A 142,306-nucleotide genomic window follows, 5' to 3' on the forward strand; every position below is an offset into this window, starting at 1 on the left:
TTTTTGAGAACATTTTGACACAATAATTATGTCATTTGTCTCATTAAATTTAGAGTATGTCAACACAATAATAAATAAATAATGAATCAGTGAAAAAAATATGACAAGTATATTATGCTAAAATATTATATAAAATATGTATCAAAATATCTTTTCCTTAAGAAAAAACCCTAAAATAAATTAACATTTTTTCATATTTTTCTTAGATTCAATCAAATCCAACTTCTCCATGATTAGTTTGGATCAATTATGTTATAGTATTTCCACTTTGTTTTACTAAATTTTGTAATTTCAAAGGATATTTTACGTTTTATAATATTTTTTTCAAATTAATTATGTTATTTAACATTAGAAGAATTAAATAATAATTAATCACAATCTTTTTAATTATATTGCAAAACATTCATTTACTAAATATTAATAGGGGAACCCAACGGCTTTCCTTTATAATAGTCTCTATTTTTCCTCCCAATCATTTTTTATCCACAAATTTAAATATAGGATTTGCTATTGGTTCTATCTTATTAGTCGTTATGAAAAATCGTTTTCAAAAATCTACTTGACTTTGAAAGGTACAATTACATGGAATATATTATAATATTATATTATTATAATATAAAGTAGATGAGAAAAATAGTTGGAGATGAGACGTTTGTGTGTGTCGTGTGCAAGGCCATGTGCAACAATGCGGCGGTTATTTAAAAATGTCGAGTTGTTTAGGTACACACATTAATGTCAAACTTCAAACAAGCCTTTGTCTCGGATTCTCTTCCATCATCTTCTTTATGGCTCTTCATTTTCCCATTTCTATTTCTATCACACCCTTATCAACTTTGCTTTTTCTACTTTTTTTTTTCTTATACCCATTTAATCAATGATAAAAAAAACATTAAATTAATATTTTATTCACTGATATTTTGTTTAACTTATATTAAAGATGTCATTTTATGCATAAAAATAGTTCAATAAGTGTTTGTTATTATCTTTAAGATCCACTTCTATTGAAATTATTATTTTTAAAATTTGTTAATATTATACGTAATATTTAATGAAAATGTTAATCGAATTATTTTACTAATTTTGAATAATATTGCTTTTTTAAATATATCTACAAATTATGTTAACATGTTAATTTAAGAGTCATGAAGTTAATTTTAACATTCAATAAACATATTTATTAGATATTGGGATGTAAAAAACTTGATCACCCTTAAATACATTACTCCACTCGTGCAATCAATGTTTATTAATTAACTTTTGCGGATAGTGAAAATAAAACTTTGGCTTAATTACCCTTAAATATATTTATTGATCAGTTTTGCAGGTAATATTATCGAAAGATTATTAATTATATTGATTAAATATTAATTAAACAAAAATCATTTTAATAATAATAATAAATATAATCTTGTTAATATATACAAGTTCCATCATACTGAAATTGAAGGAAGTTGATGCATGCATAGACAGAGGGGCCATATATCCTTCCGCTCTGTAAGTATCTTAAAGCCGCGTTAATGTGGGTCCCATTGATTGTTCAAAACAGCACAGCACACCCAGGACAACAACCATTCTTCTCAACCATCAATTGTGTTTTCTGTTATTTCTATTCATGAATACAACATGTAATCCTACGTATCTATTATAAATTCTTTTAGCTCTCGTTACAAGGTTTCATTTATTAGTATAAAGTATATTAGTGTCAATTAACTAAAAAATATAATTGATATTACTTTTAAAATAACTATGACTATTTTAATATATTTATTAGTCTCAGATTTGAAAGTTAAGAGATTAATGAAAATTTAAATGTAATTTTTTTAAAAAATAAAATAAAATATTTTTTAAGGATAAATCGTGAAAAAATATTCAAAGTCCAAAGCAAATAATATTTTACATTATATAATTGACAATAAGATGTTATTTGTCAGACCCATTAAAAATCCACCCAAAACCCCAGCTGAGTGGAAGACAAGTGTCGAGGAAGGGGAATTGGAAAACAGAAAGTGGAAGACAGGTGTGAGCAGTGGAGTGACCGTTTAGTTTTGACGGTAGGAGTAAAACTCTAAGTTTTCAAAAATTCACGTCACTCACTGCATTCAACCATCTTCTTCAACCTTCTGAAACTTCATTCTTCTCCTCCTTCTCTCTAAGATTTCTTCATCTTCTCTCTACGAAATCTTACTCTTTTCTTCCTCCGATCATCAAACAGACCACACCTGAGCGTTCCCGGCGTCGAGGGCGTTCGTTTGAACCGATTAGTTTTCGATTCCGAGCTGGTAAGTTCATCTCTCCCTCAACCGTGTGGTTTCTTGGACATGCAACCCAAGTTCTGGTTTCATGTGTTGATCACTCTTCTAAAAAGAGTGATTCTGATAGTTTTTTGATCTTTACTTGATTTAGTTTCGGAAGTTGTCGAGCATTGAGGGTAGAAGGATTGGTTGTGAACCAGTAACCATATCTGTGAGCGTTCGGTCACGTTAAGAGGTAAGGGAAGCTATTAAATTTAACTATGCATGTGATCATTTTGTGTATGTATGGAATGAATTGATTGATGATTTGTATATGAGTGTATGAAATGCATGTTTCTGGGTTTTTGGTGGTTCTGTATAAGTCTATAAGGATTCTACAAAAAATATGTAAAATAGTTGGGTGTTCGGTCTCAACCGTTCGGTTATGGTCAGGTAATAAGTTATCAATAGAGTTAGCAGTCTAGCCTTACCAGGGTATAATAGTTCGGTTTATAGGGAGTGATAAATATATTAAGTTTTGATGGTTATATATATATATATATATATATATATATATATATATATATATATATATATATATATATAATCAGTCTTATTGGATTATATATTTTAGTTTGTGATAGCTCATATATTATTATTAGTAGACTTTGTAATGGGACTAGGCTTAAAATATGTTCATTTATGATCGGATACAAGTTTAGGTGTATTTCAGCTAAAAGGTATTAACGTTCGGTTTCCTTAAAAGTATTAGGTTTGATGAATAGTTTGTAAGAGTAATTATAAGTGTTCAGTATAAGCTTTAAGCGTTCGGTTTTGTCAGATAGTGAAATATCGTTCGTTCTTGTTTTGAGAATAGTAGAATATCGTTCGTTATTACTTTGAGGATAGTGAAATAGCGTTCGTTCTTGTTTTGAGAATAGTAGAATATTGTTCGTTATTACTTTGAGGATAGTGAAATACCGTTCATTCTAGTATTGAGGATAGTTAAATATGGTTCGGTCTTATATTAAGTATTTGGTTTAATTAGAGTATTCTATTCTTAAGCTGTGTTCGGCTCATGTCAAAGTCATATCTATTAAATAAACGTTTGGTTATATTCGTCTATTGTGTAGATCCTTTCCGTTCGTTGGTAACTAAGGGTGGTGTTATTTGAGCGTTCGATCTTCTTATGTGAAATGTTGTTTGATCTTTCAATGCTGATGTTATGGCTTGGTGCTGGTTGTTTATTACAACAATGATCTATTATGTATGGGAAGTATTATTGGTATTCAAGTAAAAGTTTATGTTTCAAGTAATGTGGAAGAGAATTCCGGGGAGGAATGTCTCAGTGTAAGGATAATGTTGTGGTAAAGTATGAATACGGATAGTGAAATTCACGGAGTTCATCTTGATATTCTGATGATTACCAGTTCTCAAGTAGAGATGGGTAAGTCATTGTGTGAGAATGACGGGAGGTCCTAGCCCATAGGTTCTTGGGTGAGTTATAACGGACTAACCTCGGGTGGCAGCTGATGGTTTTCCAATTACTCCACCACCCGAGTGCACGAACGACCTCAAGCTATATATTCATACAATCCGGATGGTCAAGTCAAGTGTCAGTCGTACGAAAATTATGATATTCAAGTTATGTGTGATATCTACGTTGGTTCTTGTATGCTATAACGTTCGGTCTGTAATGATTTGTAGTTTTATTTCATGTACGAATGCATGCTTAATTGAATTATAGTAGTTTACCCTTATTTTATTTTTTTATCTATGTTGTCGTTCGGTTTTCTATTGCAATGATCATCCTTGTTGGATGTGAGCAGAAGGGGAACGACTTACGTTGAAACAGGAGCTGGACGGTGAGACTCCTGCTGAATAGGAGATGACCGTTCGGTCATATAATATAGATAGTTTTGGTGAAACGACCGTTCACTGTTTTATTCTGTAAATATAATCGTTCGGTTTTATAATGAATGTTTGATAATAGTATAGGAAGCTCTTATAAAGTTCGAAAAATGTTATGGTTATTTTTGTAATAAATGTAAGTTTGACTTTAATATTGTAGGATGTTACATAATTTGAATAAACTTTAAATGGAAACGTTAATACCATAGAGACAAAATATTTTTGAAAGATTTATTTTAATATACTCAATAGTCGTTTAGGAGTTGAGATTATGAATAATTTAATATAATTTTCTTCTTAAACTTTATAAGAAGATAAAACTTCGATGTTAATTTTAATAAAATTAAACTTAAAACAATTTTAAAATTCATCTAATTATTATACATAATAATAAGTTTTTATAATTAATATATATATATATATATATATATATATATATATATATATATATATATATATATATATACACACACATGCATTCAGAAACTATTAATCTTATAACTACCAAATATGAGTGGAAAAAAATTAAACTCACTCCCTCTTTCATGTTATATTTCGATTTTATTACTAAGGCATCTTATAATTCCTATTGTCACACATAAGTATAATCAATAGGTTGAATTTTAAAACAATTATCTTAAAAAATTATATTACTACTAATTTTTAATTAAATGACATTGTAAAATTAATTAATTTTGTTAAAGTATAACCTTTTTTTTTCTAAATATTAAATTTTTGGTTAAACTTATGATTTACTTAGTGTATGCATAACTAATACTTAATTTGATCCTTACATGTAAATAAATATTAAGTTAGTTCACATATGTGTTAAATGTTACTATTTTTGTCTTTATTAGTTTCTAATGTATTTTTTATTCATTCCTTATGTATGAAATAAATTTTTAATTTAATTATTTAAAATGTATAATATTATTAAATTGATCTACATAAAAAAAATCCATTTAACAATTTTTATTCATATATATCAATAAATATATTTAGTTTTTCAATGTAAGTGGCTAATTTACGACACATACAAAACCGAATTGTGTGTTTGAAATAATATTTATATTTTTTTATGTGAGAACAAATGGCTAATTGGTAAAGATCTAGAAAATTTTATTTTAGGAATGACAGTGGTTTAAAAATAATGAGACTCGATTATTTTAATATTAAAAGGTTTTAATATAAATAGATTTTTAAAAAACGAGTTTCATTATTTTAAAACACATCATCTCTCTAGAAATCACTTTTTCAGGATTCTTTAACATCTCTCTAAGGATTCTCATCTCTTGCTCATTTATTTGAAGATCAGAGATAGCTTGAGTGATCCTCGCAGCAAGATCCTCAAGTTTAATCAATCAGTTTTTAAGATAGAGATAACTTGATTTTATGCTCTTTTCTTTGGTCAGTTTTGTTTTCCTTGCATTATAGCTCTCTTTGTTTTGCATGTGAAGTTTGAGTCTTCTATGAGACTTTCTATTGATCAGTGATCCTAACGATGTACCTTAATCTTGCTTTTATGGTTTGTAGGAGCAAATATGAATTCCTATACGTTGGAGTTTTTTCAGGCTTTCTAGAGCGATTTGGTCTTTTATTTAGGGAAGGAAAGCTAACATTAGCTTTAATTTTTGTATGAGAAGTATGAATTTGTGTTGATACATAGTGAAATTTATGTCTGGTTGAATATGATATTAATTGAAATGCTTATTGAGTGATGTTGTATATTAATGAGTGAATAATTGTCTATTAATGAATATTTCAATGTATGCTTGTTATTTGATAATGGTGTGAACTTTGGATGATGTTGTTTTGAAGTTTTATAGGTACAAATCTGATGTAGAGTTGAAAGTAAGAAATGAAGAGTGTTGTTAGACTGGTTTTTAGTCTAAATTACGGTTTTGATAAGCGAATTTCTAGAGGAGGGACTTTGGTGTGATAATTGATGTTCGAGATCTGTTTTAGGGTCATTTTAAACTTGAATAAAACCTTAATTAATCAAAAAAGATGATGTTGAATGGAAGAGTAGTGATTTGGTAAGAGTTATATGTTAGTTTGGTGTTAAATAGGGGTTTTTATATGCGAGATTTTGAGATAAGGGTTGGATGGAGAGATTTAAAGTTTGTTTTTAGGCTACTTAAGACTTGTTTAGAGGTTGAGTTTACCAAATTTGGATGAGGGAATGAGTAGGATTAAACTATGATCTTTAGAATGGTGTTTTAGTTTAAGTGAGTTAGAAATTCATGGAAAACAAGACTAATAGAGTTTAAGTTGAGTTATAAACAATTGGATGAGTTCATTTAAGGTCTAGAATAACAAATGGGAGTTGTAAGTACATGTGGAGGTGTGGGAGTTAGAAAAGTTAAGGTTCAGGAGTACAAATTCTACATAATTGATGTTCTACAAAATTATGCAGACTAGCTAGGCGAGCTTAGGGTCACTAGGCGAGTAAATAGTGAAGAATGACAATGTATTTCAGAGGCTGGGCGAGAATTCTCGCTGGGCTAGGAAAGCTCTCTTTTTGCGCTCTCGTTGGGTGCCATAAGGTAGCTCGTTAGGCGAGCAATTTTGTCCTGAACGTCAAAAGTTTAGCGTTGGGCGTCCTGTGTACATGTTTGATCTCTTTTGTTTTCTTTTCTTTGTTACTTATGGATGAAAATGTTTTGATGCTTTAAAATTTGTTTAGTAATATAAATTCAATTATATGATGGTTTATGCATGAGGCTATTCATGTATTGTAGTATGGTTTTAAAAGAGTTTCTAAGGTGAAATTCTTGATGGTTGTTCCAATTAAAGTAATGTATTGATGTGTGGACTCAGTCTTGTAAGTTATCCTAACGCTCCAATAATCACTCCATCTTTGGTAGAGAAAAAGATTGTGTGGTGAGGAGTAGGAGGAGGTCCTAGTCTATAATATGATGTTCTTTGTCCGTAGCCGTTCATGGACTAATCTTGTGTTGTAGGTTGGGGGACAACTATTGTTCTACTACAAATGTATAACTTGTCATAGTCTAACATCAATACATATATATAGATTTGGTCAAGTCTAGAATTTATTTGTATGTTTAAGTTTGATTTGGTTTGGAAATGAATTGTGTTATATGATCTTTTATATTTGTATGATTTGATTCTTTTATAACATTAGCTTACATTTCTTGTGTTGTTTTTTGCTTGTTCTTGTTTTCACTTTCGCAAGGATCACTTTAAATGATGTAAGCTTAGGGATAACGTCCTTCCAGTTGATTAAACACGGGTGGGGTAAAACAACAATGTAGTTAGATTTTTGTTAATCAAATGGAAACCTTCTCCTAAAGTAGTCTCTAAGTTTTCTTGCTAAATCTCATCCTTATGACATTTTATTTAGTAATTTTACATTATTAAAAATAGATGTTACATAATTTACTACATATACAAAATCAAATTGTATATTTGAAATAATATTTATAATTAGATTACACTTGAAAAGCTTATATAATACATGTATTTAAGTTAAATTACAAATTTACAACATCTATGAAATGTCAATAATTCCCATATATTACAATTTACAATTAAATAACTATAAATTATGTACACTATGATTACATAAAACAATTTAATATAAATATCCTATATTTTTTTACACTTGTTTTTAGTATAAATTACCGACTACTAATACACATGAATTTAGGAAAATTAATAAAGCTAAAACCGCCATTATTAATTTATGGCTTAATAGCACTGATGGTCCCTATTTTCGTCTGGTTTATTCAAAATGGTCATAGTTTTTTTCCTGTTCAATGTTGTCCTAAAGAATATAATTTATGTTCAATTTAGTCCTTTTTGCAGACGGCGTTTAAATCGTTAATGACTCAATGTCAAAGTTAGCAATAAGTAAATGATGTAAGCTATTTTATCTAACGTGGCTGCCTCTCATCATCTTCATCCTGGCCACTTCATCATCTTCCATGTTTTAGAATTTGGAAACCCAGCCTCTTTCACCTTCGCCTTCTTCAAAATTGCCCTCCTTTTCCTTCACGCTCTCTAGACCTACACCCACCCTGGTTCCCAACCCCAATCCAATGGCCTCAAAGTCGCCATCCGTCGCCTCAACATCGATGACTACCAGCCTCTCTTCTCCAAAATCGTCGTTGAACTCAAGAAGAGGAACAAAGTCCAATCACCCCCGAATAATGAGTTCTTCGCCAACGGAGTTTTCGTTCTCATTCTTTTATTCATTTTGAGTCTTTACATGTGGGGGACGTTGCTTATTAAGGTCACGTTTGAGAGATCCACATCTAGGAGGTCCGACAAGCAATTGAGCATTTTTTTTGGGTTTTTGGGGCTTTACTCATGCGATCCTTTAAGCAAATCAAGTGTTAGTTCTATTTGTATTTTTGTTGTGGATAATCCCCTTGGCTGAGATTTTTGTGAATAGTGGAGATTTAGGGTTTAGGGTGCGGCAAAGAGTGGATTTTGTAATGCGGAGAAATTGATGGGGAAAATGAGGTTCTTGCCTTCTGATTTTGGAAGCTTTAGGAAGTGGTGCTTGTTGGGGTCTAGTTTATTGCAGATTCTGGCTTTGAGGCCTAACTTGCAGATTATTGCAAAAGGGGATTATCCCTACCCCCGTTGAACCACCACCATATGAGGAATGACAACTTCAGTGGCCCAATCTATTGCAACAAGAAGAAGAAGAAAATTGGGAAGAATACATGGTTCATCAACCACCAAGATTGGGAAGAAGATTGTTTAACCTCGAACCTCACTATGGCTTTCACATAAGAAAAGTAAAAAGTCCTAATTTCAGAATCCACCCTCATAAAAAATTGAGTTTCATTAAATAAATGACATTTCTTTCAGAATCCATCTTATTGTGCCTGAAGGGAATCCACGTGGGCAGTTAAATGACATCTCAATTGGGTTTTGCGCAGTTGGACAGTGAGTCGTTAACGATTTAAACGCCGTCTGTAAAAAGGACTAAATTAAACATAAATTACATTCTTTAGGACAACATTAAAAAATAAAAAACTACGACCATTTCAAACTGACAAAAATAGGGAATGCTATTAAGCCTTAATTTATCCCTCCTATTACCAGTAAAATATATAATAAACGCAACGCATTGATGTTTCCATTAGTTCTTACTGTACAAAGGTTTACACAGTGAGAACGAATTAAACAAAGCCTAACTTTCCTATCTAAGGAAATAATGGCTAACTTGTGTGCTGTTTATATAGTTTTTTTTTGGGGCTTAAATTATTCATTTCTTCTCAAAGATTCTGATTTCAAAAATCACAAAACCACAAAATCTTGAAGGAACAGCTGGTTTTATGGGGAGGTGTAGGAGTAGTAGTAACAGTTTGAAGTTTCGTACCCCTTTTCTTCTTCACTGTGGGGTCCTCTTTTTTCCTCAGTAAGTGACAGCCTAATCACCAGCCTGGAAAAGGGTGTTAGCAACCACACTAAAAAGCTCAACTTGATGAGTTTACGGTGATGGGGTGCTTTGTTACTTCATTTCATTTCATTTTCATGTATGTAATGTAATCTGAAAAGGGGTCTCTCTCTAATGTTTCAAACCTTGTTCCTTTTTGCACCAGCTTATTCACATTAAGGTAAGTCTTGTTACCATTATTTGTTTTTAACCTTTGCTCAATCTACTTACGTCAGAATACTAGATTATTTCTCCTGTGGGTTGTGGTAGTGGAGCTAAGGTTTCTGTCTTTCTATTCTGTTTTGTGACGTTGGAAACTTCTTACTTTGTCCCTTGCTGTAGTGGAAATGTCTTGTTCTGTGCATTACTCCTGATAGATCCGTGCTTGTTGCAGGTTTCGTTGTGGGATTTGAGATTTGCATTCTTGGGGCCCCTTCGGATCTGGGTTTTGAAAGAACGCGTCTTGGTGATTTCATCTGGCGGTTTATGGACTATTGAAGAAGCTAAAATGGTGAAGATGGAACTCATGAGATGGGTTCCCTTGGTCTTGGTTGTTGTTTTTCTAGTTTTGGTTAATGGGTCGTTTTCCTTATACACTCCTCCTGATAGCTATCTAATTGCATGTGGTTCTTCTCAAAACATCACCTTTCAAGGACGCACTTTTGTTCCTGACTCACAGCATTCTTCACTTGTAATGAAAACTGGGAATTCTTTTGTTGCTAGCACCAATTCTAGTGCCCCTTTTCCCATTTACCAATCGGCTCGGGTTTTCACCGAGAAAGCTTCTTATAGGTTTGAGATTCAGCAAGAAGGTAGGCACTGGGTTAGGCTATACTTTTCCCCTCTTCCAAACTCCAGCCACAACTTGACTTCAGCTTCTTTGACAGTGGTTACTGATGATTTTGTACTCTTGAGCAACTTCACCTTTAGGAAATACAATGGTTCTTATATGTTCAAGGAGTATGTTGTGAATGTAACCTCTGATGCATTGGTTGTGACCTTCATTCCTTCCAATGGTTCGGTGGCCTTTGTGAATGGAATTGAAGTTGTGTCAATGCCAAATGAGCTGTTTGTTGATCAGGCACTCTCTGTTAACCCGCCAGCACCATTCAATGGACTTTCTGACCTTGCCTTTGAAACTGTTTATCGGTTGAATATGGGGGGTCCTTTGATTACTTCTGAAAATGACACCCTGGGTAGGACTTGGCTGAATGATAGAAAATACCTTCATGTGAACAGCTCAGTCCTTAATGTATCGGTGAATCCTTCAAGCATTAAGTATCCCGTGGCTGTTACACCTGAGACTGCCCCAAATTGGGTCTATGCCACTGCTGAAGCAATGGGGGATGCTAATGTAAATGATCCAAATTTCAACATCACTTGGGTCTTCAATGTGGATCCAAATTTCTCCTATTTCATTCGGGCGCACTTCTGTGATATTATGAGCAAGTCACTCAACAATTTAGTCTTCAACATGTTCATAAATTCTGACATAGCTCTTCAAAGCCTTGATCTCTCAACCATGACTAATGACTTGGCTGTGCCTTATTTCAAGGACTTTGTTGCCAATGCCTCTGCAGACTCAAACACTTTGACTGTGAGTGTTGGTCCAGATCCTGTGGCTGACTTTCCAAATGCCACTATGAATGGGTTGGAGATAATGAAGATCAGCAACTCGTTAAAGAGCTTGGATGGGCTTTATTCAGTTCACAGTCTTCTTCCAGGTTCACATTCAAAGAAAAGCATGGTAGGAGTAATTGTTGGTTCTGCTGTTGGTGCTGTAGCTGCTTTAGCAATAGCTGGTTTGTGTTATTGCTGCTTGGTGGGACGCAAATCAAAGTCATCCACTCAACAGGGCCATTCATGGCTGCCTCTGCCCCTTTATGGAAACTCTCTCACCATGACAAAAAATTCAACACTTTCACAGAAGAGTGGAACCGCAAGCTGCATTTCTTTAGCTTCATCAAATCTCGGACGGTTCTTCAACTTCCAGGAAATCCTAGATGCTACCAACAAATTTGATGAGAAGCTACTTCTGGGTGTTGGTGGTTTTGGAAGGGTTTACAAAGGAACGCTTGAAGATGGGACCAATGTAGCTGTGAAAAGGGGTAACCCAAGATCCGAGCAAGGGCTTGCAGAATTCCGGACAGAAATTGAAATGTTATCCAAGCTTCGCCATCGCCATCTTGTGTCCCTCATTGGTTATTGTGATGAGAGGTCAGAAATGATTCTTGTGTATGAATACATGGCTAACGGACCCCTCAGGAGTCATCTGTATGGAACAGAGCTGCCACCTCTCTCATGGAAGCAGCGGCTGGAGATTTGCATTGGAGCAGCAAGAGGCCTTCATTATCTCCACACCGGAGCAGCTCAAAGCATAATTCACCGAGATGTGAAGACGACAAATATCCTCTTAGACGAGAACTTTGTTGCAAAAGTTGCCGATTTTGGCCTCTCCAAGACTGGTCCTTCTCTTGATCAGACCCATGTGAGCACTGCTGTGAAGGGTAGTTTTGGTTATCTTGATCCCGAATACTTCAGAAGGCAACAGCTTACTGAAAAATCAGATGTGTATTCATTTGGGGTAGTGTTGATGGAAGTGTTATGCACAAGGCCAGCCTTGAACCCTGTACTTCCAAGGGAGCAGGTAAACATAGCTGAATGGGCAATGACCTGGCAGAAAAAGGGTATGCTTGATCAAATCATGGATCAGAATCTTGTTGGCAAGGTGAATCCTGCATCCCTGAAGAAGTTCGGGGAGACAGCAGAGAAGTGCTTGGCCGAGCACGGCGTGGACCGGCCGTCCATGGGAGATGTTTTGTGGAATCTTGAGTATGCATTGCAGCTTCAAGAGACATCATCAGCACTCATGGAGCCAGAAGACAACAGCACAAACCACATCACTGGAATTCAGTTGACACCCCCAGACCATTTTGATAACAGTGTGAGTATGATTGATGGGGGAAACTCTTGCACTGATGACGATGCAGAAGATGCTGCTACAAGTGCAGTGTTCTCACAGTTGGTAAATCCTCGTGGAAGATGAGCTCTTGTGTTTCCACAATTCTGGCCAAAGGCCATCAAAGTAAGTGGCCATTCTGGCTTCATTCTGAAGGTTGTTTCTTATTTAGTTAATGCTTTTTGTAATCCATTTTTTCTCCACGAAATCAATTTACTTTGTAATATACTTGAATCATAGTGATGGGTGCCTTTAAGCTGGTCACTAATTGCATGCAAGGTACACCATAAAACTCTGTTGTACTAAGTATAAACCATTTACGAGTTCTGCTCCTCAAGTTCTTCTCACACCTTACAATATATGAAGCTTATATAAGTTCTTTCTGCCATATGGTCAGTTAAATTCCTTTCTTTTTCACTTTTCAAGGAAAACGTTTAGATGCTCTTCACTATTTCTCATACCTCCCAAAGTGAGTTTTAAAAAGTTTATTTAATTTAACTCAAGATCTGATCGATTACCTACTTATACTATAAATTGGTCTTGGTCTTATTTTTAGTTGATTGTGAAATTTCCAACGATTATTTTCACACTCTAATGCATTGAAAATAACTTACCAAATATTTTGTAGCATAAGTTTTAAATATTGTTTATTTTACCGGTGGACGCTTAATTTTACTCAAACATGGTTTTGATTTTAAACCATACATCTACATCCAGTGTGGAAAAAAGTAGGATTTGACCAAGTGGATTACGAAACACAAGTGACAATTAAAAAAATAAATAAATGTGTTTTTAGATTTTAAATTTTAAAGCGAAAATAAAATTTGATATTGTTATAAACTTTTAATTGAGTTAAAGATTTTTGACACGTCGATTTAAGTTATTTATATTATTTAATATGCTTAAATTCAAATAAAAATTTAAATACATTTTAATATATAATTTTTTTAACACAAATAAATTAAAGTAACTATATTATTCTTTTTTAAATTTAGGTAAAGTTTGGAAAATGAATTTTACTTTAGAATTTAAAGATTACGAATATATTTAATATAAAAATATCCTACACTTATTTTCACATAAATGACATATTTCAGATTGCTTTTTAACTCATTAGTATTTGATATCTAATACTTTCGTGTCACTTAAAAGTCAGACTAATAACAATCTAAATATTACTTTTTTTTTTTCAATATTCTCTAAGATATCTAATATCTATTAAAGAAAAAACTGTAAACTATTCAAAATAAATAATATTTTCAATACAGTAATTAATTTTAATAATATTATCTTAATAAATTTATGTCAGAGCACTTATTTTCACATAAATTACGTCGTTAGTTTTGATTTGATTTCAAGCTTAGAATTTGTTACTGATTTTATTTTTAGTGAAAAATATGATCGATCAACGTAGAAAGCAGAGAGCGCGTGAAAGATACGAAACTATGGAGTGACGACATGAGATTTTCTGCCATATTCCAGTTGGTTACCATAAGTTACGTGACCTCAATTTTTTTCTTGTACTTTTCTCTTTCCACATGGTGTGTTTCTTTCTTCTTTTCTTTTTCCTTTTTTATTTGTTTTTATGAACTCGTGTGTCCATATTTAATTTGACCGGAGCAAAAATAATTTTCCTTTTGACGTTTTAGGAGAAAACTCGTAAGAAGTAAGGTTATGTTTGGTTCATGTTGCAGACTCTTTATGAGAATTGAATGTGTTTAATGGAGTGCCTTGATTATTAGGTTTATGGAAGATGTGTTAGAAGTTTCACGTTGATAGATAATGTCAACTTACAATATATAAGTGTGTTCAAATCTCATCTTATAAACTGATTTTGTGGAGTTGAGTTAGATTTAAAGTTCACTTAAACATACGATATTTGTTGTTTGTTGAATATGTTGTTCCACCCGCTATCAGGCCGTTACCACTTATTAATATCCTAGTTTCACGTTCGAGATGATGTCTACATCTCAGTGTAAAGGGGTGTGTTGGAAGTCTCAAGTCCCACATAAACTAAAGATAAGACCAATTTACAATATATAAATGAGTACAAAGAGAATAAAATAATACATGAAGGTTCTTATAGATGGTGGAAAGAGGTGGAAAGAGAAAAACAAACAATATATGTACAACCTAAAATTCTAACATGCAACATATTATAATATGCGTTAACATTAATTTAATATAGGAGACCACATTAACTTCTATTTAAAAAAAAAGATAAAAACTTAATTGATAGAGAAATATAAAAACATAACTGAATTCATAGGCCATAAATATATAAACCAAATTAATAATTAAATCTTTTCTATACTTTTTTTAGCGTAGTGAGTATAATCCATGATTGAGGAAGATACAATACAAGTTGTTTCATATTGTTTATTCACGTCCAAGGTAAATGTAATATAAAAAAAAACTCGTTTATGTCATCTTGCAAGCAATAAAAAGTAAAATCTAATAATTTTGCATAAATATTATATATTTAAATTACATTTAATTAGTTTAATTATATCATTTTGATTTCACAAAATTGTTTGTCTAAGATTTATATATTTGAAGGTTATAATTTGTATGCGTCATCTAAATTTTACATATGCTCAGTGCATTCGGGCAATAATTTTAAGCCATTTTATGTTACAAGGAATCAATAATTAACAATCAACTTTTCAATTTACCTTCGGTATTTGAAATTAGAATATGAAAAATATCAATTTAACGACTTTGATTTTGATTTCACATAAATGCTTGGAATAATTGCACGGAGAATTGAATACATGATAGAGCATAATCGATGTCTTGGGCATAATTAATGTCATGCATGAGATATAATATAGTTATGCCACCATCATGCACTACGCTATTCTTCCATTCAATTCTCCATATCATCCATCCTCCGTGCATTCCATTTTGTCAATACACATTAATAATCTTAAAATGTACTTAAACGATAGACTCTTTACAATTATACAATGAGGTAGACACAAATTTAAATACAATTATATGCATGTAATTTAATTAAAATTATCTAAATTTTGTCATTTCATAACCTTGGTCACCCTTGATATTTTTTCCTACTTTAAGAAAATACTAAGTAAATTATATGAAAAATAATTTTTTTATGTAATAAATAAAAAGTATCATAACGTGATAACGATAGAGTGCCATTATAATTCTTACAATTTACTATTCGCTTCTCATTTTTCATTTGGAAATTTTTTTTATTGTAATTTCATTTTTTTAATTAGTATAGATAATATTTTACATGGCTTGAACTTAATTATTTAAATATATTAAATTTTAAATTATTTTTAATTTTATAAAACAATAAGTGTTTCTAGGCTTTAGGTAGTGATTCTTAATTCAATCGAAGCCATAGACCCCTTATTGTTTCGGTTAATAAAATAACCAAGGTAATAACAAGTGTTTCTAGGATTAAATTTCTAAAAGTAATAGAGCCTCTTCCACATTTTTTCTTCGTTTCTCTACTCTACTGCACCGCTCTCCTCTCTTTGTCATCACTCTCCTCTTTTCATCTTCCATTTTTGCAACCATCCTCTACATTTCTTTCATTTTTATTTTTCGTTTTGACATTGATTTTGCGTACAAGTACTCTTTGGATATGCGCTTTGTGTGATGTTTGTTTTGTTTCGTTTCACCACCAAACTCACCATCAAGGTTAGTTTCATTTTAGGTTTTTCAAACATAGTTATAGGTAAAATTGAGAGTGCTCAAGAGGACTCCAAAAGCCCTAAAAATTTGTTGGAAGGACAAAAAATCATGAAATCCCATCACAAAAAAATTTAGCTCAAAATTCAAAGTCTAATTATTTTAAATATTTTTGCAAAGTATGAAAAAAAAAACAAAATAAATTTCCAAATAATAGAAAATACCGTTTTCTAGAAAGTGTAGATGGATTAACTGGCTATGCAAGCTACCACGATATCATACATTTTTTTACCCCAAATCTATATATAATAATGTGAAAACTGTTAACCAGAGTGAAAGTTAGAATGATTTAAAGATCTAGAATCCAAATAATTTTAAAACTTTAGATTCACACAAAATAAGGGCTCCTAGAATTTTTCTCTTGAAATAGAAGTTTGAAAGAGTGGTAAAAAAAAAATCATTCAAAAATAATAACCATAGGTATCAAAACCTAAACTCACAAATAAATAATTATTTGGAGCACTTTATTTCTCGGTTATGGATACTTGTTTTTATATGCAGATATATTTTTGTGTTTATGGCTTTATGTGATATAGAATGTTTATAAAAATAGAACGATCATTTTTTTTAAAACATACTTTAGACTATGGTTGTGATAAAAATCGAGATAAAAAAAATGGTCTATAGCCTCGATTCTGGATTTCAACCGAGGCCATTGAATAATTTTAAGGGTCTACGGCCTCAGTTGGAACCAAAACCGAGAAAATACACCCAATTTTATTTTTTTTGGTTTACTACTTCGAGTTTTCTAAACCGAGGGAAAATCGTAATATTTTTTGCATCGGTTTTTGAATCGAGGCCAAAAGTTTCACTTTTTTACCTAGCTTGAATATATCTCGATTTTGTAAATGATATCATAACCCAAAAAAACCCGATGTTGTATCCCTTGGTTGCACTAGTGGTTGCTTTCTCTCTAAAAGACTTTGGACATATACATTATTTTCTTGGCATTGAAGTACACAGAAATGACAATGGAATGCACCTAAGGCAAACTAAGTACATAAAAGATACTCTGAAGAAGTTCAACATATAAAGACAATTTTAGCCTGTCCAACACCAATGATGACTGGTAGACAACTCATTATAGAAGGGGAACCAATGACCAATGCTACTTTGTACAGACTCAGTCAATATATAAGATATCTTTAAGGTACAATGAACTTATGTCTACACATAAAATCCTTAAATGATATTGACATAATAGGGTATTCTGATACATATTGGGCAACTATTGAAGACAAATGATCAATGATAGGACAATGTGTTTTTTGGAGAAACTTGTTGCTTGGTTCAAGAAAACAAAAGGTAGTGTCATGATCGAGTAGTGAATCAGAATATAGAGTCCTGGTTGACCATGTAGTTGAAGTGGCTTGGATTAGATCTCTGCTAATAGAACTAAAACTTCTAATGCTCAAAAAATCAATTATGTGGTGTGATAACTTAAGTGCCAAATTCTAATCCAGTCATGCACACACTGTCCAAACGCATTATGATAAATGTGCACGTGATCAAGTCCTACAAAAGGAACGTGGTCTATGTTCCTACTACTAATCAAATTACAAACTGTTTGACTAAACCTCTCACTCATACAAGATTCAACTTGTTAAGAGAGAAACTTGGCATAATTATGTCACCACTAGTTTGAGAGGGGCAGTTAGACAAAATCAAATATTATGTTCAATATTCTATCATTTATACTTATATTTAAACATGATATATGTAAATTAGACAATTCAATACCTTTTTCTATTTCAAGTGATATTTAAAAGGTGTTGATTCTTCCTCTCAACAATACCATTATGCTTATGGGTTTCAACACAATTGTGAATGATTACTTTTTGGGAAAATAAATTTTTCATAGCAAACTATGTGCCGTTATTAGTATGAATGGTTTTGACAGTAGAATTGAACTGGTTTTCAACAAGATTAATAAAACTAATGTTATATTTCTAGGATTAGATTTGTCAAATAAAGGGACCAACTAAGTAAAATCCGAGAACTCATCAACCATACCATAGTAAGAAAATATTTAAAATCATTCATAAAGACAACAGGGTCCTAGATATCTGTATTTAGAAACACTTGTAGTAAAAGGAAGTTTGTGTTGTTTACCCTGATGGCAAATGTCACACATATAAGAGTTGTCAAACAGAAATATAAAAGAGTTGTCAAACAGAAATATAAGGGTAACTATTTTTCATAATCTTTAGTCTCTTATTTGAGGGATGTCCCATACTAGAGTGCCAAAGGTTGATATCCCTATGTCTCGCGTAATATATAATAGATTAGACGATGCACCCAGTTTCACTCTATTAGACTTGTTTGATGGGTCAAGGTACTAATAGATGACTCTATTGTTTTCGTTTATTAGACGACCTGTTAGATGTGATAACAAGGGTATGTGCAACTGGTTTCCAAGATGTTACAAACTCTCAAAAAAAATAAGAGTGATAACTTAAGCTTCAGCATGCCAATGACATAAAATAAGAGAACCTCTCTCATAATTTCACCATAATTTAATGATAAACAAATGAAAAGACTGCACTTTTTATTCAATAGGACCACAATTCAAATAAAAAACAATCATTACATCACAAATGCAAACTCTGAATCATACAAGGACGATATCAGTGACTTGAAATTTCATCTTCTGCAAACTATGCCATTCCCACTGTTGGCCACACCAGTGCAATCCAGCAAACCATATTCAGTGTCTGAGTTAATTTTTTCTGAAGCTTCTTTTGCACTATCAAACAAACAGACCCCACAATCTGCAGAAACAAGTGATGCGGTTCTGTACTTGTCTTCCCCTCCAACCACTGCCATTGGCACCCCCAGCTTTGCTGGATTCTGAAAATCTGGCCGATAAGTCCTTCCAAGAACCCCTTCAACGTTTGAAGACAAACCATGGAATTTGAACTGCACTTCTAAGTGAGCAAAGCAATCATCCTCAGGAATTTGGTAATTGTGGATTCTACTATCTTCCTTAGTGACAGGCACAACATTGACTAATATCTCAGCAACTTCTGGGAGAGTAATGGTAACACTGTTCTTGCTTGATGTTCTCTCTATTCTAACTTGACATTGTGGGCACTGCCATGCGGAGAGGTAACCATCAGGGATGGCAAGTTCTTTGCCATTGTGAGAAAACTTCAAGTGGTCAACTTCATCGTTCCATGATGCTGCTGGGGTGGCCTCAACGGTGAACTTCTGCGAATCAAAGAGAACTCCCAATGCTTGGATCCAAGTGTAGTCCCTTGTTCTACTTGCTGGCCTTAGGCCAATGAAACGTGCATTGATTTGAAGGTCCACATCGGATACTAAGGCGAAATGCTCGTTTCTCCTTCCATGGAAGTAGAAAACAATTCCATCTGCTCCAACGAAACGAGGGTCCAGACATGCAGATCCACGACCATTGCAATTTGGTTTGCGAGCTATTGTCATCAAACATAGAACGAAATAGTAAGTGTTTGAAATTAATCATCTCACATAATGAATTTTTACAGAGGTGAAAAATTGTAATTGTACAACTTTTTATTATCACGAAATCTCCAATACAAGTGACTAATAAGTCCAACTATATTATAAGTTAAATTAAGTTATAGTTTAATAACTCTAACAGCATTAGTTTAATTATGGTATTAATATAGTTTTAACCTTAAAATTTAATTAATTAAATGAAAATATGAAACCAAATTAGTAATTAATTCTTATATTCTTTTATTATATTCGAAGTCTAAGTGAATGATCTTACTTTTGCATTGAGTTTCGCAAGTGGGGGAATCACAGTCAAGATAGCAGACTTTGGCCTTTGAATCGGATGGAAATCGAAAAGGGCATTGATTCGGGCATGGCACTTTCTTCCCAAAGCATGGACTCTTGCGGGAGAAGCAGGTCTGGTTGTCTTTTCCTACAATAATTTGCATTTCACAGAATGCAAACAACAGAAAGAGATAGATCAAACTATTTGTACTTGAGATACTCATGGCTTCTTCTTATACACAAGGAAATACCAATTTCTTGTGAAGAATGCTCCGTTTGGTCTATCAGTCACTATTTATAGAAAAACTCATCAGCAAGTGGTCATTTTTCTATAATATTGCTGGCAGTTGGCATATGTTCTTGCTTTCTTAAAGTTTCATCAAATGAAAATGATTCACAGAATGTGTACAGCAAGAACTTCCTGAACTTTGGCTAATTTCTTTAATTTTTTTATCTTGTTAATGCATTTATATTCACATGATTATGAATATGGCAAGTGATATATGGTTGACCAATGTGGCTTTCACCGAAGGCAAAGCCTCACCAGTTGCGTGTATTAAGAGAGGGGTGGTTGATCCCCCGTTAAGTCTGGTCTAGCCATGAGAAATGGAGGGAATATGATCACATTGGAAAATTATTTCACTAATTTAATGCTTGAAAACATAATAAGTTCTATATGGGTGTGTTTGTTTTGCTTTTGAAGTTTTGGGATCTACCTATGTAAAAAGAAAAAAAAAATACTTTAACACATTTTTACATTTATTTCTAGGAATCAAATCTCCAATTGCTTGTTTAAATACTAACTATCATCATCCTCTATGAATAATATTAACAAATATTTTATTAGAACTAAAAAAAAATATTACGTTTTTTTTGGATAAAATTTTGGAAAGAATAATAGTACCTTCACATGTAAACGTATCAAATACACTCATTTGACATTAGGTGTTATTAAATTTTAAAATTATACATTATAATAGTTTGGAAATTTAATAAAGATAAATTTTAACTGTGTCTTTAAAAATCAAAACTATGTTCAAGTATTATTATTATTTTGAAAAGGTGCAAAACCCTCCAAAATTTGGTATGACTTCCTCTCAGCTTTGAATTTCTGCACGTAACTATTTTACGTTAACCCTTATAAAAAACAACTTTTATATTTTGAACGTCGGTTGTTCATATATAACATTGATTGATAAAGGTATTACTCAACCATTATCAGTTAAAAATTAGGAATGTTTTTGCTGCATCAACTTAGCTGTTATTTTAAATTTTTTATAAGGATGATTTTATGAGTTTAAAAGTAAATACTAATAATATTTGAATAAAACTAAATTAATCTGGCTTATTAACACGTTATATTAATAGTAACATTATAACTAAAATGTAGAAGATTTAAAAAGTCTATAAACATTTTAATATATTTTTTGATAAATGTTTTAATTAAAATGTGTGTAGAAAAAGATGGTGTTGAGTAGAATTTTAAAAGCTCTTTGAAAATATTTGGTGGCAAATCTCTATTAGATATTTTATAAGGGCGTCTGAATAGATTAGAAAATACTAAAAATGTTTGTAAATGTTCATAAAACTTTCATATATGCATATATATTAACAATAGTCATGAACATATATTTTACTTTACATTTTTATCTTAATTTAAGTTACATCTAATTCTTTTTATCAATCATAACAAGTTTTACTAATTAATCGATGAATATAAGTATTTTTCTTCTTTTATTATTACTAACTTATTAGTATATGAAGTTTACTCTTAGGAAATGGGTATATAAGGTCACTCTTGTCTGACACCACTCTTCACATTACAACAAAAGTTGTTTGAAATGTTTATAATGAAATTCTCACAAGAAAATACAGAACATTCACACTCATTGTTCTAGGTACTACCTTTTGTTCCCATTTTAAATATTTATCTACTTTTAAGATGTATTTTTATAAGAAGTGATAAAAAATATATTTTAAAGGTTTAGGCACATGTATGATCGTACACATCGTCCTTGTGTTAGTTTTAAAGGTTTAGGCACATGTATGATCGTACGCATTGTCCTTGTGTTATAACCTTTTCTTCTTCTCTTCTAAAAAAAATAATAAAAATGTTTTAAAGGTTTAGGCACATGTGTGATCGCACGCATCGTCCTTGTGTTAGAACCTTTTCTTCTTCTCTTCTAAAAATTTAATAATAAATGTTTTAAAGGTTTAGGCACATGTGTGATCGTACGCATTGTCCTTGTGTTAGAACCTTTTCTTCTTCTCTTCTAAAAAATTAATAAAAATGTTTTAAAGGTTTAGGCACATGTGTGATCGCACGCGTCGTCCTTGTGTTAGAACCTTTTCTTCTTCTCTTCTAAAAAATTTAATAATAAATGTTTTAAAGGTTTAGGCACATATGTGATCGTACGCATCGTCCTTGTGTTAGAACCTTTTCTTCTTCTCTTCTAAAAAAATAATAAAAATGTTTTAAAGGTTTAGGCACATGTGTGATCGCACGCATCGTCCTTGTGCTAAAAACCTCTTCTCGTTCACTTCCCAAAATCCAAAATCATTTCCAAACAAATTTTCAAATAATTTCCAAACAAATTTTCAAACAAAATTTTCAAGCAGTTTCTAAAAGAACTACGTAACCCTGATTTCTCATTTTAATGAGAATACGTAGGAGCAAGGACAATCCTTGTCGGGCACAAAAAACTAAAAAATATATTTTTTTTCTTTAGAGTTTTATTTTAGGGGATAGTTAAACATTTTGAAAACCACATCGTATTCGCGTATTTAGTTAAAGGTACTGCCTTAGGGCAGACGTTGTAGGATGTTAATACCTTCCCTACACGTAACCGACTCCCGAACTTAGAATCTTATTCTTGTAGACCATGCCTTATCATTTTATGGTTTTTCCGTAGTTTTCCATAATAAACTATGGTGGCGACTCCAAAATCTCTTTTCAAAACCCGCTCTTTTTTGGATCGCCGTCCCGTCGCGATTCCGGTTGCGACAGCTAGTGCAAATTAAATTAGGAGTTGCTAGTTGCTTCTAGTTTGGTAAGGTGCTATATGTCCAAAAGTTTTCTTCAGTATAAAACTCATTGGTTCATGCGTTTTACTCCCTAAGAACAGTTAAAGGGCTGATGTAGTAGGAGTTAAAGTGTATAACCTTATCATGCATTGGCTTGCATATGTCCATGGTGATGTTGGTTAATCACACTTACACATCATTACTTTTAGGTTTAGGTTTTGCGAAAAATGGTGATTTACTATAATGTGATAAAGTCATATTGGAATTTTTTTGGAAAGAACTCCTCACATTTAATACCATTATCAAAGAGGAATCATTTTGAAAGTCAATAAATATGTGTGTCAGATACAATAGTGCCTAAAAAATCTGCATAAGTTTTTATGCTCAAATTGCACAATTTAATTCCCATCAAGGCTATCATCAAAATAGACAATTCATACATGCTCAAATTGAAACTTTTACAAAACAAATTCAATTATAATTTGATCCCAATTCATGACGCAATTAATAGCCAAAATAAAGAAAGGCAAAGACAAGAGGACGAACTTTACCTACTTGGAAATGATGAAATCTTGGACACTTTTATAACCAACTTTAACCTAGTGTGGTGGAACCTTCCACACATTTTGTGCCACAGCCCCTGATCAAAACCCCAAAACCTTGTACAGTAATGGATAAATTACATTAGCAAACCCTAACAACAACAAATATTAATCATCAAGCATATATGTGTCAGCCTTCTAGACATTCTTTCCATCCATTCACATAGTATAGCACACCAAACATAAATCTACATTACATCACCAAGACACATTGAAATATGCACATAGCTAACATTTCCACCAACCATAATAATTTCACGTAGTGTACATTATCAATTTGAATGGACAATCATCATTTACCCATTGTACCAGAACTTGCATACATATAAACAACAACGAACATTAAAATATAAAGCAATATATTAAAGTAAGATCATACATCATACATTTGAAACCCAAATCGCTAATTAAGTAATGAGACATGATGCTTACTGGCATATTTATTCATCGAAAAAACCACTTCAATGAGCCAACGGTAAATCCAACAATATTTACCTATTGTTGTAGTAAAAGTACATTCTCAATTAAATATTATTATGCCTATTCATGTCTATTCTTTTACCTCTTATATGAAGTAAAAATCTAATTAACCAAAGTACATTCTTGATTAATTCTTGTTAAAGTTTTCACCTTTAATCAAAGTACATTCTCAATTATTAGCGAAAACTTACTCAATCACATTAAAGTTTCTACCTTTAATCAAAGTAAATTCTTAGTTAAAAGTAAAAACCCTTGGACTCATATGATTGATATGTTATGTAGATTAACATCATGTTAAATCACTATAATGTAAAAATCATTATTTTTACTTTATTAAGAAGAAACAAGACATAGATAAAAATAAATCACAACAAGAATCAAAAGAACAAACAAATTTATTCATCTAACTTCAGAATCCAGTTAAGAAATTACAGTAGAATCAACCCTAGAGGATTGACACTCCATGGAATATAGAAATAACATGAAAATAGAAAAAGAAAGGGTGGAGAACATGAGAGAAGAGAGGGAGGACGAAATTTGAATCCTCCAAAGGGTTCTTAAGCTTCCCTAACGTGTTTCCGTAAGTCTCTTTATATAGAAATTTGATTGGGGTTTGTTTTAGGTTTTTTTGTTGTTGTAACATTCTTTATGATAATGTAATCTCCTACAATTATCTTCTAAATAATCCAATATCTTCCCGATATATTTGATTATTGTGGAGATCTAAAAATATTTGAGAAGATATTTGCTAGATTAAAAAAGATTTGGCAAATATTATCTTTATTATATTTATTGATATAGTTAAATAAGGTAATTATATAACAGTATCAAATAAAATATCTTAAGATATATTTACCCCAAATTATTTTTAATCATAAACATTTATGAATTATAAAAGCCCTTGTAGTAGAGAAAATAGAGAAAGTCACAAGATCCAATATTGGTTGCATGTTCCTCTTCTTGGCTTAGCCAAATTACTTCACTTTTTCATGTTATACTTGGATTGACTTTGCTATTCTTGGATTTCTACACCTCCATGTTGTAGTTGCACTAACATAACTTAAAATGTCCAAAGAACATTTATGTAACTAAAAAAATATTTTTAACATGCTTTTGTATCTCATGCTAAATAAATCAGATTATAACAAATCTTAATTAAAATATTCTATTAAAGTAAAAAAATCAATTAATAATCCAATATTAAAGGGCAAATCAGGGCATAAATATGCACTCATCAGTCATCATGATATTCTTACTATTGCAATTGGACAACTTGAGCACCTTGAACGAGTGTGTGCTACTAGATCAAACATAGGCATTAGGAATTATTTTAGGGGCTTCTCGCGTCACACTTCATACACACAGTCAAGAGTATGAAGAAAGGTTGGCGCAGTAGATCACAAAGAAGATCAAGGTGTAATTGTATGATGAAGTCACTTTAGAAGTGACTAAAAGGGGATATGTGCTAGTTTCAGCAACAATTTGAGAGTTATGGAATGCGCCCACATCCATCTCCTATAAGAGAACATGTTTGGCTTCCCACAAGTAAAATTAATAATAATTTTTTTCAATAATTTACTTTTTGTATAAGCTAACATTGACTCTGACAAGTAGAAGCGATAAAGGTAGTTGTTTACCTCCAAACGTTCCAGGAGACGACATGGACGATATTAATCTATGTCAACTATATGTTTTATATTGTATTGTGACGATGATAATGGCTCGTGGAATAGTGTTTGAGGTAAGCACTATAGTTCATGGTATAAAGTTATTATTAGATGATGAGGTAAAGGTCTCGGTGGACGAGATTGTCATACTAGACGCGATAGTTCATGTGCCAACAGATGAGATTTTCACTATGGCAAATGGCATTTCAATCTTTTCTCGCCTAGCCTAAACAGTTGGTTGGTTCTATTTCTGACCCCCTGGTATGGACTCCTACTATACACTTCTCAATTTTAAACTTTACATGTTATTGATGTCCAAACTTAAATATTTTTTCATGTAACAGCAGGCACGTGGACGACCCTCTTGGTGTATTACATCAACTTTCTGATAATATTGCAGATAAGCCTCTAATATCCTATTGGGAAAGACTCTACTACATTTGGCAAAGACTTTGAGATCCCATCGTACTTTCATAAGAAAGATTTCTTGAAACTTGCTTTGGGGAAAGAAAAGTTTAATATTATCCTAATTCATTTATGTATGAGCAATTATTTATATAAAATTGGTTTATCTAGTTACTTATATAAAATTAATTTTTTATTTCAGGTATATCACTAGTACAAAAACAGCGTATAATGTTACGCGTTCAACGTCCAACCATTGAAAAACCAACGTTAAAAATGACCGGTGGCATTTTTGTAAATAAATACAATTATTAGACGTCGTTTAGAACTGTAATTCGACATCAATTTGTTATAAGACATCGAATATTGAGATGTTTGACGTCCTATTGGATAAATTTTGCAAAAATGTTTGGTCTGAAGGTGAAAATATACTTACGTATGGCGTCGGGTGCCCTAGCGTTAGGCGTCAAAATGTTATAAAATGTTGAATGCCCTAGGGTTAGACGTCAAAATGTTAGTGAATTCAACAAAAATTTGAGAGGAAGATTGAATATTCATTCACTATATCTTAGCGCGCGCGAGACCCTTTTTTCTGCTCAAACATTTCTCGAATAAAGTTTGACGGTCATCACATGTAATTTTTCCTTAATTTGATACAAACGCAGGTTAATTAACTACTTTATGTATGATTTTCGTTTATTTTGACTGATTATTTTCATGTTATTGTCTTTTATAGGCGCATTCTGTTTTCTCTCTCACGGGTGACAACACTTTATTTCAACGAACCCACCTTCTGAAGGTTAGTTTTCATTTTCGTTTTCGTTTTGAAGAACTTATTTGTTAAACTTGTTTCTTGTTGTTGTTTGATTGAACTTGTTTGTTGTGGTTGTTTGGTTGAACTTGTTTGTTGTTATTTGGTTGAACTTGTTTATTGTTGATACTACACTGCACGTTCATAGTACTTTATAAAATACCAAAAATTGAAATTTGTTGTTTTTCTGTTTTTTAGGTCTTCGTAGAGTTGTAAAAAAGTATCACAAAGGATCACAATTAATTAAAAAAATAAAAAAAAATGATTAACGTCGTATATTAACAAAATTCAACGTTAATTAAGGTAACGTCAAATTTTTTAAATTCAACGTCAATTTAACATCTCCTGATAGATGTCGACCTTAATTTCGACATGAAAGGCCAAAAAACACCGACATTATACGGTGTTTTTATACTAGAATATGTTTGGTGTAACTAAGAATATAAGGGAGGGATTTCTAACTAATAAAAACTCTTTCTTTTTAAATCTTTCTGCAAAATTAAGATGATCTTTAAATTTGCACAACACAATTATGAATAATAAAGAAATAGAGATATAGAGAAAGAAAACAAACACAATCTTTTTATCCTGGTTTGGCCTCAATGCCTACATCCCGTCTCTTTCAACCAACCTGAGATTGAAAGACTTTCTACTATAAAGATTTCAACAAGGATTTATAGAGAACACTTCTCAAATGTAAAATACCTCTTTAACTAAACCAATCTAATATAGCAAATACAACCTACAGAAGAACAACCCTCTTAACTGCAACAACTCTTTGAGACTTTTCTCAAAGTACCAAGAACCTCACGTTCTTCTTCCTAGCCAGCGCACAGGGAAACAACAATCCTCTTGATTGTAAAAATGAAATCTGATCAGAATAGAAAACACTTGAGTTGTGCAGAATTTGATCAGTCAGTGAGCGCTTCAACTTGTTCTTCAAGAATCCTTCAAGAGTATCACTTTCTTTGAATCTTGATTCTTGGAGCGATTCTGTGCACCTATAAAATTTCTCTAAAACTCTTTGATATCAGATATGAAAGTTCTCAAATGTTAAAAGTGTTAAAAGTTGTTAATACAAAGCACAATGCGTCATTTTATAGTTTTTCTCATATTAAACACATTTTAATCGATTACATAAGTAATGTAATCGGTTACACTATGTATAGTTGTAATAGAATTACAATTAAAACATTTCTAATTTTACGCATTTAATGTAATCGATTGCTAATAAATGCTAGTCAAAATATTTTAAAATATGACCGTTATCACTGTTATGACTTAGCTTGAAAATAGTTTTCAATGAATAACATACTTAATTGATTACATTAACAATGTAATCGATTAAGGTATACACACAACACATTTCAAAAAGATGTTTGCAACACACGAGTTTTAATTGATTATACACTTAATGTAATCGGTTAAAACTTGTTGTTTTGCCACAGTTTTAAACATAAGTTATCTGATGAACTTAATTGATTACAGCATCACTGTAATCGATATTTCATACAGAGTTACTTTGTGCTTGTGGTTTTATCACTTAAAAACATGAGTATGCATATAGTAGATATAAACACAATTATGATCATAGAAGTATGTAGACCAATCAACATATCATCATATGTATTAATCATAAAGAAACATTTACACAACAACATATGTATCAATTCATAAAGAAATATTTTTGTGTTGTCATGAAAACATATATGTGTTGTCATCATCAATGAGTTGTCATCATCAAAAACCAAACACATCAGGGATAGGTTTAGCACTTATATTGCTCTCCCTATCAACATGACCATTGCATAAGTCTCCTCCCAAGCATCTCAGACAAGTAGTAGATTGGTAAGAACCACAATGTTTGGACTTTCTTTGTTATATAAGTATATCCTAAAGCTAATTAGTTTATAGTTCAATTGTAGCACATATGATGTTGTTAGGGAAATCAACTACAACAGTTGAGTTGAAAAGCTTGCATGGTTGCCCTCAAGGTTTAGTATTTTGGTCCATACTTTCTTGTAATTGTTTTATTCTAATGATCTTCATTAACTATTTATAATTATAATGATATATTATAGTACAATAGACAAACCGGTTCATATAAGCACGATTATTAATGTATTGAATGACAACCACTATTCGTGCCCATATTACAAGTGGCTGGAAAACGGTAATATTTGGACTTAATAAAAAAAATTTCCATGATTTGGAAATTCATATACACTAATTGAAATCATGTGTCTCGTATAGAAATTCAAGACTCCTCTTCTAATTCTCGAGAAGTTCATTCTTTACATATGGAAAGAACTTGTAAAACATGTAATACAATTACACAATAATGCGAAGTTATTAGGATATAATAAGTTGTATATTAGCATATTATAATTGAGTTGATTTATGGTTATAATTATGTATTTCATTGAAATTAATATTCTAGACTATATTTGTGTGTTGTGAATACTTTGATTTTATATGCAGGTCAGTTTCTATTAAAGAAACGCAGACTTTAGACAGCGGTTGTGATCAAAACCGAAGCAGAAAAAGGTCTATAGCCTCGGTTATGACCCAACCTACTACCATAGAGTATTCCACATTTTAAATAACTATTTAATTTTAAGGACCTATAACAGCGGTTCTTATCACTGCCATATAGACCTTTAAAATTAAATATTTATTTAAATATGACACACTTTATGGCAATGATTATCTATATAACCACTGCCAAAAAGCCAGTTTTTTTTTGTTTACTGTTTTGGGCATTGGTGAAGTGAGGCCGAAATCCACCCTTTTCATATCTCGGTTTCTAATCAAGGCCAAAAATTCACCTTTTTTACCACGATTTGAAAATTACTGTCAATTGTAAAAAATAGTCGTTATCGTTTCCTTTTGCTGTTGTTTTACTACATTTTTAAAATATTTGACTTGACTTTGAATATATATTTTAATAAATTATATATATATATATATAATTAAAAATAACATATATTTATTAAAAGTTAATGAAGATATGTAATAAACGCTAATAAATACCATATAATAAATAATAAATACTAAATATTAAGTGTTATGCATTAATAACTATATAATAAGTAACATATAGTAATTATATGTTAAATATTTTGTTCAAATTTATTAAAAAAGATTTAAAATTATAAATGAAAAGAAACCAAATATATATATATATATATATATATATATATATATATATATATATATATTATATAAATGACATATATTTATTAAAAGTTAATAAAAACGTAAATTGAATATTAGTAACTGCCATATAATAAATAATAAGTGTTAAATATTAAATGTTTTGTATGACTTACTATATCATAAATAACGTAAATAGTTATTACGTTAAATATTCTTTATTCTAATTTTATAAAAAGGATTAAAAATATAAATGTGAAGAAGCAGAACGTTGTACATATACAGAAAATATTTTACTTTATCATTCGTCTAAAATGTTATTAAGTTTACTTTGATTATTTTAATCAGTTTATTTTATATATATATATATATATATATATATATATATGTGTGTGTGTGTGTGTTTGTGTGTATATTTATATATATATAATTATAAATGACATATTTATTAAAAGTTATAAACGATAATAAATTCGATATTATAAATAATAAATAGTAAGTATTGATTGATATATAATAAATAACAATAGTTATTAAATTTTAAGTATGTTGTTCAAATTTTATAGAAAAAAATTAAAATCATGAGAAGAAACTGATGAGTATTATACATTTTCTTTTTGACATTCATGACTATATTCATCGCACGTTTGACGTTAATATTCATCTAAAAATGTTATTAATTTGACTTTGAATATTTCAATTAATTTATTATATATATATATAATTATATATAAATATATATATATATATATATATATATATATATATATATATATATATATATATATGTAGCAACCTATTGTAGTGGTGGAAAAGATGATTCATATATTGTTATTTGTTCTATATTTGTTGAGTAGTCATGTTTGCTATAAAGTTGACGGAATTCCATCTATACTAAAGGAAGATTTGAAGTTAGAGAGAGAAGTTGAGATTATTAATAAGCCTTTTATTAAGAGTATTCATGTATGTTTCAACTTTTTGATATTTCATTATATGCTTCTATTAGTTGATATTTCCTTTTTGATATTCATGCATGTTTCAACTTTTTGATATTTATTTTGGATTTGATAGATGGAAAGTGGACAAATTGTTGATTGCATTGACATTTACAAACAACCATCATTTGAACATCCTTTACTAAAGGGTCATAAGTTGCAGGTATATAACTAAAATTTTTAATTACAAAAAAAATTCACTTTCAATTTCTTTCTCATATGGTTAACTTTCAACTCTTCTTCCACCATGTGTTTCCATACTCTTGAGAATTGTTTCTTTATTATTTTTTTTTAGAGAAAACCCAACTTTCAAAATGTAACTGGAGAGACAAAACAAAAAACTTTAGGAAAAGGACCCATATTTGGATTGGGTAAGGATGAATGTCCGATGGGAACTGTTCCTATATTGAGAACAATAGAAAATGATCTTATGAGAGAAAAATCATTACTCAACGATCATATATTAGTTCAAGATATTCCTGGTGTTCATGTAAGCTCTTTTTATCAAAGTAGTTTAAAATGTTTGTACTTTATTTTTTTAAATTGTATTCCATCTATTTTTTTTTCAATTTGGCTATTTATTTAAATATATTGAATTTTTCAGATTGCAGAAGTTGCCCTTAAACCAAATTATGGTCCTTATTACGGAGTCGGAGGTATAAATAGTCTTTTTAATCCACGAGTTGATAACAAGTTTCAAATCTCTATGTCTCATATATGGGTTCAAAATGGCCCCAAAGAATCCACTAACAAGATCTCATTGGGATGGCATGTGAGTTAAAATTTTCACAATTAGCATTTTTTATGTATGTGTGTGTATGCATGTGTTTGTTAGTGTGGGGGCATGTATGGGTGTGGGTGTATGTGCGCGTCAGTGTAGGTGTGTGTTTGTGTGTGACCTTGTGTGTATGTATGTACATGCGTGCGCACGTGTGTTTTTGTGTATCTGTGTGCTTGTGTTTTTGTGTGGATAAAGATGTGTGTGTATGTGTATGTTCTAACATACTATGTGCATGTGTAATGCATACATGTGCGTGAGCATGTGTATATGTGTATGTCCATGTGAGTGACTTAATTGCTATTAATTTGAAAAAGAAAAAAATATTATAAGTAATACAATACATTGTCATCAGGTGATTCCAAACTTGTATGGTGATTATGCAAGCCATGTTTATATGTCATGGACGGTAAGAAGTTATCATTTCATATTTTTTTTATACTTAGTTTATAGAAATATAACATATATTTACTCCTATAATAAGTCTTTCTTACTTATCTAAGGATATTTTTTTCTCTTTTTGATTTCGTATTTAAGGATATAATTAAATCCTTACCATAGATCTAAATAAATTTGAATTAATTAATATATCATATTAATATTATTATTCAAAATTTGATATGTTGTTAAACTTTTACAGTCAGACAACTACAAGAAGACCGGATGTTATAATATTCGATGCGCAGGTTTTATTCAAACTAATAGAAAAGTTTACCTTGGTGAAACAATATCTACCATCTCTCATTACGGAGGACCAATTTACACAACTGCTTGGTCGATTTCTCAGGTCATAATCTTGTATATATCTTTCACTGTAATAAATAGATAGAACTAGATTTAATACATGTCGGATTAATATACTTTGATTTCTTGAATACACTTTTTTAACTGAATTCATATAGTGAAAACATAATAATTAATACAGTAGACACATTTAACACTAGGCATGATATATTTTTTTTCATAAAAGTGCGTATGCTTTTAGGATGCTGTGACCAAAAATTGGTGGATAAGTATAGCCAATACGTTTATTGGATATCTTCCAGCAAAATTGTTCTCAAACATGAGTTCAGCTAATGAAGTAGGTTGGGGTGGAAGAACAAGAACTCATCCTGGTACTCAAAGTCCTCAAATGGGATCTGGCCATTTTGCTCGTGATAATAATGCTACGCACGCTTGTTTTTATAAAGAAGTTTCGATTCAAGATAATGAAAGAAAAAATCATGGAGCTAAAGTATATGAAACTCACTCTTTCAGTGACAATCCCAATTGTTACGATGTTAGATACTATGGAGATCAAGACCCCTACTATGGTTACATTCTCCTGTTTGGAGGACCTGGTGGTAATTGTGGCAATTAATTTACTTTTTAATTAAACTTTATGAAATTAAGAAAAACTATCCTCCAATAAACTACTTTTATAATATTCTTTTTTTTTGCAGTGGAAGATTAATATTATTGTTCTTTTTCATATTTTAATTTAGTTTTGAAATAAGTTGCAAAACTTTTGTTTATATATCTCTCACAAATGGAATTTTATGTATATAACACTAGAATAAAATTCTAATTTATATGTTATGTGTTGTATTTTATTTGGGTTATAGCCATGTAGGTATAGAAATCCCTCCCAAAAATTTGAAAGCCATGAAGAAGTACAATGGGATTGAGTTAGGGTGAATAAGCCTAAACTTTGTCTTCAACAATGAAATATGAGATTGAATTTTGACAATTTTCATTTTGGGGGTCGACATTCAAGGTCATTTCTTCAAAACCCTTTTCTTGATTTTTAAGTATGTTACATTGGTCGCTACCTTTCCATCTACCTATGCCACGCTAACCATGGTACATTTACCACACCACTCTTGCCAACATTATCGATGGTGCTATGAAGTGGCTCGACTTATCCAACCTAATTTTTAAAAGGGTTAGTATCAAATTTAATTAGTAATTGTTAAAATAGGAAAACCTCAATTAATAAGAATGAGAAAATCTCGATAAAGTCTCTAGTCAAAGGTGAAAGTGTGGTTAGACAACTAAAAAAGAGTATCTAGTGGAAGTAGTGAGAATGAGAAATTTGTTAACGTTGTTGTTTGAACATCAAAATATACGATGAGTAATATTATTTGAAATTCCTTAATTGACTTATACTCATTAAAAATTACAAAGGCCAAATCTAAAGTATTAGAAAAGTCTAAAGATTAGACGAGTCAAGGTGTTAAATAATTCTAATTATAGAAATCATTAGATAAATGCATTAGACAATCTAAATGTATAGACAACCTAATTTATTGTGTTATACGACTAAGGTGTTAGATAAGTACGGTGTTGTCTTTTCGGAATAAAAAATTTTGGTTTTATTTAGGTTTTGAATTGTGAAACTGCACTTTATTTTCTCTAATCAGAGAAACTATGTTGACTCCGCAGTGAGCTTTTCTTTTCCAAGGTGTCTCCTTGAGTCAGATGCAATTCAAAACACCGAATGAGTCAAATTATTTGATCTGGATTTAATGTTTGTGAGTGTCAATGCTAGATAAAAATTTTGAAGTTTTTAATGTGTTGTCTAGAGTTTTTAGTTTGTACAATTTGTTTGTAGCATCTTTCCTTATCTTGAGTCTTGATTTTTGGTAAATTTTAGTTTTCTAAATGATTTCTTTTGCATATCCAGTAGCTTCTAGGATTAATTTTAGTGCATTGCATTCTTTCTTTTGTATTTGCATTCGTTCTTGTAGTTCTTACTTTGCATTTTCTATTCTTTAGGTTCTACCTCATGTATATACCATTTCTTTTATGCATCTTTAGATTTCTTATTTAGTTTTACTTTTAGTTTTCTTGCTTCATTAAATCATAGCATGTATAGGTTAGTTTTAGTTATTGTATGCTTAGTTAGATTTGATCTTTTTCATACCTTAGGTTTTAGTTTTTAATTTTTTCCTTGCACTCTGTTTTCTTATTCTTTTTAAATAGATTTAAATTGTTTTATTCTTTTCTTTTTAAATTTCATTGTTTCATTTTTAATTTCCACCTTGCATTAGTAATTAATTAGGTAGTAAATAAAAGCAAGAATTAACCAAACACTTTAAGCTTAATTGTACTAAGTCCGTGGATTGATACCTAGGTTGTCCTTATACTTCCTTAGTGGGAAAACTTAGTTTGTTCTGATTTTTTGCAACCAAAATCAAGTTTAACAGAGGTACACTGCATGGCGGAGAGAGAAAAGTGATGCACAAATGGAGAAATGAAAGTGGAGGTAGTGTGTTTGGAAGATGGCTAGAGGAGTTCCTTGGACTATCTAGCCTTGACTCTCGAGGAGAATTGTTTCTGGTTTCAAAAAACTCAATTTTCATTAATCTCAAAAGTCCCTAATACAAGGGGTGGAGTTGGGTATTTATAAGGCTCATGCTCCTTGCAAGCTAAAAATACAATACACTGAAATGTCCAGGTTTGTTACACTCGTAACAGACAATTGTGTCTTCTAGTCATCTGCTCTTTAACAATATGTCTTTCCTTTTCCTCCCCTTTAAGGATGACAATTACATGATAACGACGTTGGCAAAGAGATTTATCAAGTGTGGTGAATTCTTCATCAATAGCCTAAATCTCTTACATTGTCATGTTGATCAATAGAATCCTGAATTCTAGCAAAAATGTTAGTCTTTATAAACATTACATAAAGTCGATTTGATCTCTCCCACTTTTCATGAAGATCAATAGCATCTAAAGTGTTGGTCTTAGTAATAATCGGTGGCTCCAGTTTTCTAATAACATAATCAATGTTCATCCAACCCACATGAAAAAGAACAATCTCCTTCTAAATCTTATAATTATCATTTTTTAGTTTGGGAACATCACACTTGATATCACATATTTTAAAAATGTATGCTCGTCATCATAATTTTGAAAATTTTCTAATACAAACATGTATTAATCAATAAATTTAGTGATATAAAACTTCTTTATATACCAAAGTGGTATCTAACTAGACTCATATAACCAAATAAAAAAAATTAATGAATGAAACATAAGAATTATATCTAGACCAAAATTGTATTCAAATAAACTCATATAACCAAATAAAAGGTCATTAGATTATGTTTTGTTCTTAATTCCCGCCGACAATTTAAAAATTATAATATAATTTTATTTCATAATTAATCATATAGATTTAAGAAAATTAATGTGAATATATTTTATCACATCATATATAATTAATTATTACATATATAATTAATTACAATTAATGTTTATTACGTGATTATAAAATATTAATAAATAAAATATATTATATTACTATTTCATTTATTAAAATTATATCACCCCTCAAATATTTAAAATTAAATATTTGCATCCAGCCAACAAATACATGAAATCAAACTTGTGTCCTTCTATTTAATAACAAATTCATATCAAAATATTCATCTCACATGTATATAAAACAAAAAATATACACTCTTCATTATTTTAACAAATAAAACATGTGGTTTTTATTTATTTTTAACTTTAAAATAATCATCACACTCAATGTCCAAAAATAAAGCTTTATGATAAGCAAACGGCAGCACTCCTTATCTCACTTACTTAAACTTTGATAATGTAATGTACGATAAAAATAAATAAATTTAATGACGCTAAACACAAAACTTTTGTAGAATTTATAGAATTTTACCTATTAGAGTAATTACTATAATAAATGCTCCCAGATTTTATAAAATTACGATATAAAAATTTATACCCTGAAAATAATTGATGAAATAAACCATATTTGAAAATAACTAATTCAGCATGATCTCATATATTTATGTAACTGCAAACAAATATTTAATGATCATCTGTAATAGATAACTATGCATAGTATATGTCCAAATGAGGTTACGACAAAAACCTAGAAACACGCATCAAGATCTTATTATATATCTTCAGGATCTTATTATATAAAAAAAAATGGTAACGAAATGAGAAAGTTTTCTTAACAAAATTACTAATACATCTTCTAAATGACATTTAATTGTTATTTACTAACTAATAGTTAAACACTGAACTCCTTTTAAGTGTGTTTTCCTGGAATTTAAAGTAAGTTTTTCTTTTTCAAGTAAGCTGCCACAAAATTTACGAAATTACCTATAATAATATTTAGTTCTACAAACTTTATATTTAAAACGAATGGTGTTCTTTTGGGTAAATTTGGGGGAGATGATTTGGGAGAGATGATTTGAATGGATTTGAGTGGATTTGAGGGTAATTTTTTAGTTGTTTTTTTGAGTGGATTTGTGGGTAATTGAGAGTGGATTTGGAAGTAAAGTTTGTGAGAATTAGTGTAGGATTTGATTGAAGTGATAGATTTTAAAAATTAGTTTAATTGGTAAAAATTGAAGATTACCAAAATGCCCCTAGTTATAAAAGTAATATAAAATATTATATTTAATTGTAAAAATGTTTATAAAGAAAAAAAAATTATGAATAATTCATAAAATTAATGTTTAAAAATTATAAAAATTAAATAATCAACTTATTTTTAATAAATTAGAAAATATAATATACCTAATTTTATTAAGATGTGCATCCTTTTAAATTATAATATTAAAATAATTATAAAAAAAACTGAAAAATATATAGTCCTATAACCGGTTACGCGTTTCCAACTTAACCTGATATACACATACGAAATTGTTTAATAGCTTCAGGGTACATAAGACATTTTCTCAATAATCCCTCCAAATCTTTTCACTCTCACGGGTGATGAAAAAGCAACCCATCCCGCAAATCCGTCTTCATCAACACCCGTCTTTCCATTCATTCAAACATCAATTGCTTTTCAAACACTCGCTCGCATTCGCCTCTGAATAATACAGTTTGTTCAAACGAACTCAGCGTAAAGTCTATGAAATAGATTAGACAAAATGAACTTAAAATATATACATAAAAAACATTTCTCACTATAAAATTAAATTAAATTCAATCACACACGTCATAAAAAAAAGGTATATTAATTTGACTTGACTGAACATATTTAACTCTGTGTCAGATCTATTATTTGACTTGACGTATATGGTTGAAATCTTCTACAGCCAAGGCTAATAAGCAAATATAATATTTTATTATTATTTTCTATAATGATATTGTTTTTAATGTTCTCATTTCACCGACAGTATCTTTTTAGGGCATCAAATCCTATAATGTATCCAACCAAAGTTACTTTATAACACATGTTGCATGAAAGAACATATCCTTCACGTAAAAGACAAAAGCATATTTTTCATATTTATATGTGGGTGAGATAAAAAGGATTCCCATCGAAGTACTACATATACACACATAGCAGTGCAGTCTCTGTGTGAAAGCACGTTTTGTTAAGAGCCATGGTAAAGGAATTCAACAGCCAAACAGAACTTAGTGTGAGATTGGAAGCCCTTTGGGCAGTGCTATCTAAGGATTTCATAACAGTGGTTCCAAAGGTACTTCCTCATATTGTGAAAGATGTGCAAGTGATTGAAGGTGATGGAGGGGTTGGAACAATCCTCATCTTTAATTTTTTTCCTGGTGAGTTTTTGCTCTCATATTTCTGAGTTGGTAGTGTAAATTATTTCATACTATTAATTAATCAAAAATCTAATTTAATATTTAACTTTTTGAAATAACTTTGTATAAGAAACTTATCCTTTTTCTTTTTGAGCCGTTTTAGATTTCTAGTTCTGCAATCTACCTCAAAATTGATGAATTTTTCACCCTCTCAATTTCTTTTTACTTTTACTGTATTAGATAAGAATTTGATTTTTAAAAAACAGAATTCTAAACATGCTTTTGGTGTTTCTATTAAAAACAATAATGTTAACATAAAATTATGGTTGTTCGGAAACCAAATTTTGAATTAACACGGTAAAAGGTTGAGTAAATAGAAACTATAGTATGATATTTTGATAAAAAGAATTTGATGGTGTTGTATTTCTGTAAAGAAATTCCAAAATTAGTCATCCATTATGGGAAACTTCATTTCTTTTCAACCCTGAAGGAAATATATTGCAGATTGAAAAATGACTAGCACAGAGAATATGTAAAATAAAAAATTTTCTTTATTTAATAACAAAGAAAAATGTCAATTTTTTTAAGTATTTTATTTAGTTAAATAAGAGAAGAAAAATAAAACGAAAATAGTGAAAAGAATTTAATTTTCCAAAATCAGTCATTTCTATCTCTTCCTAATTATATATGTGATCAGTGACTTTATAGTTATACAATTACTTAATTTTAATTAAGTAAATTATTTTTCAAATGATGGTTTTGTTTCATTTTTTGTTTTCTTTACAATGTCTCGTGAAGATCAAGTGTAAATTTTCTATATCTATTTTTTTAAAACATTAGTACTTGAGTAGTTTGATATTACGAACTGGTATGAACCGATAAAGTTTTTTCTTTATCAATAATAAAGGATATATTAATAGATAGATTGTACCATGTCATATAGGGTTTAGTATAAAAATATTATTCTACGCTGTTACTCTGTTATATTTTTATATTTGATTTTATCATGCCATAGTTATTACTTTTAATTAATTACAAAAAGTAAAAAATAAAATCTAAAACGTGTCAAATATAAATTAATGACAAAATATATATAAACTAATGACAAAAATAGTATTAAACCTTTGAAAAAAGGAACAAACATATCTACCAAAACTATTTTGTCAATTTTTAATCATATTGATTTCAAAGTTATACCATATAAAAATTTATAGTTTTATTTATAAATCCAATAATTGTGTTTTAACTTTTGGGAATTTATCTTAGACGTGTCACCAAGCTACCAAAGGGAGGAGATCACAGAGTTTGATGAGAGTTCACATGAAATAGGTTTGCGAGTGATTGAAGGAGGTTATCTGAGTCAAGGGTTGTCATATTACAAGACAACTTTTAAACTATCTGCAGTTGAAGAGGATAAGACTTTGGTCAACGTGAAAATCTCTTACGACCATGAATCCGACATAGAAGAAAAGGTCACACCTACGAAGACATCACAGTCCACTTTATTCTATCTTAGACGTCTAGAAAAATACCTGTCGAATGGCTCTGCTTGAAGAAACAACATTTATTGAAATATTATATAGAAAAATAGAAAGAATGATGAGATGTTGTTTTTACTATTTTTCTATTATACTTATGAATATAAGTAAAAGGAGACATGAAAATACACTCTATTTTCTAAAGCCAAACATCTCCTAGTATTGTAATATCTGTGGGTTAGAGTAGTTGCATCATTTTGGTTTTGAATAATGTTTTACTATTTTCAGTCGAGTAAGAAAAACAATGTCAATTGGTCTTTGTAACATAATTTGAGAGTTCTTTGTTACGATCGAATTGATTTTCTTATGTGTTTGATGCACTTTTTTCACAATAATGAATTTGAGAAAGAATGAGTGAATAAATTTGAGGAGATTTAAGAGTAAATTGATTGTTGTTCTTTTAAACAGATTTGGAAGTAACTAAGAGTGAATTTGAAAGTAAAGTATTTGAAAATTAGTGTAAGATTTGACTGATGTGACGAATACAGAAAATGGGTAAAAATTATTATAAGGGAGAAAAAAATAACAATTAATTTTTAACATGAAAAAAAATTGTATTATTATTATTATAATAATAATTATTATTATTTTTATATTATTATTCATGACAACAAACATAAATTAAATAACAAATCCATCTTCTCAAATCAAATTTTACAATATCACCCCGAACATAGCCTTAAAAAGAGCCTTAATGATTAAAAGTAGATAGTGGTAAGAAATGATTGTGAAAAAAAATGTTAATTAAAAGTATGAAAATAAAAGTATATTTAAGAATATGATAGTTAAACTATTACATTTAAGAGTATGAAAAACAATTATATATAAGAATATGAAAAATAAAGTATTACATTTATTTTTTATTTTTTATTTTTTATTTATTATTTATTATTTATGTTATACAATTTACTATTAGGCTAAATTTAATTAAAACTAAATTATAATTTATATTTAATTTAATTTATATTTTTATATTTTTTATAATTTTATTTTTAAAATTTATAAAATAAAAATTAGATATCCACAAATATATGTAGATTGTAAAATACTCACTGATATTTTTTAAACAAATATTCGGTAAGTAACGAGACGAGTAGCGAGTAGATTTTTTTGTTGCAAGTTGGGTAATCGGTAACATTATCCATGCTTGACCCCACTTGTTGTTATCCCTAATCATTAAATGGTGGGGTCGTGGTGTGATAGAGCCATGATGTTGCAGGATTATGGTGTTGTAGGGTCATTGTGTGGTGAGATCGCGAAATAGTGGAGTTCAGGTCAGTGATGCACCAATGAGAAAGAAGAATGGGAGATCGGTGCATACGAAGAAAGGAGAAGATTCATAAAAAAAATAGGATTAGATATTATTTTAGTTCTTATAAACTTTGGAATTCGTTCATCTTCTTTACCTTCTAAACTTTTATATAATCTACTACTCAAATTTTAAAAATGAATAAATATAGTCTTCACAACCTAAATGCCAAAAACTTTGTGGGCATGTCATACACGTTTTGAATTATTTACTTAATTTGGACAGATTTCAACTCAAATATCAATCTAGAACATTGTTGATGGAAGATGACCCGAGGAGATAACGATTGAAGCTACACGAGTACGGTTCGAACTCCTCAAGGCTTCCTCAACGAAGAATACACAGCGAAAAAGGATTGAAACTCGAGATCGAGAGAGAATTTAAGAAAACCTAAGTGTGATAACCTTGCAGAAACCGTAAACACTTTTGGAAGAGAGAAACCGAAAGAGAACGAACCAAATATGAGAAAAGGCTCACATAAACCCTAGATGACGCATAAACCCTAATATGGATCGATTAAACAGTTCAAATGCAAGATTGATCAGTGCAAAAGTGTTTCATCGGAGCAAAAACAAAGACAAAGGCAAAAGGATGGAAGATGTGAGGAGAAACGCGAGATTGAGTGGCTAGGGTTTGGTTTTTGAAGCAGAGACAACAAAGTTCTCTGGAAAGGGAGAATGAGATGTACCACTTGCAAACGAGGAGCTCGAGAGGAAAAATGAGATGTGGCTCTTTGAAGAATGCGTCTCAAGAAGGAGAAGCTCTCGCAAGATTTGGTTGATGCGAGAGAGAGAATGTGAATGTGTTTTGACGTGTGCTGAAGGCTCGAGCACAAATGTAATGAGGACAAGGCAAGAGAAAATTGTGTGGTTGAATGAAGTTGTGGAGGTGGCAGCTAATGAGGCTTCTGATCCATATGAGGTAAGTTGTGTAGTAAAGAGAGAAAAGTGAAGCACAAATGGACAAATGGAGAAATGAAAGTGGAGGTAGTATGCTTGGAAGGTGGCTAGAGGAGGTCTTTGGACTCTATAGCCTTGGTTCTCAAGGAGAATTGTTTCTGGTTTTAGAAAACTCAATTCTCATTAATCTCAAAAGTCCCTAATACATGGGGCGGATCTGAGTGTTTATAAGGCTCATGCTTCTTGCAAGCTAAAAATACAATACACTGAAAATAAAGAAAAACGAGTAAAGGACTTGTTGGACAATGTTCCATCCTCAAATCTAGCAGTCGACTTTATTGTAAAGAAGCTCCTCACAGTCTTGGGAGTAGGCCATCTTGAAAGGGCCTTATTTTTTTATTTATTGAGATCCACATGACGTCCTCCTAGGTCAAATATGAATATGCAATATGCATCAAATATATCTTCAATTAAAGAAAAGAATTTTCTATAAAAGCAACTTGAGAATAAGGACTTCTTATATTTATTTTTTGTAATCTTGAGAAAATTTAGAAGTTCAAATTTGCATTTATCTTAAGTTACTTGTTTCCATAAGGATAAAAATAACTCAAGATTTGAATTATCATATTTTAAAAAAATTTGCATAGAATATGGAATGACAATTTGTTTGAAAGAGAAATTAATATTTGAAAACTTAAAAATGATGGGGAAAGACTTAAAGGATTGGAAACCTTCCCTTTTGGGTTCCATGGTTATTGGAAGATTAAGAATTGCCTTTAGTAGCAATTACTTCTTCTCTTTATTTTCCCTTTCTTGTCATTCTCTCTTCTTTTCTTCTTCTCTTCTCCTATCTTCTTCTCTTCTCTTTTTTCTCTATTCTCTCTTATTCTCTTCTGTCTTTTTTTCTATTCTCTCTTCTTCCTCTTTCTCTCTCTTTTCTTCTTCTTTTCTCCTCTCTTCTTCTCTTCTCTTTTTTTCTATTCTCTCTTATTCTCTTCTGTCTTTTTTTCTATTCTCTCTTCTTCCTCTTTCTCTCTCTTTTCTTCTTCTCTTCTTTCTTCTTTTCTTCTCTCTTTTTCTTCTTCTCTCTCTCTCCCTCTTCCTTTTTTCTTCTTTTTTACTCTAGAAAGAAAAATTGAACCATAAGATTCAGATTCACTTTTTCTAGCAATGAATGAATGCATTTCATCAATTTTCCTTTCCCAACCTAGGTATGTTAATGCACCAATGTCCTTACCAAGAAAGGAAGATTATTCCTAACTTGATTATACAAATTATCCTCAATCCTATCAAATTCCTTTCATGTACAATTTTTTCTAACTTTTTCAAGATGTTTCTTAATATCTTTAAAAGTTAGTGGCTTATCAAAATTACTAACTCTAGATGACCTATGACTTGAAATCTTTGTTCTTAAAAGTTTTCTTAATCTAAAGGGTTAGAAGCTTCACTTAGATAAGTCTCAGATAAAAGAAATGACCCAAAGGACTGCTTAAGTACCAAGTCTTGCCTCGCCAAAAATGTCTTAGGCTACTAACTAATTTCCCCTTAAACTAAAATTACCTTTAGAAACAAAGGACATGACCCTATCACAAACACAAACAATTAAAGACACTCCTAATTACGAACTCTAATGTGACAAATATCACCCCTAAATGTGAAATCAAACATTCAAACAATTAATATTAAGTTCTACTTGTTGAATAATGAGCATGAGAGATAAAGGACATGTATCTACTTTTTGTACCAAGTAAATCCTGAGACTATCTACCATGTGATATGTGATAGCGACTCTTTTTGGTCTTGTGTGCGAAAAGGGAGAAGTGTTTGTGTGTTAAACCTTCTTTGTATGGGGAATAGGTCCTTTAGCCACGAAGGTGGGACAACTTGAGTAGGCCTGTATGGGGAAGCTACAGGTGTGTGAGGTAGGGTATATGAGTGTTTCATTATGGAGTTCATGGTATTGTGGATGCTTATGCCAAAGTTCATGATGAAGATATTCATGATGGTGTGTTCATGATGAGGATATTCATGATAGTGTGTTCATGATGAGGATATTCATGATGGTGTGTTCATGTTGAGGATATTCATGATGGTGTATTCATGATGAGGATATTCATGATGGTGTGTTAATGATGAGGATATTCATGATGGTGTGTTCATGATGGGGATATTCATGATGATGTGTTCATGATGGGCATATTCATGATGGTGCGTTCATGATGGGGATATTCATGACGGTAATACACTTATGATAATGATCGTGGTGTTGAATATGTTCTTGAGAATGTTATGTTGATACTGGTGTGGTTGTGATAGTGATGTTTACTCTGGTGGTGTAATTAGCATAAATGTTGATGATAGGATAAATCGTTGGTCTATGTATGTGATGTTTGTGATGGAATTGAAGATCGAGGGATCACTATTGGTTCACAATGATGATGGAATTAATGATTTATTATGTTGCTAGTGTTAAAGATGGGGTTGCTTGTTAATATTATGTCTTATTATTGTTAATCATATATTGTATGATTATGGTTTGTTTTTAACAGTAGTTTATCTTATACTTGTTTGTGTTTGTGTGTCTATGAATGAAATTATTGATGATGATCATATAATGTATTATATTTGAGCAGATAGTGTTGTAGATGTTCTAAAAGCATGATAGAGTCCTAAACTGACGGAAAAAAATTGGATTTTCTTTAAAGTTGTTTTTAATTGGACTTTTAATACAATGTAAATTAGAGTTATTATTATTTCCTTAGTCATTTCAATATATTTTGAACGATGTAATCGAATATTATTTTTGGAACTAATATGGTTGAACTTAGGGTTAAACATGTTTTTAGTCCCTAAACTATCAAACGATTTTGTTTTTAGCCCCTCTTTCAAACTAAGGTACTTTTTGGTCCTTCTCCATTAGGAAACCATAATTTTTCGTCCCTAAAAACCAACGGCGTTAAAAAAAAGCTGAGTTGGCTAACGGTGGAGTGTCATGTCATTTTTTTTCTGATAGAGTCAATTTGTCCCTCACCGTACGGTATAGACCGAACGATATGGTCCAAACGATTATGATGACTGAATGGTGATGGTGACCGAACGATATTGGTAATGGTCGAACGGTTATGACAACTGAATGGTGATGGTGACCGAACAGTGATGGTGACTGAATGATGATGGTGATCGAACGGTGAGGGACAAATTTACTTAGTGTCAGAAAAAAAAAGACGTGACACTTCACCGTTAGCCAGCTCAGCTTCTTTTTAACGCCGTTCATTTTTTAAGAAAAAAAATTATGGTTTCGTAAAGGAGAAGGACCAAAAAGTACCTTAGTTTGAAAAAGGGACTAAAAACAAAATCGCTTGATAGTTTAGGGACTAAAAACATATTTAACCCTTAAATTTATTTATGGATGATGAGTGAATAAAATGTAGAGAGTTCCACAACCTAGCCGTGGACAGTTCCACGACTTGTGGATTTTGCTCGAGAGAATAGAAGACAAAACAGAGTGTTCCACAAGTGAGTTTTTACCACAACCTGTGGATTTACTTCAAGAAATGCAGAATTGAAACCAGAGAAGAGCACAAGCAGATTGTGGATTTTTCCATGAGCTGTGGAATTTTTCAGAGCAGTTACTAACCTCTTTTATGACGTGGATTTAAAGAGATTTAAATTAAATAGAAATTAAGGACAGTTACTTAGAGAGAGTAATCACTCTCTTAAAAAGAGTAATGAGGGGGATTGAAAACGTAAAAAAAGGAGAGGAACATACTAGAAGGAGGACATCAACGTTCACGCCACGACTTAACACTTCTTCTTCTTTTGGTTTGCTTTTGAATTTTACATTATGCAGAACTAAATTTCCTTTTGTTAGAGGATTGATGTAATACTTTTGATTATAATTTCTGAACCTTTTCAATTGATGTTTTGTTAATTTTAATTGTCTCAGTGTTCTATTTATGTTCTAATGTCTATTCTATGAATAATTTCACAATTGGAAAATTGAGGATTGTTTGCGATTATAAATAGAACAGATTAGATGTTGTCACAATTGGGGAATTAGGCACAACTAATTAGTTTGCAATTGAGATGATGAACTTTTAAGGGTGTTGAGAGAGTATAAATTTGCCATAGGGTGGAAATTGAGGATTTGCAAGGTATTAGTCCTACTGTGTGCATGGATAAAATTTATTTGGAAGAGTACTTTAAACTTATGTGTCAACCACAAAGAAGGCTCAACCCCATTATGAAGGAAGTGGTAAGGAAAGAGGTAATTAAACTATTAGATGCGGGCATTATCTATCCAATTTCTGATAGTGAATGGGTGAGTCTTGTTCATGTTGTACCCAAGAAAGGAGCACATTCACATCACCCCATGGAAATGACCATCACTAGTTCTATGTTTTCAAAAAAAAGAGAGAGAGAGAGAAGAAGACCGTCCTCTCAAATTCCTCTTGTTTCTATACCTTCTTCTGTTGATACACTTGCTCGTCTCCAGTAGTCCATTACTGAACTCCAAACTCAACAACTCCAACATTATCAAGAGTTCATACAGTTTCGGGATACTCAAATTCTCCATCAGAAAAATGTGGAACAACTCTTGCAAGAAGTTCTCACCATGTTTCGCTCTCATCATCAGTAATCTTGTGAGTTGTAGCCCCCTACACTTTTTACTTTCTATACATTGGGGACCATGTAAATATTTAAGCTTGGGGTGTTCTTGTGCATGACATCTTACATCATTGTTACATTTGCATATTGCATCTCATGTTTAAATGGAAATGTATCATCTTAACTCTAAGCCTATATTTGTACAATGACATTTTCTAAGCACACTGTGATTATATATTTTTGATTGCTTGTTGGGAAACTTCACACACTACACAATGAGACTTGACACTATGACACTTAAGGAAGATGATTTTTTAAATGTACAAGATAGAAAATATTTTTTGTTAGGTTTCTATGGTGACACTCATTGCACTTGGTTACTGGAGAATTGTCTGTCTAAAAAAATGAAAAAAAAAACAAATATTGAGTGAATAAATTGACACCCCTTTGAGACTATATGTTACTGGGGAAGAGACACTCATTTGAGACTGAGTGTGGCAAGTAAAAAGTTGAAATGTTCAGTTTTTGTAATAACTCGTAACACCCTAAAATTTGGAGCACTACCGTGGATATTAGTCGTCAGTAATGTCTCGTACCTGTTATGTCATTACCTATAGATATATCTGTTTGTAATTATAGAAAACCGATACTTTTAGATAAATATTACCAACAACATTTTTACCTACAACTTTTTACCCATTAATAATTTGTTGAAAAACAACAACAATTATGAATGAATTTTTCCAGTTTTCGACAAGACTACCAATAAATTTTTTTAGTAATAACACCAAACTCAAGATAAATATGACCTTCTTTCGAGTGCTTTATATAGTTTTTCATCATATACTAACTTTCTTCATGCACGACATTTTTTAATGTTTTTATATTTTCTTAAGATGATGGTAAATTTTCTTTGAGACTAATATCTTCTTCTTTTAATGAGATATTTCAATATCTCAGTATATGCCACCATATATGTCACTCATCCACTAGTGCAGAAAGAGCTTTAGAAGTATGTTATTTTGGGCTTTTAACGTCAAATCCTGATCCGACGTCTTTATGGGTGACGTTAATGGGACGTCAGACTCCACATGTCCGACGTCTTTATAGACGTTGGACATGCATTAACCGACGTCTATAGTGCCCTTAGATGTCGGACATGGCACTAACCAACGTCTACTGCAGCTCGTGTCTTTGGATAGCGTAGTAGCACCTTCTTCCTTTGCTAGTTTCGTCATAGAAAAGGTTGCGTCTTTTGGACCTCTCATGGCATTTCAACCGAAAACAGAATTTGGGTCCTTGCCTATTTCCATTCCAACCGGCAATGAAAATGAATACGGTGACATGAGAACTAGGCAAGGACCCAGGTTTAGTTTTGGGTTGAAACACTATAAGACATCCAAAAGACGCAAGCTTTTCTTACGAGGAAACTAGCAAAGGGAGAATATGCTACTACGCTACCCAAAGACACGAGAAAAACTGCATCAAAACACAACAAAAACTCATTTTAATCGGTTCAAATGGAAGATAATTCATCAAAGACTAATTTAATCGGAGTAAAAGTAAGTTTAAACGGTTCAAAAGAGACAAAAATGCACCCGGAAATGCAATGTCGCAGAGAGAAAAGGCGAGAAGGAAGACGATGAAGTGCGCGTAACTGCGGGTTCGATTTCTGATGTAACAGCAAACAAGACGTCGGACACAGAGGGCACCGACGTCTATTCTCGCCTAGGCGTCGAAGCCCTCACTAATATGACGTCCAAAACAACTTTTCACCTACCCTGTCAGGCCATTTAGACGTTGGATGGTGGGAGCAGACCTCTATATGGCAGAAAAAAAGAACTTTTCATCTACTTGTCAGACATATACACGTCTGTTAGGAGGGGCACCGACGTCTATAATCGTATATAGACGTCCGAACGTCGGGATGGCGGGATCGGACGTCTATATGACGAAAAAAAAGAACTTTTCATCTACCTGTCAGACACATCGGTGCCCCTCCTAACAGACGTCTATGTGTCCAACTTATTTACCAACATGCCACCGGTCAATAATTTACGTTGGTTATTTTGTGGTCCGATGTCTACTGAGTAATGTTAACTGCCAATAATTCTGCGTATAAAGTAACTATCTAATTTTATTTAGTGCAAAAAATATAAACTAACATGACACCTAACTCACGATAAATATATCATTCATTCAATTATACATGTCACTTTTTAATATTTTGTATTTATTTTCTAAAAGATGTTAATTTTTCTTCATAATAATGATTTCCTCTTTCAATTGAGAACTTTCAGGAACATTACAATTACTCCTTTCCTGAAACTTTAACACTATCATATATTAAAATTCAAGTAAATTTTACACGTATTACTTTTTTTTCTTGTAATTATAAAAAATACTCTAAAAAAGGTTAAATGATAATTACATTATAATTTATAGTATAAAATTATAGCACGTACGGTGATACAAATCATCATAATAACGAAAAAGACACATAAAACAACTATAATCCATTCATCTTAGACTTATATTAAAATTATCTTGAGAAAATGTGGATTCCAAAAAAAGAATTATATATGTTATTCCATACAAATACTTTGAGACGGATGGAATTCAAGTTGGGTGGTCGGTAGGTGGTCTTCTACAACACAAATTTCTATTCATATTTTTATCTATCAGATTAAAAAAATTAAACTTAAACCTTGTATCTTTGCTGACACTGTAAGTAATTTTTATCAAACTCAAAAACAAAGTAAAAAATAGTTCGCGTTTATTTTGTAGATAAAAGTTTTGCATTATTGATACATAGAATTTTCTTTTTCTATAATTTTAATCTCTAACGAAAATAATTAATTCAGTAACTAAAAAAATAGTTTTTAAAAGTAAAAGATGACAATAAACACACTAATATTTATGAATATTATTAAAAATGTTTGCAATTAATTGTTCCCATGGTAATGATGAGTTACGATAATAATATAATGATGAGTTTGCAATTAATACACCCAAAAGAACACACCCTTAGGCTGTGTTCTTTTGGGTAGATTTGGGGGAGATGATTTGAGAGAGATGATTTGAATGGATTTGAATGAATTTGAGGGTAATTTTTTAGTTGTTTTTTTGAGTGGATTTGTGGATAATTGAGAGTGGATTTGGAAGTAAAGTTTGTGAGAATTAGTGTAGGATTTGATTGATGTGATAGATTTTAAAAATTAGTTTAATTGCTAGAAATTAAAGATTACCAAAATGCCCCTTGTTATAAAAGTAATATAAAATGTTATATTTAATTGTAAAAATGTTTATAAAGAAAAAAAATTATGAATAATTTATAAAATTAATGTTTAAAAATTATAAAAATTAAATAATCAATTTATTTTTAATAAATTAGAAAATATAATATACCTAATTTTATTAAGATGTACATCTTTTTAAATTATAATATTAAAATAATTATAAAAAAAACTGAAAAATATATAGTCCTGTAACCGGTTACGCGTTTGCGTAACCTGCCCTTGTCACCATTTTTCTGCCGTGTACACCTACAAAAGAAAGCCACCATTTTCTCTTTTCTCCAAAGCCGATCCAGCCAAATGATTGCAAAGAAAGGAAAATGCAAAGTGTGGCGCAACTGCTGGACGCGACTCTCTCTAAGAAGGGAAAGAAAGTGCTTCTTATGTTGGTCTCTCATGGGTGCCTTCTTTGCTGGACTTGTGCTTGCTGGATGCTGCTCTTTGCTGGATCAAGGTGAGCTGTTTGCTTTCTCCGTTTCAACATGCTGGACCTCCTCCTCACGTGTTGCTGTTTCTTTTCTAACGCTGGACCGTGATGTTGCCCCTGCTGGACGCGGCTGGATGCTTGAAGACTTTGGTCGTGCGTTTGCATAACCGGTTACGCGTTTGCAACTTAACCTGATATACACAGACGGAATTGTTTAATAACTTCAGGGTACATAAGACATTTTCCCAACAATCCCTCCAAATCTCTTCACTCCCGCGAGTGATGAAAAAGCAACCCATCCCGCAAATCCGTCTTCACCAACACCCACCTTTTCGCTCATCCGAACACTAATTACCTTTCAAACACTCGCTCGCATTCGCCTCTGAACAGTACAATTTGTTCAAGCGAACACAGCGTTAGTGTTTTTTTCTTTGCGTATTCTGATGTATTTGTATACATCCCTTTTCATTTACTTTATATATGTAATCCATAGGGTTCATTTTAGTGCTAATATTCATGAAGATACGAGAATACATCTTTTCAGTACATTATACATGCATTTTGCACAACTAAGTTAAGTAAATATGAAAAAGTAAAAGTGGAGACTTTCTTTTATATATGCTTCACGGAAACGCTGTGTTTATACTACCGAAGAGATCAATTGTGTTTAAAAAAATATACAAGCATATACTGATAATGTTTTCTTCATCATTTGTAATTTATTTAATTTTTTATTTTAAATATTACATGAAAAGACACAGCAAAATAATGCTTTCCTTCTATTTGTAGTGTATCATGTATCCTAGAGTCTTAAAACAGTAAGTATAATAAGTTTCTGTTTTCATTTTAACTATATCCAAAATAATAAAAAATAACCAATAATTAAACTGAGCTTAAATAAACTATAGAAAACTAAATATTAAGTTATCATAATTTAGAAAAAAAATTCAAGGTAAAAATTATTAACAATTAAAAATCAAGAAACTGAACACAAAAAATTATAAAATTTAAAACTATCCAAAATAAAATAGCAATTGAGTGTTATATATCATCATATACAAGAAAACATCCTAAATTTATAATTGATATATTATTTCACTCTCTCACATGTTTTAGTTCCTTACCTTTTCCATAAGCTTGCCATGTCCATCGATCAGAAATTGAAGCACCAATTTTGCAGTTGAAGGAATCAGTTAACACCTTCAAATTCATATACCCTTCTATAAGAAGACAACATTTATGGGAGCCCCTTTGATTATTCTGCATGCAATCATCCAAACCCATGTTCGTGCTTTAACTTTGAACCAGCCATGGATTAGGCAACAAGTTTGCAAAAGCCACCTTCACAATAAGCAAACAACATAGTCGATGTTGCATGTATAAATAATTAGGAAGAGACTCTGTTGCTTCATCAATTCATTGGCTCTAACTCTCCTCCTTGATTCTCATATTTCATCATCTAAAAGTTTAAGTATGGAGATCACTAAAATCATAATTGCTGTGTTATTGTTTATGTCATGTTTGAGTGTGCAGGCCAATGCATATTATTACAGGCAATGTAGCACCAAAGGAACTCGATGCTATGGAAAATATATTAGATGTCCGAATGAGTGTCCCAGCAGTGAATCAACAGATCCTAAAGCTAAGGTTTGTCATATTGATTGCGACAAACCCATATGCAGAGCAGTATGCAGAAGTAAGACAAAACCATCATTTCATTCTTCCTCTTTCTACCCTTCAATTTCTCTTTGCTAGTTATTTTATTTGAAGTAGAATTGAGTTAGACCTTAAGTTAATCAGGTTTAAGATATATCCTAAATCTTAAAGGGTGAAATTGACAGAAGTTGAACAAGGTTTTCAAATGGTCTAAAACTTGGTTCTTTTAACTAATTAAGATTCTTGTGTACAATGTAAAGTATGAAGAAGCATTAACATGCATGATAAAATTGGTGTTTGTGATGTGAAGGTCGCAAACCAAACTGCAATGCACCAGGATCGGGTTGCTACGATCCCCGTTTCATTGGTGGGGATGGAAGAGTGTTCTACTTCCACGGAAAGAGCAACGAACACTTCTCCTTAGTCTCAGACTCCTCCCTTCAAATCAATGCTCGCTTCATTGGACACAGGCCAGCAGGTAGAGCCAGAGACTACACATGGATTCAAGCCCTTGGAATCCTCTTCAACTCCAAAAGCTTATCACTTGAAGCACCCAAAAAATCCCAATGGAATGAAGATGTTGACCATCTCAAATTCACATACAACGGAGACCATCTGGTTCTTCCTGAGGGCCCTCTCTCCTCTTGGCACTCTCCAGAAAAAGATGTGAAAGTGGAGAGAGTAGCTGCCAGGAACAGTGTGATAGTGACCCTTGAGGATGTTGCTGAGATATTGGTGAATGTGGTGCCAGTGACCAAAGAAGATGATGCAGTTCACAACTACCAAGTGCCTGAGGATGATTGCTTTGCTCACTTGGAAATTCAATTCAGGTTCTTTGGGTTGTCTCCTAAGGTGGATGGTGTGCTTGGGAGGACTTATAGGGAAGATTTTGAGAACCCTGCAAAGGTTGGTGTGGCCATGCCTGTTGTTGGAGGAGAGGACAAATACAGGACTACCTCCTTGCTTTCTCCAAACTGTGCTTCTTGTGTCTTCTCTCCATTTACTTCCCATCACACTGAACCCACTCAAGTCGCTCCAGAGTTCATGGCCACCCTTGATTGCTCCAAGTTTTCCTATGGCTTGGGAATCGTTTGCAAGAAATGAAAAATCTCATTCATTAGAGTGCAGTGAAAAAAACTAATAAGCCTAGTTGAGGTGAAAGTCTGAAACCTTCTAAATTTAATGTCTGAAAAGTTGTTACTTCTTTGATGTATTTCAATGTTCTATAAGTCCTATATTAATGTGTATTGAGTACTTGAATAAAAGTTTTAAAAGATAACTCAACTGAAAAGTAAAAATCCACAACCTTCAGTAAGGCAGACCCATAAATATGACTCTTGAACGACGATACCTATCATGCCAAGTTCCATCAAATCGAATATTTAGTAATGAATCCATCAGAACTTCTATCAATGTCATTACTTATAATTTACTCTTATTTGTCTCCTAACCCAAAAGGTGCTTGTGGTATGTAGGAATATGAAAGAGAAGCCCTTTGGGAAAAGGAATAAAGAAAAGGCTAATGAAAATTAATCTAGCAGATAATAAGTATATTTCTATAATCTCAGAAACAGAGGGGAAAAAAGGAAATGCTTTGATTACACTCCAAATCTCATCTATATACCAAGAAAGAGACAAATAGAAAAGGGAAATCTCATCGGTGATTAAGGGAATCCCGGTGACTTGTGCATGCAGCTGCTATAAACTATTCGGAGATTGTTGAATTAAATGATCCCTGCCTTACTGGTTGAGAAACCTTGGCTTTGTTACAATGCTTTTTTGGTAGGCAACCACATGTTAAGTGCACACAAAACTTGTTCTTTGTTAATCTTCTTCCCAGTTGCTTCATACAACCCCTCCTCTTCTGTCTCCATCTTGCAGAGTTGCAATATGGCTGGGGCTATCCTTGAAATTGTGCTTGAGAATTTGAACTCACTCGAGGTTGGACTATGCTTGGGTTTCAATCTAGACATGAAAAGGCTTGCCAGTTTGCTCACTACAATCAAGGAAACTCTTGAGGATGCTGAGCAGAAACAGCTCTCTGATAGAGCCGTAAAAGATTGGCTGGAAAAGCTAAAAGATGCAGCTCACGTCCTGGATGACATCTTGGATGAGTTTGCCTATGAATCATTGAGATTGGAGCACCAGGGAGTCAAGTGTGGTCCATCAAACAAGGTACAAAGGTCTTGCTTATCCTCTATTCATCCCAAAAATGTTGCTTTTCGATGCAAAATTGCTAAGAAAATGAAAAAAATAACTGAGAGATTGGAAGAAATTGCTGAAGGAAGTACTAACTTTCACTTCACTAAGATGGAGATTTTTCCGTGGAGAAATAGTGCAGTAACTGAACGGCATCAAACAAAGCCATTCATCACTGACTCAAAAGTCTATGGAAGAGAAGGAGATACAGATAAATTCATAGACTTTTTGACTGGTTATGTTTCACATTCTGAGAATGCATCAGTCTATACTATTGTGGGTGAAGGTGGACTTGGAAAAACAACACTTGCCAAGCTTATCTTCAAGCATGAGAGGATAATCAACCACTTTGAGTTAAGAATTTGGGTCCGTGTTTCAGAAGATTTCAGATTGAAGAGAGTGATAAAGGCTATCATTGAAGTAGCATCTAGGCATCCCTGTGAGGATATGGATATAGAACCACTACAAATAAGACTTGTTGATCTGCTTCAAAGAAAAAGATATTTGCTTGTTTTGGATGATGTGTGGATTGATGAACTAGAGAGTTGGTCACAGCTGAAATATGTCTTATTGTCTTGTGGGGCAAAAGGTTCTTCCATCTTGGTAACTACACGCCTCCCAAACACAGTTGCCGCTAGCATAGGAACAGTGCCTCCTCATGTATTATCGAGGCTATCTGATAATGATTGTTGGGAAATTTTTAAAGAACATGCCTTTGGACTAAACGAGGTAGAAAAGGAAGTGCTTGTGGCAACAGGAATGGAGATAGTTAAGAAGTGTAGGGGAGTGCCTCTTGCAGTGAAAATAATGGGAGGCATGTTTAGTTTCAAAAGAGAGCAAAAAGAGTGGCTCTATGTTAAGGAAAGCAACCTGTGGAGTTTACCGCAACATGAAAAACACTCAGTAATACCTATCTTGAGATTAAGTTACCTAGACTTACCAATGAAACTCAGGCAATGTTTTGCATATTGTGCAAGATTTCCCAAAGGTGAAACGATAAGTAAGGAAGATTTAATTGAACAATGGATGGCTAATGGATTCATTCCATCCAGTGAAACGTTTGATGCTGAAGATACTGGTGATTCTATGTGGAATGAATTATATTGGAGATCATTTTTTCAAGATATTGAAACAGATGAACTTGGCAAAGTTAAAACTTTCCAGATCCATGATCCTGTCCACGATCTTACACAATTTCTTGCAGAAGATGTTTGTTGCATTGCACATGACAATGATGTAACTACCTTGTCTGACACAATACACCATCTGGCAGATCACAGGGCTGCGTGGGATGTATCCGAGGAATCCATTAATTCAATGCAGTTGCATCAGGTCAAATCTTTGAGAACCTACATTGGCCAACTTTATCCAGTTGTATTCAAATGCTACTCTTTGCGTGTGCTTTGGTGCACAGCAGTGAAAGAATTATCCAATTCAATTTGTCATTTAAAACATCTAAGATACTTAAACCTCTCACAGGGTAACTTCAAAACTCTTCCAGAATCATTAGGAAAACTGTGGAATTTGCATATACTGAAACTAGACTATTGCTATCGTCTCAAACAGTTGCCAAACAGATTAACACGATTAAAAGCTCTACAACAACTCTCTTTGAAGGATTGCTACAACCTATCAAGCTTGCCTCCTCATTTGGGGAAGTTAACTTCCCTAAAGAAATTAAGCGCTTATTTAGTTGGCAGTGAAAGAGGGTTCCATTTAGCAGAGCTAGGGTCACTACATCTCAAAGGATATCTTCACATAAAGCATCTTGAGAAGGTGAAAAGTGTGACAGATGCCAAAGAAGCCAACATGTCAAATAAGCAACTTCACAAGTTGTACTTGTCATGGGATGAAAACGAAGAATCCGAGTTACAACAAAATGTTGAGGAGATTCTTGAAGCCCTTCAACCTGATACCCAACAACTCCAAAATTTGACATTGCAAGGATACAAAGGTGAAAACTTTCCACTGTGGCTGTCAAGTTCTTCTTCCCTCAAGGATTTAGCAATCGTGGGGTGTCGAAAATTCATCCTGTCATCAGGTTTTCGATGCGTTGAGGATTTGTTGGTTTACCGGTGCAAAGAGGTGGAACATTTGCATGAGAGTTTACAACGTATGAGTTCTTTGCACTCGTTAAGATTATGGGATCTTCCGAACGTGGAATCACTGTCTGGGTGCTTTGCGAACCTTCCTTTGCTTCAGAGTTTATCATTACTTGATCTCCCAAAGCTGAAATCCTTGCCTGACTGCTTTGGACGCGTTCCCTTGCTTCGGAGTTTAACATTGCGGGATCTTCCAAACGTGGAATCCTTACCTGATTGCTTCGGGAACTTTCGCTTGCTTCGTGAAATGGTTATTGGTGACTGTTCCAAGTTGGCGTGTCTTCCTACGAGCCTGAACCTGAAAAGTTTGGAAAAAGTGGAGATTTACAATTGCCCTTCGCTATATAAGAGAAGGGAAGAGGAAAATTGATCTCCTTTCTCAGAAATTAAAGTGATCACTCATGGTAAAATCTATTTTTTTTAGTGTGTAAAGGTTAAAGTTGTAAAGGTTAAGGCTATCAGTACCTTAATTCGACAACCTATTAAATGCGGTGAATTCGTAAACTCCTGTATTTTTTAAATTTCTAAGGAAAAGTTTTTTTAACAATTTTTTCTTTACAATTTTTTTTAAATGTTTATGTAGTATGTGATTGATTCATTTTAAATATATGAATTAATAAAACAGTGATACATAGTCTATTGTCAAAAAGTTGTTAACGTATCATAGTCTAATTTCTAATTTGTTCAAAAGTTTTTTCTCATTTCTCGAATTTTCTTTTGAGGCGTTGTTTTTAGGTAGGTGCTTCTCATGAAAGATTTCAATCGTGGTGGTTGTCACCACATTGTATGAATAGAAATACAAATGTTAAACATATTGTATGAAGCATGTTAATAATTGAAATGTGAAATTAAAACTAGTTGTACTTCATATAACGTATGAGGTGAGTTTAGAGTTGAATTGATTAATGAACATGTTGGTGCATAATGTATAATTTTATTCCTTGGTCTTGGATGTACTTATAAGTGAAATTTTACATGTGATTGTACATCCTAATTGTTAGTGCATGTTTAACAAGTAATAGGATAGTGTATGTGAATTGTTAATTGCAAAAGAGATTATTTGATGCCTACATTGTCTTCATATGGGTTGAAGTCAAATGTATTTGGTGGTCTCAACATGTAGAAATTGGAATTTAAGTTGTAATGAGATAAAAACTACAAGATTTGGTTTAATTACATTAGTTGATACTTCTTTGATTCATGGGTTGTGTTAGTTGTTTACGAATGATTCAAAATGAACGTTGGCATGTTAGTTGTTTGGGTTATTGATGTAAGGTGTTTGTAAATTAGTTATTTATATTTATGAGTGGTTTTGACTCAATAAATTTCTGAATGGATTGTGAAAATGGCTAGTGCTATAATGAGATTGTATTTGAAAATACTTATTCCAAATGTGAAGTGCTTAGTTCACGTACAAATATGATGATTGGCAAAGTTTGATATGTTAAGTGACTCCCCGAATTGGGATGTTATATCATTTGAATTGGTAAGATCTAATGTTTATTTTCTCTTTTCACATTGGTTTCACTCGAATATTGAAGTTTAATAAGCCATTTTCATTTTTCAATTTTTGTGTTAGTGTCTTTGTTGTTCTGGTGATCACTTTGAGCCTGGTAAGAAACGTCATTGCAGTAATGTACATTTGGTTATAAAGTTGAGAGATAACTTGTTTTTTTTATTAAATATTTGACAACACTGATATTATTGCACGAAGAATTACAAATGCTTCGACAATAGATGATGTGCAAGTGGGCGTTGCACGAAGAAAATATTCATTGGCAAGTTGTTATGAGAAAATGTGAAAAGTTGAAGGCAATGCTTATTGCTTTGTGTAATAAGTTTGTCATGCATTTCATTTCAAATATGTGAATAGCCTATTTTGAATAATTAATGATGAATTTATTTTGGAAAAACAATGGAATTAGCCTATTTTATTATAATTGTTTTAAAGTCTCTTATTTGTTCTTTATTAAACTCACAACCTTCTTCAATATCAATTTCATTACGATATATTTTCACTTTTATTTTTAAGCATTGTTTAGCATTTTACTAACCTTTCAGAGTCTTTATAAGAGTCAAATATTTGAAAATCAATTTCGTATTCATTGGGAAACGACTCAAGATTACTTTAACCCTATCTAGTTTGTTAACTACTGACTTGACAATACTGAAGTTGACTTGTAAAGTAGTTTAATTTGATAGCGTAAACGATAATGTATCACCCATACATAGTTGTTACTGTATTAGACACCTCCTATTTATATAAAAACTCTAGCCATTAGAAAAAAGAAACAGAAACTTTGAGGATGAGAGTGAGAGTTTGATCGAGCAAAGATTTGTGAGAGCTAAAGGGTGAAGGGCATTGTTTATTCCAGGAAAAAGTCTTAGCGGGAAACTCAGGTAGGTTAGCTTACATTCTTGACTTTTGTCGTTCTTGATTTTTATTCTTAGTTTTTTCATTCTCAATTTTTATTTTTGATGTTTGGTATTCTTGATTTTTGTTCTAGGTGGTTGTATGTTATATATGATCTTGTTTTATTGTTAAATTGATGATGTTGTAATCTTTTTATTGGCTATTGTTATTGTAAAATTGGTTGGTAGATGTTGTTTGGACCTTTTATACGTGGAGAATTATAGTATGAGTGATTTTGAATGGGTTATGAGAACAAAACATGTTTTTGGGTGTGAGTTGTGTATATGTGTGTTGTTGTTTGGATGTATGCATATGAAGATATGACAGGTTGTTGTGGGATCTTCTCGTTGTACCTAGTATGTCCTAAGTTTTGGGTTTTCGATAGTGTGATATGGGAAATAGGTTCTCTTTGGCCTTGTGTGCGAAAAGAGAGTGGCATTCGAATGTTGCACCTTCTTTGTATAGGGGGATGATGTTTTTTCTGGTCTTCAGCTTGCTGTTGAGTATAGTACCCGGTACGCGAAGTGTCGACATTGTTACACATAAGTCCTTGCGGATAGGGAAACATGTCCTTTAGCTACGAGGGCGAGACGACTCGTATGAGCCTGTTCGATATAACAAGTGGAAGGGTATGGGGTATAAACCACTGGTTTGTGATGATGATGAGCAATAATATTTAAGTTTTTAGTGTGTTGTTGTTATAAGATTTATTATTGTGACGAATGTTTAGTATTTGTGTGTTACGTTATTCTACTTATGATTGATTCTCAGTTCACCCCTATGTTTGTGGTTGTGGTTTCCACTTGTGATGATCGTTTTATACGGGAGCAGATGATCATACAGTTAGTTCGGATGTTGTATAGTGCGACGAGTAGATTGAGAGAGTTGGGGAATTTATAATTATTTTAATAAAGTATTTTATTTGGAGTTTTATTTTATAATTAAATTGTAATTTTAGTTTATTTTTCTTGAATTGTAAAGACTTATCAAATATGAATTTCCGCAATGGTATTATGATTTTAAAAATTTTAAATTTTCACTCGTAATCATTGCATCCCAAAAATTGAGGTATTACAATTCAACCCATTTTAAACAATTGGGTATGTATACCACTATAACAATAATCAACCATTTATTAGATGACAATACCATGATCGTTGCCAACAAAATTTTGCCGTGTAATTCTATATATATATATATACCTCATACTCCAAAAATGATACAGATAATTCTAAACCATCAAATTTTGCCAACTCGATATTACTAATGATTATCAAAAGGTAACCACAAAATATATATAGACCTCAAAAATACCTTAAATGCAAACATATTACAATCCATATGTAGACTTCCTCACAAACACCTAAACATAAAGTAATTGCATCTTCTGCAGTCCATCAAACACGTATTCAAAATGATTTCTCCATCAATAAAAATAGTTATCATCACACAACAATAAGAACACACATAAAAATGAGACTGAGTTAACTCCCCTTACCTTATTATTTTGTAGACGAATTCTTTCCTAACTTGGCTCTTGATTCTTTCCCCCCTAACTTATTCTATTGCTCAAAAGCTACACCCCTAAAAAAAACTCATGTTCCTTCCTATTATTCTATTTTAGATACAATGTATCTACTTTCAACTCTTTACCTTTCACAATATTGCAAAAAGCTAAAAAAGCTAATATCCTTTTACTCTAGCCAAGGCTCGAACCAACCTATAAGCAAGGTCTCTAACCAACTATGATACACTTTACTTTAGTATAACTTATTATTTATTACTTTAACTAATGTTGTCCATACCTATACCACTCTTCTAGAAATTTATTTGTTTTTCCTAACCATGCACCTCATCAAGCATATAATCTAGCTTAGGAATTGGATGCCTATACTTAGTGGTCTTATTATTTATTGATCTACAATCACAACATATCCTCTACTTGTTATTCATTTTGGGTACTTACAAAACTTTCCTAACACAAGGATTATGAAAAAATGGTTTGGTCGAATACCAAATGATGGAAGAGGACCAAGACACTTCTCTAATATGCAAATTTGACATTCATGATGGAACATAACCCAAAGGATGGATCATGACCCATGTGAAGGAACAAGCTTTGGTTCTAAATGATAGAAACCCACTTCATGAAAGTTGAAGTTCCTTCCATGGAGATGATGCGTCTGGATGCAGAAGCTTGAAATGATGAATGAGAATGTGTTTGGAGAGTAGGATGAATGTGTTTCTTGAAAGAGGTTGGGCGAACCCTCAAGGAAAAAGTTTAAGAAAAGTCAAGAAGATAACCTATCCTAGTGAACTTGGAAAAAAAAGAAGAGCTACAAAATTTGCAGAATATCTCTATATCATTTCCAAGTTGTTTTACAAAGCTTGAGTAACTCCTTTTTATAAAATGAAGGATTTAAATCAAGTCTCAAAGATACAAAGAAAGGAATATAAAAACTCTAACGGAAAAGTTTTAAGAACCTTTCTTAAGAATGATTAGTGTATGTATATTTGAAACTAAAGAATTCAAAAAATTTCTTTGGTAGTTTCAAATGCATGTACCTTTAGAAGATGCCTTGATCCATAAACAATGTTTTAAGATTACTTGAGGTACTTAGAAATATCTTGACCATAAGCAATGTTTTAAGATTACTTGAAGTCTTAAGTAGTTTAAAGAACCACTTAACTTTCCTAATCACTCAAGAGCCATATTGCAAAATCAAAAGTGTACTTTTGTATAATGTAACCCGATTTAATTGATTATATTTTTTACATAATTAATTAAATTCACCATACAATCTAAAATAAGTTAAAAAAATATATTTGATGCAAATACAATGAAAAGCTACCTCATTACAATTAGAATATTATTATTCAATTATAATATAAAATAAGTATTCAATTTTAATTTTATTTTCAAGAACTCCAATTTATATAATAAATATATTTTACTTTTTAAAAATTCGTTCGTTTGCACGGGTACTATACTAGTACTAGTTAAATACAATTACAAGTAAAGTGTCGGATTGGGCTACACCACCTGGAGGTGGTCACTCATCCATAGGTTTGATTGAGGGGAGCAAACGTGAACCATTTTATTTTATTTTATTTTATTTTTTTCTCGAGAACAAAACTAGGGAAAAATGAGAAGTAAGAGTGTAGGGAAACGTAGGGATGCGGCATGCGCAACTGCTCCTTCACTCTTCGCCATTCCTCTCATTTTGGCATCTCCCTATCCTTTCACTCATTTCTTTGATAATCTCTTCTTTCATGTCACTTTAACAGTTTCAATTTTTCTGATCTTAATCAGGATGAACATAACGTAACTGCGTTTGATAGTGAGAGTGACGATGTCAATTGCGTTCATCGCCGTCCCGAACCTGGACCCGAGTTTGTGGAGTGCTTGGACAGGAGCATCTGCGTATTCTGTGACGATAAAGCCGAAGAGGGAGTTTTGGTTTGCAGCGAAAGGCTGTGCCCTGTCACAGTACATTCCAACTGTATCGGTTCCGAACCCAAATTCGATTATTTGGGTCACTTCTACTGCCCCTACTGCTGGTACAAGCGCGCCCTGGACACGTGCCGGCAACTGAGAGAGAAATCCCTGGTCGCCAAGAAAGCTTTGTCACACTTCTTGGAGAGTGGCGCACGTGCAGATTCTGCTGTTGCACGGGCGGGCCTGGTTCAGGATGGGATACAATGTGTGGAGGAAACACAATCTGAAGAGAATAATAATACAGATGAAGAAAAGGTGTCGGTGTCTGTGACGGTTAGTTCTGTGAGTGAGACCAACGATGAAGAGCCTAATGTCGTTTTAGCAAAGACAAGGAAGGACCAGAGGAAGGGTCCTTCTGCAAGGAGGAGGCGTTTGTTACAACAAGAAGAGTATAAACATTCTAACACCAGAAGGAAGATTGCTGGTAATGTAACAGAGGAGGAAGTTACCAGCTTCCAAACTTTGAGGCGACCACAGAAGTCGATCGTGAAAGGGTGAGTCATTTTTCAAAACTTAAAATTCTGTTGATTTGCCGCGAATTTTAAAATCGAGGCCTATTGCTGCCTTGATGCTGTTGTGGGTGTCTTCAAAATCACACAATATATGTTGCAGCTGCAAATCCTGTTTGAAACCATGGTACTATTCATAGGTTTAATTGCAGTAGTGGTTGTGTTGTAGTTGCATCCTTTGTCAGGCGACCCGAGGCTGTTGTGGCCAATGCACTGCTCAATTGCAGCAATTGATTTATTGAATAGATGTTTCGTTGATTCATTGAAATTTATTTTTTTCACTGAGATGGAGACTTGCTGTCTCAAAGAAATGTAAAAGCTTCAATTCAAATCTTTAGTCTATTATTTCTTAATTGCAGAATGAATCGGACTTCACTGACTGCAAGGCGCAAGAGATTACTTTGGACCCTTGAAGAAGAAAAGGTTCTGAAGGTATAAGATTCATAAAAGTCATATTTCCCTAGAACTTAATTATATATATATATATATATATATATATATATATATATATATATATATATATATATATATATATTATATTGATCTCTGACAATGTGAAATGGGTTAAATCTTCAAGTCAATGCTTTGATTTCAATATATAACCTTAGTTGGCAAATGTATATAATGTATCTCTATTTATGTAGACGAGTCTTAGTTTGTGAGAAATAGCGTATTTGCATCCCATAATCAAGCCAAGAGCATACACGTAAACTGTGTTAGGTTGGGCTGAAAAAGGACATCTATCTAACAACCTTTAAGAATGGTTTTACAGAGGCTGTCCATCATTGTAATTGTTAGGATATAAGAAATTAGTTAAGTTGGTTAGAATATTAATGAGCGAGGTAGTTATATATCAGCAGGAAGAAATACAGGATAGATTGAGATTTGTTGCTATTGTAAGTTGAGTGGATAAATCCTTTGTGATGTGGAAACCCTTGATGGAGAAATTTCTGTCACATTCGTTGTTTTTTTCATCCAATTTGGTAAAATGTTTCTTTTGTTTTTCTTTTTAATTCCTGGTTTCTAATATTAGTGAGAAAGAGGGGTGATGTAAGCCATCTAAAGGATTTGTATTTTCTGCTGTAAATATGTGAAACAAAGTTGCTGAGTGGACTTAGTGTATTTGAAGGTACGGGTGAAATGAACAACTTGAGAGGGAATATTTGCATCGTGCTGGTTGATGTGAAGAGTACCTGTGAATTAAGAGTCAACATGAGATAAGATATTTGGTTTGGCAGGTTTAGTTAAAATTCAATCAACAATCATTCAGGGCTATGGTGGGATGTAATTTTTTATTATGTCTACATACGTAATGGGATCCAAGTTGCATAGAAAAGCGAAAAGATATAAATTAAAAGAGAGAAGGAAAGACAAGAACATGGGCTTGGTTGCATGAGTTACATCATAAACCCAATAGGACAATATGCTCCTGTAATTTACTGTCATGCAAATCTGAAAATAAATAAAATACTTATATGGTTGATTGTAATATTTTTGAAGACAGTTTTTCATTCTATCTTCTTAACATTTGGGGTCTAATTATGTCGTCAAAACATTACAGCTGGCCCAACTATCATTGCTAAACACTTATCTGGATAATAGAATATTGAGGCAACTTTCAACATGTGCTTTTCTTTGTGCTTGTGTTTGCAATATGAGGATACAATGTTCATGATAAGTTGCTATGTTATGTCTACCTTTGACATTTAATTTAACATCTCTTCTTCTTGATTGATATGAAATCATACTGCTTTAGTGTCATTGAAATCTGTTGTGGTGATGCCATGGCAGAAATAGGTGGCAGAGTTATAGCCAGCACAAAATAATAGTGGTGATGCTGGTTTTTCTTTTGGTGGCCATTGCCACTTTGGGTGTCATAGAGTGGTCTGGCCAAGCTAGTTAAAATCAAGATTATGGTTAGGATCATGAAGGACTTACAAAATCATAAATCAAAGGATCGTAAATTTTATTTTCAGTAACATCCACTAGAGTGTATTTGAGCAAGTAATAAATGTTGTCATGACACGATTCATTTCATTATTATTATTTTTTTTTTTTGTAGAAAATTGGGAGAAATTGATTAACATTTTACTTATTGTATTGTAGATTCATTCAAAAAGAGGAAAAGGTTGGACCAAAACGTTACATAAATTATAACCAATAACTTGCTCAAGGATACAATATTAGGGGTGAAATATGCCCTATTGTACTAAATGACATTGATGAGTGCAATGAGTGGTTAATAGGACAAGTGGATGATGATAATGATAATGATATTGAAGAAGCGGGAAATGAGTTGATTTTTGATGATGATCTCACTCTTAATTAGGCAATTGTTTATGAAGCTTGAGATGTTGGAGAATCAATAATTTATACAAGGAGACAAGCAAGCAAAAAAAGGAAGCAATCATCAAGTGGTGGCATTGTTATTGGATCTTCCTCTGCTTTTAAGAAAGGTCCAGGTGCAACTTCAGCTCAATAGGAAGGAAGGGCAAAAAGACAATGCAAATTGGAGTTGAGAATGAATTGCAATTGAATAGCTCTGACTACGAGTTTTAAAAGTTATGTAACTTGACAAGCATATTTCTTTTTGAAGGGAAAGATGAGGAGGCATATGCCTCGTTAGATAATATTGGAGATAATTATGTTGGCATGGAAGAAGAGTGAGATACTTAGAAATTTAGGACTTTTTCCTCACGTTTTGATGTTATTTGTAAGTTTTGAACTTGAAATTCGTTGTGTGTTGATTTGATGTTATTGTTATTTGAATTTCTAGACATATTATTATTGTTATTATTAATTATAGTTGTCTCTTTCATTATTTTTGCGATACAATTATGTTTTTGCATTTTCTTTAAATTATCTATTTGTATATATTGTATTTCTTTTGTCTGCTATGCTTCCTCCATAACCTATTGTGGTTTCCGATATAGTTTTATAAAGGCTTTTTGGGGTGTCAAATATTTTCCGTTACCTGATATTGATAACACTGTTTTGTTATGGATAGAACAATGAAAATCTTTTTATTTTTATCAATCCCATGTATTTAGGAATTTACTTTTATTAGAATTTCTTTCTTTTTAGGAGTTGTTTGCTAAGTTTCCTACTTCCTAGTATGCATTTTATGCTTCTTAAAGTTTATTATGAACTTTAAAGTTGTAAAACTTATACATTTGACAAGGTATACAGCATTAATCTAAGGTGTTTTAACTGTATTTGTCTTTTATTTAGCTTTGGTTCTCACATTACTGTAAGGAGTATTAAAGTTCTTAATGGGGTTTTATTTGTCAATTATACTATTAGCTTTGGTTCTCAAATTGCAGGAAGGAGTATTGAAGTTCTCACTAGAAAATCAAAATATCCCTTGGAGGAAAATTTTGGAATTTGGTTCTCGTGTATTTGACAAGACTCGAACTCCTGTTGATCTCAAGGATAAATGGAAGAACATTATCTCCAAGGAAGGTATAATTTTAAATTGTAGTTGTAGTTGATTTATACTAAGTGCTATTTAGGAAATTATTTCATTTCATGTTCTATGTTTTATGCTCTTCAGACTGACTTTTTAGTTGGCAAGCGTTTTTTAAACTATATGAGAGAATTCATAAAGATGGAATTCTTAAATCATACCTTTACATGGTAAACCATTTACCTTCCTTTCGAACAATCTTCATTGGGGTTCTTGGGACATTGGGCATATCTTTGAATGTTCTTTCAGTGGGATGCTATATAGAGTCCCTTGTTCAATCTCTGATTTGAAAGAACATTTAGGATACTGGGTATCAACAAAATATACCCCCAGTTTGAAGGTGTTAAAAGAATTAGAAGGGTCTAATGATCACCTCAGTAAGTACTTAGGGAATCCACCCTCAAAAGCTAGTTAAGAGGAACTTAACCACCCCATGCTCCAGTGAGATTTAGACACCCCATAATACTCCAGTCCCTATCAAGGTTCCAAGATATTTAGTTGGATGATGTGGCAGGTTGTTAGCATTTGAGGAGGTGGTTTACACAACAAAGACAGATTATATAGCTTGTGTGTGCCTTAGATAATGGGGCAGTTTCATTTTGGTTATTAGTAGTGTTATTGAAAAACTGCAGTGGAGGCACCATGGCGGATTTTTGTAGCAGATTTCTTGTTGGCCACCATCTATGGTGGCAAATCAGGTTTCACATGGCAATGCATAACGGCCACCATAGGTGTCTCAAAATGGTGGTTCAGGGTGGCCATGGCAGAAATCGTGATCCATGTGATGCACTCTGCTTAAAGAAAGAAGCCTTGGGTCAGTGTGACTCGACGTGAGGCATGTAAAAACCCTAATATCTTCTTTCTTTGTTTTCTATTTCCAGGTTATACACCCAACCCAGTCAGTCCCCTACAGTTTTTTTAAGTGTTGGGTCATACAGCCAAGTTGAAACCCAAACAAAATATTTCAAACTTAACCCAATGTTGCCGCCACCACATGTAAGTTGTTTCACAACACTCAGTGGCATCCATTTAGTTGTGAAGGCTTTCCTTATCCCACTATTGTGCTTGGTTCATGCAATCATAGCTGTGTTGTTGTCCAACTACAACACCACACCGGTCTGCCGCTGCTCACTGTAACACTGCTGATATTGCTCCACAACCTAACAAGTCTTGAACTGCTCACTTTAACACCCAACCCACTGCTTCACAACTGCTGCTCTCTGTTTCAACCCCTTTAACTTGATAACCTATTTTAAGTCTTGAACTTAGTGGTGTTTTATTTGATTTTATTTTTATTTGGATTGCTGAACTTCCAATTATTATTAATTATGGCAATTTTCAATTATTTGAGTTACAATTATATTTCTACGTTTTTTAATTTTTAATTTTTAATATCTATATATTTTATTTTTTATATTCTGCTATGCTTATAGCATTACTCATTATGGCTTTCGATATATTTTCATAAAGGTTTTTTGTGTTGCCAATACCTTCATTTATTGTATAGGGAAAGTACTTTGTGCAAACTTTTTTTCGGGAGAGTGTGATGTGGGATAATTCTTTGAATGACGTCAAAGGTCTTCCTATGGGAAATGAGATAAGAATATACTCAATTCTCATGACTCTTGCATTGTATTTACATGGATATAGAAGCATCAAGACATTCATCCTCTATTGCCATTGGGTTTAGGTTCAACACACTTGAGATTGAAACTGTACAATAATTCTCGAGGGCTTGAAAGATCCCTCTCACTCTCATTCTATATATAAGAAAGTTTTAATACAAAAATACATGATAAATAGGGTAATCCTAGACAGAATACAATGATGATAAATAGAATAACCCTAGACATAATATAATGATGATAAATAGGGTAAATATTCTAACACTCCCTCTCAAGCTGAAGCATACAATTATTGTATGTACCAAGCTTGGAACAAATAAACTCAATCTGAGGACCCCTTAATGACTTAGTCAACACATTTGCGAGTTGATCGTTTGACCTAAAAAACTCAGGACATATTTCTTTAGTCAACAATTTTTCACAAACAAAATGACAATCAATTTTTATATGTTTAGTCCTCTCGTGAAACACTGCATTTGATGCAATGTGGAGAGCAACTTGATTATCACAATACATATTCATAGTATGGATGTCTCATAAGTTAAGCTCTTGAAGGAATTGTTTCACCCATATAAGTTCACATGTTAGTGACACCATTGTCCTATACTCGACTTCAACTGTTGATCGAGCTACTACATTGTTACTTTTCCATGAAATAATGTTTCCTTCTAGAAAAACACAATATCCTGCAATAGACCGTCTATCAATAGGCGAACCTGCTCAATCTGCATCATAATACCGACCTGAATGCTTTCTTTATCTTAATATAACAATCCTTGTCCAGGAGCTTTTTTGACGTACCTTAGAATGCGAATGAGAGCATTCCAATGATCAACACATGGAGCCTGCATGAACTGACTAACCACTCCAACTGCAAAGGATAGATCTGGCCTTGTAATAGTGAGATAAAATCAGTTTTCCGACCAGCCTCCTATACCTCTTTGGATCGAAGAATAATTCACCTTCTTCTGTCCTTAATTTCTGGTTTGGGTTCATGGGACAGTCTACCAGTCTGCAATCAATCATGCCTGTTTCTTGTAATATATAAAGAGCATACTTCCTTTGGGAGATTACAACTCCATCTTTTGATTACACTACTTCAATGCATAAGAAGTATTGGAGACTTCCAAGATCCTTGGTTTGAAAATGTCTACACAAATACTCTTTCAGTTGAGATATTTCAACAACATCATTTCATGTAATGACATCAACATATACTATTAAGTAAACACATTTCCCAAGAAAAGAATGACAGTAAATGGTCTGCTTCACTACGTTTTAGCCCAAATTTTTGAGTAATGGAGCTAAACTTTCTAAACCAAGCACGTCGTGATTGCTTGAGGCCATATAGAGATCGATGCAATTTGCATACCATATCAGACTCTCCCCTAAGCAACAAACTCGGGAGGTTGCTCCATATAAACTTCTTCTTCAAGATCACCATGTAGGAAGGCATTCTTGATATCCAATTGATGAAGTGGTCAATGACGAATGGCTGCCATGGCAAAGAAGAGGCAAATAGTAGTCATCTTGGCTACAGAAGAGAAAGTGTCACAATAATCAAGACCATAAACCTGGGTGTAACCTTTTACAACAAGTTGGGCTTTGAGTCGATCAATTTCACCATCAGGACCGACTTTAACTGCATACACCCATCCGCAACCAACCGCCTTTTTGCCTAGGAGAAGGGGCACCAACTCCCAAGTTTTACTATGGTCAAGAGCATGCATTTCTGCAATCATAGCTTATCGCCATCGTAGGCATGACCCACCGACTATTATGTCCTTATCATCACTTGATGCTACTACAACCTTATCATCACTTGTTCCTACTCCAATCGATATCTAGGAACAGTTGCAGTGTCATGACTATAGCTGCTGGCACAACTAAAGCGCACTTTGACTCGTGCCTAGTCTCAAATGAAAAGTTGTCCTAACCTGCAACACTGATATGATCTTGAGGGGTTTAATATGAATTTGGGTTTTCTTTGTAATTTTTATGATTTTAGTTAATAGCACATACCCAAATGTAGACTAATATTTAACTTCTACTAGTGCTGTCCTTAATTCCCTCTATATGCATTATTATTTCACCATGAGAACATGAATGATTCACTTTTTTTTTTTTTTATATTTTCCCATGTGACAAGCTTTAGTCATATTGCCAAATATCTGTCAAATCGGACCGTAACAGAAGTTGGGTATGTGCTATTAACTAAAACCATAATAAAAATTACAAAGAAAATTTAAAATTATATTAACCCCTCAAGATCATATTAATCACTGTGATGTGTTCTTGATTGGTGACTATGTCTTTGTTAAGCTTTAGTCATATCGCCAATTATCTGTCAAATCTGAGCGCAACGGAAGTTGGGTATGTGCTATGAACTTTCAGCCTGTCAAACTCCTTGATAACGCTTAGTCAAGGTTGATAATTTCTGGCAGAGGGATGAAATCCTCACCCTAGCTTGGGAATTCTGGGATCATTTGAAGGACTAATAATCTTTCTGACCTTGAGGACGAGGTCTGTTCCTAATAGGGGCGCACTGTTATGTTCCATTCGCTTAGAAGGAGCAAACGCACTAGGAAACCATCATGGAGAATGAAGGATAAAGTGTGATGGGAATATTCTCTCTGACAGTGGGCCTAATTTCACAAGGCCCACTTGAAGGATCATAAAACCTAGAAAGCTCTTAGATTATATTTTAACCTAATTTGTGAGCTAGAATGTCATGCTAGGGATTTTTTTCTGTTATTATAATGGACAGGTGTCACCCTTGGTGAGCCCACCCAATGTAGACGTGGTCGTGGTCTTTATAAGACCAACTTTCTGAATAAATTGGCAGAGAAGAAAGAATTATTTTTTTGTTCTACTGTTTTATTCTTTTATTCCCATTTCCTCGTATCACTCTCCCTATGATATTTCTGATTTCATTGTCTCTGCACTCTTCCGCATTTCTGCCTCTTTCTTTAAAAGTTCCCTTTGACGACTAAAGTTCTGTTCTGCCATTTTAATTCCAGGAAGTCAAAATATACGTTTGCTATTATTTTCTTATTGAATTATAAGTTGACCATTGCACTAGGTAGGTAAGAATTGATTCAGAAATTGTAAGTAGATGAGAGGTCTCTCTAACACCTCGTTGTATGTCTTAGTCACATTTATCAATAGATATTTAATAAAACACTGGCTCATTGCTTTGTTTTTTTTTCATAATCTTCCATGCTATCGGTTGAATCCTATCAGTAGTCTGAACTTTATTAACACATGGGATGTGAGTGGTAAGAGAGAAACACATAAGAATAAATGGAAGAGGACTAAAACTGATATTTGCGGAAATATAGCCGTAACATAAGTTTTTGGATGCAACTGCTTTCAGATTATTTGAATTAGTAACATGGTCACTATGCAGGAATTTAGTAGAACCGTTGCATGGAGAATCTTCTGAGCATCTATTGAAACCTGGGTTCTTGCATGTTATTTTGGCAAAAAGTGGAGCAAGGATAAAAGGTGCAGATGAAATTTAAAGACACATAGTATGTACTGTATACAGTTTTGTTATAACTGCAGGGTCTCCGATATCTCTATGCAATTTCATTCTCATTTGCCAAAACCATGGAGCCTCTGTATATATCTTTTGGACGAAGAATTATATAATCAGGATGGTCAGGCGACGAAATGTCCTCCTCCACAAAATTGTGATCAAACTTGTCTTTGGTTTCAATTGCGTATAGCTGAGGATAAGCTAGGACGTTCTCGTTGAGATTGGGTTGATAATGTTTCATTTAAGTTTATGATGTTCTAGGCCATGTTGAGGTTGATTGATGACCTGATAAATGAGGTAGACTTGTTAATAGACAAATATAGTACTTCTCAAAACACTTTGATAATAATTTCTACTAAACTTGAATGTACACGTTTTTTAGAATAAACAACCTTCTGGCAGAATAGAAAAGTAGAGAAAATTTGTTTTTATAGTGTTTCCTTCAACGTAAACTCTCAATTCTCTTTTAAGTAACTTTTTGAAAGATTTCACTATAATAAACTTTGATTAATAACTATATGTTACGAGTATTCTTTAAAACTGAAGAAATATTTTATCACAAATGTTCTTTTATCTGTTTATTCTTTGTTACAAAGATATTTTATAAAGACTACAATAAATACTATTCTACTCTAGAGATTATATTTTCCATATTTTTATTTATAAAGGGATTATAAGAAGTATTAAGATATGTTTTTTTATTTTTTTCATTCAATTTTTCCCATCTTCATTGTCTCGATACTGTAGTGTAAGATTTTTTTTTTAAAACAAAATTCGTTGCTAATCAAAATTTTAGATTAGTGATAAATTTTGAAAAATTCGATCATCAACAAATTTATTAATTAATGTATTTTATAATTAAAGCGTCAGTTGAAAATGGAAAATTTATTATTAATAAAAATTTGTTGATAATTATAATTTTAGATTATCAACGAATTTGACTAAGAAATTCTTTTGTCAATAATTTAAATTTTCATTTACATTTCATTAACGAGATTTTGTCATTTATTAAAGAATTTTTTGTAGTGTAAATTGTATTAGAGATTATTAAGATATAAGTATGTGTATTAGAGATTATATCAGAAAAATAATATTCATAGTATAAGAGTATGCAAGCAAATATAGAGAAGTTTAACACACCTTACAAGGCAAATTTAACCCAGCATTATAAGATTATATATATTTGACTACTTTTTAAGTCATATGTATAAAAGAATGAATGCTAAAAGAATGTCTTATAAATGAAAAGTTATTGCTCAAAACTAACAAATCTCCCTTTTATAATTAACAAAGGGGTAAAAGCATGATACCATTTTTATGGTTTGTGGAGGTTGTAGTTGAGTCTGAGTTGGTTATAAGTTGTCTTGTGATGATCCATCAAATTTTTGGTTGAGGTGGAACTTTAGCCAAAGAGGAATCTTGTACATTGAGTGGTGAAGGGTGAAAAGATGGTAAATATGGTGTGGTAAATGAGTAATAAGTGGAGGAAGATAAATCGGTGGATGTGGTTGTAGGATAATAGGTTTATCTAGTTGAATAGTTGAGCCATGAATTCGTGAATTTGGGCATCAAAGGTGTTAGCAACTATCTTTATAGTTGATTTTGTATTTTAATGTTTTTTTAACAACTTTTCTTGACAACTTTTTTACAATAGTATATGTGATAATTTGTGATTGGCTCGTTTCAAATATACGGACTAATAAAATAGTGACACATAATTTATTATCAAAAAGTTGTTAAAAAAATTGTTAACATATCATAGTCATTTGTCTTTCTTCAAGTTTGGAAATAGCGACTTAAAACTCTTGTTGGTTTTAGCTTAAAGTGTTGTGTAAGTGTACAAATGTTATCACTAGTTGAAAAAGATGGTGTTCTCACTCATTAACATGGCAGAGATTAGAGCATTTCCCTATGAGTGTCTTGAGGTTTGTGATGGAGAGGTTTCCTTTACCTGTGAGCTCGCTTTTGATTTGCCATGATAGTGTCTACCTTGGTCTAGTTGTCTACCTCCGCTTTAGCTTTTATTCATTACCATGCAAGCTTTGCTTTTTAGTGTCAACCATTCCTTAGCATTTATGCTAGCTTGAATTCTAGTGGTCAGTTTAGGGAATACTTCTTTGAAGGATTGATGGTGCAAGCTTATATAGGCTTGAACTGGGAATCCTTTGGGTATCTTTCCAACGTAGGTTACAACCTTGTCACAATGAGAATGAAAATAATGCATAGAGTTGAAATTAGACGAATAAGATGAGAAAAATAACAATGTTTGTATCAAATAGCAACAAATGTTGGTTTAATGTTTTAAACAACCATGGTCGAAGTTTTTATTTTTCACTTATTGTATCCAAATGTCATTGTTTTTCCTCTTCAACAATGGTAGGGTAAGTTCATGTAACATGAAATAGTGAATTAATTAAAAAGAGTTGGTCACAAGTAACACTACGAGGACATTCAATCTTATAAGAATTTGCTTAAATGCTTATTTCATTATTTGTTCAACAAATGCAAATTACATTACTATAAAGTGCATGACTTTGAGAAAATCGATTTTGAATATCTTCCTAAACTTTATAACTAGTTTCACAAAATATAACACTATCCACCATATTAAGTGTAAGAATTAAAGATCCATTGTAACATATCGTTGCATTTTATATTTCTTTTTTCTGTATTACTCTCTTTATCTAGCTTCAATGCCTTGAGGAAAAAAAATTCAACTTAGATTTTTAATTCAAAGATAAACCATGATGACTATGCCATGTTAAATAGTTCTCTCCAACTTATATTTAGAAACAAAAACTATCCTTGGATGACTATAATGACACATAGAATAAGAGCTATTAGAATCTAGTCTATTTTCGTCGTATATACGGAAACAAGGATAAGAGAATGATTGGGAAAAAATGACTAACACATATAAAGATATATATTTGTATGTGTGTGAGAGAATATCTACAATAATGTTTATAGTTATGCTATTTGATCCTATAATTTTGTAATAAAATCTCTGTAAATAAATTATTACAATATAAATTATTACAATATGGACAATTACAATAATTTATCCGAAAGCTTACAAAATATGGTCGATTTTCTTACAAAGATTCAATTTCAAGTAGTGTATTCGTCTATCTTCCATGTCTTCTACATCATTTATACTTGTTCTTATGTTTGTTTTCATTGTTTCTAACACCTATTTTTAGTGTTCAATCGTCCAATTGTTCATGAAATGAAACAATTAGAAAATTCATCTTTGATTTAGCTTATGAACAATCTTATTGTATTGTCTAAGTTTCTAATACATACTTTAACTCTATAATCATGTTAAGTGTTTTCAACATTCTGAAGTTCCATGTTGGTACTGCTTTGTGTTTCAATTGGCTAATAGTTTCTTAGGTGCACCTTTTAATTGTATGCAATCACTAGTCAAATATTCTTACAACTTTCGGACCTGAACATATTCACTAGTTTAGGCAGCATATATTATGCATTTCTTAACACTCAACTACAAGTGATAGAAACGACAAAACCTCAACAAACTTATATAATTTGTCGTCTAAACTTTTCGTAATTAAACAAGCACTAGTACAGTTAGGGGAAATGACAGCGGTTATTTTTGCTGATAGGCACCGGTTCCTGACCGAGGTATATTCAGGCGAGGTAAAAAGTGGTAGACTTTATGCCTCGTTTCAAAACCTAGGCATAAAATGGTACGATTAGGCCTCGGTTATTAGAACCGAAATTGTTTCTCTCCCTCTACTGTCTCGGTTGGAGCCTGAACCGAGGCAGTAGGGTCCTTTTTTCATTTCATTTTTCTTCTTCTTTAGTCAGTCATATAATTTTGGTGCGATTTGTTGTTAAACCGAAGTAGTAAAAGGGTTTATTTATTTATTTTCCTCTAATTATATGCCTCGGTCGGTCTTATGCCTCTGCTCAAGCTCCTTGACAAAGTTAATAGCACCTCCAATTATAGAAGCTTGATCACGCTTCAATGGCTAACCAGACCAAACAAACAAACAAAACAAACAAATTTTTTAGTACAAAGGAAGCAAGTAAAGAAACAAGTAAAGTCAAATTCAATTTAAACACATAAACAAACCAATCTTTTTTTCTTTTGATTCCAAAGCTTCGGTGTGAACTGTTCAAAAGATCATTCTCAGATTCAATTCAACAAACCAAAACAAAATCTCACAAACCAAATGCAAAACTCTACTGAATCTTCTCCAGCTTCAGTCGTGCCGGTGGACCTGGTTGAGTTCCAAAGGAGAATGATGAGTGGCTTTGCGCAAAGCTCTCCAACGACAGTCACAGCTGCCTGAAACCCGAAGCAGCTACCCGAAGCGGCACTCATGAGCATCGTTCCTCGCCACTGTTGTCGTGCCTCACAGCGTTCGCCGCAGAAGCTTCTGGATTTCGAAAGAGAAAAAAGAAATGAAATCTGGAGAAAGAATACCTAAGGCGAAGGGATTTCGTCTCTTGTTAGGGTAAATTACCCCTTTCTTCTCCGTTACAGAGCCTCAGTCCCAGCATTCTCATCATCGCCGCATCCGCCTCTGCCACCTTAATCGCCGCTGCCTCTGTCGCTTCTCCTCCTCCTCCGCCGCATCCTTCGCATTCGCATTCGCCTCCGCGCCCTCCGCCACAAGGCCCCCATCCTCGCGTTGTTCTTCTCCGTTACAGAGCCTTAATCCTAGCATTCTCATCATCGTCACTTCCTCCTCCGCCACCTCAATCGTCGCTGCCTCCGTCGCTTCTCGTCCTCCTCCGTCGCGCCCTCCGCATCCGCCTTCGCCAAGCCGATATTCTCCTCCAGCCGCCGCATCTCATCGGAGATTGTCCACTCCTTGTCCACCACCGCTTTCGCTGCCTCAGTCATTGACACACTGTCGTTATTCACGTTCTCCGCCGTCGACTGCGCGATATGCCTCTCCTTCCTCTTCATCGCGTGCTCTTTACGGAAACGGTGGCAGATTTGGGGCTGGCAGTGGTGTGGTTTAGTTGTGGGAGGAACCTGGGTGACCGTCGTGGGGGTAAGGAAGAAGCATCAATGGAGGCAGAGAAGAAATGAGTAATGGAACCAGAAATGAGTAGTAGGGTTTGAATAGCCGAGCTCTATTACCTCGGGTAGACCTCTGACCGAGGCATAAACACCCTTCTTGCAGGTACCAATGGGATTTGACAGACTCTTAGTGAGATGGGACAGACTCTTAGGCCTCGGTTCTGTGTAGAACCGAAGCACTAGATCACTATCAGACCAAAACTCAGTTTTGCAGAGGGTCATATGATTTTTTTACATAGTATTAGGCATCGGTTATGCTTTGATCCGAGGTAATATGCACTACATGCTTCGGATCTACACAAACCGGGACATATAAGTTCGTCTAAACTACTATATTGCCACCTCTTTCGGATATGTTTCGGTTTTTCTTTGACTGAGGCCTATTAGGCGAGTTAAAAAGCCTATTTTTTTACTAGTGAAGGTTTTGGTTTCAACAATATCCTTTTGTAATGCCAAGTTTTTGAACAAATTCAAAGTATTTCAGGACTCCAAAAAGTTTTAAGTTTCCCATCATACTTCTTTTCTCTTTCCTTCTTTAATTATAATTCGAACTCCTCAAACAAAAAATTAAAAAAAAAATTCATATTTCATTCTTATCTTCATCAATTGGCATAGACAATATATGCATTTCAGAAGAAAAAAAAACCTTCCTATCCTAGTCTCCCAGAGATATTGAATGTTGGGCGTCCTAGCTCCCAAAATGACTTGTTAAGTATCTCACATTCAAGGGTGTTTCTTCTTACACCGCCACCAAATTTCTTCCAATCAAACCAGATTTTTCTTCCTGGAACACATTAAACCAATTTCAGAAATATTTTTGAAAGACATTCATCTCACCTCTATTCTAGATCAAAATTTTCATAAGTCTATAATGGGATGTAGGAAGAAATTTGATGAAGTGTAAGAAGAAACAACTTCTTGTATTTTTTTCTTTTTTTTCTTCCTGCACCTTCAAAAAATTTAATATACCTAAATTACCCCCTCATTTAAAAAAAAATACTGAAAGTCCTCTTCCTTGTACATTCTGCACATCTTTCATCTTTAAGTTTCACTTTCAAGCTTACCCATTTCATTTTCACAGGTTGGTTATTTCATAATCACTCTTGTTAAAGCTTGTGCAAGGTTTGTCTCTCCCTCCAAGAGCCATTTTTCGTAAATAGTTAATTTTGCATTGGCTCCACTTTTTATTTAGGAACTATTGGGTGGTTTGTGATCAGGGGTGAGTTGGTTTTATAAGTTCCTATGGATTGAGAACATATTTTCATATATAAAAATATCTTCCGATCATTCTAAAATACGTTTTAAACATATTAAAAAAAGGTCATTTCAAAAGATATTCTTAGATTTGACAGTACTTTCTAAATGAACATTTTGAAATAGTTTAAAAACATATTTTTGGAATAATCTTTTCGAAAAGAACCAGTAGATCCATAAATATTTTTCAGAATAGTCATACTAAAATATGTCTTTAATGTTTTCGGAATGTTCCTTCTAGAAAGCATTTTTGGAATGACCATTTTAAAATATACTTTTAAATACAAATGCAATATAACACATAGTAACACCCTCCCCACTCAAAACCACCACCCTTCCCACCCACTACATTGCATTAACACTTAAAATTTACCTTAATGCAAAAAACACTCCTTAAAGATGGAAGAAAGGTGCAGAGACGAACTCTCAAAGCTCAATAGTCACTCAACGGTGCAACAAATATGGGAGAAAGGAGAAGATTTGAAGCAACTTAAAGATGGAAGGATAAATAGAAAGACGCGTGAATTGAAGGAAGGTGGCATGAAGAGGAAGATGCAAAGTAGTGCTGTAAAAGTGGGTCACGGCTCGATCTAACCCATCACGGGTTAATTATTTAATGCGTCAATTCAATCCGATTTATTTATTAATAAGTTCAAAAAATTTGAACTCGATCTCATCTCTCATGAGTTGGTAGATTAAATGGGTTAGTTCACTGACTCATTTAATTATAATTTTTTTTCTTCAATAAAAAAGACATAATATTTTTCTAATTGAAATTTCAATAAAGTTTATTCCAAATTATTTAAATAATATAACTTAATAAATAAGATAAACTGCTAAGTCAATCCAACTCACCTTAGATTAGTAATTCAAAAAAATAATAAATTTTATAATATAATAATATAACTTAAAAAAATTAAGTCGATTAGTGAGTCAACTCGACTCACTACAAATTCAATCTAAATAAATGAGATTCTTAATGGATTGAACTCAAAATTAACCCAAATAAAAATTTTATTTTTTTAAATTCAACTTAGTCCGAATCCATGGTGAACCGGATTGACTTGCAGATTCAAATATGTTTTAACAATTATATTAGATCTTATGGGATCCATAAAGAAAAACAGTGATGTAGGAAGAAGCATTCCACATTTAATAGAAATATAAATATAAAAGTCATTAAAAATAGTGGTGGACAAAATTAGCTAAATTGAACTATCAAATACCTATTGTATTATATTATATTTACAACAAAAATTGAACTAAACCTTTTTATAATTCGATTTTAAAAAATTAACCTCTAAATTTGCAATTCAATTAATTATTCATTAACTTAAGAGTTAAATATGTTTTTGTTCCTTAGAAATACATAAGTCTAGTCATTCTAACTAAATTTTGTTAAGTTTAAAGTTTCAAATACATTTCTTAGTTAACATTGAACCAAAAATATATCAAACAGTGTAAACCACTTAAATTCTATCATGAAACACATTTGAAATATCAAATAAACTTAACAAAATTTAGTTAAAATAATTAAGGGTTAAATATGTTTTTAGTCCTTCAACTATCAAGCGATTTTGTTTTTCGTCCCTCTTTCAAACTTTGGTACACTTTGATCCCTCTCCTTAAGGAAACCATAATTTTTGGTCTTCCAAAACGAATGGCATTAAAAATTAGGTGAGGTGGCTAATGTCTGGCCACGTGGGATGACATCTATCCTTTCTAACGTTTGCCACGTTCATTTACATTTTAAATGACATGTGTTCAGTGATTAAATCAGATGATGTAGATTAGGGTTTTTATACTTAGTAAGTATTGGTATTTTGTTACGCGAATCAAAATTGGGGTTGGTAACTGTGTTTTATCTTGAAGTTAAGTCGCGATTAGCGTTCGTGTTCCATCAATTTGGTTTGGCGATTGTTGTGGCTCCAGTGTTTGTTGTGCATTGTGTGTGAAAGAAAGACAATTTGAAGAAGGTAATTTTGTTCTTTTTGTTTTGGTTTAGTGTGGCTCCATTGCTTGTTGTGCATTGTGTGTAAAATTTTCATTTTACAATGTAGGATTAACAATGGTTTTTGACGTTTCTCTGCATCACATGGGAAAGTTCATGAACAATAAGGGAATAAAATATGTGGAAGAGAAATACATGTTATAAAAGGAATTGATGTGGACAGGTAGTCTTACTTTGAAGTAGTGGGATTTGTTAGAGAATTCAAGTATGATGCAGAGTTCAAGCTATGGTGGAAGGGGTCGAAACAAAAGGCGATGAACAACCTGAGAATACTCAGTGATGACAGGGAAGCAATGTTCTTGGCTAACTATGCAAAGGCAAATAATGATGAGGTTGAAATCTATGTCCAACATGTGCAACCTAGTCAGCCATTTGAAGTTAAGTTTCTTAGTTTTGCTGAAGAGGCAGTACACATACAGGAGATGGAGGAAGAGGTAAATATGGGTGACAAAGAAGATGCTATTGTGGATGAAGAAGTTGGTTATGTTGGTGAAGCACATGGTTCTGTGGATGAAGAAGATGACGCAGTGGATGAAGAAGATGATGCAGTGGATGAAGGAGATGCTTTTGTTGGTGGGGTGGAGGGGAATGTGGAAGTAGAAGACGTCCTAATGGATTACCAAGAGAAAGAGGGGAATGTTGGGGGCGAATATGTAGAGAGGGGTGAGGAAGAAGCTTATTTTGATGAGGAAGAGGAAGAGGAAGAAGGCAATGTGATTGAGGGCGAAGTGGTGGAAAATATGGATGATAGTGAAGAGGAAAGAATGAAAAATGATGATGATGGGTTTGGGATGGAGGATGAGAGGGTGGAGGAAGAAATAAGAAATATTAATCCTGTTTTGGAGAGGTGGAGTAGAATGAAAAAGAGGAAAAAACTGTCAGGAGAAGAAATAGTGGTGGTGAGGGGTCATTTATGATTAACGAAGATGTTGGAGAGCATGAGCATGAGATAAATGAAGATTACAATTCAGATGAGTTGTCTTCAAATATGGATAGTGATGAGGCTGTGAGTGAGAATAGGAGGAAGTTTCCAAAGTATAGAGCAGATGATATGACCAAGAGCTTCAAATTTAAATTGGGGATGAAGTTTAAGTCATTGAAAGATTTTAAAAGTGCGTTATAGGAACATAACGTTTTAAATGGCAAAGAAGTGAAGAAGTTTGTTAAGAATGATTTGAAGAGAGTGAGGGCAGTTTGTAAAAAGGGATGTGGTTTTGTAATTATGGCTAGCAAGGTAGGAGGTAGACAAACTTTTAGAGTGAAAACTCTCGTTGGGCGTCACAAGTGTGGAAGGGTTTTTGGTAACAAAAGTGCAAGTGTACAATGGATTGCACAAGTATTGGTAGACAGATTTATAAATGTGGGAGGCATGACAGTGAACCAAATCATAGATGAAATCAAAAAGTCATTTAGTGTTGGAACAACTCCCTGGAAAGCTGGAAGAGCAAAGCAAATTGCAATGGATTCTTTAGTGGGTGATGGAGAACGACAATATGATCGTCTTTATGATTATGTGGCTGAGTTTTTAAGAGTCAAGGCTGGAACCTTCAAGATTAAGGTCAATCAACCCCAACCCACTTTGCCACCAAGGTTTAGGTCATTTTACATGTGTTTAGAGGACTGTAAAGAGGGGTTCTTAAGTAGTTGCAGGCCATTCATTGGGGTAGATGGTTGTCATTTGAAGACAACATATGGAGGCCAGTTGTTAGTGGCAGTGGCAAGAGACCGTAATGACCAATATTTTCCACTAGCTTTTATGTGGTTGAAGAAGAGAAGCTGATGAATATGTCAGCCATTCAAAGTTGTCCAAGAAAAATATTGGTATGAAGTGTAGCAGTTGTAATGCATATAGAAACAATGTAAGAAGTTGTAAAAAGGGGCAGAAAAGCAAGGTAATTCTTCCTGGAGATGTTATTTACAAGTTCATTTATTTACAAGTATGTCAATTCTAACTAACTTACTCTTTTCACAGGACACAAGGGGAGCATCTGCAAGAACAACTACATCAGCTGGAAGGGGAGCATCTGCAAGAAGAACTACATCAGCTGGAATGGGAGCATCTACATCAACTGGAAGGGGAGCATATGCAAGAAGAATTGCAGTAGCTGGTGGACCATTTGCATCAACCTCACAAGGTCCAACATCACGAATGGGAGTAGGCACAGATGTAGGGGTTGCATCAACATCACAACCTGGAGGGGCTGCAAGGGGAAGAAGAACATCCTCAAGATTGGTTGGACAAATTCTAGGGTCTCAAGCGAGTTGCGACTGATTTGCTAGTGTAGGCATGTGACTTTTTGTAATGCTATAATGTACTGAGTGTGACCCACTTAGGGAGACCATTAGTAGTGGGCACAATATTTTTTGGACCACTTGTTTGTCATATAGTGTAGCACATGCAATGTTAATTAAAGTAGTCAGGGACCACTTGTTATTGTTGACTGAATTGTTCTGTTATTTATAGTGCTCTAGGACCACTTCTTTTTGTTCGATGCAATGTTAATTAAAGTGCTCAGGGACCACTTCGATGACAATTTATTCTTCACTGTCCATTTCAGTCATTGTGCTTTAAATTGGTTGTTAGAGTAGTTATTTTGAAAGCATTAGGGGGGTTGGAATCTCATAATAGACAGAGTTGTTATTTTTGCTGTATCTTTTCAATTCTGTCAATTTGTTCCAATGCCATTATTTCCTAACAGGAGCACAGTTCATTAATTTGTTTCTAGACACGAAAATAGTAATCTTATAAGTGAGAAAGTAATCTTGGATGATTGATGTTATAAGTGAAAAACCTTATAAGTTGGTGGTGCTTTTTGCTATCAGATTTTATTTATACTTATCAGGTTCAATATAGGTTTATTGTAATGCAATCTATTAGAGAAATGTCAAATACATAATTCTTATAGATTATTCTTGTTTTTGTAATTGTAATTGTATATGCAAGTTCTGTTGTACTTTGGTGTTATCGGTATTTGCCAAGTTGGTTTGTAGAAAGGTTTGACAATTACTATACACTTGTAGAACAACTACCTTACCTTACCAATATTGTACACAATAACTACACACCATTTATAATGGATTGCTCCAACCCATTGGAGATCATTTAATAGCTTATATAAAACACCCACATCGAATGATACTTGGTCATTCTCTCTAGTTGAAATAAAGACTTCATTCACATGTCCAAATTACGCATAACAATATAACGCTTTTACTGGTTGAGATTTTGGGGGTAACTGATTTTTATAAATTATACAACATTGACAGGTTTACATTAGGTTGTGAACTATGGGTATGTTGTCAAATTATTTAACTTACAACCACTAGGAATGCACATAAAGACAACACCCACTTATGTGTTCAAACTCTTTGATTTAAAATGACAGCTATAATCACATAACACAAAATGCACATAACACAAACATCAGGGCAAAATTGAACTCAACTTCCACATTTTATTGAATTTAAAACTTCAAAGTACATCCACAACACAACATTACCAATCTAATTATAATTTATCTTCAACACAATCATAATAGAAATCATCACTATTAATGCCCATGACAATACAAACAAGACCAACATCATTTTGAAATTTTTTTTTCTTGCTCTAATTTCCTCTTCAACTTGTCCTTCTTCTTTCTTAGATCCAACACAACATTTTCAATACAAACTTCAACTTCTTCACTCTTCCTTTGTAAGTTTCCTTCAATTTCAGAATCTCCTTTATCAACTCATTCAAAGTAGTTACAACTTGAATTACTCTGCAAAAGAAATTACAAATCACGAATACAAACTTCATCACAATAAGTAAAGCATTTTTTTCTCACTTACTGTCCAATTTCTACATCTATAAAATAGTCTCCCTTTGTTCTTCAATGTAGTTGCCTTCAACAGCAACAATCTTTCCCTACAACCGCAGTTTTTTGAAGTTAAGTGAGAGAAGGATCCACATGTTTGGGACATTCTAGAACCACTGCTCCTTCGCTTGCAACCATTTCCTCCTCTGTCAGCTTTCATTTCCCTTCAACAGTGATTTCGAAAGGAAATGAAGTTCGACTAGTCCCAACAAAACCCTATATCCCAAATCCATCCATCTATTCACACGAAACGAAAGAGAAAAATGAACTTACGTGACAAACTACACCAATGCTCAAGAAGATGAAATCCAACCTTTTGCGATTCACCTTCAACCTTCTTTCCAGTTGAAATGATGATCTCGTCTTTGCTCTTCAACCTTCAGACCACGCTTTCAACCAAACTTTACGAATGAACCTAATAAAGCAAAGTTCTCACTTTGCATTTAAAATGTAATCACATGTGACAAACATTAGAAAGGATAGATGTCATCCTACGTGGTCAGACGTTAGCCACCTCATCTAATTTTTAACGCCGTTTGTTTTGGAGGACGAAAAATTATGATTTCCTTAAGGAGAATGATCAAAGTGTACCAAAGTTTAAAAGAGAAACGAAAAACAAAATTGCTTGATAGTTGAAGGACTAAAAGCATATTTTAACCCAATAATTAAATTCACGTATATCTCAAATTAGGAGACTAAAATGAGTCAAAGTTTCAAAAAAGAAATAATTTTAAAATTCACTTAAAATTAAGGGACCAATTACATATTTAATCCTAACTTCAAAATTATTTTGTTAATGAAAGATAGAATAACACAAAGGCACATAGGTCGAAGGTCGAGCCAAATCAGCCGAAACGAAGATTTAGATGGGTCGTCCCTAGTTGAAAGTTGAGACAATCCAACTTGAGTAGAAGGTCATGATAGCTTGGCTCGAGCCGAACGATGGGACAAGTTAGGATAAGTAAGGTCAAGCTCCGATTGAAATTTAGTTGAATTTAGTTACAATCGAAACTTGGTCAAATTTAACAAAGTCAATGAAAATTTGGTTGAATTCGAAAGAGTCATCCTTAATTGAAATTTGATTGAATTTGACCAAGTAAGCCCAAATCAAAATTTAACCAAATTTATCAAAGTTACGATAGAATGAAATATGTATGAATTTGACATAATCAACCTCGACTAAAATTCGATCGTTGGTCAAGTTGACTCCAACCAAAATTTAACCAATTTGAATGAGTCGACCACAACCAAAATTTTATCAAATTCAGCCGAGTCAACCACAACTGAAATTTGGTCAGATTTGATTGAATCAGCCATGATTGAAATTTGGTTAAATTTAACTAAATCAGCCACAACCAAAATTTGGTTGAATTTAGCTAAATTTTATTGAATTTGGCTAAAATCAATAGAACCAGCTCCACTCAAAATTTAGCCAAATTAGGTCAAATCGACCCTGGCTTAAATTCGGCCAAATCGACCCTTAGTAAAATTTGATCAAATTCAACTGAATCAACTACAATCAAAATTTGGTTGAATTTAATCAAGTCAACCAAGACTGAAATTCAACCTAATTTGATAGAAAAAGGCCAAATAAAATTCGTCCAAATTTGACATAACCGGTCGTGACAAAAAATAGTTCAATTTAATTCAACTCTCCTTGAAACTAACTTTTGATAGTGAATTACGTTTAGCCAGTTTTCCAACCCAAAGTGAAATTCAAATTTAATCTTTTCCATCTACGAAGGAATAGGCAATAAAACAAATACATTTTTCATTTGGAATAAGATTTTAGGAGAATGAAACTATAAATGCAGGACCTCTGGTGTAGTCAGAGTTGCCAATTAGATGTGTTGGACTTCGAGAGCAATTCAACCATCTCAACCATCTTATATTCTTACAATTTAGCTATCTGCAAAAAAGGATGAAACTAATCTTGGTGAGTAACGTGTTCTGCTATATCAAATTCAAATGAGGAAGAAGAAAAAGTGCCTGCAGCCCTGATGATGAGATCTGAATTCATTGAAAACAATCATCTTTAATCGTCATATGTTCATTATGTGACATCCTATTTCAAAAAAATAAATAAATAAACTGCATTTTCACCCAAGAAATTTACCTTTTGCAGCAAAATGAATTATATCCAAGTAGAACACTACAGTGAAAGAAGAGATTTCCACGTCAGTTGACGAAATCAACTACTCTCCCTCAAAGCTAAACACATGGCATGTGATGCGCCAATTGCAACTGATAAAACTTTGTGAGGTCCTAATCCGTCATCGTCCATTAAGAAGTTGACTTCAACCGGGCATGGATGAATGGGTGGTAGCCCAGGAACTCCTAATTGAGAATCATTAGCATTTCCCCACATGTACAACTTTCCATTCTCTGTTCAGAGCAAAAAAAAGTAAGCTTAGTTTGTGTTACGATGAATTGAAATTTTGTTTAACATGAACTTATCATGACAAGGAAAATGAGAAATTTCGAAGTTCAATTTTCGCCAAACAACCTACAACTTTGACAATTGATTTATAAATTGCTTGAGAGATCAGCTCTAAGCATTTTCTTTATTTACATCACTACATAATTTAATCGCAATATTTCATTAGATGAACAATTTACCGCAAACGTCCATAATTTCCCGATCTCAATATACACAAGCAATCATACGAGAATATAAAAGGAAGTAAGAGAATTAAAATACAGAACAGAATTTAGGTGCATATTATCATTTGCGTCAAATAGACTTATTAAGAATATCATTTAATTGGATCATGGAATTCACAAATAAAAATAATCAGCTATATATAGTCAGATTACATCAGTTTATGAGCCAGCTCTATGTATGTCTATATATGCAGAGAGAGAAACAAGGGAGTGGGAATCAAGTTACTCTAACTTTTAAGAGTTACTATTTTCTTTTAATCTAACTGTCTGAAGAGTCATTCAATTAAGTTCTGAAAATGAAGGGTGAGCATGAGGAATAAGTATCTTAGTTACTTGATCCCTCCTCTCATATATATACATATAATTTGTCAAAATTAAACATCACAAAAGTAATAAAATGGTTCATATTGTGCAAGAAATAAGAGAAATCGTCCAAGAAAAGAAAGACGTGGTAGGAACGCATAAATCATGGAAGGGGCTTAAAAGGAAGTGAGATATCTGTCATGAAAGGAAAGAAAGAGAGAGAAACGGGATTGGATGCTGAGAAAGATAGTCTGCAAAATAGCAAGAAAGGCAAGAAATTCTCTGAAGGAGAGTACTTGGCTAATGATGAAGAGAAGAAGGAAGATACATCTACACCGAGTAGTAAACCAGATGAGGAGGGAGCAGAATTGTTGAGGCCTAGGGTTAAAACAGTGGGGTCAGGGAGCGACCTAGTTGAGGCCCTGGTGTCCAGGGGTGCATCCACTATGGCAGTTACAAATCCATATCTTGAATTTCCTGATGTTATAACACCTGTAGATCTTGCTTCTATCACTGGCCACAAAGGAATTTCTGGTTTTCTTGCAGAGTTGTTTTTCACTAGCCATCTTGAATTACTCACAATGGAGGAAAGTAAAGATGGAAGGAAAGAAACTTCAGTAATGGAAGCAATGCAAACAGTTTCAGAGCATATTACAACACTTGTGCTTTATGGGGATGGCCAAGTAATTATGGAAGATCTAGAAGTAGAAATGAGAAAACAAGAGTTGTCGCGAAGATATGCCATAGAATTTGAGTCGTGCAAGAAGTCACTGGTTTTCCAGGTCTCTTGGTTTGAAGCAGTTCTTATCATTAATGGAACAGAAGGAGTCATATCGATCACCACCCAAGCCTCCAGACCTGAATTGGCAGGCACTAGCCAGTGGGTTCCCTTCCTGTGATAACACATTGATGAAGATGAGTCATGGGAACAAGTGTCACTGTACCAACCTTGAGGGCAAGGTTGTTCTGCAGGGGTGTGTAATGATGAGATATAATATGTGCAGGATAGAAGGAAACATATTAGGAATTAGTTGTTAGTTAGGTTGTTAGGTTGAGTGAGTCTTTCTTTATATAGTGGGGGGGTCTTTGTAGGCAGGGAGGTTTTTGGATGTTTAGAGAATTGTTGACAAAATCATTACCATCATGTGTGAAGGGAAACCCTTGGAGGAGAGAGGACTCTCCTATTTTGTTTTCTTTTCAGTCTTTCCAATAAATAGAAGTCATCCCATGTAGAAAAGACTAGTTTCCTGCAACTGATGAAATGTGAATGGAATACATTGCATGCAAAAGATTGAAAAAGCTTCTAACTACAAAAATAGCAAATTGTACACTAGACAACTACGAGAGAGTAATGTGGTTTGTAAAATATTCATTGTGTGAAGTTATTCTATAAATAAAAAAATAGGTTTTAATAGCTTATATGTCTACTAGAGAGCTTTGAGAGAGTGAAATTTATATGTAAATCCTTCACCATGTGAAATTACTCTCTTTTACAAGGAGTGTTAAAATAATTTATCTCCTCTCTAAGAGTTTCCTTGTGACCTTCTTAAACATCTTCTATATTTGCAAGTAGCATTGTGTACTTAGAAAGCAAAGAGTGGCTTGGTGCCCTCATGTTTTATCTCAAGAGGAGACAAGGATATAGTCTAACTTTGTATACTCGTTTGAGCTAAAAGTGGAAATGTAAGAATACTAGTAATTAGAAAGTGGGTCCATTGTATCAATATCATATTTGGGATGCGTGAGTCCATTAGTGGTTGGAGACAATCTTCACAATTCAAATTGTGTCTTGTGAAAGCCACATGTTACTTTGTCTACTTCATTTATTTGTCATTTGATCTTTGTGTTACTTGAGGTATCTTGTGCTTTATTCACTTGTCTTCATCTATCGCCTTGCAATTGTCATTGTCTAGTGCTGCATTGGGCATTAAGCTCTTAGAGAACACACCCAAAAAATAAAAGTTATTTATATTTTAAAGTGAATTTATGCAGCTAACAAACAAACGGCCAATTACTAAAGTGTACTCTAGAAGGAATAAGGTAACAAACCCAACTGACCTACAAGTCAGTTAGTTAGGCAGTTGTTATAATGTTAGGGGTTAATGGGTATAAATAGCAATGAAAATAAACTGCAGTAGCAGATTTTGAAAACTCGTTGTGAGGAGAGTGATGAGACTTTCCATTTCTAATTTATCAATAAAGAATAATTGTTCTCTTTTTCTCACTATTCACTCTCGGTCTCTACCTCTTCGTATTGTCATGGGAATTGCTTTAATTCTTTTTACCAGCAGTATCATCAGAAGGATATGTCAGATGAGGTCAGTATTACCCGTCAAAGCTGCTGATGAGGAACCCCCACATGTAATATATATAATATGCTCTTGAGATAAAGCCTCAACTACAGCTGGTATCTTCTGATTCTGGACAGATCCATGGCCCAACTGACCTTGTCCACCATGGCCCCATGAGAGCACTTTCCCATCACCTAAGAAAAATTAAGAATATAGATATAATTATATAATCCATGAGAATGAAATGAACAAAACAAACTTGGTGACGTATCAGCATACCAGTTAATGCTAGGGAGTGATATCCACCACTTGCTATTTGAATAATTTTAACATTTTCAAGGCTGGGTATGGGCCTCGGCTTCCAACCACCAGTCTTATCACCTCTCCCAAGTTCATAGTTAGAATTAGCTGACAAAATCCCAACCTTATCAATTTTCCAAAACTAAAAGCAATGGATAAAGGAAGTTTGCCAAACGTCTGAAAATACTGAGAAAAATCATACGAACGAGACAATTACCTCCCCAGTTCCATAATTGTCCATCCTCCGTCAATGCCATTGTGAAAAATCCCCCACAGGAAGCAGCAGCAACAGGGTAAGGTAATTCTTTTACCCTGGAAGGGATACTAAGTCCACCAGCATGATCTGGGCCCCGACCAGGACCAAGGCCCAATCGACCATCCCCTTCATCTCGACCCCAGGTATAAAGCTCTCCTATGTCCAATACAAACCCAACATCAGTCTCAAAGGGTACATACCATTTCATTTTATACGATGTTCATGTTACTGGACATTCCTAAGAAGAAGCTCAAATTGGTGCAAGAAAGTTTAAAACTAGGAGAAATGGATGTATAGCCTTGAGATGATAAAAGGATGAGTGCAATAAGAAAAGGCTGAACATCGAAATAGAAATCTCTATCTTCCAGCAACCAAGCATTGTATTTTAAAAGTCTTAACAAAATCTTTCAATCAGATTTGACATTTATAATATAAGTGCACCTTTATTGAATCACTTCATCATAAGAAAACAAGTGTACAGAGAGCCTGTAATATTAGGAAAATTTTCTATGCTTTATATTTTTCTGTAGACTGCTTTTGTATTCCAAAATAAACAGAAAGACACAATATAACAAAAAGCCGAATATTCTCAAAAACAATATTGTGCAGAAATAAAGTATGGGCCACAGTGCACACTCTGCTACCTTGTACTTTTGTATTTCAGAAATAGCTGAATAATAGTTGTAAATAGCTAGAATTCTTCTTGAACATGAAGAGCTATATAGTGATTATGCTCTTGTACAATTTTCTGTTTTCCTTTTCCATTTTTTATCCACGTGATATAGCAGTGTATATGATGTACATTTCTGTCATCAATCAACGAGGGAATTTTATTCCAATATCCTCTTGTCTTTATTTTGCTCTTTTCCTTTTACAAGGGTAAGAAAACACTTGTCACAATTTGATATAAGAAAATTGCAACTGATGAGATCAGCCAGATTTTAAATTCGGTAATTATTTTTCCTTACTATTCATCAATCCAAATTTGTTTCAATCATTGCTGAAGTTCAATCCATCATACAAACCTGATTCTGTGATTGCTGCAGTATGTGTTCCACTGGTGGCAATGTGTTTTATAGTTCCCTCCCAGGAGCCTTTTACCAACCTCGGAAATAACTCTCGGTGATATACTGAGTGTCCAAGTGCACCAAAACCACCATAACCCCTGAAAACTTCATTTTCATCCACAAAAATTAATTTTATTGAGAGGAAGGAAAGCATGACCTATAAAATTTAGGAACTTTTTAATTCCTCAAATTACAAAAGTATTCTCAGCCTCAACAAAGTGTTAAGCTCGCATGGTAGAGTAAATTTATGTTGAAGTTAAGCCACGAATAATTTCGTCAGGGACTAAAACTTTCTAACCATGCATAAAAAGCGTCTAGGCATTATGTCCAACCTCTTTTGTGGCATTTATCAGTCAAGCTAAAACTAGTACATTAAACAAAAATCAGCATTTCAACAACAGCAGACATATCTTGTGAGAGGATTATATCTTGATCGCAAAAAAATAAATAATTAGTCAAGTTTGTTTCAAGTAGTTTCTGCTTTAATCGTCTATTTAAATTATATAATAATACAACCATTCATTTAAATTATATGGTTGACATTTTTCTCCTCTCAATTTGGCATCCCTCACCTCATTCCCTGAAAAGAAAGAAAGAAACTTCATGCACACAATGTAATAAGTCTTAGTTGGTATCACCAACAACGACCTGTCAATCAGTTTAACCAATCAAATTTGGCTTCTCTGGAACATTAGACGATCAACAAAATCTAGAGTTCACATTAATCATCAAGTGCCTGATATAAGAAAACAACCCTTCATCCAATCAGAAATTCCACGAAGGTAAGGGTGTGTTTGATATCTATTTCTAATAATGTTTTTAGTTTAATTAATCAATTTCCGCTTCACATAGTTCATATAAACAAAGAACGTCTTATATGCCTGACTTTAGAAAACAACAAAGAGAATCCAAAGTGACCAACTAGAGTTTGAAAAAGTTGAAGGGATTCTGACCAGGTGAAGACCTCGCCAGCTGATGTAAGAGCAACGGAGTGCAAGCCGCCGAGGGCTACAGAGCGAAGGTTATCTAGGTGAGGGTTCAGGGTGGGCACGAACAGGGAATGCTCGTGGCCGAAGCCCAATCTTCCACCATCACCTTTTCCCCAAATCCAGAGAGCCCCACCAGCGACTAACGAAGAGTGGAAAAGTCCACACGAGATGCCCACTTCAGGGGTTTGACACTTCTCCGCGGGGAGGCGGCCGGGAGTTTGGGCGAGAGAGAAGGAGGATTTGGGGACGGCCAGGTTGGCCACCGGAGAAGGATACAGGCGGGTCTCCTCCACGCCACCCCCGAGCTGGCCGGAGGCGCCTCTGCCCCACGAGAGGACCTGCAGGATGGCGTCGTTGCCGGCTATTGTGTCGGCGGTGTAGAGGAGTGGGGGCTTCGGGGTGGTGGAAAAGTGGCGCAAGCCACGAGTAAGAGTGGCTATGTTGTGGTGGTGGCGGCAGCCGAAAATTAGCTTCATGTGTTTCGGTTAGGTTATGCTTTGTCTATGGTTGTTGAAACAGTTTGGTTTGCGTAGTACAATACTACTCCTAACTTTGCCCAACACTGATGATGGCTGGTCTGATTTGGGTGCACATTGCTTAGTTAACTACAATTTGTGCGATCATACCACCTTTTAGACGCCTTTGTTCTTTGTTTGAAAGGGAGGAGGGAAGAGAGTTTACAACGAAATATAAATAAAGGTGAAAATTAAAACAAAATTATTCGAAAAATGATAATGGATGTAAGAAACTGTTTTCTATATTAGCATGTGAAAGATAGGAAGGACCCTGAAAGATTTTACTATGTTATATGTACTGTACAATTGTAATATTCTACCGTATATATAACATTGTGTATGTGATTTTTTATTATATATAATTAATAAAATTTAGGTTTAAATACTTATTTGTTTCATGTTAAAAGGTGAATTTTTGTTTAGTATCCGGTTTTAAAAATGAAGACATTCGGTTCTCATGTTACGAAAAATTTATGAGTTCAGTCATATCCATTAAAATGGTAGGAACGGTGTTAAAGGTTAAAAGATGTGGCAAATTACTTATCCAGTGTGGTAAAAGCACATTTTTTAGCAAGGACAGATATGAAAATTTCCTTTTAATTTGGAAACGCAAATGCATAGGGATTTGTCCTAACATATTAATCTCCAAGGAGCTTAGCTGAAGGAACTCATGTGAAGTAGGTGAGCTGAGGTAGGGTGCCCTAAGTTCTTTGTTCCAACACAGTTTCTGAAGTTCGTTGTTTGTGAGGTGGGTGCCCTAAGTTGGCTGGTTGGGATTGGGGTGGTTTTGTAGGTCTCGACGAAGCAATATTGTGTCCTTCCTCGAGGCAATGTCAATGAATCAGTGTTCGTCTTGCTCATAGGGGACCTCGCGTGGTGGTTCATCAAGAGGAATGGTTGGCAGCCAAATATGCTATTGTAGAGAGCTTGTCGTATTAAGAGTCGCAAAAACTATTAAGAATGAGGAGAAGCATTTTTGGGGCTGCCCTAATTACAAGGTTTGTTTTCTTTGTTGTGTTTTTATTTTGGGGTACATTAGTTTGGTTTATCCTGAGATGTTTTTGGTTGGATGTTTTCAACAGCGGAGTCGAAACGAAGAAGTGCAAGGATGTAATTTCTTCAAATGGCGCACTGAAGATTATATAGATGAAAGGGATAATACAATTGGATGGCAAAGGAGAAAGATTATGACTTTGGAAAAATCACTTTTGGTTTGTCAAAAAAGGGAGAAGGTGTAGTTGGGTTTTTTTATGTTTGATAGGGTTCATTAACATCATCTTTGTATGTCTTATGTTTTAATTTTGTTGAAGTGGTGTTTGATGGGGTTATATTGTAATGTTTGTTTGTTACTTAATGAAGATTCTGGTTGTAATGACATTGTGCGTGTAATGAGATTATACTTATTGAAGAAGTTGTTACTGGTATCAGAGTGTTTTGTGTTATTCTTCAAGTGTTTGGATCATCTGTGATGTATTTTACATTCCCCTCTCTTTCTGTCATGAGTTACTTTTCACAGCCACTAAAAGTCTACCATAAATTTATTTTTCATTGGTTTGCTAAACTAATAGTATACCTTTTCTGTTAGCAAAAATCAAAGATGAAGTTTTGATGATGAACAGATTTGCACAAGTCAAGATCCATAAAGACAAATTGAAGATCTCTGTATTTTATAAAGCTTTTATAATAATCAAAGTTGATGTAATAGTGCTCAAATATGTATTAGGGTTGATTCTTGTAATTTATATTTGATTTATTTAGTTAATCGATTATTCCTGAGAATAATCAATTAACACTAGCCGTTGGGGGTTTCAGATTTGAAAAACTAGCCGTTGGGGGTTTCAGATTTGAAAAACTAGCCGTTGTACTCATTATTAATCGATTAATATTTATGTTAATCGATTAAATGCGTTAGATGGCCCGTTTTCGAAGAATGGAAGGGTATTAGGCTGAGTCTATAAAATGGCTCACTCTTTATCTCAAAAATAACTCTTCCCTTGTGCAAAAGATCTCTGAACTCTTTGAGAACTCTGTGAGATTGTTGAAGCTAAGGAAACTCTTGTCTGCAAAGTCCTGAAGTGCTACTGCGGTGACAGAGGAATAACTTGTTCATCCTTGGTGTGTCCGAGGAAGTGCCTGGAAGAGAATCATCCTTCGTGAAGCATTCGAAGGAGGTGGTCATCCTTTGTGAAGATTCAAAGGAAGTGTAAGTTCATCTCTTGTGGTTTCAAGAGAGGTGGTATTTCTAAACTCTTAAAAATTGTTTTTCTTTGTGACTAATATTTGTAAGTGTTTTGTGTTAGTGAAAAAGGTTTATCTTGTTTGAGATAAGCGACTGGACGTAGGATCCTAGTGATCTGAACCAGGATAAAATCACCTGTGTAATTTTTCTCTTTCTCTTACTCTGTCATTTATATTTAATCATTCGCCCAGTAAGAAAAATTAAGAGAAAAATAATAAAAGGCACAATAAAAGTATATAACCAATTCACCCCCCTCTTGGTTTGTTCCACGCTAATAATTCCGTTGCAGCGATTCTAACACTTTCCACTCTCATAATGAAATGAAGTAATCCTAAAAACCATATCTAATCTAGTTGTTTACCCATCAAATAAGAACGAATCAATAAAACATGAAAGCTGCTGCTGCCAATACAATCTTGATGCCTATGCCTTTGACTTTGCCCACTTTTTAAATTTTGTAGTTTAAAACTTAATCAGCATAAAGCTCTAGAAACCTTGCTCTTCGGGTCACAGAGACCCTGATGTGTAAAACCAACCTAACTGAAAAAAGCCACTAAATGAAGATTTCCTGAAAGGTCTTCATCAATATTAACAAGCTGCCAAACCACAATACAAAAATTTCCAGCAATTTTTCTGTAGATATTTTTTCCCTAGGTCTACCCAAATTAGAATTTGCAAGTCTAACTATCCTTATCAATTAACCAGATACAGTAAATGTAATAGAATCCATGTGATTTAGACTTGTATTTTATAGTTTTAGAACAAATGATATGATATTGATGATTAAACATCACTTAACAAAATACATCACAGATGATCTAAAATGTTAAAGTTATTAAGTGCAAAATACATCATATCCAAAATAATGTTGAAGGTGAAACATGACCTCAATATTTCAAAGCAACAGTACTTAAAGTTTAAAGTACATATCCAAAATACAACAGAAATGTCAACAATTTTTAAAGCGGTGTTGTAGTGTGATCGATCTGGGGTTCTTAAGTAATCTGACTTGCTTGAGTGGGTTGTGGTGTAGCTTCGCAGTCTTGTTGTTGACTTGCTTGAGTGGGGTGTGGTGTAGGTTCCTAGTGTTGTTCACTTGCTTGAGTGGAGTCTGGTGTAGGTTGTTGGTGTTGTTGTTCACTTGCTTGAGGGCAATTAGTTCTTCTATGCCCTAGTTGTCTACAAATGCCACATCTATTTGGGATTCCAATTTGTCCAAGTTATGTATCATCCCTTTTTTGCTCCCAACTCTCCAGTCTTCTTTTTTTTCTTGGTCTACATGGCAACACCCTATTCGGAGGAGGCAAAATATCAGCATATGAAGTCCTTTGCCATAGTTCAGGTCCATTCATAGGGAAAATTAGTGGAATGTAAGTTTCTTCATAAGTGGAGGTTCTAAACCAATTTGGGATGTAGTCTTCTAGATTGATGTTTAAAAATCTCATGGCTATGAGTGCATGACAACAAGGGATTCCTATTAAAGTCCACTTCCTGCAGCTACAATCTCTTTTCTCTACATCAAAGCATGACAGGTCCATACTTGCAGCCCTAACCAACTGGCAAAGCATAAAAAATGAATATTAGCAACAAATTTATAATGAAACAATAAAATGGAAAATGAGTAACTCCTTGTGTAGTTTACTTACTTAAGTATCCAATATTGTGTCTTCTGTAGTCTCTTGTGAATTTTGGGGCAAATGACCCATCATTCACAAACTTACCCCATGGTGAAACACCACCTCAATATCAGAGTCAGACATTTTCTTTAATTGTCAATTATTATATGCCTATATAAAAGTAAGTGTCAAACTAAATGCAATTGGTTAATGACCTTCGCATGCATCTACTATCATTATTTAATGACCTTCACATGCATCTACATTGTAAAGATGCCACGTTACTAACAACTATTACATGTGTAGGCATACAAACTTAATCACACGCAATCATTGTTTCACCTACAACATTCCATTTTGGCTTAAAGCTTAAATCAATATGCATGAACCACAACTTAAAACAACAACCACAGATTCAACAATACGAAAGACAAAATAGTACTACACACTAAGGGGACAATAGCACAAAACAGTCCGTACTAGCTGGGGACCAAAATATACAAACAGTACGCACAACAAAACGAAAAGCAGTGAAGAACGAGACCACTACAAATCCAACGTTATTAGGGAGACCGCAACACAACAAAGGGGACCACAACAGAACATACTAAGGGGATAAGAAGACAACATACTTCCATGGAGAAAAGCAACTACATAAAAGAAGTGATAAAAAGAGCACCTTTACCTTTTCGCTTCAAAGAAATATCACCCAACGTGAATCCTTTTCACTCAACAATGTCCTTCACCAACCCTTTTCACTCAACAATCTCCTTCGAAAATGTGAATCCTTCGAGAACGTCAATCCTTCCACACTATCAACCAATTCAACGATTGAAAAATCCCCAATTTATGACCTAACTTGCGTAATGTTTTAATTTCCACGATTAAAATCCCTAATTATTTAATTTCCCCAATTTAAAAACACGTAATGTATCACGTCAACTAATGTATCCCAACTCATTGCCACGATCACATTTCTTGCACACCTCACATCCATAGTCAGTTCAACGTTTTCAATTTTAACGCTGTTAAACGGATAGGACTGAAATCATAAAATTTTCGTAACATGGGGACCGAATGTCTTCATTTTTAAAACCGGGTACTAAACAAAAATTCACCTCTTAACATGGGGACGAAGTAAGCATTTAAGCCTAAAATTTAAATAAAAAATTATATAATTTAAAGCAGAATGACAATAATTTGGTAGAAAGATTAAAGAAGAAAAAATTGTGCTGATATTTCCATCAATGGAGGGTTAGTGAAAAATTATAGGTCCCTTAAAGGCTTACATTGATATTTTATTAGAATGAATATGATATTGTTTTATGAAGAAAAAGTTGTGGTAGATTTGGGTTAAATATGTTTTTAGTCCCTCAACTATGAAGCGATTTCATTTTTCGTCCCTCTTTCAAACTTTGGTACACTTTGATCCTTCTCCTTAAAGAAACTATAATTTTTCGTCCTCCAAAACCAATGGCGTTAAATTTAATCTGATGTGGCTAACGGTGTGCCACATCACTTTTTTTTTCTGAAACGTGGTGATCTGCGTCTTTAGGCCGTGAGACTTTTCTCTCTTATTCATCTCCATCATCCTCTTCAATGCCTTCAATGCCGGCAACGATGCCACCACCTTTCTACGAATCGCTATTCCAAAAAAGAGAAAAGAAAGGAGGCTTTCTCCTAGCTGTGTGACCTTGTGTCATGGCGGAAGAGGAAGAAACTCTTCCTACATTGCGTGATGAAGAAGCCCTACCCAAATCGCACTTCCACAACGTCGCCGCCTTCTCTGAAAAACCAGAATCACTAGCTCTTCACTTAGTGTCACCCGCGAGTCAAGGTTTTAGATGTTCGTCTCCACCAAAACCACAATTGTAAAGAAACCCTTTTTTTTCTAGGTTGGGTGGTCCGCGAGCAAGGAGCAACAAAGAAATTTGGAAAAAGAAAAATAATGTCACTGACTCTGTCGTTCGTAAGTCCTTAACATTGTACTGTTCATTTTGTTTGAGACGGGAGTTGCTGGATTTGAAATTAGTGGGAATTATGCTTTTGCTTCTGTTTTGCATTTTGGTGCCAATACATTATTTTCCTATAAGGTTCCAATTTCTTTGAGACCCTTTTTTGGGAATGCTTTGAACGCGAGGTTTACGGGGAAAATTCAGGTTTCTTAGACTTAAGACGAATTTCAGTGCAGTTTTTGCTTCACTGAATGGTGGCTCTAATGTTGGGTTGATTAGTGATGTGATTCTTCCGAAGGACTCATAATTTAAGCCTTCCTTTGACGAAAATGATGGGAAAGAAAAGGACCTTGATGTAAAGGCAAAGCAGAAAAGTGGGTCGTTGAAACGCTAGAGTCATAGTTTAGAACCAAAGTCTACAAATATAGTTAGGTCTAGTTTGAATGGTAGCCGTGGGAGTGTCATAAAGAGGGAAGTTGTTCATGATTTATATTCTTCAAAGATTATGGGAGAGAAGGTTGTTGGTAGTAGACAAAGGGATTATAACACACAGGGTAAAATCCCTGATAGAGGTCTAACACAAAATGTTCAAGACAATGGGATTGTAGGAAGACACACCGAGAATGGAAGTTTAATAAATAGAAATGGTTTGTCTAATGTGAAAATGAATGGAGGCCGCAAGCGTTTCATTGACAGGGGTTATGATTTTAACAACGGCAACAGCGCCAAAATCTTGTTAAGACTCTGGCAAGTGTACCGAATCATATCAAGTAATAAACATGGTAAGACCAAGTATCGTTTCCCTAGATACTCACGGCCTAAACAGTTATGTGATTTCTTGATTAAATAAGACTTGAAAACAAACTCTTTTAGGTTTAGAATTCAAATACTGAAAAGTAAATATGCATGCAATTTGATCAATTGGACAAAAGTGCAAAGATGAACGGGTTTGATATTATGGAATGAATATGTTGTTAGGGTTAGATTTCACCTAGTTTACTCTCATGTATATATGAATTCTACTTCTTCATTAATGTCAATGTCACTATCTAAACTACTTAAAACCCGATTCCTCGGCGAAGAAAGCCCATCCTTAATTATTAGTTCATACGACTCCTAGCATTCCTAATAATTAATTGTGAAGAACAGAAGCTTAAGACAACCAGAACTCATACCCCCATTCCTGAGCAATACTGCTTCTGGGAATAATTCTCCAGATCATGAATTGTAAGATACCTTCCAATACTCATGAAAATCATACATCATGCTAAAGAATGATTTAACCAAAGCAAGCATTACGTGAAGAAGAATTACCCTAACAATTAATGAAAGAAGCATATATAATCAAGAATCGATTCAATACATGAGAGTTTACAAAGGTTACATCATTTCCCAACAATAAATATAGTTTAGTTCACCATTGACATGGTGAAACTAGATGAACAATAAAAAAAGAATGAAATATAAAACCTTAGAAATTGAAGATAGGAGCTTCCGCATCCAAATCCGACTCCGAGGGATCAAAGAGTGTTTTCCTGTGCCTATTCCGTCTAAAGATGTGAACCCTAGGACGTCCAAGTCCTTAAATAGAACATAAAAATAACAGAAAACGGGTCCAAGCCCACAAGACTAGTGCTCAGCACCCCACTTAGGCGCCCAGGCGGTGTGCGGGTCAGAACTGACACTCAAGGTCAGCTCAGAAGGCAAGCAGACGTGGTGCGACTCGAGGAAGTTGCGCTCAGCACCCCTGAAAAGGGCGCCTAGGCGCGAGCCAGGGGTATCCTACGTTGAGGGCTCCAGAAAAGGGCAGCCAAGCGTGAGACAGTGTACTCTGGCGCTGAGGGCCCCTAATGTGGCGCTTAGCGCTGCTGCGATCCTCCTTTCTGATGCTTTTTCAGTTCTTCCTGAGTTCCAACTCCTTACTACTTCAACTCTTCTTCAAATCATCTCAATTACTGTTGAAAACAAGGAAATCTAGCACAAAATCATTAAATTCACCTTCAATTCTCTTATTCATCAAAACTATGATTCTAAGCTAGTTTCTAAGTCAAAAAGGATGTTTTTAGTATAAAAATTAAGTATCAAATAACGGTAAATTCAACTGTTGTTGTGCACTTGTGGTGGCCTCTACTGCTTTGCAAAGCCATTGCCAACAAGTTTCATCTTACCACACTCACAAGGTAATGTGTGGACTATCTATAGATTTTATTTATTCCTCCCCTCCCTTCCTCTCTCTCTCCCCTTCCCGCACACTTTCTCTCTCTCTCCCCCTCTAACTCTTTTAGAGTCCAATTGCATCTTCAAACCCAATATCTCCCTCTCTCTCTCTCTTCCCTCCCCACACTTTCTCTCCCCCAACCCTTTTAGAGTCCAATTGCATACACAAAACCCATTGTCCATGAGTTTATTATGTAACCCTAAAGCAATATGCATCCATCACATAATAATAAAAACAACACTATAAATCAAGAAATTTGATACAATGAGTCCAAATAAAGATAACAAATATAAAATAAATATTGATTGAAGCTAAAATGCATATATAATTATTATTAATAATTACCGTTATTATAATTATCATAATAATAATAATAATAATTATTATTATTACAAGTATTAATATTATAATAATAATAATAATAATAATAATAATTATTATTATTATTATTATTATTATTATTATTATTATTATAAAAGATAAAGACATAAAAGGAGAAGATGAATATTGAAACTTTGTATCAAGATTTTATTTTGTTATACAATAAACCTTGGTTTGTGACCAAAAACCTTATGATTGGTATTGATGTCTAAGATAAGAATAAGATCAATTTCTTATCTTGGTTCCACATCTGAAATTGTAACTTCATTTGTTGGACAATACATATTTTGTCCAACATCTTCCTCAACTAGAACCCTTTGCATTAAGAAAACAGGTTTTTCGGGTTGTGGTAAAGTACTTTCACTCGTTAACATTGTAACTACAGTAGTCATATTCGGTCTATCATTAGGTTGATGTTGTATGCATAAAAGACCAATATGAATACATCGTAAGGCTTCAGATAGAATGTATGAGTCCCTTAAACAAGTATCGATGAATTCAATTGGGATGCTTTCTTTCCAACACCGCCATGCCTACAACAATGCAAAACAATGAATAAAATCCAATTCATTATATATAAATTGAAGTTACTTTCAATACTTACATGTTCAATAAGGTTATAGTTGTGGATTGAGTAGGAAAATCCTTTGTTTTTCTTTCCACTTAAAATCTCTAATAATAAAACTCCAAAGCTATAAACATCAGATTTAACAGAGAATACTCCACCAATTGCATATTCAGGAGCCATATAACCACTGAAAAAAAAAATTACATTAAATCATTTTGATATATGATTTATGATAAATATCAGCTTTCTCATTAAATAAAAAAAATACTTACTATGTACCCACAACTCTCCTTGTATTCCCTTCAATCTGATCACCTCTACCTCCTCTTGCTAATCCAAAATCAGAAATCTTTGGATTCATATCATCATCTAACAAGATATTGCTCGATTTTAAATCTCTGTGTATGATTCTTAATCTAGAATCTTGATGAAGATAAAGAAGTCCTCGAGCAATTCCAGTTATAATATTTAATCGTGTAGACCAATCTAAGAGTCTGCTTTGAGAATGATCTGTAATTGATATTTTTGCTACCTTTAATTAATCAATAAATATATGAATGAAAAAGAGAGTCAAAAGTTTAGGAAAATCACTGACCAAAAAGAAAGAAGTTTAAGCTTTTGTTTGGCATGTATTCATAAATGAGTAATTTTTCTTGTTCTTCAATGCAATATCCAAGAACTTTGACAAGATTCCGATGTTGAAGTTTAGAACAAAATATAACTTCATTTTTAAATTCCTTGAGTCCTTGTGCAGATGTATCAGAGAGCCTTTTCACTGCAACATTCTTTCCATCCGATAATGTCCCCTTAATTAAAAAATTGACAAATAAGTTAAATTGCATATAAAGAAGTAAAACTATGTTCTATTTTCTTAACTATTGATGGTAAAGAAGATTGTTGCATACTTTGTATACAGGACCAAAACCACCTTGGCCAAGCATGTGGTCCTCTGAGAAGTCATTGGTAGCACATGCTATTGTATCAAAATCGAACAAAGGTAGCTCTAGATCATCTTCACTCCCGTTTATCTTTACTTTTTTATCTGTTTCATTTGAAATGTATTAGCATCACAATAGAAGTATTTTTCTGTGCTTTATCTCAAAAGAAGTTACATTATTAAAAAAAGTTACATTGTTTTTTTTGTCAAATTCTCTATAAAAAATGTGATTTTTTTTTTGTATAAACTTTGTAAAGTATCATCAATTATTCGTAAAATCTTTATACAATATGATGTTACATGTTCTTTAAATTTACTGAACTATGTATACCTATGAAAATTGTCTACCCTTTTGTAGTTAGAAAAATAAATAAATTGAAGGGTATACTGTTCAATAGATAATGTTGCAAAATAAAGAGAAAATCTGAATATGAAAGAAACCATAATTTTGTGTCTCAACGTGTTATTTGTTAAATGATTAAGAAATTATTATAGATTTTTTTTTATAAGTTATCAGATTTATCTATGATAATAATAAGTAGAAAATTTATCACGCTATACAGCAAAAGTGATGTTTCATATATATAAATATGCCACCAAAACATAAAACGTGAAGCTTTTTTCAAATATTTTTACATTGACGACATAACTAATAGAGAAAAACATAATAATGAAATTCGAATCAGATAAAGAAATTTACCTTTTCTTCTACGGTAAAGGAATGTGAATATTACAAGCACCGCAACAATCGATGAAACTGAGCTTGTGACCCCGATCACCACTTTCTTTGAATAATCTTTATTTTCTTCACAGAGAAATGAAAGAAATAGACATTGTAATTGAAATAAATATAAAAAATTATGAAGAACATGGTATAGGCTAAAATTTAAATTAGAAGTGGGTTTCAGGTTAATTTTTTAAGTTTCAAAAAAAGTAATATTTAAAGCGTTTGCACTATTAGACATAATTAATGATTCTTCGTTTAATTTTGTTCGGGTTTAATTTTAGTTGACTTCATGTATTTAAGAACAAACACCCAAATTCTATCATAGCCTGTAATTTTATAATCTATACCAGTACAAACATATCTGTATATATATCTACAATATTTTTATGATAATAAAAGAAATATATAATTAAGAAATTTAAAACACAGCTACCAATTAAGAAATTTAAAACACAGCTACCAAATCTTAAGAAAGAAAAATTATAACAATTAAGTTTCTATTAAAATATTTCATTAGATCAACTTGCTCTTAAAAAAAGAAACAGTTTGACTAAAGCTAAAAAATATCGAGGTTATTTACATTACAATTGAAGAAATTGAAAAGAAAATTAATTAACAAACTAATCAAGACTCAAAAACTGAAAATAGTAATTACAAAAACCCTGCTAAGATAAAGTTGTTTTATATTTATATAATCATTCCTCTGTATCGTGAGTAGATATAAGATTTATAATTTTTTAATATAAGATCTATTTAACTTGACTCCAGATTTCTAGTAAATAGAATCTTGTGTGCTTACATACTTCATTGCTAAGGTTATTTCTCATGAATTGTAACATATTGTAATTTCTATTTAACCAAGAGAAAACAAAAATAAAATCGCTTACCAATGGTGGAGATATCCAATCTGACATATAGATCTTGCCCTGCATCTGGAAGCAATCTCAAATCCAACAGATCGCCGAACCAGATGATGCAACCGCTATAACCACTTCCAGTTTCAGTGATATCAGAATTAGCATAAGCCGTGCACGAACAATTTGCCCAACACTTAGCCTTGCATTCATCAATTGTCATACTTCGATTCATCCACGATGTTTTAGTGTCGGGAATTTTCATGTTACTAACCTTAACGAACCCGTCTTTGTTCTTCACCCGACACCTCCATGATTCACTGCTATTCACGCACCCTTCATTCCAAATCTTTGCACTCCAGTTTTCCGCCGATCTTGGCTTAAACCCTCGTAAACACTCGCAAGTTGAAGTGTTACCCGTCACAGCACAGTACCCGAAAGAGCCGCAGTAGTCATAGCCGCAAAAACCGTCTCTGGGGATAACTAAATCAAGCTTCCAGTTTTGACTTTCTTCCTCCCAAATGAAACGCAGAAGAGCGTTAGCCGTTTGGTTAATCACCGTTCTCAGAATCATCGAACTATTTCGCGGAAAAACTTGGTAATAACTTTCCCTAGGATTATCAACGAAGTTGATATTAACCAATGGACGACGCTTTAATAACGGTGTGGCGCTGAATCGAAACCCACTCCAAGGGCCACTTCGGTAGATCACTGATGAACCGTTCCAAATTTGCATGTCTGGGACGTTTCGTCTTGAAACTCCATAAGAGAAATGACCAGAAGATGGGTCTTCCCAATTGTTCCAAGAAGTGATGTATCTGTTGAGACCTGTTGCTACTTCCCATCCTAGCTTCATTCCTGGTAAAAGTGTGTCCGAAGGATAGTCAAAGCTTTGCCACAAGTAGTTTTCAAAATTGTTGTCGTTTTCATCTCTAACGACTAAGTTGCCGGTTTCCAATAGCCGTGCTACGACGTTGACCGATTTAGATTTTGTTGTTGCATTTGTTGACCAGTGAACGGTGTTGTTGCTGCTGAGAAGAACCAGGTTTCCTTCTTTTGTTATGGTTAACTCGGTGGAGTTGCTGCTGGTGTTATTGATTGGATTGTTGCGGTTGGCAACCCAAACAATGGTTTTTTGTGGGATGTTTTTGAACCATATTCCTAGGTAGAGGTTTTTTGACGTACCTAGGATGAAGAAACCTAACTCGAAGGTTCCTCCCTCAGAAACCAAGTTGGTTCCATAGGTAAGTGGCTGAAGCTGAGTGATGGTGTTGGTTTCAGAGGAAATTTTTGGGGAGAGAAGAAATAGGCTGGCTATGATGACAAGCGTGGAAGGTAGTGGAATTGCCATTGTGTTAATAGCTGCACACGAGGCACGGATGTTGAGGGAATAAGTAGTTTATCGTAGAATTTTTTGACTATATATGAAAAGAAAATATCTTTTCACCACCCACTTTGAATACATCTTCCTTAAAAATCAGATGACAAAAATATTTATACATAACACCCCATAAAATGTATGACAAAATATATGACAAATATATTTATATTTATAAAAAAAATTAATTTATATTTTAATTAAAACTAACTAAAATTAAACTAAATTTATATTATATTTTTTAATTTTATTCAAAATTTATAAATTTAATTTTTTTAAATATTTTTTGGTATTTTAAAATATTTACGGTAATTTTTTAAACAGATAACAAAATATATAATAAATAGATTTTTTTTTCACGTCAAATAATGGGTAGGGAGTCTGTTGTCCCCCTCATCATCTCTACTCATAACTATCTCTATTAATAAAATATTATATTAAGATAATAATTGTAAATATAAATTAATTAAAAATAAGATAATAATTGTAAGAGTTGTGTACCGGTGCGGAAGAATTGAATTTCATCTCGTATGAAAATGGTGCAGAAGTATCTTATCTTACTGTGAATCAGTTGACCTGAATAAAATATTATTTAAACTTGTCCTGAACGGCGTTTCCAGCCGCCAGTGAAGGTTACATCAATCACATCCTCACAATCAATTCTGGAAAGTAGTTGAATTTCATATTCAATTATTTATTAATTAAATATTAAAAAATATTCAATTTATTACGCGATATTATCAACTAATTAAAATCAATATATTACTATAAATTATTTATTAATGACTCTTGAAAATAAATATTTATTTAGTTTTTAATTTAATGTTCTTTTAATCTTGTAATTTAATGTTAACTTTTGATTTCGTGGTGTAATTTATTAATATTTTGAATTTTTATTTCTTTAATTTTTTTAAAAATAAATATATATTTTTTAACTTTTACAAATTATTTTTTTATTCTTCTTCTCTTTCCTTTTCTTTAATTCTCCCACACACCATCAACGCAAACTTACGCGTCTCGTCAAAACTTCAACTTATATTCCTCCTTTTATTTGTTTATTTTGTTTATTAAGAGTACCAATAGCAAACAATGAATTTTGTTTCATGAAGTCTAAGTTAAGTCTTTTTCCACCAATAATTTTCAAGTTTTAAGCTTAGGTCAAAATTTTGTTTTTAATCTTCTCTTTTTATTATTTGATCAAGTCGGGTGTCACCTACATAAAGTATTATGATGCTAAAGTTAGTGTTTGTTCGAATGTTGCAGGAATAAATGCATAGTAAAAATAACTAACTACCTAGATATCTAACTTGTATTTATAGATTTTGGAATGAGCTTATGATTAGTATTGATCTAATTACGACCCAAACAGTAATGATCTAACTTAGGGTTAATGTAATTGTTCTCATTGCTAATTTCATTTGTAGTATGATCGATTGGTGAACCGATAGTCTCTTATGGGATTGAAAAGGTTATTGACCCCTCAGTCCATGGTTGACCAAGTGGCCATATTGTACACAAGCGCCTAAGCATGTCTTCCATTGAGGAGATGTGAAGGGATTTGTGGAAGGCGAGGAGATGACCTTGAGTATTGTAATGAGATGGGTTTCGTTAAGTCGTTCGTTCAGAAGCAGTTGCTCGCGTGGGCAGTTATGGTGGTGTTTACAGAAAAATGTAGCTAGGGCGAGTAGGACACTTGGATCCTTAGGATTCGTGCGCTTGCTTGACATGAAAGGTCGTGTGTTATGGATCGTTAGATCTAGTTGGTTTCAACGGCTGCGATCCGCCTACGAAACTACTTTTTCTGCTATAAGTGATGACTTGGGCCCAAGCCTAGGCTCCAACAAAAGAACATATTTAATATTCTCTTTTATTTGTATAAAACATGTGTATAACGTGATAGGCATGTGATAGACATAGGAGGGATCTCATCCCTATAAAGGCATGCTAACACCTCTGTAAATGACACTTTTGAGATTAATGAATTGTTATTATGTAGAGATGACTCCAAAAACAATTCTCCTTAAGATTCAAGGCTAGAGAATCCTAAGGATCCTCTTCTAGCCACCTCCCATTCACATTACTTATTCTCTCATTTTCCCACTTTGCCCTTCAGTTTCTCGCTCATCCATCAGAACTCATTTCCCCATTTGCTTTACTTTCTCGTTACCCACTTTATCAAACCCTAGTTCCCTCTCATTCATTCTCAATTCTTCTTTGTATCAATTATCCGCTCATTAACCGAAACCCAACACTGGTTCGGAAGTTCTCCCAAGCTCTTTCATGTCATCCTATTTATTCATCCACTTCATCATTCAGTCTCCACGTTGCCTCTCATCACTGAATGTAAGTTCCTCATTACGTAGAGGCATTTTAGCTTCATTTTGATCCTCTCTTCCTTCGTCACCTTGTTATCTCTTTTGCACCAAACTGTTAGTCATTTCCATCGATTAAACCTCTTCTACCATCGATTTGCGTTCAACCACCAATTTTGATTCGAACCTAGGGTTCGTAGCACATGTCTGCTCCCTCGAGCTCTTTGGCTACGAATTCGATCGGGTCGCACCTAGTTAGGGTTGGTTTTCATTGCGCATTATGTTTGCTACCACGATTTGCAGATGATTCAATGAATTCTTCACCGATCTGCCATGACCGGGCTTTATCAAATAGGGAGTGGTATTGCTGTCATTTTCACACTTATTCTTTTTTTTTTATCTTTGCTACCAAGTGTTTCATTCACCCTTCATTCTAAGGTAATAATATTGACCGTGGAACTTACTTCGTCTGAGGAGTCCATTGGGAAGGGAATCCGAGGGTACGCTAATGATGCATTAGAGTCGTCGTCGTCTGTCGACTCTTCCATCCTAATGTCAACCGAGCAGGGCAAGGCTTTGGTTGACGGTGGAACGGACATGCACATAAATAATGAGGCCGCTCCTGTTGATGATGGTGTGATGGTTGCCATAGAAAAAGATGTTGTTGGGGAGTGGACAAGGTCCTACGTGCTACTGCCACCCGTTCCAGGATATGGTTGGGATCCTCATGAGGTGGGGAATTACGTCTCCTACTTCAAAACCTGTTCATCCTTGGAGGATTTAAAGGATCACGTTAAATTGGTAGCGGAGGCTGCGGATGCCGAATGTGTCAAGCTTGCCATTTGTAAGCGAACCGAGAGGGCTTGCCATGGGAGGGAAGGTTACGCGTTAGATTTCTTCTATGCGTACTCGACAATATTTCGTGACATGTCTGTTCGATTCCCACTCTTTGACTTTCAAATGGGCATTTTACGGGAGCTGAACAAGGCTCCCACCCAACTATACCTGAACGTGGCGGCATTCATGCAGGCATTCATCGTTGTCTATAAGGCCTTGGACCTGACCTCAATGCCAGTATTTTTCTTGAATTTTTTCAAGACTTGACCGCACCCTAATAAATCTTGGGTGTCTCTCATTTTCGAGAAAGACTAGACGTTGTTCACCCTTTTCAACACCTCCTATAAAGGGTTCAAGACTAACTTCATAAAGGTGTCAATAAAGTAGGTCGCCCGATCAATATTTTATTGGACTGGGCATCCTAGGGGGATTACCTCTTAGGAGAAATCTACGATGATCAATCAGCTACCTCGAAAAGTCCCCTCCTGCGACCTCATCAATTACCTTGGCTCAAACGTTATAGTTGGTAGAGTGTCCGGTAAGGATGTTGACCTTCAATGTGTGGGCTCTCAGTGCAAGGATCTGCTAGGCGAGCAGGACAATCTTCTGGTGCAGAAAGCCACATTAACTAAAGAAAACGAAATGCTCAGGAGTAAGGTTTACAATGAAGACATCAATGACTTCCAAAAGGTGATCCGAAAGTTGCTCTCTTTTTCAACATCCCTATTGACTATGAGGGCTTTGATGTTATGAAGATGGTTGTTGATGGGCAGGTAGTTGATACTCTCGATCCTACCGCAAAGGAGAATGAAGAGCCGACGACCGTTCCAGAAGACCCTCAACACATAGAGGTTCAAATGGAAGAAGTCGAGGAGGAAGAGGAAGGTGGGAAGGAGAGTCCGACGAGTGGGGAGAAGTGAAGAACCTCCCCAAGTGTTGGGGATTTTGCATTTTTTTAATTATTTTCATGTCAATTTGTAATTGGGGTCGTCCGAGAAACAATGCTTTTGATTTAGGCTGGCCTTTTTTCCGCTCAGCCTCTCTTTTGTATACCCCCTATACAAGTTAATGAGAATGAGACTTCGCTTTTTTCAAAAGTTAAATTTCTTTTATCTTCTTATTACTTTTATGTGCTTGAGTGTGACATGTGGTCGTGTATTATCACGCTTTTGTTACATAGTTCATTTTGACTTGGCCATAATTATTGTCTAACTTTCTTTAATCATGGTCAAATGATAATCCAACAATTATGTGAAAATGCATTCTTTGTTTTTTTATAAATGCTTAAGAGACACTCCCTACAAATCGTTTAGCTCTAGGAGTTCATTAAGAATGTTCCTCGCCCATTGATTAGCTTTATGAGTTCACTTAGAACGTTCCTTAGGCTTGGCGTTTTGCGATGCAGTGAAAGTTCACTAAGAACATTCCTCACCGATTGGTTAGCTCTAGGAGTTCACTTAGAATGTTTCCCAGGCTTGGCATTTTGTGATGCGGTGAGAGTTCACAAAGAAAGTTCCTCACCAATCGGTTAGATCTAAGAGTTAACATAGAACGTTCTTTAGGCTTGTGTTCTCTTCATGCGATTAAGGTCGTTGGGACGAATAATTTGCATAGAATATCTTTTTCGGAAACTTCTGATTTTATTAATAGTCACAATGTGTTACATGGAGTTTTTAACTACAATAAAAATTGAGGTGTGATGAGTTTCAAGTGTTGGGGATCACTTTGCCATTCGGGTGCTCGAGCCGATAGGCGTCATTCTTCAAGTCATTGACCACTTTGAATAGGCCTACGCAATTTGCAGCGAGCTTTCCATGTGCTCAGTTCCTTCTTGCTTCGCACATCTTCCTCCATAACAAGTCACCTTCTAGGAAACTTCTTGGCCTGACCTTGGTATTGTACCTTCGGGCGACCATTCTTTTCTAGGCTTCTACCCCCATGGCTACTACTTTGCGTCTTTATAGAAGTGTGTCTAGTTATACTCGGAGTTGTTCCTTGTTGAGGCCCAAGTATTCTAACTTCCTCCTGATGGATGGTTTGCCCACTTCAAAAGGAAGCATGGCATTAGTACCGTACACTAAGTTGAATAAGGTCTCGGTGATCGTACCATACGATGAGAAACAGTATCTCTGTAGGTCTTATGGTAGTTCGTCCACCCATCCACCTTTAGCGTCTCCCAATCGACGGTTCAACTCAACTATAATGGTTTTGTTCATCGTCTTAGCCTGACCGTTCGTTTGAGGATGTTCGACACAAATAGTTACGTGTTTAATGCCTAAGTTTTTGTAGAACTCAGCCACTTTCTTATCAATAAAATTTTGACCATTATCAATTACAATCGTGTGGGGGAGGCCGAAACAACATATGATCTTCCAAACGAACTTTTGGACCTGTTGGGCAGTAATGGTGGCCAAGGGCTCGACTTCCACCCACTTGGTGAAATAGTCGATGGCCACGAGAAGGATGTTCTTTTGTGCTCTTCCGATTGGGAAAGGCCCAACAATATCCATCCCGCACTGGATGAACGACTAGGGGGAGACAATGTAACGTAGCTTGGTCGGGGGCATGTTAATGTTGTTGTCGTGTTCTTGACAACCTTTGCGTCTTTAAACAAACGCGTTGCAGTCCTTCTTCAAAGTAAGCAAAAAATTGAATAAATACTAAATTGGATGTTTTATATGAATTGCAAACCTTCATTTTCTAGAGTCATTTGAGTTGTGGTAATGCTTGCATGCTTGATGATAACTTTGAATTGGAGACACAAATTTAACATATGTAGTATTGGTGTCATGTATTGGGTCCCTTCTACCTTCTTTCTTAAACCAATAATACATGAATATAATATTTGTGTTTTTATTCTGTCTACAATGTCTACAATGTCTACAAATATTGTATTTTTATTTCTATTGTTGAAGTATAAATTTATGCATGGATTAAACTAAATAGATTATCACAGTGTGACAATGACTTAAACTTTTTGATATTTATATATCTTTATATATTTGTGATAAATTTTGAAGGTTGGTAGCTGGAATTCAGTCTACAACAACCTTCTTTTTGCAATCAAGAGATTGTGCTTTAAGGTCTGACAAAAATAATTAAAGGTACATAAACAAACTTATGTTTATACAATTATAGTTAAATTGTAGTTGTGTAATGCAACCCTTCCAAACTATTAATACCATTTACAAGGGTTTGAATAGCTTGCACACATATCTTGTCATTAATTTATCAGATTTATCACATTCAAATTTAATCCATAATCCACTTGAAAATCACAACCATTTCTTTCAAAGATACCATATTTGGTACAACACGAAGCCCCAACTTCCTAAATCCCATACTTCCATAGCACAACATGGCAATAAATTCAATCAAGTGAAGCCTACTACTCATTCAAGACATAACTGGGGTTATATATGTATAAAAAACAAATATATTTTTCAACTTTCAAGATTTTGATTTGTTTTTATTAGGAACAAAAGGGAAATTTCAAAAATAGAGGAAAAAAAGAATAGAAGAGAACAATGAAAAAGATGCAAAATTGAAACCAGGTCATCTTCACTAGTAGCCACCTAGACATAAACTCAAAGAACTTCACTAGTTGCCACCTAAACATAGGATACTTGTATGGTATTGTTTATTGTTAAAATAGTAATTGGCTGCAATCATATCTCCAAATCAAATGGAACAACTTTTCTATGAAAGTGGTTTAAACTAATAGGGCTTGTAGGGTTGGCAAGCCCTTCAAGCAATGATGCATAATAATTTGGGTAATCTTACCCTCCAAATAACCATTTCTAAGTATCAGATTATGATTTCTAGAATGATGTTTTGCTTTGATTTCAATACCAATAATAGGATACTCCATACACACAAATGCTCCTCCTTTCTAGGAAGGCTTTCTTCCTAAGCCAAGTAGAAAAACTTTAATTTAATAGACTTACCTTTCACCAACATTTCCATCAATTACTAACTATTTACTCTTTCTTCCATGTCTCTCTTTTTTCAACAAAGCTAGCCTATTAATTGTAATAACAGAGAAATGTTTCATGGAAGATTGAGGATGAGGAAAAGGTGAAAAAAAAATTCACTCCAAGAAATCTCATAGACTGTCAGAGACGTTTAAACAAGCTCGAACAGATGGAAAAAAACCTAATTGGATGGGGGATATTGTTTGGACGGTCTTTTGAAAAAGTGGAACATGAAAATTTTTAGACAAAAGTGGGATTATTAGTATTAGTCATGTTTAAAACTTATTTCTATAACTCTCCATTACAATCTAGAACTTATTTATAGCATTGTTTAGAACTTATTTATATAATTGACAATCATGTTCATGTAAACCATATTTATGTATCAATGTGAAATGTTTGTTTGTGGTTTAGTGTTCTTCAATGTCCATGTGTATATATATGTCCAGGTCTGCACTGATACAAGCAATCTTTGAATGACATTCTGTTAGATGATTATATACGAATTTTTCCATATGTAATTACATACGAATTTATCCGTATGTAATTACATACAGATTTTTCTGTATGTAAATTATATACGGATAAATTCGTATGTAATTACATGTGGATAAATCCGTATTAATTACATACGAAAAAATATGTACGTAACGTTATCTACGACCATTTTTCTTATTGATTTTTGTTCGTACATAACAGTACTTTACATACGTATTTTTGAGTTTACATACACATTTTGGTCATATGTAACTACGATTTTTCTTGTAATGTTTTTTGTTATTTTGAACAGTGGTATCAAAGTTGTGATATAATGTTTAGGAAATTGTGAACGAAAAATAAATATTTTAGTAGAATCTTTTCAAGATGTTACAAAACACATGACAAATGTAGAATCTCTAAGTTTGTTTAATGCACAAGACTTCTGAACTTGATAAATGCATCTCACTTAAATAGTTACGTACATCTTAGATGTGAATGGTTTGAAGAATGTAATTATTTTTTAGTTTATCCTGTAGTTGTGGTTTTATATACTATGATTACGTGTTACATGGAAACATATGATAATGCACATGAGTGCTTAATAGTGACGAAGCTTAAAATTATTTTCTTATATATATATATATATATGTTTAAATTTATTTTAAAAAACTTAACTAATAAAAATTGCAAATGTATTAATATGTATTGAAATGATCAATAAATGTGAGATGCATGATAGATAATGAGTAAAAAATGTAACTCTAAAGTGGGTGTTACAAAACAATTTAGTTTATAAAAGAAAATTTCAATTTAGTTTTCTTGAATTATAACATCAATTTCGTTCAATGGAAAGCAATTGTATTTTCAGTTTGAAATAATCTTTTATTATTTAGATGAATTTAAACTTTTTTCCCAATTTGTAAGGAATGAAATGCCCATTTTCCTCATTCCTCCTTTAGATCCAAGTTCAGCTATTGTCACAACACTTACAGCTATGGGACCGTTAGAGGAAAGAAGCAAAAGATTCTCACACCAACCACGTTACCTTAGTGATTATGTGGTCACATATCCTTCAACCCGTAAAAAAAGGGAAATCGGGTAGAGGAAAATGATTGGATTTATCATTACATTTTTCCTTTATTTTAATTGCATTTGTTTATTCTGCAAGGCATTTGCCAAGTGCATTTATAACACAGTTTTGTAGTGAAAAGGACGAGAAGTATATAAAAAGTAATTCATTCTCTTTGAAAAGTTCCTTTCTCTCCACTGATTATTCTTCTTCTTTTTGTTATTTCACTTTTTTGCTCCATGCATTTATCATTGGTGCTTTCATTGACCCTTACTCTATGGTTGATTCTCCTTTTTCCCTTGATGAGCTCATTAAAATCAACATCAAACTTGAACAACTCATTTTCTCTCATGCCAACCTTTCCAACACCCTCCATGATATTTCCAACCGAACCACCATCCTGGAAAATCAACCCCCATCGCCCCACTCTTCCCCTTCCACCCGTCCCTTAAAATTTGACCTCCCCACCTTTAATGGCTCTGATGCTTTAGGTTGGATCTTTAAGGTCAACCATTTTTTTTGAATATCACTACACCCCACCTGATCAACGCATCCAAATCGCTTCCTTTTACTTGGAAGGTCAAGTCTTAGCCTGGTTCCCATGGATGTTTAACAATGGGTTGTTGTCATCTTAGGAGGCATTTCTCCAAGTACTAGAGCTGCGTTTTGCACCCTTTAAGTTTCATGACCCCATTGTAGCTCTTTGCAAGCTTACTCAAACACAAAATTTGCAAGAATACCTCTCAGAGTTTGAAACCTTGGCCAACCGTATCTCTGACTACCCCCATAACTTCCACTGTTGCCTACACCAACCAACAAACTTCCCATTAAACGCCTCACCGAGGCAAAGATGCAAGCCCGTAGAGATAATAATCTATGTTTCAAGTGTGATGAGCGTTACACAAGAGGCCATCGGTGCAAGCCTCATTTTCTTCTTCTCACCACCTTCGACTCTCATAATCAAGATGATTACCTCCGCTCTGATGATTCCACGGTGGCAGAGAAGTCTCTTCAAGAGGCTGGACTCATCAGTCTCCATGCCTTCTCGGGTCAATGGATCCCCAGAATGTTTCGGGTCACCGAGTCTATCCAAGGTTATGAGGTTCAGATTTTAGTGTATAGTGGGGCAACCCATAATTTCATCCAACACAGGGTGGCCCAATTTCTCCACTTACTAACTCAGCCCACTCTTAGCCCATTATGTGTAATGGTTGGTAATGGTGAGTTTCTACCTTGCTCCTCATTTTGTCCCAATTACTCTCACTTTGGATAACCCAGAATTTCCTATTGACTTGTACCACTTGAATTATTTGGAACCGATGCTGTACTTCGTGTTCATTGGCTTTCCATGATAAACCCTTTTGTAATGGACTACAATGGTCCATCTATGAAGTTTAATTGGCAACAGAAGCTTGTGGAACTTAAAAGGGATCCAAACCCAAACCCTTCACCTATCTCAACCCATAAACTTCGTCGCTTGCACAATACAAATTGGGTTGAAGCACTTTTTCAACTCACTTTGGATTCACACCCAATTACATCACCCTCTTCTTTCATCTCCCCTGATACAAAAACCATGTTTCCTTCTTCACCAGAACCCACATTACAAGCTCTAATTTCCAAATACTCCATCCTATTCTCCACTTCTACATCCCTTCATCTCATTCTTCCTACAGACCATTCCATCACACTATCCCTAAATACACCACCCATTTTAGTTAGACCATACCGCTATCCCCATTTCCAGAAGCAAGAAATCGAGACTCAAGTCCAAAAAATGCTCGACTCGGGTTTCATTAAATCGAGCAACAATCCTTTCTCCCCCGGTCCTCCTTGTCAAAAAGAAGGATGGCACGTGGCACTTTTGTGTGGACTATAGGGCTCTCAATGCCGCCACTGTGAAGGACAAGTTTCCAATACTCACTGTCGATGAATTGTTGGATGAGTTGGGTCATGCATCCTGGTTTTCCAAATTAGACCTCTATTCGGGCTTTCATCAAATTTTGATGGTATTTGCTGACTCTAAAAAGACCACTTTCAAACCCCACAATGGCCATTTTGAGTGTCGAGTAATGCCCTTTGGCTTATGTAATGCCATCTCTACATTTCAGGCCACCATGAACGATTTGTTTCATTCCCATTTAAGATAGTTTATTATTGTATTTTTTATGATATTCTTGTTTATAGTCCTACATTATTTGTGCATGTCGGTCATTTAGAAGTCACCTTCTAGTTACTGCTTTCCAATTGCTTCAAGTTAAAGGGTAGCAAATGCTTTATTGCACACAACTCCATTCAATATTTTGGGCATGTGGTTTCCAGTGAGGGTATTCAACCGGATCCTGAAAAGCTCGCTACAGTACAGAATTGGCCAATCCCTATGCGTCTCAAGTTTCTTCGTGGGTTTCTTGGTCTCACTGGATTTTACCGCTGATTCATTTCTGGTTACGCCTCAATTGCTCACCCTCTTACTGATCTTCTCAAGAAAGATAATTTTTTGTGGAATGATACAACTTATGCGGATTTTCTGGACCTGAAGAATGCTTTATCAGTAGCACTGATTTCGGTCATCCCAAAATTTGATTCATTGTTCATTGTTCATTATTCAAACCGATGCATCAAGTATAGGTATGAGGGCAATTCTCTCACAATAGGGCCATCCCATTGCTTATTTCAGTAAGCAATTATGTCCAAAACTTCAGAATTCCTCTACCTATATACGTGAATTATGTGCCATAACTACAACAGTACAGAAATGGCGACAATACCTCCTAGGTCATCGCTTTATCATCCAGACCGATCACCGTTCCATCAAGGAATTACTATCTCAGACGATCCACACACCAGAACAACAAACTTATCTCTTAAATTGTTGGGATTTGACTTTGAGATTTAATATCGCCTTGGTAAGAGCAATGCTGTTGTTGATGCTCTCTCTCGGGTGGAGGATATTTCTGCGAGGGGTACAGAATCTCTACTGGTGTTATCAGTCCCATAGTTGGAATTTTTGGTAGATCTCAAATCATCTCTACAGAGTAATCAAGAGTTCATTTCCTTAAGGGATAAAATCACTGTCGCTCCAAAGGATTTTTCCTATTTTCTTTAAAGGAGGATCTTATCCTTTTCAAGGGAAAAATTTGGTTGTCATCTACTTGTTCTTTCATTCCCCTATTGTTGCACGGGTTTCACTACACCCCAATGGCGGGACACACAGGGATCTCTCGAACATTGAGTAAGTTAATGGCTAACTTCATTGGTACACAATCCGTAAAAATGTTAAGGCATTTGTTGAGCCATGCAGCACATGCCAACAAACCAAATTGCTCACTCAGCGTCCTTCTGGCTTGCTTCAACCTATCCCCCCTATCTCACTGTTGGGAAGACCTCTCCCTTGACTTTATTATTGGCTTTCCTCCTTATAAGGGTTCCGTATTATACTTGTTGTGGTGGACAAGTTCTCTAAGGGCGCACACTTTGGTATGCTTCCAAAATCATTCTCTGCATCTCATGTGGCACAATTATTTGTTGACATAGTGTGTAAGCATCATGGTCTCCTTCATAGCCTCATTTCTTACCGTGATCCCATCTTTATTAGTCACTTTTGGCAAGAACTTTTCCGCCTTAATGGCACCAAGCTGCGTATGTCAACAGCTTACCATCCTCAAACGGATGGTCAAACAGAGGTAACCAACAAAGTATTGCAGCAGTATCTCTGTAGTTTTGTGCACCACAAACCGTCTCTATAGGGCAGATTTCTATCTTGGGCAGAATGGAGTTTCAATACTTTTGTCAAAACTTCGACTGGATTCACACCATTCAAAGTTATGTTTGGCCGCAAGCCTCCACTCATGCCTCCTTTACTTTCAGAAGAGACATCGAATGGAGTAGTGCAACAAGAACTCTCTACTCGTGATGAGATTCTTCAAAAGCTTGCCTCTAACTTGCAAAAGGCATAAGTAGCTATGAAGAAGTGGGTTGACCAACACCGTCGAGATGTGAAATTTGCAGTAGATGATTGGGTTTACATTAGCCTTAGGTCCTGCCGTCAATCCTCAATAATAGGCACTACCGCGGGTAAACTCATGAAAAGGTTCTTCGGTCCTTTCAAAATTTCAAGGAGAATTGGTGATGTTACTTATGAAGTGGATCTCCCTCCTACTGCCAGGATCCACAACATTTTCCATGTTAGTCTTCTCCGTCCTCACAAAGGACCTTCACCTTCTTCCCCTTTGTCTTTTCCACCTAACATCGAAGATCACCAACCAGTGTTAGAACCAACTGCCATTGTTGACTGGAAATAGGATAATTCTGCTTCCCCTCCACTAATTTAGGTCCTGATTCAATGGCAGGGCATGTCTCTCGAAGAAGCAACACGAGGAGATGTTGTTACGGATTCAACAACTGTTCCACCTTGAGGACAAGGTGCTTCTTGAACTAAGGGGAGATGTAAGGAATGAAAGACCCATTTCCCTCATTCCTCTTTAGACCCAAGTTCAACTATTGTCACAACACCTACAACTATGGAATCTTTAGAGAGAAAAAACAAAAAATTCACACACCAGCCACGTTACCTTAGTGATTATGTGGTCACGTATCCTTCAACCCATAAAAAACGAAAATCGGGTAGAGAAAAATAATTAGATTTATCATTATATTTTTCTTTATTTTAATGGCATATGTTTATTCTGCAAGGCATTTGCCAAGTGCATTTATAACACAGTTTTGTAGTGAAAAGGACTATAAGTATATAAAAAGTAATTCATTATCTGTGAAAATTTCTTTCTCTTCCCTAATTATTCTTTCTCTTTCTGCTCCCTGCACCATCTTTCACAATCCAAATTACAAGAAAGGCAACTTAATTAATGTAATCACGATTTCAAAACTTTCGTCCCTAGTTGTTGTGATCTCATGCTTTTGCTTCCTTTTATTTACGTGACAAAAGGCCAAGTAATCGTTATTCATGTCCGGTAGTTATGTAACATGTTATATTTACATCCTTTCTGTTAATAAGGCGAAAAAAGACTGATGATTTTGTAATTATCTATCAAAATTTCCGAAGAAATGAATGTTGTAATCAAAAGAGTTTTAGTGAATTATGGAAAAGGACAAGAAAAATGGGGTTTGGAGGTATGTGACTGTCTGAAGATAATGAAGAGGCGTAGCAGACTTTTTTGACTTCACTGCACGTCCTATATGGACCATGTGTGTAGGAGTTTTCTGGACGTGATGACAATTTAAGAAGCTAGATCTAGGGCTAGCAAAATAGAAGTCATAAATGACAAAAAATAGAAGTTTCATGAAACTACACATTCATTTAGGGCTAGAAAAATACAAGTTATAAATAGCTTAGCATGCATTAGACAATTACCTGCAAGGAAGTCATATAGGATTAAATATGTAATTTTAGAGTAATTATGATAATAGTTAGTTACGTTAATCCTATTTCATCTCAATATATATGAAGGTGTTATATAGTTGAATATATTTTATAAAAATTCTAATTTTAACGTATTTTTAAATTCAAATTTCAGATAATTCTTTTTTTAATGGATACTTATTTTTCTAGTTAAATAAGAATTGTACCTATAAATTATTCAAGTTAGTTAAGTATGTCAGAAGTAATAAATACAATAATAATTAATATTAATTTACTTATTATATTGTGTTATATATGTAATGTTTTATGAATTTCTGAATAGATTTGGTCCATGTAGCTAATTATTCTTATTAGTTTATTTTATCAAGATAATTAATTATATTTTAATTATAATTTTAAGTTAACTTAGTCAACATTGTACAAATGTCAGTTTTGATTAGCTATCATGTATGCTACCATATCATTTTGATACTAGGATCGAATACATCTAGTATGGATAGCCAAAATTTATTCAGACTTCAAAAAATATATGTATATATTATCAATCAAGTTTTCTTATGACTATATTATAAGAATTAAATATACACCGTCATACACGTATCGTACAGGAAAATATAAATAGTATGTTTTACTTTTTTTAAAAAAAAAAACCAAAAAAGAAAACATAAATGTAATCAGCTAAACAGTGAAATTTTGGTTTTAGAATGTGAACGCTGTGAAGTGCACAAAGAGTATACAAGTGGCATTTTATTATGACACGTACAACCTACGGATTTATTAAAATACAAGTTTATTAAATATATGTAAAAATATATTTTATTATGTATATAAACAATAATAAAATTTATGCGACATTTATTTAGAATAATTGTAATAACAATTAAAACAGGGAATAATAAAAAATTATGGTAAGTTTGTTAATAATAATATAAATTGTTTTCAAATATTATTGTCTATATGATTTAATATAAAGTAATGTGTTGGGTTTAAGACAAATTGATTAGATAAAGTTATATGCGTTAAAGAGTATTGTTTAGTGCAGTTATTGTGTCTTTGATATATAAATAAATTGTAATAATTGAATGAACTTAATTATTATTTTTTAATAGAAATGGAACAAAATTATTAGTATAAAAATACCATATAATGTCGGTGGTTTTTAGTCTATCACGTCAAATTCGAGACCAACGTTATATTGAGAGACGTTAAATTGATGTCAAATTTTAAAACTTCGACGTTAATTGACGTTAGACATAGAACAATCCGACGTCGGACATAGAGCAAATTGACGTCAGATATTTCTTTATGTCCAACGTTAATTAACGTTTTTGCATTTATAATCGATGTCAATTTATGGGTTTTTTTAAAAAAATTCGTCAATATTTTTTTCCAGTAAAACCACGAAAAATCAATATACAATACAACAATACACCACAAAAATTTCCAAAATTTTAGAAGTAGTAACAATCAATGAAAAGTGCAACACCCAATGAAAATGCAACAACCAATACATATAAAAAATAAAAAATGAAACTAACCATGAAGGTGAGCGGTAACAGGTTGTTGTGAGGGAAAAAAGAGAACTCAATGGTGCTCCAAATGGTGTTTATGCACGAAACTAATCGGTTAAAATGAAAGAAAATCATACATATAAAGTCATCAATCAATGGACATTTGTGTTAACTGGAAGAAACATTATCTTTGGTGGTCGCCGATGAGAACTCAACAGTGCTCTAAATGGTGTCTATGCACGAAACTAATCGGTTAAAATTAGAGCTTATCAAAATGGGTAACCCGGCTCAGCCCACCACGAGTTAGTCACTAAATGAGTCAACCTAACCCGACTTATTTATTAGCGAGCTGAAAAAATTCAAACCCGACCCAACCCACCACAAGTTGGCTCACTTGCTCACTTAATTATAAGTTTTTTTTTAATTCAAATCTAAATAAATTTCAATATAAAATGATGTTAAACTCAAAAGACAATTCAAAAATAAATAAATAAATATCATATAATGCAAGCGTAATAAAAAATAAGCACAAAAGGCGAACAAATAAGTTTTTAATATTGATAATTTTTCTATCACTTGTCCATTTATAATATTAGAGTCTTGAATAGATAAATTTATAATATTTTTCTCTCTTGAAACATCTTTTTTTTATCCCCATCTATAATATAATAAAAAAAAATGTTAACTAATGATATTGAAACACAAAATAATAAATAATTAAATTAAATTAGGTGGGGTGGTGAGCCAACCCGGCTCACCACGGGTTCAACCCAGATGAGTTAGGTTCTAAGTGAGTCGGGTTGAAAACTAACCCACATAAAAAGATTACATTTTTTCAAACCCAATCTGGCTCAAACCCGTGGTGGGTCGGGTGGGCTCGCCACGGGTTACAACCTATTTTGACACACTAGTTAAAATGAAATGATATCATATATAAAGTCATCAATCACTGAACATTTGTGTTAAGTGGAAGAAACATTACCTTTGGTGGTCGCCGAAAGCTTCCCTAGAGGCGTTCGACCCGCAATGAAGAAAGTGTACACAAAAATAGTGAAGTAAGTGTTCTTTCTCGCGCTCTTAAAATATCTTCATGTTCAAATTAACGTTTGTTCCTCTTACCAACATACGTCTAATGGGTCTCTTAAAATATCTTCGCGGTTGATTTTTTTTTTAATTTGAACACTAAAAGACGTTTGTTCTTTCACCACCAGACTTCAAAAAGGCAACTAACGTTTGTTCCTCTTACCAAAAGACATCTAATGGGTCTCTTAAAATATTTTCGCACTCAATTTTTTTGAATTTGAACACTAAAAGACGTTTGTTCTTTCACCAACAGACTTCGAAAAGACAATTAACGTTTGTTCCTCTGACCAGCATACGTCTAATGGGTCTCTTAAAATATCTTCGCGCTTACTTTTTTATGAATTTGAACACTAAAAGACATTTGTTCTTTCACCAACAGACTTCAAAAAAACAATTAATGTATGTTCATCTTACCAACCCATGTCTAATGGGTCTCTTAAAATATCTTCGCGCTTAATTTTTTATGAATTTGAACACTAAAAGACGTTGTTCTTTCACCAATAGACTTAAAAAAGGCAATTAACGTCTGTTTTTCTAACCAACCACGTCTAATGGGTCTCTTAAAATATCTTTGCGCTTACTTTTTTAATGAATTTGAACACTAAAAGACATTTGTTCTTTCACCAACAAACTTCAAAAAAACAATTAACGTATGTTCATCTTACCAACCGACGTCAATTGTGTAATTTTATTTACAATATTGACACTGGTCATTTTTAACGTTGGATACTTAGTTGTCAGACGTTGAGTGTTAGACGTTTTACGCCTATTTTTCACTAGTGTAAATTATCACTAAATGGATGACATACATACATTTAGAAGTTGTTATTAAAATTTATAATTTAAAATCCTCTCATTTAATGAATTTAGTTTCACCAAATCAATTAAAACTATTTAAAATAATATGAAATAATTTGTATATTTTTGCTTTTACGGGATAAACAACTATATATAATTGACTATTTGTGTAATGAATATAAGTTCAACTTTAGAAAGTGCTCTAGTTTTACTCTTATTTATTGTCATTACATAAATATATATATATATATATATATATATATATATATATATATATATATATATATATATATATATATATGTGTGTGTGTGTGTGTGTGTGGAGTTGCTTTCTTTGAAATTTAAATAACAATCCTATATAAATTAATTTTTAATATACATATTTTATTATCAATGTTTGTAATAATAATAGAAAAAATAAAATTTTGTTCAAATCATTCACTTGCAACTTTATTTTATCACAAAAATCATTTGTTTGATCAATATTTCATAAAAGAATTATAAATATTTTTAATTAAATCATAACATTTTATGTCATTCATAAACTTTAATATCAACTATTTACTTTAATTTTTTTTATATGATTAGCAAAATACGTTTGAATTTGCACTTTTTTTATGCATAATAATTTGCAATTCAATCTAGAAAACTTTACAATTTTTTTATGATTCAAAATAATTTATTGATCAGTTAACTACATTGCATCTTGATTTCTTTTATCGTACTCTACAATCACCTCTCACTATACATTTTGTATTATTTATTTGGTAAAAAAGAATTATAAATTTTAATCTAAACAAAAATAATTTTTTCATAAATTCAAAGTTATTAATAAAATTATAAAAGAAATATTGATGTTAATGTTTATAATTACAATTATTTTTTAATAATCATTAAAAAAAGAATTTTTTTATCTTATATTTTAAAATAATATTTTATAATTAATGTTCCAAAAAATTTCTAAATATTTTTTATAAACTATTTCTTAAAATTATAAAATATAAGATAATTGAGATCAGTTTTATAGTTTTATTATAGATTGTTTTTAATCAAAACGTATTCCTATGTATGTTTATAATATTTTTTTTTGTTTCAATAAATATAAGTATTTTTTTTATACTTTTAAAAGTGTTCACTCAATTTGATTATATCAATTAAAACCTTGATATGATTAAAAAAATAAAATATTCACTTATTATTTAGGTATATATTCTTTCAAAAACACTACAATATATTTATCATTTAAATCTATTTTTAATATATATATATATATATATATATATATATATATATATATATATATATATATATATATATATATATATATATATATATATATATATTGAACTTAAAATAAATTTAGCAACAAAGTAAAAGACATTCATATATATGTTTAATACGGTTTGCGATAGTAGTTGCGTCATTGAGTGTACTATACACATCTTATGACATTTTTGTTTTATTTTCAGCTTTCATAATATATTTTAATTTTGGTAAAGTACTTCAAAACAGAACCTATTCGTTTCATTCCATATAATTAATTACTTAACTCGTATACTAATAAATATGGTAAACATGTTTATTTTTTAAATATCACATTCTGCATTGGCTAAGAGCTCCACAAAGAACATAGAGCAAATCGTCAAATCGGAAGAGCATGCTTACAACACATTGGTAGAGAACTTGACATTGAGTATGAAGAGGCCGATAATCTACATAAAGAGCCAGACAATGTGCATAGTGAGCCCAGTTTCATGCCTGGAAAGCTTGGCAATGGCCATGGAGAGCCTCGAAGTTCTAGTAAAGAGCTCGGGAGAGTAATGTTATCGGGTTGGTACAATGTAGAATGAAAATTCATTGATTTGAGCATTATCGGGTTGTAATGCTATTCGGTGATTTAAGCTGCGTTTTGTTTCTACATTGGAGTGAAAATGGGTTCTGGAATTTTATAATTGGTATGCTCTGTTTTGTTTCACTGATTTGGAATGTTTAGGACCTATTTCTGATTTATTGAAGGAGCCATTTTCGGTGGTCGGATTCTGTTTTCAATCTTAGTAATTATCTATTGAACTTATTGGTTTAAATATTAGGTGTTAACCAGGTACCGAAAGGCCTGATCATTGAAGTTGCGCTGTTTCTCTAGTTATACGCAAATTAAACTATTATTATGTGCTGGTTGGGTAATGATAAAAAGGAGATGTTGCGAGGAGTAGAATGTCATATCAATGGTTAGACTTTGAGTATGTGATGAACTAGATGATATGACTATTAAATGCGTGTGGATAATAGTTGTCATTAATTACTTGAGACCTTTGTTTAGAACAACATGCGTAGGTTGCTATGGTTGTGGGTGAACTACAATGTTAATGATATATGATATGCATTAAAATGTGTTCAAATGTTTGATTATATTTCTGTTGGAGATTATAAAGTATCGACACCCCTCTTTACCCAAAATTTTAAGGTAATGGGTCTTTCATCACGAGCAGTCATTTCCAACCGCTGACAACAAGTTAACGAGTCTTTCATGTTTATTTACTTTTCTACCTTCATTTGTATCTAATGTGGGACTTGGATTCACACTTGGATTCCCAACAATATCTGTGCAGAGGATAATCTTAAGTTGTTTTAAATCTTGAATATGCATGAATGTGGTGAGAAGAACCTCGGTATGAAGATGGTGAGAAAAACTCGGGTATGAGAAGCCCGACCATGATGATATAAAGCTTGACAGATGACCAAGGTTGTTGAGAGGTCGGCCAAAGTCATGAGCAAGATGACCGTGATTACTAAGAAGTCAGTCAGAGCAAATAATAAGTTCATTAGAACAAAGAAGAGGTTAGCCATGTTGGTTAAGGTGAAGAAGAGGTCCACCATAATGAAAAACAAGTCGGTAAAGCATTGGAGAGCTCAGACAACATTACTAACATGAAGAATGGAAGATGCAAGCTGGATGTGGGATGATGTTAGTGCTGCAGGAATAAAAGATGAAAAATTTAAGTTTATGAAAGAGTTTTCTTAGGTTAAAATTAAATTGAGGGTTAAATTGAATTATTTCGTTTCTAGCTTTTCTATTCTATACTGCCGAGTTGGTTGGATGTAGTCGGCCAGTTTTTTGTTCTGTTTTTCAGTTTCTATTTTGTACCCGGTTGGTTATCTTCTGCAGCTATGTAAAGTGGCATTCAATCTATACAACACAGAAAACTAGAATGCTCCTATCATAATGTGTGTGTGACGTTTATTTTTTTCACCAACATTTAGGTAAGGGTCCTTTAGAAATTATAAATAATATACCATTTGATATATTAATTGCTCAATAATTGTTGCGTTTGTGTTTTTCTTGCTTATTCAAGCATCAAGTAATTTTGTAGACGACTCCCGTCACTCACGTCGGTCATTAGATGTTTGGAAAATCTCGGTTGAATAGCCAACATCTCATAGAAAAGAAGTAAACGAAGATCATTGTCTTGATAGATGTCTTGGTCTATTAAGTACACTAAATAATTACCAATAAGAGCACAGGTTATTAGTTAACTGTTTGTCCTAAACTAAAAGTAAAATCTCTAAATCCTTTGAAAAATTACCATGCTTTACTTTTAACAATATTTGTTCAATTAAGATAGACCAAGGTCAGCTATTACTTTTAAAAAAATTATTCAATTATTGTGACATATATTCCTCTAATTTATTCGATCATAGAATTTTGTATATAGGTCGTCTCAATATAAAGTCAAGCCATCCACAGATTTAAAAGCTGTTAGGTATTGAAACATCTTATTATTCATGTTGCAGCCACAAAATATAGAATTCACTGTGCATCAATAATTTCCCAAAGCCATGGTCTGTTACACCTTTCTGTTTCTTTTTGCCAAAATAAGCATGTTGTTGCCTTCAATTTCGTCTGCAACTGATACCTTTAACGGGTCGCAGTCCCTTCCTGATGGCGCAACCTTGGTGTCAAAAGATGGAACGTTTGAAATGGGTTTCTTCAGTCCAAGCAACAGTAATACAACTACAAATCGCTATCTTGGAATATGGTACAAAAGTATCCCAGTTAAAACCGTTGTTTGGGTTGCCAACCGTGAAAACCCAGTTAAGGATAACTCCAGCAAGTTGAGCATAAGCACACAAGGAAAACTTGTGATCCTCAGCAATAACAGCACTCTCGTTTGGTCACCGAACACAGCGGAAGTAACAAAAGCACAGAGTATAATTGTTCAGCTTTTGGACTCAGGGAACTTGGTGGTAAGATATGAGAATGATTCAAATCCACGGAATTTCTTGTGGGAAAGTTTTGACTATCCTTGTGATACTTTTCTTCCAGGAATGAAGATTGGATGGAACCTTAAGAAGGGTCTCATCTGGCGATTAACCGCGTGGAAGAACTGGGATGACCCTTCTCCAGGGAACTTCAGTTGGGGTATGGAGCTTGGTAACACTCGTGAACTGGTTATGTGGAAAGGTTCTAGTGAGTATTATAGAAGTGGCCCTTGGAATGGTGTCAGATTCAGTGGCAAAAACACTCCCCGTTACAACTTAGAATTTAATTCCACTCCGGATGAAGCGTATTATACATACAAATTTGTGAGCAATTCATTTATTACAAGGGTTGTTTTGAACCAATCCCTTTATTCTCGGCAACGCTATAATTGGATTAAAGAGAACCAAACTTGGAGTCTTTATTCCGTGGTTCCGAAAGGTAAATGTGATAGCTACAATGTTTGTGGTCCCTATGGGAGTTGTAATGGTGGTGAGTCATTGCACTGCGAGTGTTTAATGGGGTTCAAACCGAAATCAGTACAAAATTATGAAGCATTGGATTGGAGTCAGGGATGTGAGCCTAGTGGACCGTGGAGCTGTGGTACAAAAGACGATAGTTTTCAAAAATTTAGTGGGCTGAAATTGCCAGATACTACAAGGTCTTGGATTGATCCAAATTTGACTTTTGAGAATTGCAAAGTCAAATGCTTGGAAAATTGTTCTTGCATTGCATATGCAAACTTAGATATCAGAGATGGTGGAGGTTGTATCATTTGGTTTGAAGCTTTGGTTGATTTAATGGTCGCTTCACTCCCGGGGCCAGATCTATATATTCGAATGACTGCTTCGGAAATAGGTCTGGTTTTAAATTCTTCGTTGAGTTTCCTTGATTTTTCTCTGTTCATATTGCTTTTGTAAGTGACAATTAGTTGATTTCTTTGACTAATTATACTTGAAGAAAAGAGAGGGCATAAGATACTGGTAGCAGTGCTGATTCCAGTTATTTTCCTGACTTTTGTGATTGTTTTCATATTCACATATAGTTATTGGCGCAAAAGAAAGCTTAGAGGTAAGCTATCATTACCGGACCTCCATTGAACAATTATTGCAAGTACTTTAACAAGTTAAGCTGTTATTTACACTGGATTTCTGATTGCTTATCAGTATCATGTTAGAGAAACATGTGATACATTTTTACTTTTGGATGATCAGAACATTCATATATATGATGAACTTGCATTATAATAATGTTTGATATGAAAGAACTCTGTACTCTTGTGTTAAGATGTTAAGCTAACTAGTTTACATGGGAGGAAACAGAGAAGACATCAGAAGAAAGTAAAAGTGAAAGCAGTCAAGGAGACTTAGATCTTCCTTTCTTTGATTTTCCTGCAATAATTCGTGCCACCAACGATTTCTCAAGAGACAAGATGCTTGGCCAAGGTGGTTTTGGACCTGTGTATAGGGTAAATAACCAAATATGTAACCTTTCTGTAAACATAATCATAAGAAGAAAAGCACTCATCCATTTACTTAGTTCATTTTTTCAATTATTTAATAACTTTGATTTAATTTTCTAGGGTACACTCCCAGATGGACAAGAGATCGCTGCCAAGAGGCTTTGTAGTAATACTGGCCAAGGAATTCAAGAATTCAAGAATGAAGTTATACTGTGTGCCAAACTACAGCACAGGAATCTTGTAAAGCTTCTCGGTTGTTCCATTCAAGGAGAAGAGAAAGTTTTGGTCTATGAATACATGCCCAACAAAAGCTTAGACTCCTTTCTCTTTGGTATGAGTCAGAAAATTTTATTTAGATAAAGAACTTCATTTGGTTGTTGTTTGTACTAAACCAGGAAGCTTGGCAGATTCTTCCAAAAAAGGAATCCTAAACTGGTCAAAGCGGTTGAACATTATACATGGCATTGCTCGTGGACTTCTATATCTTCACCAAGATTCTAGATTAAGAATCATTCATAGAGATATGAAAGCGAGTAATATCCTGTTAGACAATGAGCTGAATCCAAAAATTTCTGATTTTGGTATAGCACGAATGTTTAGAGGAAATCAAACAGAAGGAAATACAAAACAAGTTGTTGGGACATAGTAAGTATCATCAACTAAAATTATTATTAGTTGTATTTAAATTTTCTTAAAATTTATACATAAAACTGACTGGTTTATGCAATTTCATGAAGTGGGTACATGGCACCAGAATACACAATTAGTGGGCTGTTCTCTATCAAATCTGATGTATACAGCTTTGGAGTACTGCTACTAGAGATAGTAAGTGGCAAGAAAAATGGAGGAATTTTCTTTCCAGATCACGGACTTAATCTATTAGAACATGTAAGACAAAGAGCATAAGTTTGCTTTATTTCCTATTACAAGTTTCAAGGTCCATAATTGCATTTTCAATGTTGTAGGCTTGGAGATTGTGGAAAGAGGACACTCCTATGAAATTAGTAGATGCTTCTTTGGGTGACTCCTTTAACATATCTGAAGCATTACGTTGCATTCATGTTGGTCTACTATGTGTGCAGCTACATCCAGATAACAGGCCAAATATGGCATCTGTGATTTTTATGTTGAGTGGTGAAAATATTTTGCGAGAACCTAAGGAACCTGGTTTTCTTGTTGCAAGGATGAAAACTGCTGGCGAATGTTCAACTAGCAATGCAATTAGTACTTGCACTAATGAATTAACTATAACCCTGCCACAGGCTAGGTAGAAAACTTCTTTATTATGTTTTGTGCCATGTAAGGACAGTTTTCTATTTCCTCAATTATCCTAAGTTAAAAGTAATGTAATCACTAGTGCAAAAATGACATTCCACGTTTAGTATTCAATGTCAGCATTGAAAAAACTAATGTTAAAAATGACCGGTGACATTGCTCTAAATAATTGTCCTATTTAGACATCAACAATTCTCACATTCAGACGTCATATGACTAATTAACGTCTGAAACAGGGAACTCTAAAGTCAATTAACGTTGAATTTTAACTTTTTAGACGTTATATGTTTGTATGAATCATGTAAACCTGCATAAAAATGATCTTTTGGGTGTCCATGAAGCAATTCGACATCTGAAAAAGGAAATTTCGACGCCTTTTACGTTCTTATATTAAAGTTTCTCTTTTGACCGTATTGAGAGCCATTTTTTAAGCTATGCATCCAACAACTAGCCTAAGACTAGATGAAAGCTCAACAAAAGGGGACAATACTCGCTATTGTCAAATGATTGGTTCACTTTTGTATCTTATCGCGTCTAGACCTGACATTATATATTTAGTGTCTGTTTTTGTGCAATATTTCAGTTAGATCCCAAAGAAACCCATCTCAGTACTATTAAACGAATATTTCGATATCTAAAAGGAACAACATCTCTCGTTCTGTACTACAAAAGGAGTGAGAGTTTTGATCTTAAAGGATATTGTGATGCTGATTTTGCTAGAGATAAGGCCGAACGAAAAATTACAAGTGGAGTTGCCACTTCATTAGAGGAAACCTAGTATCATGGCTGAGCAAGAAGCAGAAAACAATCACATTGTCAATCGTTGAAGCTGAGTATATATTGGTTGCACAATGTTGCTCTCAACTCTGATGGATCAAGAATCGCCTAGAAGACTGGAATCACATTCAAGGTACGATTACTATTCTCCGTGATAATAATGTTGCAATTAGTTTATCTAAAAATCCTACATTGCATTTGCGCACTAAGCATATTGAGGTCAAACATCACTTCATACGTGATCATGTTAATAAGGGTATTGTGGACTTACAATATGTAAACACAAAAGATTAGCTTGCTGACATATTCACTAAGCCATTAGTTGAAGATAGAATTAACCGTTTAATAACCATTATTGGCATGAGAAGCGTTGAATGAATTTTGATTCAAGATGTTAAGTGTGTTCATATAGGTGTGTGTACAGAGAGTCAATCGTCTTGGACACATTGTCCACAAGACGTCATTTTGTTTCATCATGTAAGACAAACCGTCTATAAGACAAATGCATCCATGCATTAGGTATGTCTAAGTACTGAGCCCATCTCTAGAAGTCGTTTAGGATCCCCAAAGCCCAAACCCTATCTCCTATGTGCCAAAAATTTTCTATGTGTCAATCAACCCTTCTACTTCCCAAACTTTCTCTCTCCTCATCGAAATCTTAAATCTCTGATTTCGCTGCTCCTCCCACTCTTATCCACTGTTGACTAACACTCTTCTAAAAAATCTTCTCGATATTCAAAAAGATGCAAATCTCTTTCAAATCTTTCCGCACTAACCACATTAAATGGAAGAGACTGCTCAATCGCTCATGACTAACTTTTTCCTCTATTTAAGCGCGCTTCTCTTCTCATCCTCTCAACTCATTCTCTTCAAACCCTAATTCTTCTCTCACTGTCATGCCCTCTCAACTCTTCAATCTCTCAGATCTTCAACACTTCAAACCAATGAAGCCCTCTTCCAAACCTCTTAACCGTCATCGTCCTCTCATCCGATCATCGAAACAAGATGAACATGATATATAATCCAACATTTGTTCCTCCTTCCACTCTAAGAACTTAGCTTCCTTACGCACGTAGTTATTCCGCTTTACCACCATCCCTCCTTACCTGACTCTACCTCCCCAACATTGTCCTTTTCATCTATCCCCTGTTCTTATATCCCCTTCCTTTTTTTTGTTCCATCAATACACTGTCGTTCCCCCCTCCCCCCCCCCCTCCTACCCCTTCCTCCTACTTGTACTCTTCCCCATCTTCTTTCTTTCTTTCTTCACTTTGTGGGGCTATGAAGTCCTTTCTCTGCAGAGGAGACTGGACGTACCTCAATTAGAGTGAACCAGTATAAAATCTCTTGTGCAATTATCTCTTCTCTTGTCTGAACGATCCTCTTACAAAAACCTATATTTGCATTTTAATTTCTATACATAAGAATCTTTCAAGCTAAAACAATTATTTTTCATAAAGGAAGTTCTTACTAGACGCTAAGAATCTAAGCACTTAAAAGAAGGATTGCTAAAAGTTATCCATCAACGATATTCAAACCTTTCTTCTAATGTTTTTCAGGTACTTTAGTGATGTGCCACTTTGGTGCAATTTTTAAGTAATTAGTTTATATAAATTATGGCTCAATCCTATGTAAAATTGGCTTACCAAATTATATTTTGGGTTAATCAACTAATAGGCTTTATTTTGGATTTATTTCAAGTTGTAATAAGGGCCTAATTGGCCACTTAGTCACCAGCCTTTGGGAGACTAAAGGATGAAAAACTGAATGCTTTTGGGTGACTTTTGGTTGAAACATAGGAAAAACTCTAGAAAGGGGGTTGAATAAAGTTTTCAAATCCTTTTCGCAAATATGTATTAAACACTTTAAGTTTTTGAACAACATTTAGGAAAATGTATGTAAAGGACAGTAAATAAGAGGATCTTGTTTTTATATTGGTTCACTATAACTAAGCTAAGTCATGTTCTCTCTTAAGTACTCTTAAGGGGGTTCCACTAATTTTCAAGGATTACAACGAAATTTACCACTTCTCGTTTACAACTATTCAATTTGGATAAACGAGTTTACCTACTCCTAGTACAACAATAGTCTTCCTGACTAGACCGTTTAACTCAACTGAAATAAACAACTAAGTGTTTTAATTCTCTTTAGCATTTACAAACACAATAAAAGTGTTTTAGAAAAAACAAGTACAAATCAAAGCTCTCAAAGAGAGTAGTATGTTTTCAATACAATGAAATCTAAAGAATTGTAACACTTTTTCTTAACCAAAGAAAGTATTAGATGATGAAAGCTCAGAGAGAGAATAACAACGTAAGATTCAAAGACAAAATTATTGTATTCTTCTTTGCATTCAGTCCTCTTTATATAGCATTCTTCGAGAAAGATCCATTACTTAGAGAGAGTTGACTTTGAGGAAAACAGGTAGCTATCAAGTATAAAGTCAGGTGCGAGGCAGTGTTAGAGCAACACTACTTTTCATAGAGGTAGCATGTACGAATTCCTTAGAGCAAAAAACATTAAGGAAACATTCTAAGAATGTATTTCTATCTCTTAACGTCTTTCTGATCTTGAACAAAAGTTTTGAATAAAGCTTGGTATAGTCACGATCTGCACAAACAAAGAAACACAAAGCATCACATAGAAAGAAGTACAAATCGTACATGCATTTAATGTTATAAACATTATAGAACATTTATGTATGTTTTGTGTGTTAAGACAAGAGCGTCTAGAGAATAGGCCGTCTAAGCAACTCAAGTTTTGATGTTTAACAAAAAGCATTAAGAGAAATATTGTTGTGTATGAAAAGTTGTTTTAAATAAATAGTGTCTAAGAAAGAAAATTTTTGTGGACATTTAGAAAGCTTATGAATAACATTTTCTAGACTCAACTGTCTGATGAACTAATGTTATGAACAACGTCTAAGAAAAGAAAGCATCTCTCATTTTTTAATAGACTATATGAGTAACAAGATAACTTTTTATGAGCAATAACGTTTATCTTTTTAATAACACTAAAGTTAAAAGAAATTTTTATTCAATATAGTGTCATCTCAAGCAAAGCGTCTTAAGAATCGTCTAATGTTTAAACCATTTTATGATTATACATGTTATAAGTTTTACCAAATGATGCATTTATGAATCATATGACAAATGATAAAATGTTTTGAACATGCAATACAATTTAATGCTTATCAACCTTAAAAATATTTAATGCATGTACGATAAAATGATTCGATGCTTGTATACTTTGTTCTTAATATTTGTGCGAATCACTAAAGCAATAAGATATGATCAGAATCACTACACCAAGAAAAAAAATGTTGTAAGAGATGAAGAACATTTTGCGAATGTTTCACTTAAAGCCTTATGCTTTGTCATATCGTACAAGCTTAGTTTTCTAAAGGCAATAATGAAGCTTTGAACCTCTACAAAGTAGACTAAAGTCTAACATCCTACCTAAAGCTACTTACCCTCTTGAAGTCAACTTCTTAGTCTAATGGTCATCTTTCAAAAAAAACTATATATAGACGAAAACTTGAAGAGAAAAAAAAAGGATAACATAAGAAGAATAGAACAGTGAACTCGTGAATGCCAAGACAAGCTTACTGTGCTTATATATCATGACTTTGTGTATTTCTATTAAGAGAAAAACCTCAACAAATCGTAGAAATCTTTGTATTATTCATATTCTCTCTTTAAGAGTTATCATTTGTACCGTTGCTCATAAATTTTTTTATGTTGTAAGGTCTGAAGAGAATTAAAAGTCTTGTCTAGATGTGTTGTCTAGGGTTAAGACTAAAAGTATTGAGAATACTTAAGACCAGAAGTGGTTAGAATACTTGAGACCAGAAGTGGTTAGAATACTTGTAAATCAAGAGTGATTAAACTTGAATTAGTCGTGTTGACTAGGTGAACTAGGAGTGGTGAAAATACTCGTTGTAAACCTGGAGAGGTAAAACTCGTGTAATCTTATTAAAGATTAGTGGAACACCTTAAGAGTTCTTAAGGGAGAACTAGATGTAGTTTAGGTTGAGTGAGCTAGTATAAAAGTTGTGCTTTATTGTTTTTCTTCTTTGAACGCATTCATAAAATCCTTTTGAAACATCTTCGTCTGAACATATCTTTTGTTTAGTGAAGACGTATCAGAAGTCATTTGTGAAAAGTTCTAAAAACACTATTCATCCCTCCTTTTAGTTTTTTCCTGCGGTTTTCATTGTGTACTAAGCATTTAGCGCATAAGTCTATTTTGTTGAGTAGAAAAGCATTTGCAAGATAAAAGAATACTAAGCATATGTTGTCGTTTAATAAAAGCTTTGTATTAAACAATTTGAAATGTTAAATGCACTTACGTCAAACATATAGACGATTTGCTTATATTTTTTAACATTATTTTTATCAAACATAACCTCTAGACGGTTTAAGCTATAAACATTATTTCGTTAAAGTTGGTTTGTTAAACTTCAAAACAAGAGTTGCTAGACGGTCTTCTCTTTCTAGATGGTATTGTCTTAACATTGATTACCATAATTACAATTACAATCAACCATTAATGTAGTGTGATCATTATTAGCTTAATTAGGATTTAATTGCAGTTAACTAATCCTTTGTAATTTTAATGGCTAAAGCTATTGAACTATTTTTATCAATAAAAAAAAGGTAGAGTTTTATATATTAGAGTCTATCCTTTTTTATATTGGTAAGAGTGATTCTCCTAATTTCTTGAGTGATTGAAGAACCCTTAAGTTTTATTAAAGGTCTTTTATTCCTTTGTGTGTTTAAAGTCTTAGACTTTTCTTTCATCCTTAGAAGTGTAACGTTTGTCAAGTTCCACTCCATATTTTAATCTATTTTTGTTTTCTTGTTTTAAACAAATTTTCGAATTTATTGCTTATTAGCATTCCAACATAGATGAATCGGTAAAACTAGTGTTGTCAAAATGGATTAGAATCCGCAGGCCAACTCGGTCTACCATGGGTTCAGGTCGGGTTGAGTTTGAAAAAAATGTCTTTTTTGATACGGGTCAATTTTCAACCTAGTCCACTTACAACTCAGTTCAACGGGTTGAACCTGTAGTGAGCCGGGTTGGCTCACCAGCCCACCTAATTTAATTTAATTATTTATTATTTTATCTTTGAGTATTATTTGTTAACACTTTTTTCATTGTATTGTAAATGAGGATAAAGAAAAAGATGTTTTAAGAGAGCAAAATATTATGAATTTATCCATTTAAGACTCTAATATTATAAATGAACAAGTGACACAAAAACGATCAATTTTAGAAGCTTATTTGTTTGTTTTTTGTGTTTGTTTTTTAATTACATTTGAATTATATGATTTTTTTTATTTATTTTGAATTGTGTTTAGAGTTTAACATTATTTTAGAACGAGATTTATTTAAATTTAAATTACAAAAAGATTGTAATTTTTTTAGGTTTGCAAAAAAATATATAATTAATTGAATCAGTTACCTAACATGTTTAACCTACCTAAAGCAGGGACGGGATTCGAATTTTTTTACTCCCTAACAAATGAACTAAGATGAATTATTAGCTCACTAATTTGGAACGGAATTACCTTGTTTTGAAAACACTACTTAAAACAAATCCACGATAAGGTAACTGTTATTATTTTTTATTTGTTTTTAATACAAAATTCAATGAAAATGTGTTCAACAACCCAACTCATACGAAAGTTGCATTGTATCTATCGCTCAGCATCCGCACCCAAACCATGAGAAATCGCAGCCTTTATGCATCGCTGGTTTCACTTTTTTGCTTCGTCGTTCTTATGATCGTAACCCCAGCCATTCCTCAGTCCCAAGAGTATCATAATTTCGCTGACCACCGCAAATTCTTCGGTAACCCTCTTCACTTTCTACTGTGTTTCGGACCCACTTTTGTCCCTTTTCTTTTTCTATTGTTTTACCCTTTTTTCTTGTTTTTCTTATTTTTCGAATGGGTCGCCTAAAAAAGGGAACTTGACTCCACTGATTATGATTTTGGTGGAATTGGTGTTAATTGAGTGGAAATTGTTTTGAATGTTCAGTGTTAATTTTCAGGTATTACTAATGCACTTAATGTGATATCAAATTTCCCTTTTCTGGTTATTGGTCTCGTTGGACTTGTACTCTGTTATCATGGAAACTACTTTAGACTCAGGTACTATAGTCTGTTAATTTTCTATAGCAATCAACTTTCTCATTGCTGGCAAAAATCTTGATCCTCTTTGTTGTGTGGTTTGTGATTGTGATGCATGCCAAAAGCTTGCAAGGTGAAATATGGGGTTGGACTTGCTTCTATGTTGGTGTGGCTGCTGTTGCAGTTGGATCTTCATACTATCATCTCAAGCCAGATGATGCTCGCCTTGTCTGGGATAGGCTCCCAGTGAGTTAGACTTGATTTAGTTTTATGCAAATTGTTTGCCACTGCTAAAAGCCGTTTCCATCCCTTCTTTTTGGCCCATTTCAAGGTGTCAACTTTTGATCTACAAGCTGATTGTGATTGCAGATGACTGTTGCTTTCACATCCATCATTGCAATATTCATCATTGAGCGGATTGATGAGAGGAAGGGAACGGTTTCAATTATACCTCTACTTTTGGCTGGTATAATAAGCATTGTGTATTGGAGGCAAGCTCACTGTTTATTAATTTTGCATTTTATATGACAGAATTTTGTCTATTAAGTAGAAGACAGTTGTTCTTCTTATGGATAAAGCATAAAAAGTAGTGTTGGTTCTGCCAATACATTTGCCATTTTTATGTAGTTACCTGATTCATCATGGAATAATCAACTCATAGAACAGTTCAGAGTCTCAAAACTTAGTTTAGTTATTTTCGATGTTCATATATGTGATTTCTATTTGAGGTTAATTGTTAAGTATGTGTTTGGATGAACGTTGACAAAGCAAATGAAATTGATTTTGAAAAGCTACCTAAACTGTTGTTTCAACTCAAAATCTATTCTTGACCCATAATAAATCTCCACGTGTAACCAATCATGTCTAAATCTACCTAAAACCATGTTAATTGGTATTTCAACATGATTATGGAGATTTCAACATGAAATCAAATATGTACCAAGTACTTGCCCATTCAGCTGACTTAGTTACCTGAACTTTAACTCTTGAAATAATTATTCTTGTCTTCCATTCACCCAGGTTCTTTGATGACCTTCGTCCATATGCTCTGGTCCAGTTTGTGCCTTGCATTGCCATTCCTATAATGGCTATTTTGTTACCTCCAATGTACACACATTCAACATATTGGCTCTGGGCTGCAGGTTTGGATTTATGTTATAGTGTAATTCCCCCTTAATGTTTGTTATAACCACAAGCCATGCTTGTATTTTAAATAATTGCTTTCCAGGGTTTTATCTTTTAGCGAAAGTGCTAGAAGCTACTGATGAGGTGATCTATGGATGGACACACCATATTGTCAGTGGTCACACACTTAAGCATCTAGCTGCAGCAATGGTACCTGTATTCTTAACATTCATGCTTGCTAAAAGGAATGTTGAACCTGAGAGGTATTTGCATGTCTGCAACATTAAAACTGCGCATAATTAATGGACTCAATTGTTTCAGCATTGGTACTGCAAGAAAACAGCTTGCAATTGTGGGAATACGAGATATATAGTTCACACAATGAATTGGCATTAAGCTTAGGTCCTATCTGCCCTATTAAAATGTCTCAGCCTGGGCTATTGGATGTACATGGACATTGGAAAAAGAAAAGAAACATTAAGAAAGAGAACCTACCTGTTTCCCTCCTGAGTATATGAACTATGTTGATTACAAAATCTTGTAGTTCTTATTTTTCATCTGTCTTACAAACTATCGATCAGTAGAGTGACTTTCACTAGTAAATATGTGTTTTGTTGCATGTATCTCTTTAATTTAACTGTAAATTTAACTTATGATTGTTAGATTTTGTTAACCAAAATTGTGGGAACTAGTAGATTTGCGAGATTGTCAGCCATATTATGAATTTTACAATATTCACCCGTATGATTGTTGCATTAGTTGAAAACTTGCAGTTCATTACTTCATTTGCTGTTGTATTTTGGAAACTACTTTACAATTGCAATTTCAGTTTGACTACTATCTCGATTATTTGATTGCTGTGAATGTCATTTGATTGTTGTGATCTTCGTGCAGACAAAATTTGCTTAAAACTTGGAGGGTTTCTTGGATGAAGTTTAGAGAGGGCAACTTCAACATTGGGAGCTACTCTTACTCAGGCGTGGCAGTTGTGGAGACATAGTATGATGTTACTTTCCCATACAACAAAATAAGGGGGTATACTGGATTACCTAATATTGTTAAGCTTGAAAGTGGACCAGGTAAAGTGCCATCACTTTCATACAATAATATTATCCGTAATTAACTCTGTACAGTTTCCCATACGTACAATGTAGAGAGTATCTATTTTAGTTATGTATGTGTTATGTACTTTTTATTTGTCACCTCCTTCACACTCTGGTGGTGTTTGTCTCGAAAAAATATACTAAATGAAATTAGAATATATATGCTAGTTTGCAGTGCTCATCACAGTAAATTGAAGTTGAGCTGAAGTTTATATTAAAAACAACCAAACCAAGACAGAAGAAAAAGAATTCAGAATGAAAGAATAACTATTGTGTGTTTCAAGACATCCCCTCCCCCCAATAAATAGAAAGAGTATTTAAAATGAAACGTAAACAGTGTTAGAACATGATAATACTAGTAAAATGGTACTGCAACAAACAAAGATGAAAGAAACATAAAAATGAAGACAAGGTATTGAAATGTGGTTGTTTGGTTGTTACTCATCTAAAACAAGGACGGTGATCTAGAAGTTAGAACATACTTACAATACCTATATGAGTACTCTAGGATTAACCTTTTTTACTTGCTATGATTTTACCAATACTCATATAACTTGCTATGATTTTATCAGTTCACTTTTCTGATTTAGAGTTCATGACGATATCAAAGTCTTCACCACATTGTTATTTAGGACTAGATTTTTATTATCATATTTAAATTTCAAAGATAGAATCCATTTAATTTAGTAAAAGCTCTTTAAATGTAATAACCTCCCAATGATTTGGGCACATTTAGGTTGAAAAATTTATTCTTAATACTTTTCTTTAATTTAGAATTAACGTCATATATAGTGCTTACTAACTTAAAGTTACAATAGCCAAACTTCTTAAAGAAAGTTTTTGGTATACTGTTCTTGAAATAATAATATATTACCTCCCTTATAATTCTAAGTCGTAAAATTACACTTCTTCACTTATGACTTTCATTTCAAACTTATATTTTACAAATAATTTTGTTCTTGAAACTATATAATCACTTATACCAAAAGTTAATCTGTCGTTAAAATGTAGTTATATAATGTGACACTTAATTTTTTTAGATTTAGAGTACACATATTTATCAATATTTGTAAACATGTAGTCTAATTTTTTCTGGATCAATAAAATTTGTTTTCAAAAATTCATGAAATTATGGTTTTAATTTTAAAATTTTTTAAAAATTTTAAAAAATTAAAAATAAAAAGGGTGAAATAATTTTTTTTTTTTTAATTTTAAAAATTAAAAATTAAAATTCAAAAGTATTTTAATTTTAGACAAGAAAATAAAAGTTAGAAAATTCCTTTCAACAAAAGGAGATCATGAAAACAAAGAAAATAGAAAGAGCAATAAAAAAGGGAGCCCAAAGTTCGTTATCATTCTCACACCATCCAATTTTCCGTTTGTACTTGGTTCTTGTTTGGACATTTCTTCCCGAACCTCCAATTTTTCTTCATGCACCTTCATAAAATGATATATTCCAATTTTACCCTTATAAATTTGTGTGAAATATGAGAAGGTAACCATGTCACTTTCTTTACTTCTTCACCTTCTTCTAGTGGAGTGAGATGTGCGGTTTGAGGGTTTTAAGTAGGTTATAGATTGCATAATTTAGAACATGTTATTGGATTTGGAAACATGTTTCAGATTAAGCTTTCAGAAATATCTTTGAAGCATTCATTTCAGCTTAAGTAATCTAGAATATGCTTTTGAATCTAGTAAGACATTTAGGATTGAATATTTCATAATACAAACATTTGTTTTGAAATATCCAATCTAGAATGTGCTCCCAGAAGTATATATGCAGCTTTTGTTTCAGGGCTTGAATTTCAGCATTGGGGTTTGAAATACACCTATATGGGCCTCAACCTTTGTCTCCAACTTCACCTTTAGTGCCACCTTTGGTCCTCCTCAATCTTTGATCTATTCCTCTAAGCCCGGGAAAGTGCTACATACAACATGCCACAACCAAATGTTGTAGACAAATCAATGTGGATTCCCTCAAGAGTCATTCCTTGACACTTGTAAATGCTAATAGACCATGCCGATATCTGCGTTGTGCATGATACAACTTCAGGTCCATCCATTATATCCTACATTGCTGGCTTAATTGCCACAAATTTCCCTCCATTCATAAGCAGCCTTTAGCATGTCCAAATTATGTACCAACTGATAGCAACCCTCCAAGCAAAGGTGGTCCAAAGCTAGAAGAGAAGCTAGGGTGTTTGGTTCCTTAGATGGAGTTTGCGGAATATGGTGGGCAAAGGACAAGGACAATGAGGAAACTATGGTTGCAAGAGAGAAGGCTCGCGATCTTAGGTGGTTATATGGTAGTGGTGTGGTATTTGAAGACTCAAAGAAAAAGAAATGCTAGGTCAATTCTAAGAAGGTGATTAGAAGGATCTCATGGTTGCTCTAGTTTTGATTTTGAATTTTTCAAACTAAATATGTATTGTAATAAAAAAATATTATATTCTATTTTTTTTTACTTTCATCTCCTTTGTTATTCTTTTAGTATTTTGAATTCTTGTTTTGAAATTAACTCTGGATGTTTTTTTAAAAAAAATTAATTATTTGGATAAAATAGGTGTCAATATTTCTTTTTAATTATTTAGATAAAAATTGTTGTTAACATCGAACAAAAATGAGAGTTAAAACTTATTTGAGTTAATATTTTATATACGCAACTTGTTTATCATATTCTATAAAATTCTCATTGTTTTCTTGATTATTTTTTTTTTGAAACTTTCATAAGCCGATTAATATTTATATATTCCAAGATAACCAGAACAAAAAAAAATTAAATAGCATGATAGAAAAAAAAAGTTGTAACAAATACCAAATACCAATTTGATGCATGTAAAATACTATAAATAAAAATATTAAGCATATTAATTGACATTTCAATGTAGAAATCAATTAAACAGATGATCCTTTCAAGTCAATGAAGTTGTTTCACCCTCTCTTACTTTGTAACCATCCTTTAGTTCTATGCATAAATCGCTAACCATGACAACATTAAGAGGTGATTCAGTCAAATAATTATGTAAAAAAAAGGAAAATAAATTAATATAGTAAACAAACTAGTATTCAATTTCTATAAGGTTTAATGTCTCTTTAGGTCCCTATTTTCGTCCAAAATCTCAAATAGATCTTTTTTTTTCGGCGTCTCAATTGGCTCCTTATTTTTGTAAAATTGAATCAAATAAAGGTTTTCCGTCAAATTGATGAACCACCGTTAAGGAGGGAGTGACGTGGCATGCTGACAGTGTAATTTTTTATTATGTGGCATTAAAAACATGACTGAATTATATTTTTTTAATTTTTGAATTAAAAAATGAAGTGTACAGAGTAGAAATATAATTTAAGGGCAAAAATGGAAAATCAAATTAAATTAATTTGACGGCTATCACTTGTGCCACCCCTTCCTCACCCAAAATTAGGGTTTCAGATTGGAGGGAAGGGGGAAAGTTTCATGCGCCGTGAGAGAACATGGGGGTGCTAATTGAGAATGTCACATGGCAACTTTTGGAGGCGTGATTCAAAGAAGATAAAGCAAGGTTGCTTCACGATTTTGTGTAGAAGACGCGATTAGGTAGTGCGAACTTGAATCTCGCAGGGGAGATCGATGGTGGAAGCGCGAATCGCGGTGGAGCAGGTTCTCGTGTTGATAGGCTGTCTCTCGCGGAGGAAATTTTGAGTTCGATTCGCGATGGGGTTTGTCGCGTCGGCTTGGGTTTCTCTGCGTTTTCTAGCTTGGATTTGATGCAGGTTTCTGATGCGATGAT

General features: G+C 33.4%; 11 protein-coding genes and 2 pseudogenes across 20 annotated transcripts; 10 read left to right on the forward strand and 3 right to left on the reverse strand.

Moving 5' to 3' along the window:
• Positions 1-9,312: 9,312 nt before the first annotated feature.
• LOC124820506 (receptor-like protein kinase THESEUS 1 pseudogene) lies at positions 9,313-12,851 on the forward strand (annotated as a pseudogene). The gene is made up of 2 exons (XR_015785099.1): positions 9,313-9,736; positions 9,950-12,851. The product of XR_015785099.1 is annotated as a receptor-like protein kinase THESEUS 1 pseudogene (transcript).
• Positions 12,852-18,755: 5,904 nt separating this feature from the next.
• Positions 18,756-20,257, reverse strand: LOC124820509 (uncharacterized). Its single transcript, XM_047292219.2, has 2 exons — positions 19,995-20,257; positions 18,756-19,674 (listed from the first exon to the last, which is right to left on the reverse strand). Exons 1-2 carry the CDS (start codon positions 20,224-20,226, stop codon positions 18,884-18,886), a joined length of 1,023 nt encoding a protein of 340 aa, XP_047148175.2. The 5' UTR covers positions 20,227-20,257; the 3' UTR covers positions 18,756-18,883.
• Positions 20,258-30,963: 10,706 nt separating this feature from the next.
• LOC124820510 (protein neprosin-like) lies at positions 30,964-33,337 on the forward strand. Its single transcript, XM_088111161.1, has 7 exons — positions 30,964-31,110; positions 31,219-31,305; positions 31,438-31,632; positions 31,747-31,914; positions 32,276-32,329; positions 32,561-32,707; positions 32,906-33,337. Exons 1-7 carry the CDS (start codon positions 30,964-30,966, stop codon positions 33,278-33,280), a joined length of 1,173 nt encoding a protein of 390 aa, XP_087967287.1. The 3' UTR covers positions 33,281-33,337.
• Positions 33,338-38,212: 4,875 nt separating this feature from the next.
• On the forward strand, positions 38,213-40,285 carry LOC124820514 (phytohormone-binding protein CSBP). Its single transcript, XM_047292225.2, has 2 exons — positions 38,213-38,454; positions 39,700-40,285. Exons 1-2 carry the CDS (start codon positions 38,274-38,276, stop codon positions 39,984-39,986), a joined length of 468 nt encoding a protein of 155 aa, XP_047148181.1. The 5' UTR covers positions 38,213-38,273; the 3' UTR covers positions 39,987-40,285.
• An 11,626-nt stretch (positions 40,286-51,911) lies between these two features.
• LOC124820512 (uncharacterized) lies at positions 51,912-53,406 on the forward strand. Its single transcript, XM_047292223.2, has 2 exons — positions 51,912-52,206; positions 52,477-53,406. The coding sequence occupies exons 1-2, from the start codon at positions 51,984-51,986 to the stop codon at positions 53,268-53,270; spliced, it is 1,017 nt and encodes a 338-aa protein (XP_047148179.1). The 5' UTR covers positions 51,912-51,983; the 3' UTR covers positions 53,271-53,406.
• A 269-nt stretch (positions 53,407-53,675) lies between these two features.
• Positions 53,676-56,869, forward strand: LOC124820513 (disease resistance protein RGA2-like). Its single transcript, XM_047292224.2, has one exon. The coding sequence runs from the start codon at positions 53,895-53,897 to the stop codon at positions 56,835-56,837; it is 2,943 nt and encodes a 980-aa protein (XP_047148180.2). The 5' UTR covers positions 53,676-53,894; the 3' UTR covers positions 56,838-56,869.
• A 5,042-nt stretch (positions 56,870-61,911) lies between these two features.
• Positions 61,912-71,838, forward strand: LOC124820508 (uncharacterized). Of its 3 annotated transcripts, none has more exons than XR_015785101.1 (5): positions 61,912-62,107; positions 62,194-62,873; positions 63,248-63,320; positions 64,995-65,601; positions 66,212-66,350. XR_015785101.1 is itself a non-coding variant. In XM_047292216.2 (5 exons), the coding sequence occupies exons 1-5, from the start codon at positions 62,027-62,029 to the stop codon at positions 71,394-71,396; spliced, it is 981 nt and encodes a 326-aa protein (XP_047148172.2). In that variant the 5' UTR covers positions 61,916-62,026; the 3' UTR covers positions 71,397-71,838. The 3 variants fall into 3 exon arrangements, 1 of the variants encoding a protein (XP_047148172.2); XR_015785102.1 differs by having other exon boundaries at positions 61,913-62,107; positions 65,218-65,601; XM_047292216.2 differs by lacking the exon at positions 64,995-65,601 and adding an exon at positions 71,389-71,838 and having other exon boundaries at positions 61,916-62,107.
• Positions 71,839-79,901: 8,063 nt separating this feature from the next.
• LOC148202494 (uncharacterized) lies at positions 79,902-81,624 on the forward strand (annotated as a pseudogene).
• Positions 81,625-85,209: 3,585 nt separating this feature from the next.
• RUG3 (Regulator of chromosome condensation (RCC1) family protein) lies at positions 85,210-92,341 on the reverse strand. 3 transcript variants are annotated; one of them, XM_047292215.2, is made up of 7 exons: positions 91,539-92,301; positions 90,544-90,683; positions 89,480-89,674; positions 89,242-89,370; positions 89,001-89,156; positions 85,821-86,089; positions 85,210-85,613 (listed from the first exon to the last, which is right to left on the reverse strand). In XM_047292215.2, the coding sequence occupies exons 1-6, from the start codon at positions 92,048-92,050 to the stop codon at positions 85,896-85,898; spliced, it is 1,326 nt and encodes a 441-aa protein (XP_047148171.2). In that variant the 5' UTR covers positions 92,051-92,301; the 3' UTR covers positions 85,210-85,613; positions 85,821-85,895. The 3 variants fall into 3 exon arrangements, with proteins under 3 accessions (XP_047148171.2, XP_087966494.1, XP_087966493.1); XM_088110368.1 differs by lacking the exon at positions 85,210-85,613 and adding an exon at positions 87,811-87,924 and having other exon boundaries at positions 85,952-86,089; positions 91,539-92,340; XM_088110367.1 differs by lacking the exon at positions 85,210-85,613 and having other exon boundaries at positions 85,954-86,089; positions 88,917-89,156; positions 91,539-92,341.
• Positions 92,342-100,599: 8,258 nt separating this feature from the next.
• On the reverse strand, positions 100,600-104,972 carry LOC124824311 (G-type lectin S-receptor-like serine/threonine-protein kinase At4g27290). Of its 3 annotated transcripts, none has more exons than XM_088110264.1 (7): positions 103,618-104,969; positions 102,704-102,799; positions 101,972-102,108; positions 101,662-101,872; positions 101,339-101,576; positions 101,103-101,253; positions 100,600-101,031 (listed from the first exon to the last, which is right to left on the reverse strand). In XM_088110264.1, the coding sequence occupies exons 1-7, from the start codon at positions 104,933-104,935 to the stop codon at positions 100,732-100,734; spliced, it is 2,451 nt and encodes an 816-aa protein (XP_087966390.1). In that variant the 5' UTR covers positions 104,936-104,969; the 3' UTR covers positions 100,600-100,731. The 3 variants fall into 3 exon arrangements, with proteins under 3 accessions (XP_087966390.1, XP_047152688.2, XP_087966391.1); XM_047296732.2 differs by having other exon boundaries at positions 102,704-102,808; positions 103,618-104,968; XM_088110265.1 differs by lacking the exon at positions 101,103-101,253 and having other exon boundaries at positions 100,890-101,031; positions 102,704-102,808; positions 103,618-104,972.
• Positions 104,973-117,596: 12,624 nt separating this feature from the next.
• Positions 117,597-117,935, forward strand: LOC148202495 (uncharacterized). Its single transcript, XM_088109631.1, has one exon. The coding sequence runs from the start codon at positions 117,597-117,599 to the stop codon at positions 117,933-117,935; it is 339 nt and encodes a 112-aa protein (XP_087965757.1).
• Positions 117,936-126,163: 8,228 nt separating this feature from the next.
• Positions 126,164-129,512, forward strand: LOC124824310 (G-type lectin S-receptor-like serine/threonine-protein kinase At4g27290). Of its 2 annotated transcripts, XM_047296729.2 has the most exons (7): positions 126,164-127,519; positions 127,622-127,732; positions 127,984-128,129; positions 128,244-128,454; positions 128,531-128,768; positions 128,861-129,011; positions 129,089-129,512. In XM_047296729.2, exons 1-7 carry the CDS (start codon positions 126,241-126,243, stop codon positions 129,392-129,394), a joined length of 2,442 nt encoding a protein of 813 aa, XP_047152685.2. In that variant the 5' UTR covers positions 126,164-126,240; the 3' UTR covers positions 129,395-129,512. The 2 variants fall into 2 exon arrangements, with proteins under 2 accessions (XP_047152685.2, XP_087966392.1); XM_088110266.1 differs by lacking the exon at positions 127,622-127,732 and having other exon boundaries at positions 126,165-127,519.
• Positions 129,513-135,824: 6,312 nt separating this feature from the next.
• On the forward strand, positions 135,825-138,721 carry SAG18 (senescence associated gene 18). 2 transcript variants are annotated; one of them, XM_088110267.1, is made up of 7 exons: positions 135,825-136,034; positions 136,236-136,335; positions 136,440-136,560; positions 136,684-136,805; positions 137,335-137,456; positions 137,543-137,649; positions 138,334-138,721. In XM_088110267.1, exons 1-7 carry the CDS (start codon positions 135,908-135,910, stop codon positions 138,346-138,348), a joined length of 714 nt encoding a protein of 237 aa, XP_087966393.1. In that variant the 5' UTR covers positions 135,825-135,907; the 3' UTR covers positions 138,349-138,721. The 2 variants fall into 2 exon arrangements, with proteins under 2 accessions (XP_087966393.1, XP_047152684.2); XM_047296728.2 differs by having other exon boundaries at positions 135,832-136,034; positions 137,543-137,702.
• The last annotated feature ends 3,585 nt before the right edge of the window (positions 138,722-142,306 follow it).

This window comes from Vigna umbellata, chromosome 3 (assembly GCF_029865625.1).
Source record: "Vigna umbellata cultivar VRB3 chromosome 3, Vumbellata_1.0, whole genome shotgun sequence".
NCBI classification, from domain to species: Eukaryota; Viridiplantae; Streptophyta; class Magnoliopsida; order Fabales; family Fabaceae; genus Vigna; species Vigna umbellata.

Excerpts from the sequence above, each read along its gene's own strand:
- LOC124820509 (XM_047292219.2), bottom strand. The coding sequence starts at position 20,226 with ATGAGTATCTCAAGTACAAATAGTTTGATCTATCTCTTTCTGTTGTTT. Across the intron at positions 19,675-19,994 it reads TTGCGAAACTCAATGCAAAA|CTCGCAAACCAAATTGCAAT; the intron begins GTAAGATCATTC and ends TGATGACAATAG.
- LOC124820510 (XM_088111161.1), top strand. The coding sequence starts at position 30,964 with ATGATTCATATATTGTTATTTGTTCTATATTTGTTGAGTAGTCATGTT. Across the intron at positions 31,306-31,437 it reads TAAAGGGTCATAAGTTGCAG|AGAAAACCCAACTTTCAAAA; the intron begins GTATATAACTAA and ends ATTTTTTTTTAG. Across the intron at positions 32,708-32,905 it reads CTGCTTGGTCGATTTCTCAG|GATGCTGTGACCAAAAATTG; the intron begins GTCATAATCTTG and ends GTATGCTTTTAG.
- LOC124820514 (XM_047292225.2), top strand. The coding sequence starts at position 38,274 with ATGGTAAAGGAATTCAACAGCCAAACAGAACTTAGTGTGAGATTGGAA. Across the intron at positions 38,455-39,699 it reads CATCTTTAATTTTTTTCCTG|ACGTGTCACCAAGCTACCAA; the intron begins GTGAGTTTTTGC and ends AATTTATCTTAG.
- LOC124820512 (XM_047292223.2), top strand. The coding sequence starts at position 51,984 with ATGGAGATCACTAAAATCATAATTGCTGTGTTATTGTTTATGTCATGT. Across the intron at positions 52,207-52,476 it reads ATGCAGAGCAGTATGCAGAA|GTCGCAAACCAAACTGCAAT; the intron begins GTAAGACAAAAC and ends TGTGATGTGAAG.
- LOC124820513 (XM_047292224.2), top strand. The coding sequence starts at position 53,895 with ATGATCCCTGCCTTACTGGTTGAGAAACCTTGGCTTTGTTACAATGCT.
- LOC124820508 (XM_047292216.2), top strand. The coding sequence starts at position 62,027 with ATGAGAAGTAAGAGTGTAGGGAAACGTAGGGATGCGGCATGCGCAACT. Across the intron at positions 62,108-62,193 it reads TCGCCATTCCTCTCATTTTG|GATGAACATAACGTAACTGC; the intron begins GCATCTCCCTAT and ends GATCTTAATCAG. Across the intron at positions 62,874-63,247 it reads CAGAAGTCGATCGTGAAAGG|AATGAATCGGACTTCACTGA; the intron begins GTGAGTCATTTT and ends TCTTAATTGCAG.
- RUG3 (XM_047292215.2), bottom strand. The coding sequence starts at position 92,050 with ATGAAGCTAATTTTCGGCTGCCGCCACCACCACAACATAGCCACTCTT. Across the intron at positions 89,371-89,479 it reads ACAATTATGGAACTGGGGAG|CTAATTCTAACTATGAACTT; the intron begins GTAATTGTCTCG and ends GGATTTTGTCAG. Across the intron at positions 86,090-89,000 it reads CTCATCAGCAGCTTTGACGG|AGAATGGAAAGTTGTACATG; the intron begins GTAATACTGACC and ends TGCTCTGAACAG.
- LOC124824311 (XM_047296732.2), bottom strand. The coding sequence starts at position 104,935 with ATGGCAATTCCACTACCTTCCACGCTTGTCATCATAGCCAGCCTATTT. Across the intron at positions 101,577-101,661 it reads CTTAAACTTCTTTCTTTTTG|ATCATTCTCAAAGCAGACTC; the intron begins GTCAGTGATTTT and ends TATCAATTACAG. Across the intron at positions 101,032-101,102 it reads ACTATAACCTTATTGAACAT|GCATGGCGGTGTTGGAAAGA; the intron begins GTAAGTATTGAA and ends GCATTGTTGTAG.
- LOC148202495 (XM_088109631.1), top strand. The coding sequence starts at position 117,597 with ATGAAGAAGTGGGTTGACCAACACCGTCGAGATGTGAAATTTGCAGTA.
- LOC124824310 (XM_047296729.2), top strand. The coding sequence starts at position 126,241 with ATGGTCTGTTACACCTTTCTGTTTCTTTTTGCCAAAATAAGCATGTTG. Across the intron at positions 127,520-127,621 it reads AATGACTGCTTCGGAAATAG|AAAAGAGAGGGCATAAGATA; the intron begins GTCTGGTTTTAA and ends TTATACTTGAAG. Across the intron at positions 129,012-129,088 it reads GACTTAATCTATTAGAACAT|GCTTGGAGATTGTGGAAAGA; the intron begins GTAAGACAAAGA and ends TCAATGTTGTAG.
- SAG18 (XM_047296728.2), top strand. The coding sequence starts at position 135,908 with ATGAGAAATCGCAGCCTTTATGCATCGCTGGTTTCACTTTTTTGCTTC. Across the intron at positions 136,336-136,439 it reads GGAAACTACTTTAGACTCAG|CTTGCAAGGTGAAATATGGG; the intron begins GTACTATAGTCT and ends GCATGCCAAAAG. Across the intron at positions 136,806-137,334 it reads ATAAGCATTGTGTATTGGAG|GTTCTTTGATGACCTTCGTC; the intron begins GCAAGCTCACTG and ends CCATTCACCCAG.